This window comes from Somniosus microcephalus, unplaced genomic scaffold, assembly GCF_052327205.1.
Source record: "Somniosus microcephalus isolate GS21.2 unplaced genomic scaffold, FLI_Smic_1.0 unresolved_chr7, whole genome shotgun sequence".
Classification (NCBI taxonomy): Eukaryota; Metazoa; Chordata; class Chondrichthyes; order Squaliformes; family Somniosidae; genus Somniosus; species Somniosus microcephalus.
The window spans coordinates 4,524,247-4,634,813 of record NW_028225185.1 but is presented as its reverse complement, the minus strand read 5'-3'; the positions used below and the strand labels follow the sequence as shown (position 1 = coordinate 4,634,813).

At 52.1% G+C, this 110,567-nt stretch overlaps 1 protein-coding gene across 2 annotated transcripts; it reads right to left on the bottom strand.

The window, feature by feature from the left end:
* Positions 1 to 16,537: 16,537 nt before the first annotated feature.
* Positions 16,538 to 83,363, bottom strand: adar (adenosine deaminase RNA specific). Of its 2 annotated transcripts, XM_085978483.1 has the most exons (16): positions 82,702 to 83,363; positions 73,529 to 75,149; positions 68,956 to 69,136; positions 66,818 to 66,984; positions 56,215 to 56,350; positions 51,291 to 51,505; positions 42,989 to 43,142; positions 41,085 to 41,256; positions 33,776 to 33,869; positions 31,877 to 31,990; positions 27,604 to 27,723; positions 26,444 to 26,577; positions 23,631 to 23,813; positions 21,612 to 21,724; positions 18,936 to 19,063; positions 16,538 to 17,772 (listed from the first exon to the last, which is right to left on the bottom strand). In XM_085978483.1, the coding sequence occupies exons 2-16, from the start codon at positions 75,043 to 75,045 to the stop codon at positions 17,532 to 17,534; spliced, it is 3,669 nt and encodes a 1,222-aa protein (XP_085834609.1). In that variant the 5' UTR covers positions 75,046 to 75,149; positions 82,702 to 83,363; the 3' UTR covers positions 16,538 to 17,531. The 2 variants fall into 2 exon arrangements, with proteins under 2 accessions (XP_085834609.1, XP_085834610.1); XM_085978484.1 differs by lacking the exon at positions 31,877 to 31,990 and having other exon boundaries at positions 82,702 to 83,358.
* Between the last annotated feature and the right edge of the window lie 27,204 nt (positions 83,364 to 110,567).

The window sequence follows — 110,567 nt, the reverse complement described above, 5'->3', positions numbered from 1 at the left end:
AGAGGGAGGGAGGAAGGAAGGGGGAGGGAGGGAAGGAGGAAGGGTAAGGGAGGGAGGAAGGGTTTAGGAGGGAGGAAGGACAGGGAGAAAGCGGGATCGAAAGAATCAGCCAGGGTTCCTGCTCCTGATCACGATCTTACCGTGATCTCATCAGCAGGAGAGAATCCTGATTGGCCGGGGAGCCACCCCACGGTTGAACACCCAACAACACTGGGCTCACTTGAAACATGGACACGGGGGAGAGGAACAAGAGGCCAGTTGACACCCATACCCCAGAGAGACATCGCCAACGTCACCCAGATGAGAATCATCTGACCTGGTACGGGGACTCCAAAGGAGAATTTAGTGAAGCTTCCGACCTCAAGACCTCAGCTTCCCACTCACAGCAAATCCCAATCCGGGAGGCCACGTCTGTTGGAAATGGGAAAATGTTGCAGTAGTGCCGAAAGGGGTGGCGGGGGTGAGGCTCCTCTTGGGTTGGGGCTCAGGAACATTAATGTGAGCTTTACTCTGTATCTAACCCGTGTTGTACCTGCCCTGGGAGTGTTTGATGGACAGTGTAGAGGGAGCTTTACTCTGTATCTAACCCATGCTGTACCTGCCCTGGGAGTGTTTGATGGGACAGTGTAGAGGGAGCTTTACTCTGTATCTAACTCTGCTGTACCTGCCCTGGGAGTGTTTGATGGACAGTGTAGAGGGAGCTTTACTCTGTATCTAACCCGTGCTGTACCTGCCCTGGGAGTGTTTGATGGGACAGTGTAGAGGGAGCTTTACTCTGTATCTAACCCGTGCTGTACCTGCCCTGGGAGTGTTTGATGAGACAGTGTAGAGGGAGCTTTACTCTGTATCTAACCCGTGCTGTACCTGCCCTGGGGGTGTTTGATGGGACAGTGTAGAGGGAGCTTTACTCTGTATCTAACTCTGCTGTACCTGCCCTGGGAGTGTTTGATGGGACAGTGTAGAGGGAGCTTTACTCTGTATCTAACCCGTGCTGTACCTGCCCTGGGAGTGTTTGATGAGACAGTGTAGAGGGAGCTTTACTCTGTATCTAACCCGTGCTGTACCTGCCCTGGGGGTGTTTGATGGGACAGTGTAGAGGGAGCTTTACTCTGTATCTAACCCGTGTTGTACCTGCCCTGGGAGTGTTTGATGGGACAGTGTAGAGGGAGCTTTACTCTGTATCTAACCCGTGCTGTACCTGCGCTGGGAGTGTTTGATGGGACAGTGTAGAGGGAGCTTTACTCTGTATCTAACCCGTGCTGCACCTGCCCTGGGAGTGTTTGATGGGGCAGTGTAGAGGGAGCTTTACTCTGTATCTAACCCGTGTTGTACCTGCCCTGGGAGTGTTTGATGGGACAGTGTAGAGGGAGCTTTACTCTGTATCTAACTCTGCTGTACCTGCCCTGGGAGTGTTTGATGGGGACAGTGTAGAGGGAGCTTTACTCTGTATCTAACCCGTGCTGTACCTGCCCTGGGAGTGTTTGATGGACAGTGTAGAGGGAGCTTTACTCTGTATCTAACCCGTGCAACCCGTGCTGTACCTGCCCTGGGAGTGTTTGATGAGACAGTGTAGAGGGAGCTTTACTCTGTATCTAACCCGTGCTGTACCTGCCCTGGGGGTGTTTGATGGGACAGTGTAGAGGGAGCTTTACTCTGTATCTAACTCTGCTGTACCTGCCCTGGGAGTGTTTGATGGGACAGTGTAGAGGGAGCTTCACTCTGTATCTAACCCGTGCTGTACCTGCCCTGGGAGTGTTTGATGAGACAGTGTAGAGGGAGCTTTACTCTGTATCTAACCCGTGCTGTACCTGCCCTGGGGGTGTTTGATGGGACAGTGTAGAGGGAGCTTTACTCTGTATCTAACCCGTGTTGTACCTGCCCTGGGAGTGTTTGATGGGACAGTGCAGAGGGAGCTTTACTCTGTATCTAACCCGTGCTGTACCTGCCCTGGGAGTGTTTGATGGGACAGTGTAGAGGGAGCTTTACTCTGTATCTAACCCGTGCTGCACCTGCCCTGGGAGTGTTTGATGGGGCAGTGTAGAGGGAGCTTTACTCTGTATCTAACCCGTGTTGTACCTGCCCTGGGAGTGTTTGATGGGACAGTGTAGAGGGAGCTTTACTCTGTATCTAACTCTGCTGTACCTGCCCTGGGAGTGTTTGATGGACAGTGTAGAGGGAGCTTTACTCTGTATCTAACCCGTGCTGTACCTGCCCTGGGAGTGTTTGATGGGACAGTGTAGAGGGAGCTTTACTCTGTATCTAACCCGTGCCGTACCTGCCCTGGGGGTGTTTGATGGGACAGTGTAGAGGGAGCTTTACTCTGTATCTAACTCTGCTGTACCTGCCCTGGGAGTGTTTGATGGGACAGTGTAGAGGGAGCTTTACTCTGTATCTAACCCGTGCTGTACCTGCCCTGGGAGTGTTTGATGAGACAGTGTAGAGGGAGCTTCACTCTGTATCTAACCCGTGCTGTACCTGCCCTGGGGGTGTTTGATGGGACAGTGTAGAGGGAGCTTTACTCTGTGTCTAACTCTGCTGTACCTGCCCTGGGAGTGTTTGATGGGACAGTGTAGAGGGAGCTTTACTCTGTATCTAACCCGTGCTGTACCTGCCCTGGGAGTGTTTGATGGGACAGTGTAGAGGGAGCTTTACTCTGTATCTAACCCGTGCTGTACCTGCCCTGGGGGTGTTTGATGGGACAGTGTAGAGGGAGCTTTACTCTGTATCTAACTCTGCTGTACCTGCCCTGGGAGTGTTTGATGGGACAGTGTAGAGGGAGCTTTACTCTGTATCTAACCCGTGCTGTACCTGCCCTGGGAGTGTTTGATGGGACAGTGTAGAGGGAGCTTTACTCTGTATCTAACCCGTGCTGCACCTGCCCTGGGAGTGTTTGATGGGGCAGTGTAGAGGGAGCTTTACTTTGTATCTAACCCGTGTTGTACCTGCCCTGGGAGTGTTTGATGGGACAGTGTAGAGGGAGCTTTACTCTGTATCTAACCCGTGCTGTACCTGCCCTGGGGGTGTTTGATGGGACAGTGTAGAGGGAGCTTTACTCTGTATCTAACTCTGCTGTACCTGCCCTGGGAGTGTTTGATGGGACAGTGTAGAGGGGGCTTTACTCTGTATCTAACCCGTGCTGTACCTGCCCTGGGAGTGTTTGATGGGACAGTGTAGAGGGAGCTTTACTCTGTATCTAACCCGTGCTGTACCTGCCCTGGGAGTGTTTGATGGGACAGTGTAGAGGGAGCTTTACTCTGTATCTAACCCGTGCTGTACCTGCCCTGGGAGTGTTTGATGGGACAGTGTAGAGGGAGCTTTACTCTGTATCTAACTCTGCTGTACCTGCCCTGGGAGTGTTTGATGGGACAGTGTAGAGGGGGCTTTACTCTGTATCTAACCCGTGCTGTACCTGCCCTGGGAGTGTTTGATGGGACAGTGTAGAGGGGGCTTTACTCTGTATCTAACCCGTGCTGTACCTGCCCTGGGTGTGTTTGATGGGACAGTGTAGAGGGAGCTTTACTCTGTATCTGTCCTGGGAGTGTTTGATGTGACAGTGTCAGAACAGTTGTGTCCCATGGGGTAACTGACCATCTCGCTCTTTACCAACCCCAGTAACCTCCAGTCCCATTCCCAACCAGGTATCTATGCAGCTCCTTTTTTGAACAAGGTCATTGACTCAGCCTTGATGTTTCTACCAAGATTGTTCCAGGTACGCTGCGTGTGTTGGGGGGGGATATCTTGGACATTAAGCCCACATTAAGCAGCCTGTTCACAGCTACAAGAACGATGCCCATCAGCATTTAAGAAAATGTTTCCTGACCCCGCGCCCCCCCCCTCAGTCCTGCGTCCACTGAAAACGAGTTCTTTTCCTGAAATCACAGAAAAATCAAACTAACAGTTCATAGAAAGATAGGAGGAGGCCATTCAGCCCCTCGAGCCTGTTCCGCCATTCAATCAGATCGTGGCTGAGTTTAACCTCAACTCCGTTTCCCCGCCCTCGCTCCATATCCCTCGATACCCCTACCCAACAAAAATCTATCCATCTCAGTCTTGAAAATTTCAGTTGACCTCCCCTCACCCCTCCAGCATCCACAGCCATTTGGGGGACAGAGTTCCAGATTTCCACCAGCCTTTGTGTGAAGAAGTGCTTCCTGACATCACCCCTGAACGGCCTGGCTCTAATTTTAAGGTGACGCCCCCCCTTGTTCTGGACTCCCACCACCAGAGGAAATAGTTTCTCTCGATCTCCTCCATCAAATCAAAATACAATTTATCATTTTAAACACTTCAATGGCCTCCTTCTGTGTTGTGTCATTCTATGATCTCTCAATCTTCTAAACTCGAGGGAATACATACTAAGTCTATGCAACCTGTCCTCATAATTTAACCCCATCATCCTGGTGAATCTGCACTGCAACCCCTCCAAGGCCAATATATCCTTCCTGCGGTGCGGTGCCCAGAACTGAACGCAGTTATTCCAGATATAGAATCATAGAATGGTTACAGCGCAGAGGGAGGCCAGTCGGCCCGTGCCGGCTCTCTGCAAGAGCCCCTCAGCTAGTCTCGCTCCCCTGTCCTTTCCCCGTAACCCTGCAAATTTTTTTCCTTCAGATACTTCTCCAATTCCCTTTTGAAAGCAGTGATTGAGTCTGCCTCCACCACCCTATCAGTCAGTGCATTCCAGATCATAACCACTCGCTGCATAAAAAGTTTTCCCTCATGTCGCCTTTGGTTCTTCTGCCAATCACCTTGAATCTGTGTCCTCTGGTTCTCGATCCTTCCGCCAATGGGAACAGTTTCTCTCTTATCTACTCTGTCTAGACCCCTCATGATTTTGAACACCTCAATCAAATCTCCTCTCAATCTTCTCTGCTCCAAGGAAAACAACCCCAGCTTCTCCAGTCTATCAACGTAACTGAAGTCCCTCATCCCTGGAACCATTCTCGTAAATCTAACATAGTCTGACCAGAGCTTTATACAACTGTAGCATAACTTCCACCCCTTTGTATTCCATCCGTCGCTAGATAAAGACCAACAGTCCATTAGCTTTTTGATTACTTTCTGTCCACTTGCATTTAGTGTGTTGTGTACCTGTCCACCCAAATCCTCTTGCTTCCCCCACAGCTCATAGTCTCTACCCATGAAGAAAATATTGACCTCCGCCTGCCACAGTTTTGCCCACTCGCTTAATCAGTTTGCATCCCTTTGTAACTTCATGGCCCCATCCCCACAACTTACTGCGCCTTCCAACGTGAATGTGGCGTCGTCTGCAAACCCGGAGATACAACTCTCCGTCCCTTCACCCGAGCCATTGATAAATACGGTGAAAAGCTGAGGCTCCAGAACAGATCCCACTGGTCACATCCCGCTAAAATTATTTTTGATGAACATTGCGGCCGCCTCACAGTATAACTCTGGTCTAAAGAGGTCCTTTGCGAAACTGTCAGTCTGAAAGAAAAGACTTGCATTTCGACACCACCTCACGACCTCCCAAAGCACTTTACAGCCAACGTAGCATTTTTTGAAGTGTGGTCACTGTCGGAATGTAGGAAACGTGGCAGCCAATTTGCGCACAGCAAGCTCCCACAAACAGCAATGTGATAATGACCTGATCATCTGCACAGCGCTCATTGACACACTGGTGCCACTTCCCCATAAACACTGTCGTTTAGTCCACAGAGCGACCCCCCGTCCCAGCACAACATGCTTCAACCTGACAGCTTCCCCCCCCCCAGCTGATACTGCAGTCACTGGACACAGACCACCCCCCCACCCCAGCCCAGCTTCCAGTGACGACACGGTTCACTGTACAGAACCCTCGCCCAGTGAGGACACACGTTTGTTCCGCACAGACCCCCCCCACCACGGACCCCCGTTCACCTTCTCTCCTCACCTCAGATCAACCCACGGTCTACAGGGTTCCCATTGTAAGGGTTCAATGCTCCAGCTGTCTGCGGGCGGTGATATTTTAACTGGGGGGGGGGGGTGGGGGGAAAGAGGGGGCTGGACCCAGATTGTGTACAGCACCGGTTCGTGGATGTTCAATTGTGTATATGTATCAAATAAAAAAAAGTGCTATTTGTAAAATTGAAAAGGAGTAAGCTTCTGTTTCCTGTTTTTCTGATTACAACTCGGTATCGTAAAGGTACCCGAATAGATTCATACAGAGGGCCATTTCAAAATGAAGGGTTGTAATAAGAACATAAGGAGTAGGAGTCTGCTCCGCCATTCAATAAGATCATGGCTGATCATCCAAATTCAGTACCCTGTCCCTGCCTTCTCCCCATATCCCTTGATCCCTTCAGTCTTAAGAAATATATCCAACTCCTTCTTGAATATATTTAATGAATTGGCCTCTACTGCCTTCTGTGGTAGAGAATTCCACAGGTCCAACATTCTCTGGGTGAAGAAATTCCTCCTCATCTCTGTCCTAAATGGCTTACCCCTTATCCTTAGACTGTGACCCCTGGTTCTGGACTCCCCAACCATCGGGAACATCCTTCCTGCATCTAGTCTGTCTAGTCCTGTTAGAATTTTATAAGTTTCAATGAGATCCCCTCTCATTCTTCTAAACTCCAGCGAGTATAAGCCCAATCGACCCAATCTCTCCTCATACGTCATTCCTGCCATCCCAGTTATCAGCCTGGTGAATCTTCGCTGCACTCCCTCCATGGCAAGAACATCCTTCCTCAGATAAGGCGACCAAAACTGCACACAATACTCCAGGTGTGGTCTCACCAAGGCCCTGTACAACTGCAGCAAGACATCCTTGTTCCTGTACTCGAACCCTCTCGCTACGAAGGCCAACATACCATTTGCCTTCTTAACCGCCTGCTGCACCTGCATGCTTACCTTCAGCGACTGGTGCACAAGGACACCCAGGTCTCGTTGCACTTCCCCTTCTCCCAATCTATTGCCATTCAGATAATTGCCTTCCTGTTTTTGCCACCAAAGTGGATAACCTCGCATTTATCCACATTATACTGCATCTGCCATGTATCTGCCCAATCACCCAACCTGTCCAAATCATCCTGGAGTTTCTCAGCATCCTCCTCACAGCACACACGCCCACCCAGCTTTGTGTCGTCTGCAAACTTGGAGATATTACAACTAGTTCCCTCGTCTAGATCATTAATATATATTGTGAATAGCTGGGGTCCTAGCACCGATCCCTGCGGTACCCTACTAGTCACTGCCTGCCACTCGGAAAAAGAGCCGTTTATTCCAACTCTTTGCTTCCTATCTGCCAACCAGTTCTCTATCCAAGTCAGTATCTTGCCCCCAATCCCATGTGCTTTAACTTTACACGCTAGTCTCTTATGCGGGACCTTATCGAAAGCCTTCTGAAAGTCCAAATACACCACATCCACTGTTTCTCCCTTATCCTACCAGTTACATCCTCAAAAAATTCCAGATCAGTTAAGCATGATTTACCTTTTGTAAATCGATGTTGACTTTGTCCGATCCTGTCACTGTTTTCCAAGTGCTCTGTTATTACATTTTTTATAATGGACTCTAGCATTTTCCCCACTACCGATGTCAGGCTTATCGGTCTATAATTCCCCGTTTTCTCTCTACCACCTTTTTTGAATAGTGGGGTAACATTAGCTACCCTCCAATCCATGGGAACTGTGCCAGAGTCTATCGAATTTTGGAAGATGACCAGCAATGCCTCTACTATTTCTAGGGCCTCTTCCTTAAGTATCCTAGGATGTAGATTATCAGGCCCTGGGGATTTATCGGCCTTCAATCCCGTCAATTTCCCTAACACCATTTCCCTACAAATACTGATTTCATTCAGTTCCTCCCTCTCATTAGGCCCTATGTTCCCCGACATCTCTGGGAGGTTATTTGTGTCCTCCTTTGTGAAGACAGAACCAAAGTATGTATTTAATTGGTCTGCCATTTCTTTGTTCCCCATTATAAATTCCCCTCGAGTCTGCTCTGCCATTCCCCTCGAGTCTGCTCTGCCGTGGCTGATCTTCGACCTCAACTCCACTTTCCCGCCCGATCCCCATATCCCTCGATTCCCCGAGAGTCCAAAAATCTATGGATCTCAGCCTTGAATATACTCAACGACTCAGCAGCCACAGCCCTCTGGGGCAGAGAATTCCAAAGATTCACAACCCTCTGAGTGAAGAAACTCCTCCTCATCTCAGTCGTAATCTAGAACTCGGGGGCATAGTCTCAGGATAAGGGGTCGGCCATTTAGGACTGAGAGGAGGAGAAATTTCTCAACTCAGAGTTGTGAATCTTTGGAATTCTCTGTCCCAGAGGGTTGTTGAGTATATTCAAGGCTGAGATCTATAGATTTTTGGACTTCAGGGGAATCAAGGGATATGGGGATTGAGCACGAAGGTGGAGTTGAGGTAGAAGATCAGCCATTATCTTATTGAATTGCGGAGCAGGCTCGAGGGGCCGAATATCCTGTTCCTGCTTTTTTATGTTCTTACCTTACGCACTCACCCTGATATTTTTGGGGGTGGGATGCGTGAATTGATCACCCTTCTGAAATTAAAAAAAATATTCAAACAGCCTCTTCTGATCTTAGCTGGCGCAGCAGAGCCCTGTGTCGGGAGAGAAGGAAATCAGCCAGGGATTTCCTGCTCCTGATCACCAGCCATCAACCACTGTGGGAAAGAAGTGTGGCCAACATGGGCGATTCCTTTCAGTCAAATATTCTGCAAACTCTCAGGCATTTTTGGGCCAGTTACTGGAGGATTGAGTGGTACGTAAAGAACTGCACGCAGCAGGACTGAACAGCTTCAGATGACCTGCCCTGGGAATGTTTGATGGGGACAGTGTAGAGAGAGCTTTACTCTGTATCTAACCCGTGCTGTACCTGCCCTGGGAGTGTTTGATGGGACAGTGTAGAGGGAGCTTTACTCTGTATCTAACCCATGCTGTACCTGCCCTGGGAGTGTTTGATGGGACAGCGTAGAGGGAGCTTTACTCTGTATCTAACCCGTGCTGTACCTGCCCTGGGAGTGTTTGATGGGACAGTGTAGAGGGAGCTTTACTCTGTATCAAACCCGTGCTGTATCTGCCCTGGGCGTGTTTGATGGAACAGTGTAGAGGGAGCTTTACTCTGTATCTAACCCGTGCTGTACCTGCCCTGGGAGTGTTTGATGGGAAAGTGTAGAGGGAGCTTTGCTCTGTATCTAACCCGTGCTGTACCTGCCCTGGGAGTGTTTGATGGGACAGTGCAGAGGGAGCTTTACTCTGTATCTAACCCGTGCTGTACCTGCCCTGGGAGTGTTTGAAGGGACAGTGTAGAGGGAGCGTTACTCTGTATCTATCCCGTGCTGTAGCTGCCCTGGGTGTGTTTGATGGGACAGTGCAGAGGGAGCTTTACTCTGTGCCTAGCCCGTGCTGTACCTGCCCTGGGAGTTTTTGATGGGATAGTGCAGAGGGAGCTTTACTCTGTATCTAACCCGTGCTGTACCTGCCCTGGGAGTGTTTGATGGGACAGTGTAGAGGGAGCTTTACTCTGTATCTAACCCGTGCTGTACCTGCCCTGGGAGTGTTTGATGGGACAGTGTAGAGGGAGCTTTACTCTGTATCTAACCCATGCTGTACCTGCCCTGGGAGTGTTTGACGGGACAGTGTACAGGGAGCTTTACTCTGTATCTAACCCGTGCTGTACCTGCCCTGGGAGTGTTTGATGGGACAGTGTAGAGGGAGCTTTACTCTGTATCTAACCCGTGCTGTACCTGCCCTGGGAGTGTTTGAAGGGACAGTGTAGAGGGAGCGTTACTCTGTATCTATCCCGTGCTGTAGCTGCCCTGGGTGTGTTTGACGGGACAGTGCAGAGGGAGCTTTACTCTGTGCCTAGCCTGTGCTGTACCTGCCCTGGGAGTGTTTGATGGGACAGTGTAGAGGGAGCTTTACTCTGTATCTAACCCGTGCTGTACCTGCCCTGGGAGTGTTTGAAGGGACAGTGTAGAGGGAGCTTTACTCTGTATCTAACCCATGCTGTACCTGCCCTGGGAGTTTTTGATGGGATAGTGCAGAGGGAGCTTTACTCTGTATCTAACCCATGCTGTACCTGCCCTGGGAGTGTTTGATGGGAGTGTAGAGGGAGCTTTACTCTGTATCTAACCCGTGCTGTATCTGCCCTGGGAGTGTTTGATGGGACAGTGTAGGGGGAGCTTTACTCTGTATCTAACCTGAATGTGGATGCCGGCTGCCAGTAACTGACAGGGTTCCGTTCCCCAGCACGGACACCTTGCTCCTTGATGAGCGCGGAGTGAAAAATGTTGGGTTAGGACCAGAGCGGAGCAACACATCAGGAACCAACGGGACAGGACACACCGCAACTGTCCCAACATTCGCCTGCACTGCTGACTGAAAGGGACAGCAACCCGCAAGCCTACCAGCCGAAGAGAAAAGCCAATTCCCCCGGGCACCCGCGGAACGGAACAGGGTCCCACCGCAGGGTGTGGCTTCCCCGCCAAGTACCGACACAAACCCCCCCGCCCGGCCCACGAAATAAAAAGTCCCACACCAATTTTCTTAAAAGATGAACATCCAATTTATTCTAGAGGATTCAATGGATGAGAATATGACACTACCTGTTACAAAAAACAAAACCCTGTAAAAACTGAGCATATACACACACACGCACAGAAAATTAAACACGTACCCGCTCCCTCCCCACCCCACCCCAAAAATAAAACCCAAAGTGTACTAACAAACGCCGGGGACAGGTTTGGTCGACATGCAGTGCACCGTCACTAAAAACAATTCCAGGCCTCTTTCACACAAAAGCCTCACAGCGTCAGGTGCCCGCTCGTTTGGAGAAAAAAAAATATTAAAGGAAAGCTGATTAAAAAAACGACTGCAAAAAGGATTGGAAGTCACGCTGCAGCTTCTCCCCTTCCAGGAATGCTGCAGAACAGAAACGTAAAGCGCAGCTCCCGCCTTCCGAGGAGCTTCTGGCCCGGTTCGAAGGGAGGCCGCTCTGCAGGAAACCCAACCCAGCCCCGTCCTCTCTCTCTCTCTCTCGCAGATGGAGAGTGTCCCGCTGTGCCTTTCCAGTGCTTTTCTTGTTGCACACGGGGAACCGCAGTTAAACATTCTTAGGCAAGATGCTTCGGGTGTGGACTGACATCTCAAATCATTGTGTTTACCCCCAAAAAACCCCCCCACAAATTTTGCCCAACATGATCCAAAATAACAACAGAAAATGCTGGAAATACTCAGCAGGCCAGGCAGCATCCGTGGAGAGAGAAAAGATAGCAAATTGAGAAAAACCGTGACTATGTACAGACTTAGTGAGCATAGCCTGGCTATCAAAAAAGGCAGACACAGACAGACCAGGCTGCCAAGAGAGGACAGGATATGCTCTCACTGCAGTCAGGGAGTGGTGGAGACAGAGATGCACTTCCTCACAGCTTGTGGAAAATATCAGGGCATCAGGGAGAATTTCTACCCAAAATTCACAAAAATATGCCCTGAATTCAGAAATTTGAATGACGACCAAAAACTCCCATACCTACTAGGGGAACAGAGAAATTGTGTAACCTTAGCGGCACACTATGTTACAGCTTGCCATAAACAGAGGGACAACCACTAAATATAAGAGTATATGAATGTATATTTATACACTCAGGGATATATCTGTTTATACACTGTATGGATAGATCTGCATTTATGTGTTCAACCATAAATGTTTTTCGATGCTTTGCCAACATAAGATGTACCTCGTCATGCCAATAAAGCGATTTGAACTGAATTGAGAAACAGAGTTAACGTTTCAGGTCATCGCTCCACGGAGTATTTCCAGCATTTTCTGTTGTTATTTCACATTTCCAGCATCCGCACTATTTTGCTATCGTATGATCCAAAATGGTTCGTGCGGAGGTTCAGTAGCCTGTGTGATGGGGTGGAGAGCAAGTCTCTCCAAACTGACTTTCCTCCCCTCTCTGTTGTATACCCGTCGCCCCCCTTTTGCTGTACACAACACATTTTAATTCACAATTTATTTGAACCATTAATGATCGTATTGCAAACTGTTACGGCGCGTGGGAGGTGGACTGGCGGGAGAAAGGGGATTGCATCAGTCTACGCCAAGTGTGCCATGGCATGGTGTAACTCGCACCTGGCGTTACCCCGCACAGCGAGTTCACCATTTCACACACTGCCGGGGAGGGCGGTACGGAGCAAGGCACAGCAATACTGCCAAGGAAAAAGACTGGTTGGAGAGAGACACCGGAAAGCCCAGTAACCCCATGTGCAATTGGGCACGCTCACCCTCGGAGGGCTTGTCCCTTATCTCGGCTCAGTCTTGAAGATTTGGAGATGTTAAGGGGAACAGATAGGGTAGAGAGAAACTATTTCCGCTGGTTGGGGAGTCTAGGACTAGGGGGCAGAGTCTAAAAATTAGGAAACACTTCTACACACAGAGTGGTAGAAGTTTGGAACTCTTTTTCACAAAATTGATGCTAGATCAATTGTTAATTTTAAATCTGAGATTGGTAGATTTTTGTTTACCAGAGGTATTGAGGGATATGGACCAAAGGCGGGTGGATAGAGTTAGGTCGCAGATTAACCATTATCTCTTTGAATGGCGCAACAGGCTCGAGGGGCTGAATGGTCTCCTCCTGTTCCTACGCCAGCCCGTGATTACTGCTGCTGGTGGATTGATTGATCTTCACCCACTTAGTGCAAGAGCTAGGGAATGGCCTGCACACTCGCTCCAGGAGCCAGACAGAAAGTCAACTGGACTGAACGAGAGAAACAAACATTCATTTATTTTGATTCTGAGATAATTAAACTGGATTCTCTTGCTGCCGGTTCACTCCAAACTCTCCACCCAACATTTACCGGGGTGGGGGCGCGGGGAGTCCCTAGTCTAACCCCGCTTCTGTCTGCAGAACATTTAAAAAGGAAACTAAAATCGGATATAATGCAGGTGGACTTTCCAAAACTGCAATACATCCGAAAGTGATTAAACTTAAAAAAAAAATACATCGCAAAGCTTCTTCACCATTACCAAGAGCTAGTGCCATGCACATAAAACATCCCCTCCCCACTGCCAAGTAACCGTGCAGGACCCTGACTACCCCCTCCCTCCCAAATAAAACGAGCTCCACACCGAGGGTCAGTGGTAGAGATACTCTACCTGTGCAGCACGATCGGGCGCTTTCATCGAGAACACAAGATTGATTATTGCCTGCACAGTTCTCCCAACTCAGAGCATCTCTGCAGCAGTTGAAAATACAGCGAGAGACCCTCAAACAAACACACTGCTCTGTCTCTCCACCCCCCCCCAACCCACCACCATCAAAGACGTTTGTACTTAATTCTGTAAGAAACAGTCACTGCACTCATTTTCTGCATCAATTCACTGAAGGGAAAAATCACCCGCGCCCAATACTCCATTCATTCAAAACCTCAAACCGATTCCTTTGCTGTCAGCTCCACTGACAGACCCGTACCCACCAGTACTGTACCCGTGTTATACACTGACAGACCCGTACCCATCAGTACTGTACCCCAGTGTTATAGTGACAGACCTGTACCCACCAGTGCTGTGCCCCAGTGTTATAGAGACAGACCTGTACCCACCAGTACTGTACCCCAGTGTTATAGAGACAGACCTGTACCCACCAGTACTGTACCCCAGTGTTACAGTGACAGACCAGTACCCACCAGTACTGTACCCCAGTATTATACAGTGACAGACCTGTACCCACCAGTACTGTACCCCAGTGTTATACAGTGAGAGACCTGTACCCACCAGTACTGTACCCCAGTGTTATAGTGACAGACCTGTACCCACCGGTACTGTACCCCAGTGTTATACAGTGACAGACCTGTACCCACCAGTACTGTACCCCAGTGTTACAGTGACAGACCAGTACTGTACCCGTGTTATACAGTGACAGACCTGTACCCACCAGTACTGTACCCCAGTGTTATACAGCGACAGACCTGTACCCACCAGTACTGTACCCCAGTGTTATTATCGCTCATAACGCTCTCTCAAGACACAGCCCAAGTCAACTGTTTGAACATTTCACAGCATGTGATGATTCTCCTCATTCTGTGCTGGACTCTAACCCGGTCCCCAGAGGTGAAGGACTGCTAGGTGACTCGGCCGCCCCGCCTGCCCTGTGCCAAGTCCCTTCACTGGAGCGCCCCGGCTCCGTACTGGAAAGAGCCGCAACTCTCACGATATCAGGCGCCCGAGACTTGGGCGGGGCGCGGGAGAGGAGATACGAGTCTCGGGTCAGCATCGTGGTGCAAGCCCCGGGCTGGGCAGCGGACACCTCACTGCACCCCCCCCTCCGCCCCGCGGGACACGTCAGCGGCACGCACATTAACCCTCCCCCCTGCCCTTGTGCGAACGGGGGTAGAAATAAATCAGTTCGCAAAAGCCGCTGGCACACGGCAAAGCCCAGCTGGTGCCTCGATGTCCTGGGCATCACTCCGGGGGGTGGGGGTGGGAAAAAGAAAACTAGAAACTGCTGGAAACACACAGCAGGTCCGTCGTGTGAAGCCGAGGGACAGGTTTAACGCTGCGAGGGCTTCTCATACTTTGCGTTTTTGCTTCAAAGTTCCACACAGCCGTTGTCAGCCCTTTAATAGCAAATATTTTTTTTTTTTTTTAAAGGGTAAACCGCAACAGCACCATCATGATTTCACTTGGGGACATGCAGGCGAGGGAGGCGCTTTGAACCCATCTAGCTCATCGTACCGTAGAAGGCTGTGACCACCCCCCACCACCCCAACTCAAACTCCCGCACCTCCCGGGTTACGGCGGCACTGTCGCCGCCTTGCACCCCCCCCGCCCTCACCGCGAATTTTGTATGCCGAGCGAACACTGGGATGCAAAGAACAGGGCGGAAACTCCGATTCTGAGAGCGTAAGAGGGAAGGGGTTAAAATCCACCAGATCCCCCCCCGACCCCCCGGAGAAACGTGCGTTCGGCTGTAGGGGCTGCTGTACCCTCGGATGCGCAGCACGCCAGGGGCAGCTGTCGTGCACACTTGCACAGCGCACCGGGACACTCGGTGGATACGGACATGGTCCGTGCCTGCGACTAGCTCGAGGAGCTGGCCGCTAACCGATGAGGCGCAACCTCCCACAAAACAGCAACAAATAAACTGGCTTCGGATCGTGTTGTAAAAACAGAGGTTTGGGGGGGGGGGGGGGGAGCGGCGGGGTATCCTGTCGACATTCCCCCCCACCCACCCCTGCATATTCTCTGCTCTCTCCTCGAGACGGTGGACCTACTTACTAGGGTACGGCTTCTGTGGGCAGTGGATGGCTACTTTGCTCCAACAGCCATTCTTCATGTGCCAGTCTCAATAGGGGGAGTGGCAGGCTACTGAACCATGGTGGGAGGGAGAAAGAGGAGTCCCTCACTCAACCTGCACACACACACACGAATTTCTGGCACTGCTGACCGGGAGCAAGAACCACAGCCGATTCATCCAGGGGCACTGCGGGCCAATTCCAACACCCCTGCGAGCTGGGACGAGGGCATGCACTGTAACCTGGGGGATGGGAGCACTGAAACCGGGAGGAGGGCGAGTTCTGTAACCGGGGGGAGGGCGAGTTCTGTAACCGGGAGGAGGGCGAGTTCTGTAACCGGGAGGAGGGCGAGTTCTGTAACCGGGAGGAGGGCGAGTTCTGTAACCGGGAGGAGGGAGAGTTCTGTAACCGGGAGGAGGGCGAGTTCTGTAACCGGGAGGAGGGCGAGTTCTGTAACCGGGAGGAGGGCGAGTTCTGTAACCGGGAGGAGGGCGAGTTCTGTAACCGGGAGGAGGGCGAGTTCTGTAACCGGGAGGAGGGCGAGTTCTGTAACCGGGAGGAGGGCGAGTTCTGTAACCGGGAGGAGGGCGAGTTCTGTAACCGGGAGGAGGGCGAGTTCTGTAACCGGGAGGAGGGCGAGTTCTGTAACCGGGAGGAGGGCGAGTTCTGTAACCGGGAGGAGGGCGAGTTCTGTAACCGGGAGGAGGGCGAGTTCTGTAACCGGGAGGAGGGCGAGTTCTGTAACCGGGAGGAGGGCGAGTTCTGTAACCGGGAGGAGGGCGAGTTCTGTAACCGGGAGGAGGGCGAGTTCTGTAGCTGGGAGGAGGGCGAGTTCTGTAACCGGGAGGAGGGCGAGTTCTGTAACCGGGAGGAGGGCGAGTTCTGTAACCGGGAGGAGGGCGAGTTCTGTAACCGGGAGGAGGGCGAGTTCTGTAACCGGGAGGAGGGCGAGTTCTGTAACCGGGAGGAGGGCGAGTTCTGTAACCGGGAGGAGGGCGAGTTCTGTAACCGGGAGGAGGGCGAGTTCTGTAACCGGGAGGAGGGCGAGTTCTGTAACCGGGAGGAGGGCGAGTTCTGTAACCGGGAGGAGGGCGAGTTCTGTAACTGGGAGGAGGGCGAGTTCTGTAACCGGGAGGAGGGCGAGTTCTGTAACCGGGAGGAGGGCGAGTTCTGTAACCGGGAGGAGGGCGAGTTCTGTAGCTGGGAGGAGGGCGAGTTCTGTAACCGGGAGGAGGGCGAGTTCTGTAACCGGGAGGAGGGCGAGTTCTGTAACCGGGAGGAGGGCGAGTTCTGTAACCGGGAGGAGGGCGAGTTCTGTAACCGGGAGGAGGGCGAGTTCTGTAACCGGGAGGAGGGCGAGTTCTGTAACCGGGAGGAGGGCGAGTTCTGTAGCTGGGAGGAGGGCGAGTTCTGTAACCTGGAGGAGGGACGAGTTTGGGGTTCCAAGTTGATCCAAAGGGGGCTATGGCTGCTCAGATGTGGCAGTGTAACTCGGGGTAAAGCCGGGTGGGCTCTGGGGGACCACCAGCAGGAGTTCGCCTCGCACGGACAGGCCTCCAAACTGGGCGGCGCGCGCCAGGCAATGTTTTGGGCTGTTTATTTAATTTTAATTTAAAAAGTCCCCCAGTGGTCTGTGAAGGAAGTTTAATTTTTTGGATGGGAGTAGCATAACCCCACCGCTGACTTAACGAGAAACGTAGCCTGCGTCTTGAAGCTGCTAAGCACACAAGCACGGATACGGGGTGTGTGGGGAAAAGAGGGGTTAGAGAGGGAACCACCAGCATTGGCAGCATGACTTCAGTCTGCTGGTACTGGCTGTATTTCACCCATATTTACAGTTTTAGCAGCACCCCCCCCTTCTCTCTCTCCCCACCCCCCACCCCATTCAGAGTTGGTCCAATAATACAGGGCGAGAGATATTATGGGGTCGTGCTGAAGCTGGCTCTCACGCTCCGAGCACTTCACTGCCAAGCAGCACATTTAGCCCCTGATCTTGTAGAAGTTTTTGCATGAAAGAGGCCCCAAGCCCACCAATTCTTAGCTTAAGTGACTTTTCTTTTTAAAATCAGATCTACGTCGTTTGGTTTCTAAATTACATTCGATTATAAACATTTTACAGGATTTATAAAGGAATGTCTGCAACTTTATGGTTACTTTTTTTTTTTAAAGTTTTGTGTGTGTTTTTTTTTAAACTCTCTACAACCTCTTCTGTACAGAATCGCTCCCCTGGTTTCACCCCCACCCCCACCCAACCCCCGAGCAGACAACTACGCTTCGCTCTTCATGAAGCTCTTCTCCTCCAGAGGCTTCTGGATCCAGTTGCCATAGTTCATCTGCTCCAGGGCTTTGAAGAAGAGGGTGCGGGCGTTCTGGAAGTCGGCCGCGGCCTCCTTGGCGTCAGAGTAGGAGGGCAGCGCCAGCAGGTCCGGACGCTCGCTCTTCGCGCACAGCCGCCGGAAAAGGTCGTACAGGTTGTTTTTGGAGGCTCGAGAGACGTCGAGCTGAGGCCTGGGCAGTGGGGGAGAGACAAAGCACAAACAAAATTTACAAGCTCCGTTTACCGATGAAAACTCGGAGCCCCGCCCCACCCCCTCCAAAACCTGTCACTGGCGGGTTTAAGTTGCATTCTGTCGGTGTCGGCCGGAGCTCAGTGGGGAGTACGCTCACTCACCCGAGTCAGAAGGTCGCGGGTTCAAGTTCCACACCAGAGACTTTGAGCACATAAGGGGCTGTACTGAGGGAGCGCCGCACTGTCGGAGGGGCGGTACTGAGGGAGCGCCGCACTGTCGGAGGGGCGGTACTGAGGGAGCGCCGCACTGTCGGAGTGGCGGTACTGAGGGAGCGCCGCGCTGTCGGAGGGGCGGTACCGAGGGAGCACCGCAATGTCGGAGGGGCAGTACTGAGGGAGCGCCGCGCTGTCGGAGGGGCTGTACTGAGGGAGCGCCGCGCTGTCGGAGGGTCGGTACTGAGGGAGCGCCGCGCTGTCGGAGGGGCTGTACTGAGGGAGCGCCGCGCTGTCAGAGGGGCGGGACTGAGGGAGCGCCGCACTGTCAGAGGGGCGGGACTGAGGGAGCGCCGCACTGTCAGAGGGGCGGGACTGAGGGAGCGCCGCACTGTCGGAGGGGCGGTACTGAGGGAGTGCCGCACTGTCGGAGGTGCCGTCTTTCGGATGAGACGTTAAACTGAGGCCCCATCTGCCCTCTCAGGTGGATGTAAAAGATCCCACGGCCACTATTGGAAGAAGAGCAGGGGGAGTTCTCCCCAGTGTCCTGTGGCCAATATTTATCCCTCAACCAACATCACTAAAACAGATCAGGTTGTTTGTGGGAGCTTGCTGTGCGCAAATTGGCTGCCGCGTTTCCTACATTACAACAGTGACCACACTTCAAAAGTACTTCATTGGCTGTAAAGCGCTTTGGGACATCCTGAGGTGGTGAAAGGCGCTGGAGAAATGCATGACTTTCTTTATTTGTTTCACTGCCACTCTTTAGCAATCTTGGTGTCTTGCACTGTGGGCCCTGGCCTAGGTTTCGCTGTGAAGAGTTGCCACGATGGCTGGCTGAGCTGGGATTAATTCAAGCGGCGACTGGTTCTACCTCAGCACGATGCGCTGAGTTATTAATATATAAAACAGGCCGGGTGTTATATTTAATTTTTTTTTTTTTTTTTACCCATCGACTTTCCCTTTGGTTCCATCCAGAATTTCCACCTCGGTTCCATCCGCCATGGACCAGTTCACGCTCGACTCCTTCGTTTTGCCGGTTTGCCGCGTTGAGTCGTAGACGCTAACCCTGCCGATCTGCGAGAAAGGGAGCAACACTGCAGAGTGAGCGACACGGCGCAGAACCTCTGCCACACAACGACACGTCCCACCACTGCCCCATTCTCCCTGCGCCGACCAGGACCGGCCCTTTCTCTGACCACTTACAGTACTGAGGGAGCGCCGCACTGTCGGAGGGGCGGTACTGAGGGAGCGCCGCACAGTCGGAGGGGCGGTACTGAGGGAGTGCCGCACTGTCGGAGGGGCGGTACTGAGGGAGCGCCGCACAGTCGGAGGGGCGGTACTGAGGTAGCGCCGCACTGTCGGAGGGGCGGTACTGAGGGAGCGCTGCACAGTCGGAGGGGCGGTACTGAGGGAGCGCCGCACGGTCGGAGGGGCGGTACTGAGGGAGCGCCGCACTGTCGGAGGGGCGGTACTGAGGGAGCGCCGCACTGTCGGAGGGGCGGTACTGAGGGAGCGCCGCACTGTCGGAGGGGCAGTACTGAGGGAGCGCTGCACAGTCGGAGGGGCGGTACTGAGGGAGCGCTGCACAGTCGGAGGGGCGGTACTGAGGGAGCGCCGCACTGTCAGAGGGGCGGTACTGAGGGAGCGCCGCACTGTCGGAGGGGCAGTACTGAGGGAGCGCCGCACTGTCGGAGGGGCAGTACTGAGGGAGCGCCGCACTGTCGGAGGGGCAGTACTGAGGGAGCGCCGCACTGTCAGAGGGGCAGTACCGAGGGAGCGCTGCACTGTCGGAGGGGCGGTACCGAGGGAGCGCTGCACTGTCGGAGGGGCAGTACCGAGGGAGCGCCGCACTGTCGGAGGGGCAGTACTGAGGGAGCGCTGCACTGTCGGAGGGGCATTACACCGGGAGTGCCCGAGCTTTTTGACTCACGGGCTGCTTAGGTGCACACCCGTGGAGCTCAGGACCGCTTACAAAGATCTGATTTGTTCCCGTCTACCGCTAGTTGCTGATACTAGTAGATCTTGGGTGTTCAGATTTCCCTCAGTTGGGTTCTACGTCCCCCTCATTGTCCACCATTCGACCCTCTACACATTGAGTGGAGCCCAAAACATGACTGGGCCCCTCCCCTTGGGGGATGGGGGTGGGTGAAAGACCAAACCTTAAGAGGCAGGGTCGCTGGTGCTTGGTGCTGGCCATAGATGTCAGAATACTTTTATTAGTCTGTCTTGGAGGAAGAGCAGAATTATGATTATGAACAATATACAGGAAAGTAACATGCCGATAAAGAGTGAGATGTAGTTGGGTGGGAGGTGGCTCATGTGGAGCATGGGCCAGTTGGGCTGAACGGCCTGTTTCTGTGCTGTACATTCTGCGATTTAGGATTCATCCACCAATGAGGCATTAGGGCCGAGTGCTGGCAATGCTGGGCACCCTGGAGGCTTCAGCCTGTATATTTAGGGACCCCAGGCTCATGGGAACACCACCTCCCAGTCACACACCATCCTGACTTGGAATTATATCGGGCCGTTCCTTCATCGTCACTGGGTCCAAATCCTGGAACTCCCTCCCTAACAGCACTGTGGAAGCACCTTCACCACACGGGACTGCAGCGGTTCAAGAAGGCGGCTCACCACCACCTTCTCAAGGGGCAACCAGGGATGGGCAATAAATGCCGGCCTTGCTAGCGACGCCCGCATCCCAAGAAAAAAAATATTCCGGGACAGTGAGACGCTGCAGTGGCAGAGGTTTGCCTGCACTTGCACGCTCCCCTCAGGTCAGTACATTAACCGGGGAGAATCCACAGCAGGAGAGATTTTTCTTCCCCTTCAGCACGGTGGCATAGTGGTTAGCACTGTTGCCTCACAGCGCCAGGGACCCGGGTTCGAATCCGGCCTCGGGCGACTGTCTGTGTGGAGTTTGCACATTCTCCCCGTGTTTGCGTGGGTTTACTCCGGGTGCTCCGGTTTCCTCCCACAGTCCAAAAGATGTGCGGGTTAGGTTGATTGGCTATGATAAATTGACCCTTAGTGTTAGGGGAATTAAATACGTGGGGTTACGGGGATAGGGTGGGATATGTGTTGGTGTAGGGGTTACGGGGATCGGGTGGGATATGTGTCGGTGCAGGCTCGATGGGCCGAAATGGCCTCTATCTGCACTGTGTGGTTTCTGTGATTTCTGTGAACGTCCCCCCTCTCCTCAAGACACTGGCCAGAGGACAGGTAACTCCTGCCCCTGCAGTACCTCGCCAGAGTGGCCACTCTTTACGGGTGTTAAATGGCCAGCTTTGACCGCAGAGATTGATTCCGCCCTCACCCTAAGTCTAGACGCACCCACTTTTAGTTGTGGCCAGTGAGGGTGATCAGGAGGTCGGGGTGGTTTCCCGCCCAGATCAGGAACTGTGGCTCAGAGCACTTTATTGTTGGGCCAGGGCATCAAGGGATATGGAGCTAAGGTGGGTAAATGGAGCGGAGGTTCAGACCAGCCAGGGTCTGAATGAATGGTGGAGCGAGGGGCTGAATGGCCACCTCCTGTCCGGATACTCCTACTCCCGCCCCACCTAGGATGGGTGACAGCGGTAGTCAAGGACTGGAAGGAGCAGATTCAACGCCCCGATGCCCTTACCTGTGGGTGATTCAGTGTGTAAGGATAAGGCAGACCCGTTCGAAACTCGTCACCATCCCTGGACATGCGACAGCAGACCGCTCGAGCCAGGTGTCCGTGGCTGTACAGGTAACCTGCAGGTCGAAGGAAGGAAGAGGTTTACTCTGAGCAGCATCGCGAGAGACCCTGGTTACAAATCCCAGGGCAACAATCATCACCTCAACTCTCCCGGGCGGACTGTGGGGAGCACGGAGAGTGGCTGAATCAGAGACCGTTACATGGTTCAAGGTCGCAGTCATCACCTGCCTCCTCAAAAAATACCACCCTCGACCCAAATGTCCTTGCAAACTACCGCCCTATTTCCAACCTCACTTTCCTATCCAAAGTCTCGCAAATCTGAGATCATCTTCCTCACGACTCCCTTTCTGAATCACACCAATCGGGTTTCTGCTCCTGCCACAGCACTGAAGCCGAAGTCACAGCTCCCAGTACGGTACTGAGGGAGCGCCGCACTGTCGGAGGGGCGGGACTGAGGGAGCGCCGCACTGTCGGAGGGGCGGTACTGAGGGAGCGCCGCACTGTCGGAGGGGCGGTACTGAGGGAGCGCCGCACTGTCGGAGGGGCGGTACTGAGGGAGCGCCGCACTGTCGGAGGGGCGGGACTGAGGGAGCGCCGCACTGTCGGAGGGGCGGTACTGAGGGAGCGCCGCACTGTCGGAGGGGCGGTACTGAGGGAGCGCCGCACTGTCGGAGGGGCGGTACTGAGGGAGCGCCGCACTGTCGGAGGGGCGGTACTGAGAGGGCGCCGCACTGTTGGAGGGGCGGTACTGAGGGAGCGCCGCACTGTCGGAGGGGCGGTACTGAGGGAGCGCCACACTGTCGGAGGGGCGGTACTGAGGGAGCGCCGCACTGAGAGGGGCAGTACTGAGGGAGCGCCGCACTGTCGGAGGGGCAGTACTGAGGGAGCGCCGCACTGTCGGAGGGGCAGTACTGAGGGAACGCCGCACTGTGGGAGGTGCAGTACTGAGGGAGCGCCGCACTGTCGGAGGGGCAGTACTGAGGGAGCGCCGCACTGTCGGAGGGGCAGTACTGAGGGAGCGCCGCACTGTCGGAGGGGCAGTACTGAGGGAGCGCCGCACTGTCGGAGGGGCAGTACTGAGGGAGCGCCGCACTGTCGGAGGGGCAGTACTGAGGGAGCGCCGCACTGTCGGAGGGGCAGTACTGAGGGAGCGCCGCACTGTCGGAGGGGCAGTACTGAGGGAGCGCCGCACTGTCGGAGGGGCAGTACTGAGGGAGCGCCGCACTGTCGGAGGGGCCGTCTTTCGAATGAGACATTAAACCGAGGCTTCGTCTGCCCTCTCAGGTGGATGTGAAAGATCCCACGGCCACTATTGGAAGAAGAGCAGGGGGGAGTTCTCCCCGGTGTCCTGGGGCCAATATTTATCCCTCAATCAACGTCACTGAAAACAGATGATCTGGTCATTATCACATTGCTGTTTGTGGGAGCTTGCTGTGTGCCAATTGGCTGCCGCGTTTCCTACATTACAACAGTGACCACACTTCAAAAAAAGTACTTCATTGGCTGTAAAGCGCTTTGGGATGTCCTGAGGTGGTGAAAGGCGCTGGAGAAATGCGAGTCTGTCTTTCTCTGTAGCCTTTGACATGGTTGACCACACCATCGCCCCCCCCCACCAGCTCGCCGAGACCGCTCTCCCTCTGTTCCACTCTTACCGACCCAATCGGACGCACAACATCTCCAGCAACGGCTTCTTGCCCTGTCCCCCGCAACGGTTTAATTTCGACGTAATTCTACATTTATCTACGTTAACAGTGGGCTGCACTTGAAAAGTAATTTATTAGGTGCAAAGCGCTTTGGGACCTTCAGGAGAGGTGTGGCGGGCAGGGTGCCGGAGAAGCAGGGCACCGCGAGTCCGCCTGCTCGCATCATGATGCCAATTCCTTGCCTACCCCGAGCCAAACTCTCCCCGATCCTGGGTTACGCTTCGCGCAAAAAGGCCGAGGATCCGGGCCTACAGCTCACCCAGGGTAATGGAGCGGAGATAGACGGGGTGGATGAAGTGGGAGAGCAGAGCCCCCTGGAGGCCCAGCACGTTCCAGCGCAGGATCTTGTCACTGCAGGACATGGTGCGAAGGCGCTCGCCGTGCTGAATCCCGTCCCACGTCGGGACAATGTCGCTCGACTCCACCGGGATGGTACCTTCACCTGCAGACCAGACAACGGAGAGTCGGTTAAAAACAGTCACGTTCGCAGTTTAAAGAGGAGGAGGAAAGGCAGTCAAAGTGTTCCCTCAAATGAAAAACACATCGATATAAAACCAGAAGACTCGCACCCAGCAGGTCAATGCGGCCAAGTGGGTGTAACCCCGGGCATAGTCGACAGATCCATCGCCACCCAGTCCAATCACGCCCTCATCTAGCGTTCCGCACATGTACAGGACTGAGGGAAAGGGGCCATTCAATAGCGAGCGGGGGGGTGGGGGAGATGCTGACTGCTTACCCGCACTCCAGATCAGGGGCACCGAAGCCAATAGCAACACCTCGGGCTTCAGGCAAGATGGGCCACGTCAACTCAGCTCTGGGGGTGGAAGCCTGGTCCGCTGGGCCAAGCCAACCGCTCACTGAACTGCGTTTCCCATATTACAACAGTGACTGCACGTCAAAAAACGACTTCATTGGCTGGAAGGGGCTTTGGGACGTCCGGAGGTGGAAGGCGCTGTAGAAATGCAAGTCTGTCTTTTTTTCCCACTGATCAGCTACTATTCCAAGCATTATCTAAATGTGGCGGGCTTGATAAAAAGGACACGTCCAAGACTTTCCCCTCCACTTGAAGGCAAAAATAACACTCAAACTCAAAACATGCATCGGTGCTTTGCTGAGGTTCTAACTGCACCTTGGTGGAAGTTAAGATGTTTGTGTAGACAACTAGCTGTGAACCAAGTCGGTTTTGGTAAACTTGGCGCTCAGACAGGGAGAGATGTCACTGCTATGGGATCGGAACATTTTTGGTACCCAGTGATAGCACCAAGTGCACAACAGCACGGGTTAGATACAGAGTAAAGCTCCATCTACACTGTCCCATCAAACACTCCCAGGGTAGGTACAGCACGGGTTAGATACAGAGTAAAGCTCCCTCTACACTGTCCCATCAAACACCCCCAGGGCAGGTACAGCACGGGGTTAGATACAGAGTAAAGCTCCCTCTACACTGTCCCATCAAACACTCTCAGGGCAGGTACAGCACGGGTTAGATACAGAGTAAAGCTCCCTCTACACTGTCCCATCAAACACTCCCAGGGCAGGTACAGCACGGGGTTAGATGCAGAGTAAAGCTCCCTCTACACTGTCCCATCAGACACTCCCAGGGCAGGTACAGCACGGGTTAGATACAGAGTAAAGCACCCTCTACACTGTCCCATCAAACACTCCCAGGGCAGGTACAGCACGGGTTAGATACAGAGCAAAGCTCCCTCTACACTGTCCCATCAAACACTCCCAGGGCAGGTACACTGTCCCATCAAACACTCCCAGGGCAGGTACAGCACGGGGTTAGATGCAGAGTAAAGCTCCCTCTACACTGTCCCAAACACTCCCAGGGCAGGTACAGCACGGGTTAGATACAGAGTAAAGCTCCCTCTACACTGTCCCATCAAACACTCCCAGGGCAGGTACAGCACGGGTTAGATACAGAGTAAAGCTCCCTCTACACTGTCCCATCAAACACTCCCAGGGCAGGTACAGCACGGGTTAGATACAGAGTAAAGCTCCCTCTACACTGTCCCATCAAACACCCCCAGGGCAGGTACAGCACGGGGTTAGATGCAGAGTAAAGCTCCCTCTACACTGTCCCATCAAACACTCCCAGGGCAGGTACAGCACGGGGTTAGATACAGAGTAAAGCTCCCTCTACACTGTCCCATCAAACACTCCCAGGGCAGGTACAGCACGGGGTTAGATGCAGAGTAAAGCTCCCTCTACACTGTCCCATCAAACACTCCCAGGGCAGGTACACTGTCCCATCAAACACTCCCAGGGCAGGTACAGCACGGGGTTAGATGCAGAGTAAAGCTCCCTCTACACTGTCCCAAACACTCCCAGGGCAGGTACAGCACGGGTTAGATACAGAGTAAAGCTCCCTCTACACTGTCCCATCAAACACTCCCAGGGCAGGTACAGCACGGGTTAGATACAGAGTAAAGCTCCCTCTACACTGTCCCATCAAACACTCCCAGGGCAGGTACAGCACGGGGTTAGATACAGAGTAAAGCTCGCCTCGACACTGTCCCATCAAACACTCCCAGGGCAGGTACAGCATGGGTTAAATACAGAGTAAAGCTCCCCCTACACTGTCCCATCAAACACTCCCAGGGCAGGTACAGCACGGGTTAGATACAGAGTAAAGCTCCCTCTACACTGTCCCATCAAACACGCCCAGGGCAGGTGCAGCACAGGTTAGATACAGAGTAAAGCTCCCTCTACACTGTCCCATCAAACACTCCCAGGGCAGGTACAGCACGGGTTAGATACAGAGTAAAGCTCCCTCTACACTGTCCCATCAAACACTCCCAGGGCTGGTACAGCACGGGTTAGATAGAGAGTAAAGCTCCTTTTGCTCTGACACTACTGTGACCTTCCAATCCCTGCATCTGTGAACCTCACAGGATAGAGGGGAATTTTTAAATCTTTCAGTTTGGACTGGATTAGAGCTCAGATTCTCAGGAGGTCAATGTCGCCTGTGCCACAAGACCTCACAGGTGCAGATCTGGATTGTGCATTCAGTCACGTTTTAGAAGGGTTTGCCGTGTGCGCTTCGTTACCGGCAGCTTGCGGACTCACCGTTCTCCACCTTGGTGCGCAGCTTGCCCTGCTTCATGTTCTCAAACAGCGGGTGGTGCGACTCGTCTCCTTCCTTGGTGGGGGGTTCGCTGCACGACTTATCGAACAGGGCCCCGTCCCCACATGGCGCGGTGCTGGGGAAGGCACAGCAAGAAAGGCACAGAGTGAGGCTAGGAAAGTCTCGCAGGACTCCAGACATTTGTTTTCATTGAATAAAACCACAGTGCCTGCCGTCAAATTAAAACTGCTGCAGTATCCTTTTACTGCCAGTAGGCGCAGACATATCTTCAGAGTTAGATCACTATTTTGAGGAACAGACTATTGGTCCCAACAACCCTGGCCTTCCGATACAGCAATGCCCCCTCCCCGCCCACCTTTTTATCATGACCCTCAATTCCTTCTCTCCAGCCCATTTATCCCCAACCACTTCACCCTTCCTCCACTTACTCCATAGCGCAATTCCCCTTCGGCCGAAGAACTTCCTCTGGACATCCCTTCTTGCTCCTAGCTTCGGTTAGACCTACCTCAGTGGGCAGCACTGCCTCGCTCACCTCAGGGCGTGGGTCCGAGTCCCAGTCCAGAGACCTGAGCCCACAATCCAGGCCGACACTCCTAGTGCAGTACCGAGGGAGCGCCGCGCTGTCGGAGGGGCGGTACCGAGGGAGCGCCGCGCCGTCGGAGGGGCGGCACCGAGGGAGCGCCGCGCTGACGGAGGGGCGGTACCGAGGGAGCGCCGCACTGACGGAGGGGCGGTACCGAGGGAGCGCCGCACTGTCGCAGGGGCGGTACCGAGGGAGCGCCGCACTGTCGCAGGGGCCGTCTTTTGGATGAGACATTAAACCGAGGCCCCGTCTGCCCTCTCAGGTGGACGTGAAAGATCCCACGGCCACTATTGGAAGAGGAGCAGGGGAATTCTCCCCGGTGTCCTGGGGCCAATATTTATCCCGCAACCAACATCACTAAAACAGATCTGGTTATTGTATGGGAGCTTGCTGTGCGCAAATTGGCTGCCACATTTCCTACATTACAACAGTGACTACACTTCAAAAAGTACTTCATTGGCTTTAAAGCACTTTGCGTGTTGTGGACGGCCCCCCGATACAGTGCGAGCACCCCCGCAGTCGAACGTCAATGGTAGACGTGGGGGGGGTTAAACTGACCTGATGTAGAGGTGAAACGTTATTCCCGGTTTAATCTGTAATCTGTTGTCCTGCGCTGGCATAAAAAGGCTGTCGTCCGGAGACGCAGGGTTATACTTCAACAGCTCGCTGTACAGGAACCTGTGGAGGAAGCGGCAGCCTGTATTAGGTGGTGTAGATACAGTTAAACTTCAAACACTCGCAAGGCACAACAGATCTCACCTCATCTCTACATTAAAACATTAAAAATCTTACAACTATGTGCACTTCCCATCAACTTTTCTCGATATAAATTCATATTTCCCGAGATAAGCACGTTCCCTCCGTGGTGCCGAGCCCCCAATGGGGGCGCTGCAACACCGCCACTGCAGGGAGGAGGGAGTTACCCAACGTGGCACTGGAGCAAGGCCACCCAGCGGCAGGGAGGAGAGAGCAGGCAGCCCTGGCGGGACAGTGACAAACAGCGCAGAGACCCGCGCTCACTTATCAAAGCACAGGGAGTGCGTAAATATATATACGGGGGAAGGAGGATCCCAGGAGTGACTCAGTATCTGCGGGGGTTTCCCAGCGTGTCAATATCTACAGGGGGATTCCCCCAGTGTGTCAATATCTACAGGGGGATTCCCCCGTGTGTCAATATCTACAGGGGGATTCCCCCAGTGTGTCAATATCTACAGGGGGATTCCCCCGTGTGTCAATATCTACAGGGGGATTCCCCCAGTGTGTCAATATCTACAGGGGGATTCCCCCGTGTGCCAATATCTACAGGGGGATTCCCCCAGTGTGTCAATATCTACAGGGGGATTCCCCCAGTGTGTCAATATCTACAGGGGGATTCCCCCGTGTGTCAATATCTACAGGGGGATTCCCCCAGTGTGTCAATATCTACAGGGGGATTCCCCCGTGTGTCAATATCTACAGGGGGATTCCCCCAGTGTGTCAATATCTACAGGGGGATTCCCCCGTGTGTCAATATCTACAGGGGGATTCCCCCAGTGTGTCAATATCTACAGGGGGATTCCCCCAGTGTGTCAATATCTACAGGCAGGTCCCCGGGAGCGTGTCAATATGTACAGGCGGGTCCCCGGGAGTGTGTCACTATCTACAGGCGGGTCCCTGGGAGCGTGTCAATACCTACAGGGAGAGGGGGCGGGTCCCCGGGAGCGTGTCAATATCTACAGGGAGAGGGGGGCAGGTCCCCGGGAGCGTGTCACTATCTACAGGGAGAGGGGGCGGGCCCCCTTAAGCGTGTCACTATCTACAGGGAGAGGGGGCGGGTCCCTGGAAGCGTGTCAATACCTACAGGGAGAGGGGGCGGGTCCCTGGAAGCGTGTCAATACCTACAGGGAGAGGGGGCGGGTCCCCGGGAGCGTGTCACTATCTACAGGGAGAGGGTCCCCAGGAGCGTGTCACTATCTACAGGGAGAGGGGGGCAGGTCCCCGGGAGCGTGTCACTATCTACAGGGAGAGGGGGCGGGCCCCCTTAAGCGTGTCACTATCTACAGGGAGAGGGGGCGGGTCCCTGGAAGCGTGTCAATACCTACAGGGAGAGGGGGCGGGTCCCTGGAAGCGTGTCAATACCTACAGGGAGAGGGGGCGGGTCCCCGGGAGCGTGTCACTATCTACAGGGAGAGGGTCCCCAGGAGCGTGTCACTATCTACAGGGAGAGGGGGCGGGTCCCTGGAAGCGTGTCAATACCTACAGGGAGAGGGGGCGGGTCCCTGGAAGCGTGTCAATACCTACAGGGAGAGGGGGGCGGGTCCCTGGAAGCGTATCAATACCTACAGGGAGAGGGGGGCGGGTCCCCGGGAGCGTGTCACTATCTACAGGTGGGTCCCCAGGAGCGTGTCAATACCTACAGGGGGAGGGGAAACCATTGTCGGAAGTCAACACAAAGCTATCTGGGCAGGAGTTGGAGTCCAAGATGCTGAAAGCAGGATTGCGCTTCCTGGGTGCAAATAACGAGTTAAGGAAAAGGGAGAGGGAGCGAGCAGTAAGTTGTAAGAAAACGTTAAACTGAACACTCATTCCCATCATAGACAGCAGCTACCGTAAGGGATTAAAGAAAACTACTGAAGCAAGCGGTTCATTAGCAGGTTGGCTCATCATCTTCATTGAGGGTTGTACTCTGTTGCCGTCATTTCTTTAATTAACGTTGTACACCAGTGGTGTACAGCCTGTCCCCACTACAGTCCACCTTATTAAACCCTGGCACTGAACGGTCCCTATAAAGCTGTCAGAAGCAGCCCGTTGCGATTCTGCTCCTACCCGTGAATCAGAAACGGTATGCCAACGAGGAACCATCTGTTCCAGGGAGACGCTCCCCTTCCTCCCACCCCAACCCCTCGCCGCAGCTTCAGACTGCAAACTCAGTTAGTGCAGCATTGAGGGGAAAAAACACACACAAACACACATACATATATATTCCTTTAAATTTCTAAATTCGATTCGGTTAGGGTGCCACTGCACGCAGTTATACGAGGAGACAGCGCACACTTCAAAAGCCCGTGAAGGAGAGTCAAGGTTAACCGAGGCACAGATGGGATTTAACACTGCCGGATCCTGGTGGGAGAATTAAGAAAAAAGGATCTGCAGGGATTTGCTCGGCACGGTCATTGCGGAGATGAGGCCAACTTTAATTACAAGTGGTGGAGGGGAGCAAGAAACGAGGAAACTGCCCTCAGGCTCCAGGCAGCTTAATGCGAGATATCTCACAAAATGCACATTTCACTAAGAAGCCTAGGATCTGGTCACTCAGCGAGGAATCTCCTTCCTCGCAAAAAGGAAAAGCGGCCCAACCATGGCTAACAAAAGAAATTAAGGATAGTATTAGATCCGAAGAGGAGTCATATCAAGTTGCCAGAAAAAGTAGCAAGCCCGAGGATTGGGAGCAGTTTAGAGTTCAGCAAAAAAGGACCAAGAGATTGATTAAGAGGGGGAAAAATAGAGTATGAGAGTAAACTTGCAAGGAACATAAAAGCGGAATGTAAAAGCTTCTACAAGTATGTAAAAAGAAAAAGATTAGTGAAGACAAATGTAGGTCCCTTACAGTCAGAAACGGGAGAATTTATAATGGGGAACAAGGAAATGGCAGAGCAATTAAACAAATACTTTGGTTCTGTCTTCACGGAAGAGGACACAAATAACTTCCCAGAAATGCTAGGGAACCAAGGGTCTAGTGAGAAGGAGGAATTAAAGGAAATTAGTATTAGTAAAAAAAATAGTGCTGGAGAAATTAATGGGACTGAAAGCTGATAAATCCCCAGGGCCTGATAATCTGCATCCCAGAGTACTTAAAGAGGTAGCCATGGAAATAGTGGATGCATTGGTTGTCATCTTCCAAAATTCTATAGATTATGGAACAGTTCCTGCAGATTGGAGGGTGGCAAATGTAACCCCACTATTTAAAAAAGGGAGAGAGAAAACAGGGAACTACAGGCCGGTTAGCTTAACATCAGTAGTAGGGAAAATGCTAGAGTCTATCATAAAGGATGTGATAACAGGACACTATCAATGGGATTAGACAAAGTCAACGTGGATTTATGAAAGGGAAATCGTGTTTGACAAACCTACTGGAGTTATTTGAGGATGTAACTGGTAGAGTAGATAAGGGAGAACCAGTAGATGTGGTGTATTTGGATTTTCAGAAGGCCTTTGATAAAATCCCACATAAGAGGTTAGTGTGCAAAATTAAAGCACATGGGATTGGGGGTAATAAACTGGCATGGATTGAAAATTGGTTAACAGACAGGAAACAGAGAGTAGGAATAAATGGGTCTTTTTCAGGGTGGCAGGCGGTGACTAGTGGGGTATCGCAGGGATCAGTGCTTGGGCCCCAGCTATTCACAATATATATCAATGATTTGGATGAAGGAACCAAATGTAATATTTCCAAGTTTGCTGACGACATGAAACTAGGTGGGATTGTGAGTTGTGAGGAGGATGCAAAGAGGCTTCAAGGTGATTTAGACAAGTTGAGTGAGTGGGCAAATAGATGGCAGATGCAGTAAAACGTGGATAAATGTGAAGTTATCCACTTCGGTAAGAAAAACAAAGGCAGAGTATAATTTAAATGGTGATAGATTGGGAAATGTTGATGTACAAAGGGACCTGGGTGTCCTTGTACACCAGTCACTGAAAGCAAACATGCAGGTGCAGCAAGCAGTTAGGAAGGCAAATGTTGGCCTTCATTGCAAGAGGATTAGAGTACAGGAGCAAGGATGTCTTACTACAGTTATACAGGGCCTTGGTGAGACCACACCTGGAGTACTGTGTGCAGTTTTGGTCTCCTTACCTAAGAAAGGATATACTTGCCATAGAGGGAGTGCAGCGAAGGTTCACCAGACTGATTCCTGGGATGACAGGACTGTCGTATGAGGAGAGATTGGGTCGACTAGGCCTGTATTCACTAGAGTTTAGAAGAATGAGAGGGAATCTCATTGAAACGTATAAAATTCTGACAGGACTAGACAGACTGGATGCAGGGAGGATGTTTCCCCTGGCTGGGGGGGTCTAGAGCGAGGGGTCTCAGTCTCAGGATACGGGGTAGGACATTTAGGACTGAGATGAGGAGAAATGTCTTCACTCAGAGGGTGGTGAACCTGTGGAATTCTCTACCACAGAAGGCTGTGGAGGCCAAGTCACTGGATATATTGAAAAAGGAGATCGATAGATTTCTAGACACAAGGCATCAAGGGGTATGGGGAGAGAGCGGGAATATGGTATTGAGATAGAGGATCAGCCATGATCATGTTGAATGGCGGAGCAGGCTCGAAGGGCCGAATGGCTGACTCCTGCTCCTATTTTTCTATGTTTCTCTGCCCTGCATACTTCGTTGAAATCAGGATTTGTCATAACGTCACTTACTTAACATTATTTTCCAGCACCTCCCAAACCCGCGACCTCTACCACCTAGAAGGACAAGGGCAGCAGGTGCATGGGAACACCACCACCTCCAAGTCACACACCACCCTGACTTGAAAATATATTGGCTGATCCTTCATGTCAAAATCCTGGCACTCCCTCCCTAACAGCACTGTGGGAGTACCTTCACCACACGGACTGCAGCGGTTCAAGGCGGCGGCTCACCACCACCTTCTCAAGGGGCAATTAGAGATGGCCAATAAATGCCGGTCTTGCTGGCAACAACGTCACGTGAATGAACTAAAAGAAAATAGGTGGAGCTCCTCAACTCCCTCGGGTCTTCCCTTGCTCCTACTATTCGGGGAGGGAGGATCGCAGCTCCAGTTTAGTCGCATCCCAGTATAACAGTGAGCAACTCACCACCAGTCACAAAGATTTCAGGAGCCAACAGCACCCCCACCCAGAGCTCCAAAGACTCCGTCCTCCTCTGACACACACTTCCCTTCTCCGGTCTTGAAATTCAGTTGTCTCCAACTTTAAATCACACTTTCCCTGGAGCTCAAGACTGTGGCAAGCCTAACCCTTGGCGTCACCTCATGGTTCCCTGGGGTTCAGCCCTATAAATCAACAAACAACCGTCACCCAACGAGGAAGTGGAAGGAATAAGGAAGGGAAGCGAGGGCTCACCGGGATGGGGTAAACATAACCTGTGTCTGTGCAGTGAGGGGAAGCTCCGGGTCACTTTGCTGGGTGGGAACACCACATGGAACAGCACCTGTGTTCCGGACAAACTATCTGTGCTGCATCCCCCTCCTCTCCAGAAGGTGCTGGCTCTTGCTGGGGTATTAATCCCACAGGTGTTGGCCATTCGGCACCTCACCCAACTGGTCTTCCTTCAGGAGCGGAGACACTGTGACATAAAAGTTACTTACTGGAGAGGGGCTCGGAGCTGAGCCCGGCCCTGTCCCTGTCCCTGTCCCGTCCTCATCCCGATTTCTTCCACACGCACATTCCAACAAGAGTCACTGGATAGTCAGCGGGAACGGGAACATGCGAAGAATGACAGACAGGAAAGGGCCGTCTGGTTCATCCAGCCTGTGCTGCACAGTAGTGCTACCTCGTGCAGCACAATACATACACGCGGCACCCCACCTCAACCCTAGCAGTCCCTTCCCTCGCCATTTGTGGTTCCCCTGACTAACTCGGCGAAGGCCAGGAATCAAAACTGGGATCTTCCTGGTTTGTGCAGCACAGTGCCACGACACGTGGCCCATCAACCCACCACACTAAACCTCAGTCCTCGCCTCCCTTTCCCCCAGAAACGCTTTACCTTATGAAGCACCTCCGGGAGATGATTTCAGCGTGACAGTCGTTGACCGTCTCCCCTTTGAGACTCAGCTCTTCCCCCTTAACGCATCGGTTACCTGTCAGGAAGCAAGAGAGCGCATCAGCATCGTCAGTGAACCCAGACATTCCCGCCAGCGATCCCAGACATTCCTGACAAGTCAGCGGGAATGCCCACAGCACCGTGTTGACTGATCGTCGAATGCATCGTTTGTCATCTCCTCTGACCCCGGGGACTCTCTCCACTGGCATCAGCGGTGCCCATGGTAAATATCCACAACCAGACAGTGTCAGAATTTAAGCCTCCTGTCGCTTGCAAACGGCAATAAAAAAAACATTTTTCAATCTACATTGTGTCCCTCCTCTCCTGAAGGTGCTGGCTCCTGCTGAGATCAGAGGTACATGGGCAAGGAGCGTCACAGCCAAGGGCACAGAGACAGAGACACACACCCCCACCCCACCCCAGGGGTCACTGGACAGTGATCAGGAGCAGGAACCCTGGCTGATTTCCCCCTCTCTCTAACCCAGGGGTCACTGCACAGTGATCAGCAGCAGGAACCCTGGCTGATTTCCCCTCTCTCTAACCCAGGGGTCACTGGGCAGTGATCAGGAGCAGGAACCCTGGCTGATTTCCCCTCTCTCTAACCCAGGGGTCACTGGACAGTGATCAGGAGCAGGAACCCTGGCTGATTTCCCCTCTCTCTAACCCAGGGGTCACTGGACAGTGATCAGGAGCAGGAACCCTGGCTGATTTCCCCTCTCTCTAACCCAGGGGTCACTGGACAGTGATCAGGAGCAGGAACCCTGGCTGATTTCCCCTCTCTCTAACCCAGGGGTCACTGGACAATGATCAGGAGCAGGAACCCTGGCTGATTTCCCCTCTCTCTAACCCAGGGGTCACTGGACAATGATCAGGAGCAGGAACCCTGGCTGATTTCCCTCTCTCTAACCCAGGGGTCACTGGACATTGATCAGGAGCAGGAACCCTGGCTGATTTCCCCTCTCTCTAACCCAGGGGTCACTGGACAGTGATCAGGAGCAGGAACCCTGGCTGATTTCCCCTCTCTCTAACCCAGGGGTCACTGGACAGTGATCAGGGGCAGGAACCCTGGCTGATTTCCCCCTCTCTCTAGTAGATTGTGGAGATTGTCCAAGGACCTCAACTGAAAATACTGCCCACCCGCCCCCGCCAACCAGCTCTTCCTCTGCGCAATGGAAGTGTTGTCTTCCATTCTATGCGCACCACCTGATAACTGGAGATTAATCCGAGAGCTGAGCTCGGCAAATCCCCTCAGAGACTGCTCCAGCAGAAACTCTTTTGCAAATCAAAGTGCAGTTCAGAGAAAAGATTACCGAAAATAAGAGCTAAAATTAAATGCCTCAAGGAGCGGTCTGGCTTTCTGGTGATTTGCAATTGAATAAATCCCTGTTGCTCAGGCACAGAAGGTAATCTATTACTGAACAGGCCGGCTCACCTCCACTGACTGCAGTATCCACGGTTAGAGATTAAGGTTGAGAAAGTGTTAAATAAATCCATTCTACATCAAATAATTACTTATATTCTAGACTATATTCCCTTCTTACAGATTATTTCTGCAGTTTAAAAACCCCGGAAATTGAAAGGCTGACAAGCAATTCTGCACAAGAGGCAATCTCGAAGGACTGCCTACAATGAGATTCACTTCATCCCGCTAAACTAGAGACTCAGTTATTGTCCGTTTTGGTAGCGTGGCTCGCTTTGTGTCACGCAGACAGTAAAACGCCGATTCTTTTTCCCTTCCTGTAGGGCCAGGCCACAAGACGTTCGAGCCCAAGATCAGCCGTGATCTTATTGAATGGCGGAGCAGGCTCGAGGGGCCAAGCGGCCTCGTCCTGCTCCTTGTTTCCTATGTCAGAATGGAGATCGAGAGTGGGAGAAGGGTGGGTCACGGGGGAGGTGATGCAATGGTCTTTCAGCTAAGCTAGAAAGAGTGACTCCGTCAAACATCAGATGAGAGGCACCCTCTGCATTGTCATACACCTACACCCAGCCGCCTAAAGTCAAGGAAGAGCTTCATGAACAGTGTTGTTCCATTACAATCAACCTCATCTGAAGCCCGCATCGCCTTGTGGAAAGACCGGCTCGCCAGTCTTGAACAACCCCCAGCGATGGAAATTTTACCTGATGAAAGCCTTCCCCCAGGAGCTAATTGCAACTGGGCAACCTGGAAGTGCCTTAACAGACTTAGGACCGGTGTAGGTTGCTCAATGGTGTCACTAAGCAAATGGGGATATTCAACCAGCCCGACAACTTGTGAATGCGGAACTGAGGCACAGACTATGCAACATCTCCTGCAATGCCCATCGTTAGAGGAACCCTGCACTGTTGCAGATCTTGCCGAATCCAACAACAAGGCGCAAAAATGTGTCCAGTTCTGGCTGGGCTATGTATAGACTGTCCGTGGACACGATAAGAAGAAGAAGCTAAGCTTAAAAGTGAAATATTGTACTGTGCTTGACGTAGGAAAACTACTAGGCACTCGGTCTAAGCGTTAAACAAAGCTTTAATCAACTGTTTTACAACATGGAGGTCTAGTTGTGTCCTTCACTAGTTCCTGTTAAAGAACGTCCTGCGCAAGCTGGGCCCGTGCCCGAGTATTTATACTCTCCCTGGACAGCGCCACCCGTAGGCCGCCCAGTATTATTTCATAAGTCTTTCTTTCATGAATGACTGATTCATGTCAGTGCCTGCGGCAGGGGGTGAAGATGAAGAAGGGAGCGCTGAACTCACCCGACTGTGACCTGCACATCTTCTGTGGCAAAGCACCCTTTGCAAACCCGGTGTTTGCCGTGAGTGTAGGTTCCAACATTTAACTTTTAATAAAACTTCCAAGCATGCTTCAGCGTTCACGTTCCTAACAAAGTCTTGGTGCCGCTCAAAATTACCCCCACTACCTCTTCGATGGTACCCAATTCACGGCTAGCCAAGGCAGCTCCAATGTTTTAATCCCGATTCCCCATCCTTCCTCCATATCCTTTAACCGCCCCCCACCCCCCACCCCCACGCCTGCCCCGAGGTACGGGACACAAACTGAGTGGCGTACTTTATGGCGGGTCTAACTGCGCTGACCATGGAGGCTTTCAGAATCTGGCACCTTCCCAGAGGTCGAGTTTTTCACCTTGGTGTTGATGCCTGGGAGACACTGGCCAGCAGACGCCCACATACCCCTTTCAAATACGGGTACAGTCTCGTGCGAAAGGAGCCATCGATCAACATGCCGAGACAGCAAGTTCGCTTTAAAAAGGAGTTAGCCAACTCTCTACATAACCACTCAAAAAATTACTCATTTATTGCAGTTTCAACCCAGTTCCCAGTGGGCACGGACCACTGAGACACAGCCAGTGCGAGTCTTACCGGAAAGCAGAGAAGGCAGCCTGCCCTCCCCGCGCTGCTGCCACAGAATGTCTGGTGAGGGAAATAGAAAAATCCCACTTGTGCAGCAAGGAGCTCACTTCTGGGGTGGAAATGGAGGGATGTTACTGGACCAGCGTAGAGGAGCTTTACTCTGTATCTAACCCGTGCTGTACCTGCCCTGGGAGTGTTTGATGGGACAGTGTAGAGGGAGCTTTACTCTGTATCTAACCCGTGCTGTACCTGCCCAGGGAGTGTTTGATGGGGCAGTGTAGAGGGAGCTTTACTCTGTATCTAACCCGTGCTGTACCTGCCCTGGGAGTGTTTGATGGGATAGTGTAGAGGGAGCTTTACTCTGTAAGTAACCCGTGCTCTACCTGCCCTGGGAGTGTTTGATGGGACAGTGTAGAGGGAGCTTTACTCTGTATCTAACCCGTGCTGTACCTGCCCTGGGAGTGTTTGATGGGACAGTGTAGAGGGAGCTTTACTCTGTATCTAACCCGTGCTGTACCTGCCCTGGGAGTGTTTGATGGGGACAGTGTAGAGGGAGCTTTACTCTGTATCTAACCCGTGCTGTACCTGCCCTGGGAGTGTTTGATGGGACAGTGTAGAGGGAGCTTTACTCTGTATCTAACCCGTGCTGTACCTGTCCTGGGAGTGTTTGATGGGACAGTGTAGAGGGAGCTTTACTCTGTATCTAACCCGTGCTGTACCTGTCCTGGGAGTGTTTGATGGGACAGTGTAGAGGGAGCTTTACTCTGTATCTAACCCGTGCTGTACCTGCCCAGGGAGTGTTTGATGGGGACAGTGTAGAGGGAGCTTTACTCTGTATCTAACCCGTGCTGTACCTGCCCTGGGAGTGTTTGATGGGCCAGTGTAGAGGGAGCTTTACTCTGTATCTAACCCCGTGCTGTACCTGCCCTGGGAGTGTTTGATGGGGACAGTGCAGAGGGAGCTTTACTCTGTATCTAACCCGTGCTGTACCTGCCCTGGGAGTGTTTGATGGGACAGTGTAGAGGGAGCTTTACTCTGTATCTAACCCGTGCTGTACCTGTCCTGGGAGTGTTTGATGGGACAGTGTAGAGGGAGCTTTACTCTGTATCTAACCCGTGCTGTACCTGCCCAGGGAGTGTTTGATGGGGACAGTGTAGAGGGAGCTTTACTCTGTATCTAACCCGTGCTGTACCTGCCCTGGGAGTGTTTGATGGGCCAGTGTAGAGGGAGCTTTACTCTGTATCTAACCCCGTGCTGTACCTGCCCTGGGAGTGTTTGATGGGGACAGTGCAGAGGGAGCTTTACTCTGTATCTAACCCGTGCTGTACCTGCCCTGGGAGTGTTTGACGGGACAGTCTAGTGGGAGCTTTACTCTTTATCTAAACTGTGCCTGCCCTGGAAGTGCTGGGTGCCTAAAACTTAAAGGAACCCATTGCCCAGCACCAACACTCTGTATGTTCATACACAGCAGGTTAGTCAGTCTGAAAGAGAAAGACGCGTGGGACCTTTCAGCATCCCACACAAAATGTGAACCGGACTCTTTCTCAGACGCAGTACACTTTAGATTTCCAACAGTCGTGCTTTTTGTGTTTAGAAACTCTGCCTTCCCAACGTGTTGCCGAGTTGCTGGCTGCGTCAGCAACGTTCCCGAGGGAAGGATCGGCAACAGGCAAACATCAAACGTGCCTATAAATACTGCAGCAACCTCCAGGGGCCTCACTCATCAAACCCAGTACGCCACAGGCCTCCCCATCCGAAGCTGAACTGCTGCCAGGTCTCCGCGTTTGAAGTCGCGATTCCCTGAGGAATTGCATTGGATGCAGTGAACATACAAGGCGAGGGCTGAGCTACAGAGATTCACAGCACAGAAGGTGGCGTCCATTCGGCCCATCGTGCTGGTGCTAGCTCTTTCTAGCGCAATCTGAAACTGATCCCCGCTGCCCTTGCTCTCTCCTCATTGCCCTGTATCTTCCTCGGTTTCAAATATTTATCCAATTTTCCTGTTAAAAAGTTGCGATGGTCTCTGCCCCGACCACTCCCGGTGGCATTCTCTGACAACCCTCTGTGTACAGAAACGTCTAGCCGCTCTCCTCAGGTCGCAGTGACAATTTTAATTGGATAACACCTCGTCACCAACTCCCCAACCAGAGGGAATCGTCCCTCCTTCCTTATTCTGTCAAAAACATAGAAGATAGGAGCAGGAGTCGGCCATTCGGCCCCTCGAGCCTGCTCCGCCATTCAATGAGATCATGGCTGATCATCCAAATTCAGTACCCTGTCCCTGCCTTCTCCCCATATCCCTTGATCCCTTTAGCCTTAAGAAATATATCCAACTCCTTCTTGAATATATTTAATGAATTGGCCTCCACTGCCTTCTGTGGTAGAGAATTCCACAGGTTCACCACTCTCTGGGTGAAGAAATTCCTCCTCATCTCTGTCCTAAATGGCTTACCCCTTATCCTTAGACTGTGACCCCTGGTTCTGGACTCCCCGACCATCGGGAACATCCTTCCTGCATCTAGTCTGTCCAGTCCTGTTAGAATTTTATAAGTTTCAATGAGATTCCCTCTCATTCTTCTAAACTCTAGCGAGTATAAGCCCGATCATCCCAATCTCTCCTCATACGTCATTCCTGCCATCCCAGATATCAGTCTGGTGAATCTTATGAAGGGATTTTGATAGATCAAACAGGGAGAAATGTTTCCAGTGGCAGGAGGGTCGGTAACCAGAGGACACAGATTGAAGATAATTGGCAGAAGAACCAGAGGCGACATGAGGAAACTTTTTTTTACGCAGCGTGTTGTGATCTGGAACGCACTGCCTGAAAGGGCGGTGGGAGCAGATTTAATAGTAACTTTCAAAAGGGAATTGGATAAATACCTGAAGGGGAATAAATAAAGGGCTCTGGTGAAAGAGCAGGGGGGAGTGGGACTAATTGGAGAGCTCTTTCAAAGAGCCGGCACAGGCACGATGGGCCGAATGGTCTCCTCCTGTGCCGTATGATTCTATGATTCTTGTTTTAGAAGCCCTGTAGCCCTACTGTACCACCCTCCAAGGTGCTCGCTCCTGCAGCATTACTCGCTGCCTGTCTCGGGCTCACCCAGATGAAGAATTCCACAGGTTCACCACTCTCTGGGTGAAGAAATTCCTCCTCATCTCAGTCCTAAATGGCTTACCCCTTATCCTTAGACTGTGACCCCTGGTTCTGGACTCCCCCGCTATCGGGAACATCCTTCCTGCATCTAGTCTGTCTAACCCTGCATAATTTTAAAAACCGCAGTTAAATCTCCTCTCAGCTCCAGTGGAAATAATCCCAGTCTCTCCCCTCTCTGGCACCATCCTGGTGAATATACGCTGTCCACTTCAATGTCCTTTCGCTGACAAGGCGTCCAAAACTGCGCACAGTGCTCTAACTGAGACCCAACTATGGTTCTGTAGAAATCTATCTTCGCTCTTGTACTCTCTGCTGCCACTTATATAAAAAATGACATCTCAAAGGGATTGTCTTGTTTTTCCCCCCCCTCTCCTATTGGCATTGATTCCCGCTGGTGTACGGTTTCTAGCTCTTCATGCGAGGGCCCAGACAGTGAAATTCAGCGGACTGTTCGACCCCGGGGAGCATCACAAGAGTCCAATCGCAGCTTTGTGCTTGATGTTCGCAGCGGGGGGGGGGGGCCGTGATCGGGAAGGGCCGAAGTCTCCCATCCCGAGCACTGGGACCAACCGCTGCGCACTGCAAGATCAGCCAACTGGGCACAGCGCAGAGATCCAAACTTTACTGGTGTGCGCGACTCGGTACCACGACCGAGGCAGTGCATATATCCAACTGAGCCACATTGGGGGGTGGGGGAAGAGAGAGACTCCACAAGACAGTGCCCGTTTGTTCCCACAGCTTCCCATGAACGAGTACCTGTGCCCAGGCTAACCGTGGTCCCCAGATCGTCATCGCCCCTCTTCATAATGATGGCCGCCAGAATCTTGCGGCCCAGCAGGCTGTGCTGAATGCGTGCGGTCAAGCTGTTGAAGCACTGGTGGCTGAGCATGGCGATCTGGTCGTGCAACGTACCCCCAGACACAGGCAGCTGCACAAACAAGGGAGAGAGAGAGAGAGAGAGAGAGAGATAATTACATCACACAAGGGGTGTGGGGGGACAGCCGAGCCTCGGCACGCTCTGCACGTAGCACATCCTTCACAAGTGATTTAACCTGGCAACTCAGTTAAGTGTTCGATAAATATTGTTCCCGGCTCATTGTACTGGCACACGGTACGGGTTCCACTTAACACAGCCCATCGGCTCCACACAGCGGTTGCTGTGGCAGCAGAAGAGGCAAACTCCGTGCTGAAAATAAAAACACCCGGCAGCCAAGCGTCATGTCACATATTCCGAGGCTCGAACCCTCCCGTCCACAGTTGTTACCCTACACAGCCGAGAATGTGGCCTTTTGAAAAAAAAAATCATTCTCGGGGACATGGGCGTCGCTGGCAAAGGCCGGCATTTATTGCCCACCCCCCCATTTGCCCCTCGGGAAGGTGGTGGTGGGCCTTCTTCTTGAAGCGCTGCAGTCCGTGTGGTGAAGGTGCTCCCACAATGCGGCTGCTCAGGGATTTCGACCCAGTGACGGTGAAGGAACAGCCGGTATATGTCCGAGTCAGGATGGTGAGAGTGATGGAGGCCGTGGGGTTTGGGAGATGTAAAGGGACTGTCCACTCTCGACTTCATCCAAAGGTGTTTTGTTCGTCAGGTGCGAGGCTTACAGTGAGCACTGGCAGGCTATTCAACCGTGGGGCACACCACAGCAAGAACACCATCCTACCCTCGGGCAAAGTCCACACACGCACACTACGGGCTGGATTTTATCAATGGAGGAGTGACTACAACTTTCGGGGCTGTAGTCCCGCCTCCATCGAGTTGTGGCCAAACCCACGTGATTTCCCCTTGATTGACCTTGTTAATCCCGCCCAGCGGACTCAGCAGGCCAATTAAGGGCCACCCAGCAACAGGTGACGTCACAGATTGACATTTCACCTGTCAAGAGCTTTTGACAGATGAAATATCAGCGTTTGGCAGCTGTTTGAAGCTGTCAAACACTGACAATCTGTACTCCAAGTTAATTCCTTCCTCTCAGGCTGATTTAGAGATCTCTCCAGAACAGAAAGCTGAATGCTGCAGATTTTGACAGCTCGCGGCCATTCTGCTTTCTGTGCCGGTGAGATGAGGGACTCCCGAGACCTGAAGGAAGGAAGGCTGTAAAGGTAAGTAAAACTTCTTTAAACACTTTACACACACCAAACACACTTACCTCTGCACTCATGCACCCATCACTCACCTGAACACCGGACATCTCGACCCCTCCAAGTCCTTCAGCCCGACGGTCCGCCTCGCTAACTTGGCGTGGTTTGGAGCCGTCGGGAATCCCACACTTCAGGGATAAAAATAGGGATTAGGCTAAAAACTGCCTGTTAACTACTTGTTAACAGGCAGTTAATTGGCACTAATCCCCTTCCCACCTCGGGGAGGCGGCTCCCAGCACGGGTCGGGTACCCGCCTCCTGGGAAACGGGCATGGAGGCGGGTTGCAGACGGGATGGGTTCGTGCCCCCCGATTTTAACCCCCCCCACACGCCTCCAATCCCGCCGCCACGGCCCGATGAAATTCGAGCCCGATGACTTGTTGGATCTGATCAGGAGTGGGAACACGGTCCGATTCGCTTCCCCCACCCCCTCGCTGGCTCAGAGACAAACTATCAGCTCCTCAGCGGCTGCTACGCGGGCTCCTGCGGCTAACGATACTTCACCCAGCAAGCGGTACCCACCTCCGAGCAGAACTCTCCGGTCCGTGCCGCCTTCTCGCCCTCACCAATCAGGACGCGCAGCGCAGCGTCCGCCGCCTCCTGCTTCGCCTGCTTCTTGCTGCTCGAGCTCACCGGGGGGAACCAGCGACCCCCGACCTTCGCCTGGTACGTAAACCTGCGGCGTGGTGAAAGAAGAGGGAAGACAAAAAAAAAAATAAATGATGATATTCCTCGGGTCACTGGCGAGTGTTTGGACAGCAACATCAAACGGCAACGCACAACACGGTCGACTTGCCTCCCCTACCTAGCCTGAAGGTGCCGACTTGCGCTCAAGTAGGATTCCACAGGCATCTGGTGCCAACTGGTAACTCACTCAAAGTGCCTGCTCATGCACGAGGTCAACAGGCTATTCAACTGCAGGGGGCAGTCACAAACCCAATCAAGAACGCAGAGGTTGTAACTATCAGGAAAGGCTGAGCAGGCTGGGGCTCTTTTCTCCAGGACAGAGAAGGCTGAGGGGGTGACCTGTTCGAGGTCTTTAAGATTATGAAAGGTTTCGATGGGGTAGACATAGAGAAGATGTTTCCACTTCTGGGGAAGACCAGAACTAGGGGCCATCAATAAAAGATCATTAATAAATCGAATAGGGAATTCAGGAGAAACTTCTTTACCCAGAGAGTGGCGAGAATGTGGAACTCGCTACCACAGGGAGTGGTTGAGGTGAATAGTATAGATGCATTTAAGGGGAAGCTGGATAAACACATGAGGGAGAAAGGAATAGAAGGATATGTTGATGGGGTGAGAGGAAGAGGGGTGGGAGGAAGTGAGTGTGGAGCAGAAACACGGGCACTGACCCGATGGGCCGAACGGCCGGTTTCCGTGCTGTGAATTCCATGTAATATGAGCTCATCCGATATCTATATTCACGTACTCTCCTGCAGGGGTCCCTGGATAATCTGATCTGGGAGCCCTGGGTGGAGTTTTCCCCTCCCTAACCGGAGGGGAAGGTGGGTTTTGGGGACAGTGGGAGCACAGGCACAAATCAGACAGTAGTTGGGAGCACGGAACGCTTGGCCACGGGGCGTTGGCTGATGAAGCAGAGGGAACACACAATGAATGGTCGGACCCTAGGAAGGTCAGAGGATCAGAGGGACCTTGGTGTGCATGTACATAGATCCCTGAAGGCAGCAGGACAGGCAGATAAGGTGGTTAAAAAGGCATATGGGATACTTGCCTTCATTAGTCGAGACACAGAATATAAGAGCAGGGAGGTTATGATGGAGCTGTACAAAACGCTAGTTAGGCCACAGCTGGAATACTGTGTGCAGTTCTGGTCGCCACACTATAGGAAGGATGTGATTGCATTGGAGAGGGTGCAGAGGAGATTCACCAGGATGTTACCTGGGCTGGAGTGCTTCAGCTATGAAGAGAGGCTGGACAGGCTGGGGTTGTTTTCCTTAGAGCAGAGAAGGCTGAGGGGGGACCTGATTGAGGTGTACAAAATGATGAGGGGCATAGATAGGGTAGATAGAAAGGAACTTTTCCCCTTAGTGGAGGGGTCAATAACCAGGGGGCATAGTTTCAAGGTAAGGGGCAGGAGGTTTAGAGGGGATTTGAGGAAAAACTTTTTCACCCAGAGGGTGGTTGGAATCTGGAACTCACTGCCTGAAAGGGTGGTAGAGGCAGGAACCCTCACAACATTCAAGAAGCATTTAGATGAGCACTTGAAACGCCATAGCATACAAGGCTACGGACCAAGTGCTGGAAAATGGGATTAGGATAGACGGGGCTCGATGGCCGGCGCGGACACGATGGGCCGAAGGTGTGGAGAGGGCAGTGGGGTTAGTTTTGGATTGCTCTAGCCGTCAACCTCTACGATTCTAAACGGAACTGCTTGTAAAGGGGGAGGCGAGCAGAGGAGGTGCCTGCGGATACCGCAAACCCCCACCCCCCGTCGAAATCTAAAACTTTCACACAGTTATGATCTGGAATGCACTACTTGAAAGGGTGGTGGAATCAGATTCCATAGGAACTTTTAAAAGGCAATTGGACATTTACTTGAAGAGGATTAATTTGCAGGGTTATAGAAATGTAGAAAACTAGGAGCAGGATTCGGCCATTCGAGCCTGCTCCGCCATTCAATATGATCATGGCTGATCCTCTATCTCAATACCATATTCCCGCTCTCTCCCCATACCCCTTGATGCCTTTTGTGTCTAGAAATCTATCGATCTCCTTCTTAAATATATTCAGTGACTTGGCCTCCACAGCCTTCTGTGGTAGAGAATTCCACAGGTTCACCAGCCTCTGAGTGAAGACATTTCTCCTCATCTCAGTCCTAAATGTCCTACCCCGTATCCTGAGACTGTGACCCCTCGTTCTAGACCGCCCCCCAGCCAGGGGAAACATCCTCCCTGCATCCAGTCTGTCTAGCCCTGTCAGAATTTTATACATTTCAATGAGATCCCCTCTCATTCTTCTAAACTCTAGTGAATACAGGCCTAGTCGACCCAATCGCTCCTCATACGACAGTCCTGCCATCCCAGGAATCAGTCTGGTGAACCTTCGCTGCACTCCTTCCCTAAGAAAGGATATACTTGCCATGGAGGGAGACCAAAACTGCTCACAGTACTCCAGGTGTGGTCTCACCAAGGCCCTGTACAACTGTAGTAAGACATCCTTGCTCCTGTACTCAAATCCTCTTCCTAACTGCTTGCTGCACCTGCATGTTTGCTTTCAGTTGACTGGTGTACAAGGACACCCAGATCCCTCTGTACATCAGCATTTCCCAATCTCTCACCATTTAAATAATACTCTGCCTTTCTGTTTTTCCTACCGAACTGGATAACTTCACATTTATCCACGTTATACTGCATCTGCCATGTATTTGCCCACTCGCTCAACTTGTCTAAATCGCTCTTTGCATCCTCCTCACAACCCCACCTAGTTTTATGGGGGGGAAAGTGCTGGGGCGTGGGATTAATTGGACAGCTCTTTCAAAGAGCTGGTGCAGGCATGCCGGCCCGAATTGCTCCTCTTAGACTGTGTGATTCTAACGGATGAGAGCTCAGACAGCAGGGGTTAAAGCAGAAACCTCAGCTCAGTTAAGCAGCAGCTGCAAATAGCAACTGACGATCAGATTGTATTTTTTTTTCCCCTCTCTCTCTCCACACCTCACGGTCAATCTCTGTGCCGTGGTGTTGCTATACTCACGGAAATAGTACCAAAAGCTGGCTGCAGTTCCCAGCCACGCCAGGTGAGACACGGCGCCGTGGTCACGAGGCTCATTCAGCGCCGGCGGGATAACAAGCCCCTACACTTCGGCACTGTGCGATGCGCTGCATTTAGCACCTCCAAATTGCTCCCTCGCCAGTAAGCAGACCTGCTAGTATATCACCTCAGGTGTTGTACAGCTCAAAATGCTCTCTCCAGACACAATCCAATATTGGAAGGACCGAATCTATAATTGTGCTGGGTGATTGTGAGAGCTTATAAATAGAGAAATTTCACAGGCTCTTCACACTCACTTCATTGAAAGCACAGTGGAAAGGAAGCAGGTGCGGGCCTCGGAGTGGGCGCAGAGAAGACTTACTAGAATGGTTCCAGGGATGAGGAGCTTCAGTTATGTGGAGAGAATCACAGAATCACAGAAACCCCACAGTGCAGATAGAGGCCATTTCGGCCCATCGAGCCTGCACCGACACATTTCCCACCCGATCCCCGTAACCCGTACACCAACACATATCCCACCCTATCACCGTAACCCCACGTATTTAATCCCCCTAACACTAAGGGTCAATTTATCATAGCCAATCAACCTAACCCGCACATCTTTGGACTGTGGGAGGAAACCGGAGCACCCGGAGGAAACCCACGCAAACACGGGGAGAATGTGCAAACTCCACACAGACAGTCACCCGAGGCCGGATTCGAACCCGGGTCCCTGGCGCTGTGAGGCAACAGTGCTAACCACTATGCCACCGTGCTGGGGCTGGGGCTGTTCTCCTTAGAGCAGAGAAGGTTAAGGGGAGATTTAACAGATGTGTTCAAAATTATGAAGGGGTTTGCATAGAGCAAACAGGGAGAAACTGTTTCCAGTGGCAGGAGGGTCGGTAACATAGAAGATAGGAGCAGGAGTCGGCCATTCGGCCCCTCGAGCCTGCTCCGCCATTCAATGAGATCATGGATCATCCAAATTCAGTACCCTGTCCCTGCCTTCTCCCCATATCCCTTGATCCCTTTAGCCTTAAGAAATATATCTAACTCCTTCTTGAATATATTTAATGAATTGGCCTCTACTGCCTTCTGTGGTAGAGAATTCCACAGGTTCACCACTCTCTGGGTGAAGAAATTCCTCCTCATCTCTGTCCTAAATGGCTTACCCCTTATCCTTAGACTGTGACCCCTGGTTCTGGACTGCCTCGCCATCGGGAACATCCTTCCTGCATCTAGTCTGTCCAGTCCTGTTAGAATTTTATAAGTTTCAATGAGATCCCCTCTCATTCTTCTAAACTCCAGCGAGTACAAGCCCAATCGTCCCAATCTCTCCTCATACGTCATTCCTGCCATCCCAGGTATCAGTCTGGTGAATCTTATGAAGGGATTTTGATAGATCAAACAGGGAGAAATGTTTCCAGTGGCAGGAGGGTCGGTAACCAGAGGACACAGATTGAAAGTAATTGGCAGAAGAACCAGGGGCGACATGAGGAAACTTTTTTTTACGCAGCGAGTTGTTGTGATCTGGAATGCGCTGCCTGAAAGGGCGGTAGAAGCAGATTCAAGAGTAACTTTCAAAAGGGAACTGGATAAATATCTGAAGGGGAATAAATAAAGGGCTCTGGTGAAAGAGCAGGGGGGAGTGGGACTAATTGGAGAGCTCTTTCAAAGAGCCGGCACAGGCACGACGGGCCGAATGGTCTCCTCCTGTGCCGTATGATTCTATGATTCTTGTTTTAGAAGCCCTGTAGCCCAGCTGTACCACCCTCCCAGGGTGTATGGGGAGGTGCTTGCTCCTGCAGCATTACTCGCTGCTTGTCTCGGGCTCACCCAGATGAAGAAGGCAGAGCCATCAAGGACGAGGGTGGGGGCGGGGGGGCGAGGGTTGGGGAAACCGTGCAGATGAAATTCAGGCCGGCCCTAATTTTGGTGAAAAGGGTAAAGAGCAAAGGGGGACAGACTGGAGGCTGAACGCAGCGAAGGAGAGTCGGCCTGTTCGTGCCTCCCTCCCCATTCTCAGCCTTCCAACAGTGGATCAAAAAACATTACCTCAAATTCTATTCAGGTTCGCTCGTTAAGGGTTCATTCAGTGCTGTATGATTCCTTGATTCTATGGTAACTGCACGGGTTGATTCACACGCCACCGCCGTGACTTGTAGGCGAGGGCACTAAGACGCAGGCTCACCTGTGCAATGCTCCACCGAGTTACCGATCGCACTGTTGGGAGAAAGAGCTCAGGCACTTCTCCACAGCACAGACCAGCCAGCGTCAGAAGTGCAGGCCACCGGGCCTTCAGGTCGGCACTGCAGAAACAACTCATTTTGGAGGAGGCCGAGGGTGGGGCAAGAGAGAGAAGGGAAGGACAGAGGAGTTGGGAAGAGAAGAACATGACAACAAGAGCCTTCGGAAAGTGGAAAGGGCTACCCATGGAGGGAGAGAGGGGAATCGGACAGTTTTCCTGCTGCTGATTATGATCCAGCAGCGTGCCCAACACTTGGGATTCACTTGCCTGTGCCGGCTCTTTGAACGAGCTCTCCAATTAGTCCCACTCCCCACTGCTCTTTCCCCATAGCCCTGCATAGAGTCATTGGCCTAGAAATTGGGTATAGCCCCGCTTGAGGCGTTAGAACTGGCGCTGCGCAAAGTTTATAGCCAGACGAAACTTATCGCCGCCTGGCGCGATATTGGGTTGCATTGCCCCTAAAGGGGATTGAGGCACGAATTCAGGCGTTACACGGGACTCCTAAGGTGCTAATCTTCCGGCACAACCCAGTATCGGAGCGGACTGGCGCAGCGCAGGTGCTCTCTATTACTGATGACCACGAGACTTCCAGGCGCCGGCCAGCTCTTAAAGGGGTGGGTCAGTCAGCTTCAGCATCCACACTCTGCGCCTTGCAGGCCTCAGAATCGGCACAGGCCCTTCTCTGGCGCTAAAAACTTGGACCAGATGGAGAAGGTGAGACAGAGAGCAGAGCGCTTCACCAATGAGGCTCTGGAGCAATTGGTGGCCGCAGTGGAGCGCCGGCGAGATGTTCTCTACCCAGACAACGGCACGAGGCCGAATCATAAGGAGTGCCGACGAGCTTGGAGGGATGTATGCCAGAGGGTCAACTCCAGCAGCATGGTGACCAGGAGCCCTGTCCAATGCAGAAAGCAATTCAACGACCTCACTCGGGTTGTGAGGGTGAGTGTTGTTTCTGCAAACTTCTGCATCCCTTCATTTGCACCTGACTTTATGGCTACAGGGTGGGCTGTGCCCCATTGGCCATCTGCCAGCAAGCACCCATGGCCCTTTCTGGGCATACACATGCACATTTGACTCTAGGCGTCATGTAAGGGCTCTTCCACCATGGGGGACATGAGATGATCACTCAGGGCATAATGTAACATAACTTCCCCTCCTTTCCCCTGCAGTCCAAGCTGGCAAGGATTGGCAAGGACCAGCTTCGCACCGGTGGAGGACCTCCACAAGTGGTCACTCTCACGGATCTCGAGGAGAGAGTCCACCAGATTCTTGGAGGACGTCTGAGTGGTCCTGTAACCACTGCAGCTGCCGACCGCATTGTCGACAGCGATGGTAAGGTTCTCACCTTTGACAACTGTCTCCTTCCACTTGTTCCCCCCGCCAGCATGCTTTCTCACTGTAGACCCATGTCATAGCCTTGCCGCAATCTGGCATCCCTTGCTGCCAAGCTGTCCTTTTGCTAAAGCCACTCTTCCACCTCCCTGCTTTCAGATGCTGCATCACCAGCTCGGGAGCCGGGCCCTCAAGCTGCCAGTGCCAGTGCCTCCGAAGGCTCAATGAGAAAATTACTATCCAACAGAAGGTCAGCAACTCTCTCCAGCAACGATCAGAATGGCCAGCCCAAATGGCTGCAGCTTTTATACCAGTGCTGTCCCCTTTAAATAGCACCCCCCCCCCGCCAAGTCCGAGAAGGGCCTGGGAACGCTCCATCCAACTGTCACTAATAGCGCCAGGTGAAAAGGTTGCGGGCGCCACCGAATATCCGGTCCGGGCGCCAAAAAGGCATTGCACACTGAAATGACGTCATGATCTGCCTGCGCCCACGGGCGAGCGAAAAGGGTTAGCGCCGGCGCTAAAAGGATACTCAATATGGGAGGTGGCGCTATATTCACTGCGCCCGCCCGAAAATTGGGTAACGCCCCAATTCGCGGGCTCTTTAGGCGCTAATCGCTGGCGCTACCAACCGAATTTCTAGGCCATAGAGTCATACAGCACAGAGAGAGGCCCTTCGGCCCATCGCGTCCGTGCCGGCCATCAAGCCCCGTCTATTCTAATCCCATTTTCCAGCACTTGGTCCGTAGCCTTGTATGCTATGGCGTTTCAAGTGCTCATCTAAATGCTTCTTGAATGTTGTGAGGGTTCCTGCCTCTACCACCCTTTCAGGCAGTGAGTTCCAGATTCCAACCACCCTCTGGGTGAAAAAGTTTTTCCTCAAATCCCCGCTAAACCTCCTGCCCCTTACCTTGAAACTATGCCTCCTGGTTATTGACCCCTCTACTAAGGGGAAAAGTTCCTTTCTATCTACCCTATCTATGCCCCTCATAATTTTGTACACCTCAATCAGGTCCCCCCCTCAGCCTTCTCTGCTCCAATTTGTTTCCCCTTCCAAGTATTTATCCAATTCCCTTTTGAAAAAGTTACTATTGAATCTACTTCTACAACTCGCAGAAAGTTTAAATCCTCGAGTGCCAACAGTGATCTGGCAACCATTAGGGGAAAGTGCGGGGGTCGTGTCCAGCTGCAATGAATCCAGCGATCAAATATCCAGCGGACACGGATTGACACGCGGGCGAGGCAACCGAGGAAGAGCGCGCCAGTCAGCACCTTCAGGAAAAGGGGGAAGAGAATTGCATCGGAATGAGGGGGTTGATCAGAGGGGGAAGAAGGGAGAAACCAGGGAAGGGAGACCGGGGGGGGGGGGGGGGGGGGCGCAGGGAGAGACCGGGGGGGAGGAAGGGAGAGACCGGGGGGGAGGAAGGGAGAGACCAGGGAAGGGAGACCGGGGGGGGGGGGGGCAGGGAGAGACCGGGGGGGAGGAAGGGAGAGACCGGGGTTGCGGGAAGAAGAAAAAAAAACACCAACCTGGGGTCATGCGGCGGTCCCGACTGGTCTATCATCTTGAGCTCCGCCGCGAATCCCTTCGAGCGCGCATATTCCAGGAGGCCGCCGATGGGGTTCTTGTTCAGGTAGGTGATCAGCTCTCCCAAGCCAGCTGCCTGGGCAGCTTCCAAGTCCATCGGCGTCAGGGAGGGAATGGCGCTTTGAGCAACAGAATTCTCCATGTTAGTGTCTGAGGACTGGCAGAAAAGGAGAGGTTTAGTTACCAGCGAGACTGAGAGAACAAGATTGATGGTGGGGGGGGACGGGGACAAGCCTGAAAGATAAACAGGAACGTGGGACAGCATTTCTGATGGTGCGTAACTTGGAAAATTGCACGAAAACACAACTTTGGCCGGGCTTTTCTCTTCAACCAGGGCCGTGGGATCGTGGAACAGCCACCTGAACGGGTAGGTGGGGCCGCTGTTTAACCAGCCGAGATGGTGGCTGGAGGGCAGCTCGAGCTCGCAACCCTTCTCAGAGGCGGCAGGGCGACCGACTGAGGCAAGCTGACACACACTTGTGGCTGTATAAGGCAAAGAAAACATTGCTGCCCAAGTACAGGGGTCAGTGCAAGGACGGGGCGGCAGGCCGCCCGTGTCCGCAGCAAGGGATTAGTGCAGAGGGCGAAGGCCGATGCGAGGAATGATAAGCTCTCCAATGGTACAGGAGCGGCTTGAAGTGGCGCGGTAACCACCCTGAGCAGTGGGAAGAGGCACTGCCGAAAACAATGTGAAGAATGCTGCAATAAGCTGAAGATACACAGGACGGTCAGCACCTGAATAGAGAACATGAGCTTCCTATGGAGACCCTTCAGCAGCTCTGACAAAGACACTGCACCTGAAGCATCAAACTGCTCGAAGAGTCACTGCTGGATGTTGCTGATAGCGGTGTCAGCCGTGGCTCAGTGGGCAGCACCCTCGCCTCAGTCAGAAGGTTTTAGGTTCAAGTCCCACTCCAGAGAATCTTGAACACAAAATTCTAGGCCGAGACTCCCAGTGCCAGTACTGAGGGAGCGCCGCACTGTCGGAGGGGCGGTACTGAGGGAGCACCGCACTGTCGGAGGGGCGGTACTGAGGGAGCGCCGCACTGTCGGAGGGGCGGTACTGAGGGAGCGCCGCACTGTCGGAGGGGCGGTACTGAGGGAGCGCCGCACTGTCGGAGGGGCGGTACTGAGGGAGCACCGCACTGTCGGAGGGGCAGTACTGAGGGACCTCCGCACTGTCGGAGGGGCGGTACTGAGGGAGCGCCGCACTGTCGGAGGGGCGGTACTGAGGGAGCGCCGCACTGTCGGAGGGGCGGTACTGAGGGAGCGCCGCACTGTCGGAGGGGCGGTACTGAGGGAGCGCAGCACTGTCGGAGGGGCGGTACTGAGGGAGCGCCGCACTGTCGGAGGGGCAGTACTGAGGGAGCGCCGCACTGTCGGAGGGGCAGTACTGAGGGAGCGCCGCACTGTCGGAGGGGCGGTACTGAGGGAGCGCCGCACTGTCGGAGGGGCGGTACTGAGGGAGCGCCGCACTGTCGGAGGGGCGGTACTGAGGGAGCGCCGCACTGTCGGAGGGGCAGTACTGAGGGAGCGCCGCACTGTCGGAGGGGCGGTACTGAGGGAGCGCCGCACTGTCGGAGGGGCGGTACTGAGGGACCTCCGCACTGTCGGAGGGGCGGTACTGAGGGAGCGCCGCACTGTCGGAGGGGCGGTACTGAGGGAGCGCCGCACTGTCGGAGGGGCGGTACTGAGGGAGCGCCGCACTGTCGGAGGGGCGGTACTGAGGGAGCGCAGCACTGTCGGAGGGGCGGTACTGAGGGAGCGCCGCACTGTCGGAGGGGCAGTACTGAGGGAGCGCCGCACTGTCGGAGGGGCAGTACTGAGGGAGCGCCGCACTGTCGGAGGGGCGGTACTGAGGGAGCGCCGCACTGTCGGAGGGGCGGTACTGAGGGAGCGCCGCACTGTCGGAGGGGCGGTACTGAGGGAGCGCCGCACTGTCGGAGGGGCAGTACTGAGGGAGCACCGCACTGTCGGAGGGGCGGTACTGAGGGAGCGCCGCACTGTCGGAGGGGCGGTACTGAGGGACCTCCGCACTGTCGGAGGGGCGGTACTGAGGGAGCGCCGCACTGTCGGAGGGGCGGTACTGAGGGAGCGCCGCACTGTCGGAGGGGCGGTACTGAGGGAGCACCGCACTGTCGGAGGGGCGGTACTGAGGGAGCGCCGCACTGTCGGAGGGGCAGTACTGAGGGACCTCCGCACTGTCGGAGGGGCGGTACTGAGGGAGCGCCGCACTGTCGGAGGGGCAGTACTGAGGGAGCGCCGCACTGTCGGAGGGGCAGTACTGAGGGAGCGCCGCACTGTCGGAGGGGCGGTACTGAGGGAGCGCCGCACTGTCGGAGGGGCGGTACTGAGGGAGCGCCGCACTGTCGGAGGGGCGGTACTGAGGGACCTCCGCATTGTCGGAGGGGCGGTACTGAGGGAGCGCCGCACTGTCGGAGGGGCGGTACTGAGGGAGCGCCGCACTGTCGGAGGGGCGGTACTGAGGGAGCGCCGCACTGTCGGAGGGGCAGTACTGAGGGAGCGCCGCACTGTCGGAGGGGTGGTACTGAGGGAGCGCCGCACTGTCGGAGGGGCAGTACTGAGGGAGCGCCGCACTGTCGGAGGGGCGGTACTGAGGGAGCGCCGCACTGTCGGAGGGGCGGTACTGAGGGACCTCCGCATTGTCGGAGGGGCGGTACTGAGGGAGCGCCGCACTGTCGGAGGGGCGGTACTGAGGGAGCGCCGCACTGTCGGAGGGGCGGTACTGAGGGAGCGCCGCACTGTCGGAGGGGCGGTACTGAGGGAGCGCCGCACTGTCGGAGGGGCAGTGCTGAGAGAGCGCCGCACTGTCGGAGGGGCGGTACTGAGGGACCTCCGCACTGTCGGAGGGGCGGTACTGAGGGAGAGCCGCACCGTCGGAGGGGCAGTACTGAGGGAGTGCCGCACCGTCGGAGGGGCAGTACTGAGGGAGCGCCGCACTGTCGGAGGGGCAGTACTGAGGGAGCGCCGCACCTTCGGAGGGGCAGTACTGAGGGAGCGCTGCACCGTCGGAGGGGCCATTTTTCCGATGAGACATTAAACCGAGGTCCGGTCTGCTCTCTCAGGTGGACGTAAAAGATCCCATGGCACCATTTCGAAGAAGAGCACGGGAGTTCTCACCATTGGTACTGGGCCAATATTTATCCTTCAACCAACACCACTAGAAACAAATTATCTGGCGGGAGCTTGCTGTGTGCAAATTGGCTGCTGCGTTTCCTACATTAGAGCAGTGACTACGATTTTGGACAGGTTGGGCGATTGGGCAGATGTATGGCAGATGCAGTATAATGTGGATAAATGCGAGGTTATCCACTTTGGTAGCGAAAACAGGAAGGCAGATTATTATCTGAACGGCAATAAATTGGGAGAAGGGGAAGTGCAACGAGACCTGGGTGTCCTCGTGCACCAGTCGCTGAAGGTAAGCATGCAGGTGCAGCAGGCAGTTAAGAAGGCAAATGGTATGTTGGCCTTTGTAGCGAGAGGGTTCGAGTACAGGAGCAAGGATGTCTTGCTGCAGTTGTACAGGGCCTTGGTGAACATAAGAACCTAAGAAGTAGGAGCAGGAGTAGGCCATACGGCCCCTCGGGCCTGCTCCGCCATTCAATAGGATCATGGCTGATCCGAATCTAGACTCACGTCCACTTCCCTGCCTGCTCCCCGTAACCCCTAATTCCCTTATCAGCTAGGAAACTGTCTATCTCTGTTTTAAATTTATTTAATGTTGCAGCTTCCACAGCTCTCTGGGGTAGCAAATTCCAGATTTACTACCCTCTGAGTGAAGAAGTTTCTCCTCATCTCAGTTTTGAAAGGGCAGCCCCTTATTCTAAGATTATGCCCCCGAGTTCTAGTCTCACCCATCAGTGGAAACATCCTCCCCGCATCCACCCGATCAAGCCCCCTCACAATCTTATATGTTTCGATAAGATCGCCTCTCATTCTTCTGAATTCCAATGAGTAGAGGTCCAACCTACTCAACCTTTCCTCATACGTCAACCCCCTCATCTCCGGAATCAACCGAGTGAACCGTCTCTGAACTGCCTCGAGAGCAAGTATATCTTTTCGTAAATATGGAAACCAAACCTGTACGCCGTATTCCAGGTGTGGCCTCACCAATACCCTGTATAACTGAAGCAAGACTTCCCTGCTTTTATACTCCATCCCCCTTGCAATAAAAGCCAAGATTCCGTTGGCCTTCCTGATCACCTGCTGTACCTGCATACTAACTTTCTGTGTTTCATGCACCAGGACCCCCAGATCCCTTTGTATTGTCGCACTTTGCAGTTTCTCTCCATTTAGATAATAACTTGCTCTTCGATTTTTTCTGCCAAAGTGAATAACCTCACACTTTCCAACATTATATTCCATCTGCCAAATTTCTGCCCACTCACTTAGCCTGTCTGTCCTTTACAGGTTTTTTATGTCCTCCTCACTCACTGCTTTCACTCCCATCTTTGTATCGTCGGCAAACTTGGATATGTTGCACATGGTCTCTTCCTCCAAATCGTTAATATAGATTGTAAAGAGTTGGGGTCCCAGCACTGACCCCTGCGGAACAGCACTAGTTACTGATTGCCAACCCGAGAATGAACCATTTATCCCAACTCTGTTTTCTGTTAGATAGCCAATCTTCCACCCATGCCAGTATATTACCCCCAATCTCGTGATTTTTTATCTTGTGCAGTAATCTTTTGTGTGGCACCTTGTCAAATGCCTTTTGGAAGTCCAAATACACCACATCCACTGGTTCCCCTTTATCCACCCTGTTTGCTACGTCCTCAAAGAATTCGAGCAAACTCGAGAATGGAATGGTTGATACTGCCAACAACACGCGGGTCCACAGCTCACCTTGGAAGGAAAGTGGGGAGAATTTCCCAGGAGGATGAGGACGGCTGCCTTTGCCGATAGCATCTTGGCCAGCTTCTTGCTGTTTGCCGTGGCGGCCGGGAAGGTCTCGTTCCCCAACTTAACCATGATGGTGAACCTGCCGAGCAGCATTTAGAAAATTAAAATTAAAATCACAAGACGCAGTGTAAAGCAGAGCGTGTTAAAGCTGGCACCGGAATAGAGCTAAAACAGGCCAAAGTGTAATACTTCAAACATAAACCACGCATTTCCAAAGAACAACAAAGGACCCTTAATCCAAGGGGACCCAGATATTCCATCCTGGATTAGTATAAAAAATTTATTATCTCTCCTCGAAAGCTACAAGCCGTGCTTCAGCCCCCCAAAATTTAACACCCTGTCACAGCTGATCACGGGAGTTATGTTTACACAAATTTGTTAACAGACATGTGATTAACAATTGGTGTGAAACGTCACGTCAATTCATCAACCAGCTTCTCGAAACGCAAAGCTGCCTCTTATTATCCGAGTCAGAAAGTTTTGGGTTCAGGTCCCACTCCAGAGACTTGAGCGTGAAATCCAGGCCGACGCTCCCAGTGCACGGTCTGAGGGAGCGCCGCACTGTCGGAGGGGCGGTACTGAGGGAGCGCCGCACTGTCGGAGGGGCGGTGCTGAGGGAGCGCCGCACTGTCGGAGGGGCGGTGCTGAGGGAGCGCCGCACTTCGGAGGGGCGGTACTGAGGGAGCGCCGCACTGTCGGAGGGGCGGTACTGAGGGAGCGCCGCACTGTCGGAGGGGCGGTACTGAGGGAGGGCCGCACTGTCGGAGGGGCGGTACTGAGGGAGGGCCGCACTGTCGGAGGGGCGGTACTGAGGGAGCACCGCACTGTCGGAGGGGCGGTACTGAGGGAGTGCTGCACTGTCGGAGGGTCAGTACTGAGGGAGCGCCGCACTGTCGGAGGGTCAGTACTGAGGGAGCGCCGCACTGTTGGAGGGGCAATACGGAGGGAGCGCCGCACTGCCAGGAGTAGTACTGAGGGAGCGCCGCACTGTCGGAGGGTCAGGACTGAGGGAGCGCCGCACTGTCGGAGGGGCAATACTGAGGGAGCGCCGCACTGTCAGGGGTAGTACTGAGGGAGCGCCGCACTGTCGGAGGGGCGGTACTGAGGGAGCGCCGCACTGTCGGAGAGCAGTACTGAGGGAGCGCCGCACTGTCGGAGGGGCGGTACTGAGGAACTCCAATTTTGACCTCTTCCCCCATCCCTGATTTCCATCGCTCCACCATTGGTGGCCGTGCCTTCAGCTGCCTGGGCCCTAAGCTCAGGAATTCCCTCCCTAACCTTTTCTGCCTCTCCCTCCTCCTTTAAGACGCTCCTTAAAACCGACCTCTTTGACCAAGTTGTCCTAAAACCGCCTTTTGTGGCTCGGTGTCAAATTTTGTTTGATAACGCTCCTGTGCAGCGCCCTGGGACGCTTTACTACTTTAAAGGCGCTGTATAAGTACAGGTTGTTGTTGTAGTGTCTGCCTTCTGGTTTGACAGGAGATGCAAGGGGAATCCTACGCAATTCCAGGCGGCAGGATTGCCGCTGAATAGGCAACCGCTAGCTCCTGAACAGGTACACCCGAGAGAGAGAAACCGCGAATGATCGAACATATGGTGCCCAATTCAACCAGGAAACCAAGGTGCCCATCGTGTCTGAAGCTTTGAGTGATTACATGACAGCTTACCATTCTGCCCCCACCCACATTCTTTCCAAATACCCCTCCTGTAGATGCAAACACATAATGGGATGGGTCAACAGGAGTCTTACACTGTATCTAACCCGTGCTGTACCTGCCCTGGGAGTGTTTGATGGGACAGTGTAGAGGGAGCTTTACTCTGTATCTAACCCGTGCTGTGCCTGCCCTGGGAGTGTTTGATGGGACAGTGTAGAGGGAGCTTTACTCTGTATCTAACCCCGTGCTGTACCTGCCCCGGGAGTGTTTGATGGGGACAGTGTAGAGGGAGCTTTACTCTGTATCTAACCCGTGCTGTACCTGCCCTGGGAGTGTTTGATGGGATAGTGTAGAGGGAGCTTTACTCTGTATCTAACCCATGCTGTACCTGCCCTGGGAGTGTTTGATGGGACAGTGTAGAGGGAGCTTTACTCTGTATCTAACCCGTGCTGTACCTGCCCTGGGAGTGTTTGATGGGGACAGTGTACAGGGAGCTTTACTCTGTGTCTAACCCGTGCTGTACCTGCCCTGGGAGTGTTTGATGGGGACAGTGTAGAGGGAGCTTTACTCTGTATCTAACCCGTGCTGGACCTGCCCTGGGAGTGTTTGATGGGACAGTTGTAGTGTATGTACCTTTAAGAGGGAGAACTACTTTTTACAACTCCTGTATCCTGTAGTACCGGCAGTGGCCACACCTGTATATAAGCCCTGAGTGGTGCTCTGTAAAGTTAGTTCTAGAGTAACCCTCATTCAGTAAACACCCGTTGATCGTTCCCTGCAGTCTTTGTCTGATTATTGAAGGACACAACATTAAGATACACGGGTCTAACAACAGTGTAGAGGGAGCTTTTCTCTGTATCTAACCAGTGCTGTACCTGTCCTGGGAGTGTTTGATGGGACAGTGTAGAGGGATCTTTACTCTGTATCTAACCTGTGCTGTCCCTGCCCTGGGAGTGTTTGATGGGGACAGTGTAGAGGGAGCTTTACTCTGTATCTAACCCGTGCTGGACCTGCCCTGGGAGTGTTTGATGGGACAGTGTAGAGGGAGCTTTACTCTGTATCTAACCCGTGCTGTACCTTAGACTTAGGTAGCAGTGGGGAAATTAAAAACCAGAGCGTGTCAGGAAGGGGAAGAAGGTGTGGAGTAAAAGGTAAAGTAATAAAAAGGGCAAAAGCAGGAACTAAGTGTCACAAAACATATTTGAAAGTTCTCTATCTGAATGCACGTAGCATTCGTAACAAAATAGACGAGTTAAAGGCACAAATAGCTACATATGGGTATGATCTTGTGGCCATTACAGAAACATGGCTACAGGGTGACAATGCCTGGGAATTAAACATACCAGGTTATTTAACGATCAGGAAGGACAGGCAGGAAGGAAGGGGAGGTGGGGTGGCTATGTTAATAAAGGAAGGAATCACTGTAATACAGAGAAATGATATTGGGTCAAAAGATCAGGATAATGAAACAGTTTGGGTGGAGATAAGGAATAATAAGGGGAAAAAAACACTAGTGGGCGTAGTATATAGGCCTCCGAACAGTCGCAACTCGGTTGGACGGAGTATCAATCAGGAAATAGTTGAGGCTTGTAATAAGGGAACATCTATAATTATGGGGGATTTTAACTATCATATAAATTGGACGAATCAAATTGGGCAGGGCTGCCTTGAGGATGAGTTCATTGAGTGTATTAGGGATGGGTTTCTTGAGCAGTATGTAACTGAACCGACCAGGGGGCAAGCAACCTTAGATCTGGTCCTGTGTAACGAGACAGGATTAATTAAAAATGTCCTAGTAAAGGATCCCCTTGGAATGAGTGACCATAACATGGTTGAATTCCATATTCAGTGAGAAGGTGAGGAGGTTGTATCTCAAACAAGCGTGCTAAGCTTGAATAAAGGAGACTATGAAGGTATGAGAGCGGAATTGAGTAAAGTGGATTGGGAAAATAGGTTAAAGGATAAGACGATACATGATCAGTGGTGTACATTTAAGGAGTTATTTTACAACTTCCAAAAAAAGTATATTCCACTGAGAAAAAAAGGGTGTAAAAGAAAAGACAGCCATCCGTGGCTAAGTAAAGAAATTAAGGATAGTATTCGACTAAAAACAAGGGCATATAAGGTAGCCAAATCTAGTGGGAGGATAGAGGATTGGGAAAACTTTAAAAGACAGCAAAAAATAACAAAAAGATTGATTAAGAAAGGGAAGATAGATTATGAAAGTAAATTAGCAAAAAATATAAAGACAGATAGTAAGAGTTTTTATAGTTATATAAAAAGAAAAAGGGTGGCTGAAGTAAATGTTGGTCCCTTAGAGGATGAGACCGGGAAATTAATGGTGGGAAATATGGAGATGGCAAAAACACTGAATGAATATTTTGTATCAGTCTTTACAGTAGAGGACACCAAGAATATCCCAACACTTGACAAGCAGGGGGCTATAGGGGGGGAGGAGATAAACACGATCAAAATCACTAAGGAAGTGGTACTCGGTAAAATAATGGGACTCAAGGCGGATAAATCACCTGGACCTGATGGCTTACATCCTAGGGTCTTGAGGGAAGTGGCGGTTGGGATTGTGGATGCATTGGTAATAATCTTCCAAAACTCCCTGAACTCAGCAAAGGTCCCGGCAGACTGGAAAACTGCTAATGTAACACCCTTATTTAAAAAGGGCAGCAGACAGAAGGCTGGAAACTATAGACCGGTTAGCCTAACATCTGTGGTAGGTAAAATTTTGGAGTCCATTATTAAGGAGACAGTAACAGGACATTTGGATAATCATAATTTAATAAGACAAAGTCAGCATGGTTTTATGAAGGGGAAGTCATGTTTGACAAATTTGCTGGAGTTCTTTGAGGAAGTAACATATAGGGTGGATAAAGGTGAACCAGTGGACGTAGTGTATTTAGACTTCCAAAAGGCATTTGACAAGGTGCCACACAAAAGATTATTGCTTAAGATAAAAAATCACGGGATTGGGGGTAATATTCTGGCATGGATAGAGGATTGGCTATCTAACAGAAGGCAGAGAGTTGGGATAAATGGTTCATTCTCAGACTGGCAATCAGTAACCAGTGGTGTTCCGCAGGGGTCAGTGCTGGGTCCCCAACTCTTTACAATCTATATTAACGATTTGGAGGAGGGGACCGAGTGTAACACATCAAAGTTTGCAGATGATACTAAGATGGGAGGGAAAGTAGTGAGTGAGGAGGACATAAAAAACCTGCAAGGGGACATAGACAGGCTAAGTAAGTGGGCAGAGATTTGGCAGATGGAATACAATACTGGAAAGTGTGAGGTTATGCACTTTGGCAGGAAAAATCGTAGAGCAAGTTATTATCTTAATGGCAAGAAACTTGAAAGTACTGAAGTACAAAGGGATCTGGGGGTCCTGGTGCACGAAACTCAAAAGGTTAGTATGCAGGTGCAGCAAGTGATTAAGAAGGCCAATGGAATGTTGGCTTTCATTGCTAGGGGGATAGAATATAAAAATAGGGAGGTATTGCTTCAGTTGTACAAGGTATTGGTGAGACCGCACCTGGAATACTGCATACAGTTTTGGTGTCCATACTTAAGAAAGGACATACTTGCTCTCGAGTCAGTACAAAGAAGGTTCACTCGATTAATCCCGGGGATGAGGGGATGGACATATGAGGAGAGGTTGAGTAGATTGGGACTCTACTCATTGGAGTTCAGAAGAATGAGAGGCGATCTTATTGAAACATATAAGATTATGAAGGGGTTGGATCGGGTGGATGCAGGGAGGATGTTCCAGATGATGGGTGAAACTAGAACTAGGGGGCATAGTCTTAGAATAAGGGGCTGCTCTTTCAAAACTGAGATGAGGAGGAACTACTTCACTCAGAGGGTGGTAGGTCCATGGAATATGCTGCCCCAAAAAGCTGTCGAAGCTACATCATTACATAAATTTAAAACAGAAATAGACAGTTTCCTAGAAGAAAAGGGAATTAAGGGTTACGGGGAGCGGGCAGGAATTTGGACATGAGTCTAGGTTCGGATAGGTCATGGCCCTGTGGGTAGCGGAGCGGGCCCAGGGGCCGTGTAGCCTGATCCTGCTCCTGTTTCGTGTGTCTAATTCTGTTAGATACAGGAGATAGTCCTGTCATAGTGGATTGGCGGTTAGGATCAGATCAGCCATGATCTTATTGAATGGCGGAGCAGGCTCGAGGGGCCAATTGGCCTACTCCTGCTCCTATTTCTTATGTTCTTATGTTTACTCTGTATCTAACCCGTGCTGTACCTGCCCTGGGAGTGTTTGATGGGACAGTGTAGAGGGAGCTTTACTCTGTACCTAACCCGTGCTGTACCTGTCCTGGGAGTGTTTGATGGGACAGTGTAGAGGGATCTTTACTCTGTATCTAAACCGTGCTGTACCTGCCCTGGGAGTGTTTGATGGGACAGTGTAGAGGGAGCTTTACTTTGTATCTAACCCGTGCTATACCTGTCCTGGGAGTGTTTGATGGGGACAGTGTAGAGGGAGCTTTACTCTGTATCTAACCCGTGCTGTACCTGCTCTGGTAGTGTTTGATGGGACAGTGTAGAGGGAGCTTTACTCTGTATCTAACCCGTGCTGTACCTGCCCTGGGAGTGTTTGATGGGACAGTGTAGAGGGAGCTTTACTCTGTATCTAACCCGTGCTGTACCTGCCCTGGGAGAGTTTCATGGGACAGTGTAGAGGGAGCTTTACTCTGTATCTAACCCGTGCTGTACCTGCCCTGGGAGTGTTTCATGGGACAGTGTAGAGGGAGCTTTACTCTGTATCTAACCCATGCTGTACCTGCCCTGGGAGTGTTTGATGGGGACAGTGTAGAGGGAGCTTTACTCTGTATCTAACCCGTGCTGTACCTGCCCTGAGAGTGTTTGATGGGGACAGTGTAGAGGGAGCTTTACTCTGTATCTAACCCGTGCTGTACCTGCCCTGGGAGTGTTTGATGGGGACAGTGTAGAGGGAGCTTTACTCTGTATCTAACCCGTGCTGTACCTGCCCTGGGAGTGTTTGATGGGACAGTGTAGAGGGAGCTTTACTCTGTATCTAACCCGTGCTGTACCTGGCTTGGGAGTGTTTGATGGGACAGTGTAGAGGGAGCTTTACTCTGTATCTAACCCGTGCTGTACCTGCCCTGGGAGTGTTTGATGGGGACAGTGTAGAGGGAGCTTTACTCTGTATCTAACCCGTGCTGGACCTGCCCTGGGAGTGTTTGATGGGACAGTTGTAGTGTATGTACCTTTAAGAGGGAGAACTACTTTTTACAACTCCTGTATCCTGTAGTACCGGCAGTGACCACACCTGTATATAAGCCCTGAGTGGTGCTCTGTAAAGTTAGTTCTAGAGTAACCCTCATTCAGTAAACACCCGTTGATCGTTCCCTGCAGTCTTTGTCTGATTATTGAAGGACACAACATTAAGATACACGGGTCTAACAACAGTGTAGAGGGAGCTTTTCTCTGTATCTAACCAGTGCTGTACCTGTCCTGGGAGTGTTTGATGGGACAGCGTAGAGGGATCTTTACTCTGTATCTAACCTGTGCTGTCCCTGCCCTGGGAGTGTTTGATGGGGACAGTGTAGAGGGAGCTTTACTCTGTATCTAACCCGTGTGGTACCTGCCCTGGGAGTGTTTGATGGGGACAGTGTCGAGGGAGCTTTACTCTGTATCTAACCCGTGCTGTACCTGCCCTGGGAGAGTTTGATGGGACAGTGTAGAGGGAGCTTTACTCTGTATCTAACCCGTGCTGTACCTGCCCTGAGAGTGTTTGATGGGGACAGTGTAGAGGGAGCTTTACTCTGTATCTAACCCGTGCTGTACCTGCCCTGGGAGTGTTTGATGGGGACAGTGTAGAGGGAGCTTTACTCTGTATCTAACCCGTGCTGTACCTGCCCTGGGAGTGTTTGATGGGACAGTGTAGAGGGAGCTTTGCTCTGTATCTAACCCGTGCTGTACCTGCCCTGGGAGTGGTTGATGGGACAGTGTAGAGGGAGCTTTACTCTGTATCTAACCCGTGCTGTACCTGCCCTGGGAGTGTTTGATGGGACAGTGTAGAGGGAGCTTTACTCTGTATCTAACCCGTGCTGTACCTGCCCTGGGAGTGTTTGATGGGACAGTGTAGAGGGAGCTTTACTCTGTATCTAACCCGTGCTGTACCTGGCTTGGGAGTGTTTGATGGGACAGTGTAGAGGGAGCCTTACTCTGTATCTAACCCGTGCTGTACCTGCCCTGGGAGTGTTTGATGGGGACAGTGTAGAGGGAGCTTTACTCTGTATCTAACCCGTGCTGGACCTGCCCTGGGAGTGTTTGATGGGACAGTTGTAGTGTATGTACCTTTAAGAGGGAGAACTACTTTTTACAACTCCTGTATCCTGTAGTACCGGCAGTGAGCACACCTGTATATAAGCCCTGAGTGGTGCTCTGTAAAGTTAGTTCTAGAGTAACCCTCATTCAGTAAACACCCGTTGATCGTTCCCTGCAGTCTTTGTCTGATTATTGAAGGACACAACATTAAGATACACGGGTCTAACAACAGTGTAGAGGGAGCTTTTCTCTGTATCTAACCAGTGCTGTACCTGTCCTGGGAGTGTTTGATGGGACAGTGTAGAGGGATCTTTACTCTGTATCTAACCTGTGCTGTCCCTGCCCTGGGAGTGTTTGATGGGGACAGTGTAGAGGGAGCTTTACTCTGTATCTAACCCGTGCTGTACCTGCCCTGGGGGTGTTTGATGGGACAGTGTAGAGGGAGCTTTACTCTGTATCTAACCCGTGCTGTACCTGTCCTGGGAGTGTTTGATGGGACAGTGTAGAGGGATCTTTACTCTGTATCTAACCCGTGCTGTCCCTGTCCTGGGAGTGTTTGATGGGACAGTGTAGAGGGAGCTTTACTCTGTATCTAACCCGTGCTGTACCTGCCCTGGGAGTGTTTGACGGGACAGTGTAGAAGGAGCTTTACTCTGTATCTAACCCGTGCTGTACCTGCCCTGGGAGTGTTTGATGGGACAGTGTAGAGGGAGCTTTACTCTGTATCTAACCCGTGCTGTACCTGTCCTGGGAGTGTTTGATGGGACAGTGTAGAGGGATCTTTACTCTGTATCTAACCCGTGCTGTCCCTGTCCTGGGAGTGTTTGATGGGACAGTGTAGAGGGAGCTTTACTCTGTATCTAACCCGTGCTGTACCTGCCCCGGGAGTGTTTGATGGGACAGTGTAGAGGGAGCTTTACTCTGTATCTAACCCGTGCTGTACCTGCCCTGGGAGTGTTTGATGGGACAGTGTAGAGGGAGCTTTATTCTGTATCTAGCCCATGCTGCACCTGCCCTGGGAGTGTTTGATGGGACAGTGTAGAGGGAGCTTTACTCTGTATCTAACCCGTGCTGTCCCTGTCCTGGGAGTGTTTGATGGGACAGTGTAGAGGGAGCTTTACTCTGTATCTAACCCGTGCTGTACCTGCCCTGGGAGTGTTTGATGGGACAGTGTAGAGGGAGCTTTACTCTGTATCTAACCCGTGCTGTCCCTGTCCTGGGAGTGTTTGATGGGACAGTGTAGAGGGAGCTTTACTCTGTATCTAACCCGTGCTGTACCTGCCCTGGGAGTGTTTGATGGGACAGTGTAGAGGGAGCTTTACTCTGTATCTAACCCGTGCTGTACCTGCCCTGGGAGTGTTTGATGGGGACAGTGTAGAGGGAGCTTTACTCTGTATCTAACCCGTGCTGTACCTGCCCTGGGAGTGTTTGATGGGACAGTGTAGAGGGAGCTTTACTCTATATCTAACCCGTGCTGTACCTGCCCTGGGAGTGTTTGATGGGACAGTGTAGAGGGAGCTTTACTCTGTATCTAACCCGTGCTGTACCTGCCCTGGGAGTGTTTGATGGGACAGTGTAGAGGGAGCTTTACTCTGTATCTAACCTGTGCTGTACCTGCCCTGGGAGTGTTTGATGGGACAGTGTAGAGGGAGCTTTACTCTGTATCTAACCCGTGCTGTACCTGCCCTGGGAGTGTTTGATGGGGACAGTGTAGAGGGAGCTTTACTCTGTATCTAACCCGTGCTGTACCTGCCCTGGGAGTGTTTGATGGGACAGTGTAGAGGGAGCTTTACTCTATATCTAACCCGTGCTGTACCTGCCCTGGGAGTGTTTGATGGGACAGTGTAGAGGGAGCTTTACTCTGTATCTAACCCGTGCTGTACCTGCCCTGGGAGTGTTTGATGGGACAGTGTAGAGGGAGCTTTACTCTGTATCTAACCTGTGCTGTACCTGCCCTGGGAGTGTTTGATGGGACAGTGTAGAGGGAGCTTTACTCTGTATCTAACCCGTGCTGTACCTGCCCTGGGAGTGTTTGATGGGGACAGTGTAGAGGGAGCTTTACTCTGTATCTAACCCGTGCTGTACCTGCCCTGGGAGTGTTTGATGGGACAGTGTAGAGGGAGCTTTACTCTATATCTAACCCGTGCTGTACCTGCCCTGGGAGTGTTTGATGGGACAGTGTAGAGGGAGCTTTACTCTGTATCTAACCCGTGCTGTACCTGCCCTGGGAGTGTTTGATGGGACAGTGTAGAGGGAGCTTTACTCTGTATCTAACCTGTGCTGTACCTGCCCTGGGAGTGTTTGATGGGACAGTGTAGAGGGAGCTTTACTCTGTATCTAACCCGTGCTGTACCTGCCCTGGGAGTGTTTGATGGGGACAGTGTAGAGGGAGCTTTACTCTGTATCTAACCCGTGCTGTACCTGCCCTGGGAGTGTTTGATAGGAGAGTGCAGACTTAGCTTTACTCTGTAACTAACCCTTGCTTGATGCACTATTGCCTGAAATGGGAAAGGTTCCATTTTTCAGCATTGAATCCCTCAACATGATGAGCAGAATATATATCTGAATCCACGCACCTGGGGTCATGGGGAGGGCCGCTCTGTGACAGCAGCTGGAACTCGCAGGCGTTCCCCGACTTCTGCGCATATTCCATCAACATGCAGACTGGGTTTTTCCCTGCAGGAAGCGTGGGTGGAGTCACAATGGATGGTTCAATCCTCACTTCACTCGGTGCAGCTGCACTCTGGGTGGGGAGGGAAAAAAGGCCATTTTATACATTTCGGAGAAACTCAATTACCACATGGGATGGCAATAAAATACATAGAATGTACGGCACAGAGATTGAGCCGATACTCTCTGGAGTTTAGAAGAATGAGAGGGGATCTCATTGAAACGTACAAGATTCTGAGCGGGATTGACAGGGTAGATGCCGAGAGGTTGTTTCCCCCCTGGCTGGAGTGTCTCGAACCAGGGGTCACAGTCTCAGGATAAGGGGTCGCCCATTTAGGACTGAGATGAGGAGGAATTTCTTCACTCAGAGGGCGGTGAAGCTGTGGAATTCTCTGCCCCAGAGGGCTGTGGAGGCTCAGTCGTTGCTGAGATCGATAGATTTTTGGAATCGAGGGATATGGGGATTGGGCGGGAAAGTGGAGTTGAGGTCGAAGATCAGCCATGATCTTATTGAATGGCGGAGCAGGTTCGAGGGGCCGTATGGCCGACTCCTGCTCCTAATTCTTATGTTCTTGAACAGGCCATTCGGCCCAACTGGTCTGTGCCGGTGTTTATGCTCCACACGAGCCTCCTCCCACCCTACTTCATCTCACCCTGCCAGCATACCCTTCTACGGCTTAATCAAATATTGAAGGTCCCAATTAACCCGGATGATTTTTTCAGACAAACATGCAAATTCCTTTCGTGTGGAACCAATTATAATGCAGCGCAAAGACCAGCTGCCCGTGGCCCTCAGCAGAGCTGGGACTCCGTGCATTGCCTGCCCTGTGGTGGGACTTTTACTGAGGGGTGATCCAGAAACACCGCTGGTGACGCAGTGAGACTGGGCCAAGCTTCACTTCATGAGGCAAAAGGCAATTCAGTAAGAGGACGCCAGATGATCGTCCCTGGGGAGGGGGCGATGGAAGCAGCCTGCATGCCCCATACCTTCCCCGGGTAACCCAACAGGGCACCAGCGCCGGCCTCTGCAGCAGAAACCTGGGGATGGCTCGTCAGTCCGAGTGGCCACTCTTGCCCACTAAAGAGTGTTTAAAATTATGAAAGTATGGGACAGGGTAGGTAAAGAAAGCACTTGCATTTATACAGCACCCACGGTCTATTAACTTTACAGCAGCATAGACTTAGAGGTGACCCGATCGAGGTCTATAAAATAATTAAAGGGTTGGATAGCGTCCTTACTGATGAGATTATCTCAGTTTAACAGATCGGGGGAGGAGCAGGGGACACGAGTTTAAACGGTGTAAGGGTAGGAATAGACTGGGTGCTGGGCGGTTCCACGTTTCCCAGAGAGCAGCGAGTCTCTGCAACGTGTTGCTGACTGGTGAGGTGGGCACTGACTCTCTCTACCCCTTCGAGGGGGAGCCGGAACAGTTCCTGACTGGGGGCAGAGGTCGTATCGCAGAGAAGGCGAGCGTCTTTACAGATCACACTTGGTCCGTGAGATCTCCTGGAGTGGTTTCCATCGCCTGAGGTGGGGGTCGGCGAGGAATTCTCCAGGAGTACTTTTTCCCTTATTGGCCCTGGGTTTATTTGCCAACCCAGGAGATTCCATGGTTGGGTGTGAGGAGGAAGGGGGTGTGGGAGGGGTGAGAAAGGAGTGTTTAGCCATGATGGTCCAGCCATCACAGTGTGGGGGGCGGGCTTGAGGACCAGCCGGCCTTCTCCTGCTCGTCATTTTCGTATGTGCTCAAAAGTTAATGGTAACAGCGTGGTGTGGGGTAACAGGACGTTGCTGAAAAAACTTTTTTTTCCTGGGGCACTGTTTGAAGATGTCACAGTAGCACCCGTGCTGGAAATAGCGATTCCACAAACCAGTCAAGGGCAGGGGTTGCTGGTAGAACCACCCTCGGGGATGTGGCGGGGCAACAGGTGAGATTTGGCACAAACATTTCCCCGCTGGTGCCTGCGCGCGGGCAGAACTCTGGAGACTAACTCATTGCAGAAATAGGGCTTGGCTGACACCAGGTCCGGGCGCTATACCAACCTCCATTGCCACCGGAGGCTCGAGGTGGGGCAAGGCAGGAGGGATCTCGATGTCTTCGCCCAGCATCTCCTTCAGCAGCACCTTCAGAGCGTTGGCGGCTGCGTCCTTCTTGGCCGTTTTCTTACTGTTGGCTTCGGCCGGAGGGAACCTCCTGCCGCTGATCGCGGCCTGTATCCTGAACCTTTAGTAACGAGGTGGGGGGGGGGGGGGGGGGGGGTTAAGAGGAGATGGTCAGCGAAAGAAAGAAACAAACAAACGTGCATTGATTGAGCGCCTTTCACAACCTCAAAGCGCCTTGCGGCCCATGGCGTACTTTTTGAAGTGTCGTCGCTGTTGCAATGTAATAGCGAGGCGCACTGGGCAGTCCCACAGAGAGCTGGGGGGGGGGGCACTCTACTGTAATTGGTACGCGATGTAGAGACAAAAGGCCCCCCCCTCCGCCCCGGCAACGAAATGCCGCATTGCTCACCAAGAAGCTGCCAAAGCTGTAAATCTGAAATAAGAACATAAAACAAAAGGCTGGCAATACAGAGGTCCATCAGCGTCTGAACAGGAGAGGGGTGCCTGCAAGGCCCTTGACATGAATCTTGTCATCCATGTGGAAATGACTTATGAAATAATACTGAGCGACCTGCTGGTGGCGCTGTCCAGGGAGAGTATAAATACTCGGGCACGGGCCCAGCTTGCTCTGGACATTCTTTAACAGGAACTAGTGAAGGACACAACTAGACCTCCATGTTGTAAAACAGTTGATTAAAGCTTTGTTTAAAGCTTAGACCGAGTGCCTCGTAGTTTTCTTGCGTCAGTTCTCTCTTTTTGGATGTTGATGGAACCTGCTGTATGTTTCCAAGCATTTAGAAGGGCAGGGGGTAGAAAGCAACTGATTTACTGAATTGTATTTCGTTCTGTACGCCGGTGCCTCGGTTACATTGAATCCCGGTTCCCGGACCCACCGGACTTGGGCAAGTGAATGGAAAGCAGCTGGTACCTCGCCGATTCTGATCGGCCCCAGACCCCGACCCATTCGAACTGAAATGCCACCCAGCTTTCTAAAGACCTACTCCGAGCTAAACCCCAAAGGGGATAACTTCCGTTTGGTGGGGGGGGGGGGGGGGGGGATCTGTTTTTTGTTTTGGCCGCGACTCCCTGGGCGGGCTAGACTAGACAGTGGCTGTGGCGGTCCACGTGCCGCCTGGTGTGGGAGTATCTGCGTGAGATTTCCAAGGGAGTTGCATCAGGCAGGTTTCCCTGAACCCGGTTCAGGCCTGCACCGGGAGCAACAGGTCGTCTGGTGCTTGGCAACAGGGCTTCCCATTCACAAAAAAAACCCGCAAAAAGCTTCCCTACTGCATCAGTGCAACATCCTGTGTGACGCTGGGCCATTCAGACCAAGAGTTCCCCAAACGTGCCTCAGAAACTGCGGACACAAGCCGTTATACGAGAACAAGCGGGTTCTTCGATCGAGAAATCCACCCGGATACCGAGTTCTTCCCCATCCCAATGATGTTGAGAACATCTTTCTACTTCACTACAACCTCTCCACCAGCAACACGTCCATTTTCAACACCGCGCATTCTTGAGGTCCGGAGTAAGATTGACAATTTAGTGCTTATTGATGTCAAGTTACCATCAATTCCACACCGTGTTCTCTAGCACGAGAAGCTGGGCTGTAGCACGCCCAACATCCTTTTTAGAAATCTGGAACTCTTCTCCTCCAGTGGGGGTCAATTGAAGCTTTCAAGACCGAGATGGGTCGAACTGTGTTGGGTAAGGGTACCGAGGGCCGTGGAGCAAAGACGGGTAAAAGGGGGCGAGGTACTGATCGGCCGCAAAAGAACTGAATGGCGGAACAGGCTCGAGGGGAAAGGAGAGTTGTGCCGTCAGTCGATGCTGCACAGGTTCCGAGCACAGGATTCAGGAGGGAGTCAGTGCCAGACGTGTTTCTCTTCCTCAGATGCCGAGAGACCTGCTGTGAATTTCCAGTCTATTTTTACAGTTCAGATTTCCAGCACAAGCGGAGAGCAAGTGAGGTTGAGGATCAGGCTCCAGTGCAAAGCCACCCGCGCCCCCCCACCCCACCCCACGGTCAAGTACTCTGCTGACACACCAGTTAAGACTCTCGTGGGGGGAAAAAAAACTACCTGGGTGAATCTTTCCTTTCCTCCCATCAGTCTGGGGTGGATTGAAACCCAAGTGCCAGAGGTAAAGAGGGGAGGCGCACCAATCGGCGAAGCCACCCAGTCCCTGACACATTTGTTTTCCCTGGTCAATTCTCGAGGGCAACGACCACCTATTTGGGGACAGCTCCATGTGCGATCCAAGAGCTGATCGAATCACGATATTTATGATCAATGGGGTTGATCGGGTAGAGATAAACTATTTCCTCTGGTGGTGGTGGTGGTGGGGGCGGGGGGGGGTGAGTCCAGAACAAGGGGACATCACCTTAAAATTAGAGCCAGGCCGTTCAGGGGCGATGTCAGGAAGCACTTTTTCACACAAAGGGCAGTGGAAATCTGGAACTCTCCCCCCCCCCCCAAAAAGCTGCCAAGGCTGGGGGTCAATTGAAATTTAAAAATGAAGATGGATTGATTTTTACAATAGCAAAATACTGCGGATGCTGGAAATCTGAAATAACAGAAAATGCTGGAAATACTCAGCAGGCCAGGCAGCATCCGTGGAGAGAGAAACAGAGTTAACGTTTCAGGTCTGGGACCCTTCGTCACAACTGGAAAAAGCTGGAGATGTAACAGATATGAAGCAGGTGCAGAGATGGTGGGGGGGGGGGTGTTAGGAGGGGAGGAAGGAATTGAAAGAACATCCTGTACTTTTGTAAGAGGCAGGAAAGATAAAATGTTGCAAATGGGAATGGCAAAAATCATACTGCATGAGAAATGGGGGCAGGGATAATTATCTGAAATTGTTGAACTCAATGTTGAGTCCGGCAGACTGCAAAGTGCCCAATCGAAAGATGAGGTGCTGTTCCTCGAGCTTACGCTGAGCTTCATTGGAACAATGCAATAGCCCGAGGACAGAGAGATCAGAGTGGGAGTGAAGCGGTGAATTAAAGTGACAGGCGACCGGAAGCTCAGGGCCACCCTTACGGACTGAACGGAGGTGTTCCGCAAAGCGGTCGCCCAATCTGCGTTTGGTCTCCCCAATGTAGAGGAGACCGCATCGTGAGCAGCGAATACAGTATACTAGATTGATTTTTGTTGGGTCAAGGGTTACGGAACCAAAGGCGGGTAGATGGATTTAAGACGCAGGATCACCCACGATCACACTGAATGGCGGCACAGACTCCAGGGGCTGAACGGCCTCCCCCTGTTCCTATGCTTACCGCAGCTAAGTAGCTCGATGTGAAGTGCCAGTGGGCTATTTTTAATCAGAGGCGGCTCTGCTCCAGTCAAGTCTGAACCGCCGATCGGCCACTGTACACACCGAGGGAATCACTCGGCAGCCCGCCGTCCCTCCTTTACCGCTGGGGCGTTCAGGCACCGCTGCCGCCTCCGCTGTGATCAGCTACCAATGCGGACCAGGGAGCCCTGTAGCCCAGGGGTTCCCAAGGCTGTGGTACACGACACATCTGGGGGGGGGGGGGGGGGGGGGGGATACGCGGGAGAAATTGCCTAAATGGTGGATTTTATTTATGAATTATTTTACTTGTTTATTGCATTTTTGTACTAGGCTACTCAAACAAAGCTTTGAAACTCGGTGGGACTTGGTTATGTAAAGTTAATTCATTTACTTCAAGATACACCAATGAGAACACAGGGACGAGGACGAAGGGGGTTGGAGTATAAAAGCAGGGAAGTCCTGCTCCAAATGTACAGGGTGTTGGTGAGACCACACCTGGAGTACTGCGGACAGTTTTGGTCTCCTTATTTAAGGAAGGATATACTTGCATTGGAGGCGGTTCAGAGACGATTCACACGGTTGATTCCGGAGATGAGGGGGTTGACTTATGAAGAAAGGTTGAGCCTCTACTCATTGGAATTTAGAAGAATGAGAGGTGATCTTATTGAAACATATAAGATTCTGAGGGGGATTGACAGGGTAGATGCAGAGAGGATGTTTCCCCTCGTGGGGAAATCTAGAACTCGGGGGCACAGTCTCAGAATAAAGGGTCGCCCTTTTAGAACTGAGATGAGGAGGAATTTCTTCTCTCAGAGGGTCGTAAATCTGTGGAATTCTCTGCCCCGGAGGCTGGGTCATTAAATATATTTAAGGTGGAGAGAGACAGATTTTTGCAAGATAAGGGAGTGAAGGGTTATGGGGAGCGGGCAGGGAAGTGGCTTTGAGCCCGAGATCAGCCGTGATCTTATTGAATGGCGGAGCCGGCTCGAAGGGGCCGACTCCTGCTCCTGTTTCTTATGTACCGAGCCCTCACCCTCCAATCACCGTACACTTTGTACAATGCTTGGGCAGTAGGTGGGCTGAAATATTAAAGCTGTATGCTGGTCGATCTGGAGAGTGGCACACAATGATGGGAAGCTCTGCTCTAGCCTTAATGGTTCAGCTAGTGGAAGACAAGACATGCAACAACCAAGTCAGCACACCACAAGAGTTCTCTTACCGAGGGTCGTGGGACGGCCCGGTCTGGGCGAGGAGGATGAACTCGCACTGCAGCGCCGAGCCCTGCGAATATTCCATCAGGCCGCTGACTGGGTTCTTCGCCAGGCAGGCGCGAAGCCGGTCTGTCGGCGATAGCGCCGGGTGCTGATCGCCGCCGGGCTTGCCGGCCAGCACGCCCTGCGGCAGGCCGACCGTCTCGCCGGCCCCGCTCACGCGGTTGATGATGTTGAGGTCGTCGGGGATGTCGTCCGACGCCCACTGGCCGTTCCCTGTGGTGGTATCGTAGTAGTTTGCCTCGGCGTGGTTGGCTCGGTTGGTCTCTGCTTTAACTTCGAGCAGCAATGGACCAGGAGGGAACAGGGGCTGCAGATCATTGACTTCCCCTTGAAGGCCAACGGGCTGGCCATTCCCAATACTGCCCTCTTCATTGATGAGGACCGGTTTGATGTCTTCCTGTGAAACATCGCCTTCACCTGGATCTGCCGCTGGGATTACCTCCAAAGCTTCGATTGTGGGCTCGCCCAATTCTAGCAGCTTCCTCTTCCTCAGCAGGACTTCCTTCTTTCGGTTGGAGAGGGTCCAGGTGGGCGGAAAGGTGGACTCTTTGTAGAGATCGCCTTGAGTTTCCAACACGTGAAGAGCAGGATTGACTTGCCGGGCTGACTTCAGCCCGATGTTTTTGGCAATCTCGAGGGCGGAGGCCTTGGTCTTCTCCAACAGGAAGAAAAAGATCTTGTTCTTTTGGCTCTCGCCGTCTCCCATGTCGGACTGGTCGGCTGTGCTGCCCTCGGAGCTGTCTTCGTCGTCGGACACCCGCGCCTCTTCCTCGGGCGGGAGGGGTAAAGCTTTGCCCTCGGGCGACGACCGCTGGCTTTCGGGGTTCGCAGCCTGCGCGCCGGCTTCAGTTTGGGCAGCGAGGCTCCACAGAGGGGGGGAGCTGTCCACCTTTCTCACCCGGTTCTCCTGAAGCAGCCGGTACAGAATGTGGTTGACGGTTTTTTTCTCGAGACCGAGCGCCTTGGCTATTTTACGCGCCGGTATCCGTCCCTCCGGTTTGAGCTCTCCCAGAATGCACACAACGTCCCGCCGACTGTCCCCGCTGAGTGAGATATTCTGAAAGCGCGAGAACAGCTGATCGAGTTCCTTGTTCCCTTTCCCGACAGGGGCAGCCGGGCGCTGGGGACAACCAGTTGGCGGCGGACAGTTCCAGCTCTTGGTCCTTTGCGGAAAGCTGCTGCAAGCCGCTGGGCGGAAATCTCGCTGCTTCTGCTGGTGCGACGCCTGGTTCCGGTTCGCCTGTTGAAGCACGTAGGCGGGGGCCTGTACCGTCTGCCCGGCGAGGAAGTGGATCTGCTGGTTTCGGAAGTGATCGATTGCCGTTCCTTGGGCCAATGGGTTGAAAGCCGGGTGGCTGTAGTTATACCGGTTGTGGGGGTGGCTGTAATGGTTATACTGCTGATGAAAACTATTCACTTTGCCTCTTTGTGCTCGTCTGTCACCGCCACTACCTCTGCTCATAGCTCTTCACCAAGAGCAGTGGGGTGTGCCTTTCTCAACACACGAATGGGCACGCAGGTGGAACCAGAATCTCCAGTCCGATCGATCAGATCACGGGCGCACACCTTAAAGAAAAAAGAAAAAATCATTAAGGGCGCGGAATAGATTTACAGCACAAACCAGCTCCCCGCAGCCCATTGAACAAATGCGTTGACTAGCACAGTGCCAAACGTACAGCCCAGAGGGCCCCAGGTTAGATTCCCAGTCTGTCCCGTGTTGGATGATCTAACCTGGGAGGCAGGGGGGGAAACAGATGCTCGTAAATGTTCTTTACACCTATTTGTGAAGCTCTTTGGGACATTGCTTTTTGTTAAATGGTAGGAGGTGTTAAAATGAATCTTTAGTTGCCCTGGGGTTAGGAGAGAGAAATCAGCCAGGGTTCCCACTCCCAATGGCCATCCAGTGATCCTTGCTGGGAAGCGAGCATGAGAACATTGAGCGCGACAGATCCTGCAAATCCATCGGCAGGATAGGCGCACCAACGTCAGTGTTCTCGCTCAGGCCAACATCCCCAGCATCGAAGCTCTGACCACGCTCGATCAGCTCCGACGGACGGGTCACATCGTCCGCATGCCCGATACGAGACTCCCAAAGCAAGCGCTCTACTCGGAGCTCCGGCACGGCAAGAGAGCCCCAGGTGGGCGGAGGAAACGCTTCAAGGACACCCTCAAAGCCTCCTTGGAAAAAGTGCAACATCCCCACCGACACCTGGGAATCCCTGGCCCCAAGACCGCACAAAGTGGAGGAGAAGCATCCGGGAAGGCGCCGAACACCTCGAGTCTCTTCGCCGGGAGAAAGCGGGAGCCAAGCGCAGGCAGCGCAAGTCAACCCAAGCACCCCACCCACCCGCCCTCTTCAACCACCATCTGCCCCACCTGTGACAGAGACTGTAGGTCCCGCATTGGACTCATCAGTCACCTGAGAACTCATTTCTAGTGTGGAAGCAAGTCATCCTCGGTTCCCGAGGAACTGCCTAAGAAGACGACGACGACGACAGGCTCGAGGGGCTCAATGGCCTACTCCTGCTCCAACGTTCCTGTGAGCGAGGACAGGATGGGCCGCGATACCGGTCGATGCTCACGGGCTGGGATGGCCATGCAGAACGGCCATTTGGGCAGTGTGCTGGACGGGGGTGGCCGGCACCAGCTGAGCATGCACCGTGGCAAAGCTCGGCACCTTCTGGGAAGCCTTGCAAAAGGAACCCCCCCCCACCCCGCCCCGACTTGAAAGCAAATTTGTGCTGGAGCATGCGTACGCACGGAGGGGTGCGCTGCAATCACACACTTGTGGGGAAATGATCCATTCATTGCCATGGAACAGCCAGCCAGCACATCACCACAGCTGCTGGCACAGCTGGCGAGTTTGTACCGCCAGAATACGAAAAGCAAGACAGGAAGAGAGCTCAGACCCATCAAGACCACCCCATCCATATCCAGCACAACCACCCACACCCATTTGCCCAAACCCTTCACCTGGGGCTTTTGGAAACACTCTGGGGAAATTGCTCTCTGACCCCCCTGAGGCAGTCAAACAAGGTTCCAGGAGCGACCCGTAGCCCATCCCCAGCAAAACGAAACGCTCAGCCTCAATAACTGCAAGAGTCCCTGGCTACACACACACACACACACTTCCAGTTCAGACGAAAGGTCATCGACTATTCACAATATATATTAATGATCTGGACGAGGGAACTAGATGTAATATCTCCAAGTTTGCAGACGACACAAAGCTGGGTGGGCGTGTGTGCTGTGAGGAGGATGCCGAGAAACTCCAGGATGATTTGGACAGGTTGGGTGATTGGGCAGAAGCTTGGCAGATGCAATATAACGTGGATAAATGTGAGGTTATCCACTTTGGTGGCAAAAACAGGAAGGCAGATTATTATCTAAATGGCAATAGATTGGGAGAAGGGGAAGGGCAACGAGACCTGGGTGTCCTTGTGCACCAGTCGCTGAAGGTAAGCATGCAGGTGCAGCAGGCGGTTAAGGCAGATGGTATGTTGGCCTTCATAGCGAGAGGATTCGAGTACAGGAACAAGGATGTCTTGCTGCAGTTGTACAGGGCCTTGGTGAGACCACACCTTGAGTATTGTGTGCAGTTTTGGTCGCCTTATCTGAGGAAGGATGTTCTTGCCACGGAGGGAGTGCAGCGAAGATTCACCAGGCTTGATACCTGGGATGGCAGGAATGACGTACGAGGAGAGATTGGGTCGATTGGGCTTATACTCACTGGAGTTTAGAAGAATGAGAGGGGATCTCATCGAAACGTATAAAATTCTAATAGGACCGGACAGACTAGATGCTGGAAGGATGTTCCCGATGGCGGGGGAGTCCAGAACCAGGGGTCAGTCTAAGGATAAGCGGTAAGCCACTTAGGACTGAGATGAGGAGGAATTTCTTCACCCAGAGAGTGGTGAACCTGTGGACAGTGGGAAGGTGCCAGGTGAAGGAGAAGGGCTGTTGGGGGTGATGGAGATGCAACACCTGCCCTTTTACCTCCCCCCTTCCCACTGTCCAGGGCCCCAAACGCCCCTTCCAGGTGAAACAGCGATTTACTTGTACTTCTTGCGATTTAGTATACTGTATTCGCTGCTCACGATGTGGTCTCCTCTACACTGGGGAGACCAAACGCAGATTGGGCGACCACTTTGCGGAACACCTCCGTTCAGTCCGTAAGGGGGACCCCGAGCTTCCGGTCGCCTGTCACTTTAATTCACCGCTTCACTCCCACTCTGATCTCTCTGTCCTCGGCCTATTGCATTGTTCCAATGAAGCTCAACGTAAGCTCGAGGAACAGCACCTCATCTTTCGATTGGGCACTTTGCAGTCTGCCGGACTCAACATCGAGTTCAACAATTTCAGATAATTATCCCTGCCCCCATTTCTCATGCAGTATGATTTTTGCCATTCCCATTTGCAACATTTTATCTTTCCTGCCTCTTACAAAAGTACAGGATGTTCTTTCAATTCCTTCCTCCCCTCCTAACCCCCCGCCCCCCGTCTCTGCACCTGCTTAATATCTGTTACATCTCCAGCTTTTTCCAGTTCTGATGAAGGGTCCCAGACCTGAAACGTTAACTCTGTTTCTCTCTCCACGGATGCTGCCTGGCCTGCTGAGTATTTCCAGCATTTTCTGTTGTTATTTCAGATTTCCAGCATCCGCAGTATTTTGCTATTATACTCAAGGTGTGGTCTCACCAAGGCCCTGTACAACTGCAGCAAGACATCCTTGCTCCTGTACTCGAATCCTCTCGCTATGAAGGCCAACATACCATTTGCCTTCTTAACCGCCTGCTGCACATGCATGCTTACCTTCAGCGACTGGTGCACAAGGACACCCAGGTCTCGTTGCACTTCCCCTTCTCCCAATCTATTGCCATTCAGATAATAATCTGCCTTCCTGTTTTTGCCACCAAAGTGGATAACCTCGCATTTATCCACATTATACTGCATCTGCCCAATCACCCAACCTGTCCAAATCATACTGCAGTTTCTCGGCATCCTCCTCACAGCACACACGCCCACCCAGCTTTGTGTCGTCTGCAAACTTGGAGATATTACATCTAGTTCCCTCGTCTAGATCATTAATATATATTGTGAATAGCTGGGGTCCTAGGACCGATCCCTGCGGAACCCCACTAGTCACTGACTGCCACTCGGAAAAAGACCCGTAACTCTTTGGGCGGCTGACACCACCAAATTCAGAGGACAAACTCCAGGGTTCCAGCAGCAACCCGGGCCTGAACTTCACCGAGAGCTATGGAGGGAGGCAGCTCAAAACGCAGACCCCCTTCCCCGTCACTGAACCTCCGAACAGGGGGTGCGGCTGCACTCGGGGGGGAAGCAAGCCCAGAGCCTGCTCCTTCCCTTCACCGTCAAAACATTCAAAGCACCTTGGACGTCAGTGCGTGCTGGCCAACTGGCTCCAAGGGGCAGCACGGTGGCATAGTGGTTCGCACTGTTGGCTCACAGCGCCAGGTACCCGGGTTCAAATCCGGCCTCGGGCGACTGTCTGTGTGGAGTTTGCACATTCTCCCCGTGTTTGCGTGGGTTTCCTCCGGGTGCTCCGGTTTCCTCCCACAGTCCAAAGATGTGCGGGTTAGGTTGATTGGCCATGATAAAAAAATTGGCCCTTAGTGTTAGGGGGGATTAAATACGTGGGGTTACGGGGATAGGGCTTGGGTGGGATGGCTGTCGGTGTAGGGACCGGGTGCTAGGGTTTGGATGATCAGCCATGATCTCGTTGAATGGCGGAGCAGGCTCGAAGGGCCGACTCCTGCTCCTATCTTCTATGTTTCTATGACACGCTGATGATCGTAACAAATCTGCCAGCAAGAAATGCATTTATTGCAACTAAATGGAGTCAGCTCCACAAGCCTGGTTTAAAACACCGCCACGAAGGAGCAACTTTATCTCGAGTGCGGTCGGGTATCATCAGCGACCCGCTCAAAAGGTCACCCAGAAAAACTTCTGTTTCATGAAATTATAATACTCCCCACAGCGCTAAGATTTTTGAAAAGTTCAACACTTGTTCATACAAGACAGAAGTCTGCAAATGTACAGCTGCTCTTCAAAAGACGTGTGAAATCAAGCGATCCTGCAGCGGTGATACAAGCCAATAATGTGGGGCACGACTCGGGCCGTCAGCAACAGACCTACAGCTACAGACAACTTGCATCCTTAGCATGCTTCAAAGCTCAGACCTCAAAGATGTCTCAGCACTTTACAGAGGGAAGAAAAAAAGTGAACATCAACCGAGAGAGGGGCCCCCAGGCCAAAAGTCGAGACTGGTTGGAGTAAAGTCTTTGCTAGCAGGGAGAGAGAATGGATGGTGGAGGGCAGGGGCAGGGTGGCTGAGAGACTGAGCGCCAAGGCCGAGGCAAAGAGGAGAGAAAACTAGGCCTGAAAGACTTCTGGTAAGGCAAAGCCACAGGGAGCCATTTGAAAGCAAGCACCAGGATTTCGAGAAGGATTTGCAGAAGCGTTGGGAGTTTACAGCTCAAAGATAGGGAGCAAAGGCGAGGATGTGGGGTTGATGTGCAGATCAGCCACGATCTAACTGAACGGCAGAGAGCAACGCTTTTTTGCACTGGGGACAAGGGCATCAAAGGTAGAGGAGAGGGTGTGGGTGAGCGGATCGAGAGCTGCAGGATTATTGTGATGAATGCAGGGACAGAGACAAAACGGTTGGGAGTTTGGAAGTGCAGTTTTAAGTGACTTGGGCCGAGAGTTTTGTTGCAGGGACAGATGCAGAAGGAAGCTGGGATACGGGAATGCGGGTGGCGAGGGAATACAAGGAAGTGGTCAGAGACGGCCACGCGAGATGGCAGGGTCGAGGGTGTGGCTGTGGCAAGTCCCGTTCACCCATCACCCCTGTGTCCGCTGACCTACATTGGCTCCTGTTTAAACAACGCCTCGATTTCAAAATTCTCATCCTTGTTTTCAAATCCCTCCATGGCCTCGCTCCTCCCTATCTCTGTAACCTCCTCCAGCATCCCCCCTCGCTCCTCCCTATCCCTGTAATCTCCTCCAGCCGCCCCCCCCAGGATAAATTCTGGCCTCTTGAGCACGTGTCTTCAGCCGCCTGGGCCCCGAGCTCTGGAATTCCCTCCCTAAACCTCTCCGCCTCTCTCTCCTCCTTGAAAGACGCTCCTTAAAACCCACCTCTTTGACCAAGCTTTAGGCCACCTGCCCTAATTTCTCCTTATGTGGCTCGGTGTCAATTTTGTTTGTCTTTTAACACTCCTGTGCAGCGCCATGGGAATGTTTTACTATGTTAAAGGTCCTATATAAATACAAGTTGTTGTTGAATCCGGATGGGAGTGTTTATCTGGAGGGAGAGCTCCAGGGAGGGCAGTGGCTCAGTGCAGAGGCAGAGACAGTGAAGGAGGGCGGAAATCTGGGAGACACTCAGGGCCGGAGGATGGTCGAGAACGAGGATGCTTGTAAGTATGTGCCACACAATTACATTTTAATTAAAAACGTGTGTTGAGAAGCTGCTGTTTCAATTACCAGTCTTCATACCTCCCTGGAGAGCAATACAATTACAATTCTAGATACAATTCTATGAAAAGTAATGAAGGCAACACAATCCCGGTACCGCCTGGACCCACCTGTCTTCGGGTCAGGCAGCCTGGGAGCAGTGACTGGGGGGGGGGGATGGGAAGATGGGCTTGAGCGACAGGACTGGACAGACTAGATGCAGGAAGGATGTTCCCAATGGCGGGGGAGTCCAGAACCAGGGGGCACAGTCTAAGGATAAGGGGTAAGCCATTTAGGACAGAGATGAGGAGGAATTTCTTCACCCAGAGAGTGGTGAACCTGTGGAATTCTCTACCACAGAAGGCAGTTGAGGCCAATTCATTAAATATATTCAAGAAGGAGTTAGATATATTTCTTAAGGCTAAAGGGATCAAGGGATATGGGGAGAAGGCAGGGACAGGGTACTGAATTTGGATGATCAGCCATGATCTCATTGAATGGCGGAGCAGGCTCGAGGGGCCGAATGGCCGACTCCTGCTCCGATCTTCTATGTTTCTATGATTCTAGGAGTGTCAGCTGAGTGCGTACGCGAGCCTCCGTCCCACCAGAGTGCGTGCCACAAATGCCAATTCGGATGGAACTGGGACTCCTCTCTCAGTCTGTCAAAAGGAGACTGCAGGGAATTTAAAACTTGGAAAAAGGAAATCTCTTATTGTAATTTTAAAAAATGAGTTATTCGATGCCCAGTGCCAACCCGAACTATTTCTTAAATATATAAAGGGTTGTGTCAATAACCCTTTTCCAATATTTCCAGGGCTAAATATTTTGGAACTGGGCGCTCCACAGGCTAGTTAGTTATTCCATTATACATGTGGTGTCGGATCACACAGACCTGTACTTAAATAATGCAGCGTTAACCCTGCACTGAACCTGCTTTTATACCACTGTAGCGCCATGCTGGTGCCAGTGTGTTGGTCATACGCGGTCAGCAGCAACCACTACACTCACTGGACTCCACCTGTGGCGGGGGGAGTCCAAAACTCGGGGCCCAACATAGAAAAGATAGTCACTAATAAATCCAATAGGGCATTCAGGAGAAACTCCTTTACTCGGAGAGGGGCGAGAATGTGGAATTCGCTCCCACAGGGGGTGGTCGCGGCGAAGAGCATGGGTGCCTTTAAAGGGGAAGCACATGAGGGGGAAAGGAATAGAAGGATATGCACATAGGGTTAGATGAAGAGGGGTGGGAGGAGGCTGGTGTGGAGCAGAAACATGCACAGACCTGTTGGGCCGAGTGGCCTGTTTCTGTGTTGTAAATTCGACGCAATTCTATGTCTCTCCAAGGCGGGCAGACAGAAGATCCAGTAACTATAGATCTTCCAGCCTCCTGGTCCTGTCTTTTTATTTTAGTCTCATCGCTGAGCTGTAGGGGCCATCGCAGCGATATGAACGCAACTCGTGTATTGGTACCAACACACCACACTGAGCGAGCGCAGAGACGGATTTAGATTACCAGGTAGTTAGCAAAACAAATCTGCAACACCCTGGTCCTCAGGAGGAGGCCAGCTGGATAAACTGCTTCATCACAGAATTAATTTTAAATCATGGCACAAATCAACGAGCCTCACTAAAGTACCTGTTGTCGAACACGCTCCTGGGAAAAGTGTCCACAATTAGAGTCGAACGGGTTATCCCAGAGAACAGCAACACCTTTACGCAGAGAGGAAGTGCCGACTGGGGCCTGCAGTCTGCAGGAGCAGCGCCAACTTTGAAATCTCCTGTCTCGGCCTCGCTGGACTGAAGGCTTTACAGCAAAGCTTCAAGCTTCCTAAACAGTGAAAAGTCAGTTCAATCCCTACCGGTCTGACACCTGAAACTCTGGAGCAGGCGTGACAAGGTGTCAGGAATGTAAAATTTAGTCAGTTGTAGTCAGAGGTTAAGTCGTTGTCTAGGAAAGGGCCTACTGCTCTGCACAAGGGATTCACTGCCAGACTCCTACAGTACAGTTCACTCCACTTAAGAACAAGTTACTTACAAACAAGTCCCCTCGTAAGACGGTTATTATATCCTTGTAGTGAACAGTCAGAAGGATTAAATGGAACAGTTTTAGCTACAAGAATCCTACTTGATCTTAAGAAGAGTTGACTGTACTTGCTAGGCCTCGATACTGCCTTTAACCGCCCCAGTTTCAGTTTTGATTCTGTTCCGCACTGCCTGGTAGCAAGGAGTGACTTGTTATCCAGAGAGCAGTTTACAGGGCCTCCTCCCACACCGATTGTGTGATTGGCAGAGGTTCCACCCTATCCTGCTCACAAAGCCACTTCTCCAGGGACCCCAGCCAGTTTCACTTTCGGTTTCTCAAAAAAGAACTACTGCTCTGACAGTCTGCAGTTTAGGTGGCTGCGCCAACTTCTGGGCCCACTTGAACTGTGAAAACACCCAGACACACAAGTGTCCCCTTTCTTTCCAAACTTGGGCTGTTTTTGGGAGAACAATTTGGGCTGTAGGATACCACGGTGAAATACTGGTGGTCACAGGCCTGTCACTGGCGCTGGATGGAATTGGTGATAAAAATTAAAGGCACTGGATTGCAGAGTACGATGGGCGGGCAGGCAGCCCTCTCCTGATCGGCTGCACTCCGTCATGTGAGCATCACAACATAAAGGGAACGAAAGGCTGTGGGTCTATTAATGTGTCATCCACTGAGTTCATTGAAGTAAATGCGCTAGCACGGAGTCTCCGTACTGTACAGCAGAGAGACCAACACCCAATGTTAAATGTAAAAGGGGAGAACAAGGCAGTGATTGCTCCTACCGAACAAGACTAAAAAACTGGGAACATACAGGCACCGCAAGAGCATCACACAAGAAGCACACTGCACATTAAAGCACCGTAGTTTTCTGACATTACAACAGTGACTAAAGTTCAAATGTACTTTGATAGGATTCCCATTGTCCTCAACTCTCATCCAACTAGTCTCCACATTCAACGGATCATCCTTCGCCATCTCCAGCGTGATCCCACCACCAAACACCTCTTCCCCTCCCCTTTCAGCATTCCGAAGGAACCGTTCCCTCCGCGACACCCTGGTCCACTCCTCCATCACCCACAACATCCCCTCCCCTTCCCACGGCACCTTCCCGTGCAAGCGCAGGAGATGCAACACCTGCCCTTTTAACTCCCCCCTTCCCACCGTCCGGGGCCCCAAACACTCCTTCCAGGTGAAACAGCGATTTACTTGTACTACTTGTAATTTAGTGCTCACGATGCGGTCTCCTCTACATTGGGGAGACCAAACGCAGATTGGGTGAGCGCTTTGTGGAACACCCCCGTTCAGTCTGTAAGCGTGACCCCGAGCTTCCGGTCGCCTGTCACTTTAATTCTCCGCTCCACTCCCACTCAGACCTCACCGTCCGTGGCCTCTTACACTGTTCCAACGAAGCTCAACGCAAGCTCGAGGAACAGCACCTCATCGATTTGGCACTTTACAGCCTGCTGGACTCAACGTCGAGTTCAACAATTTCAGACCATAACCTCTGCTCCCATTTTTCCACATGGCAGCTGTTGATGAATCTGCCATCCCCATTTACACCTCTTTTTGACCCATCTTTTGTTTCTTTACTTGTCCCATTACCACCCCCTCTTGCCTCGCCCCACCATCCCTTTTGTCTTTTAATCTCTCCTGCCTGCCATGCCATCACAGACTTTCCCTTTTGTACTTTCCTCCCCCTCCCGCCTCTGCGCTTCCTTAAAACCTGTCACAGCTAACTTTTTCCGAGTTCTGACGAAAAGGTCATCAACCCGAAACGTTAACTGTTTCTCTCTCTCCACAGATGCTGCCCGATTTGCCGAGTGTTCCCAGCATTTTCTGTTTTTATTTCCAATGTACGCATTGGATGTAAAGCGCTCTGGGGTGTCCCGAGGTCGTGAATGGCGCTGTATAAACGCAAGTCAGTAATAAAGATATTTCCCCCTCCCTAACTCCCGAGCACTTGCGCCTTTACCACCGACATCGGCCAACTCAACACAAACCAGAGGATCAAATCCCAAACTATCCGGCTGTGTAGGACACGGCGGCCTCGGGCACGGGACAGGGGGAAGAGAGAGAGAATCAACCAGTGAACCTGCAGCAAAGCATACATCTGGGCAGTGCCGAAGTCGTGTGATTGAAATTTGTAGGTTTAAATCTCATTGTCAAATAAAGGACATCTGAACTCAATCGGTCGAAAGTTACTCGAGTCTCTCCTTATTTCAAAGAAGTGGAATTTTGTCTGGTCCCCAGTGGAGCGAGGTTTCCACAGTTCAGCTCTTGTTGGCAATTCTCACTTCCTTGTGGGCTGTTAATATTAAGATTCTGGGTTTCCCCTCCGTACACCGTCCCTCTCGAACCAAGACAGAGCAGACATAGAAACATAGAAGATAGGAGCAGGAGCAGGCCATTCGGCCCCTCGAGCCTGCTCCGCCATTCAATGAGATCATGGCTGATCATCCAAATTCAGTACCCTGTCCCTGCCTTCTCCCCATACCCCTTGATCCCTTTAGCCTTAAGAAATATATCCAACTCCTTCTTGAATATATTTAATGAATTGGCCTCTACTGCCTTCTGTGGTAGAGAATTCCACAGGTTCACCACTCTCTGGGTGAAGAAATTCCTCCTCATCTCAGTCCTAAATGGCTTACCCCTTATCCTTAGACTGTGACCCCTGGTTCTGGACTCCCCGGCCATCGGGAACATCCTTCCTGCATCTAGTCTGTTTAGTCCTGTTAGAATTTTACAAGTTTCAGTGAGATCCCCTCTCATTCTTCTAAACTCCAGCGAGTATAAGCCCAATCGACCCAATCTCTCCTCATACGTCATTCCTGCCATCCCAGGTATCAGCCTGGTGAATCTTCGCTGCACTCCCTCCATGGCAAGAACATCCTTCCTCAGATAAGGTAATCAAAACTGCACACAATACTCAAGGTGTGGTCTCACCAAGGCCCTGTACAACTGCAGCAAGACATCCTTGTTCCTGTACTCGAACCCTCTCGCTACGAAGGCCAACATACCATTTGCCTTCTTAACCGCCTGCTGCACCTGCATGCTTACCTTCAGCGACTGGTGCACAAGGACACCCAGGTCTCGTTGCACTTCCCTTTCTCCCAATCTATTGCCGTTCAAATAATAATCTGTCTTCCTGTTTTTGCCACCAACACAGCACAACTCCCTGCCTACATGTGCACAGCCCTACTAAACACACAACTCATTTAACCAACTGTCTTTATACTTGAATAAGAATACGATCACGATAAAATCCCTGTTGCACACAAATCGCTCCTTTTCCAAGCAATTGCCGGTGTGTGAAAGATGATAGAGAGGTGCTGGGGTGACAGCCGGTGCGACAGTGATGAACACAAGTTGGAGGCCATTTTCTGTTTGAATTAGGAAGGTACTTTTAAGCATTCTAGTTTCCTGAATCAAAGCTCCAAATAATTTCTCAAACTTACTGCAGTTTGTGTGCAAAACAGATGGTTGTTTATTTTAGAACCCGTCAAACCACTTCACGTTTCATTCTGACTCCATGCCAGACCATTCGGGCGCGCCGACCCGCCAGAACCAAGATCACAAGAAACACATGTGCCCAACAAAATACCCTGGCCTCTTCCCGAGCCTCTCACAGGGAACAACCCTGCCCAATACTGTCCCCCTCCCACAGGGAGGTACCCTGCCCAATACTGTCCCCCTCCCACATGGAACACTGCCCAATACTGTCCCCCTCCCACAGGGAACACTGCCCAATACTGTCTCCCTCCCACAGGGAACACTGCCCAATACTGTCTCCCTCCCACATGGAACACTGCCCAATACTGTCCCCCTCCCACATGGAACACTGCCCAATACTGTCCCCCTCCCACAGGGAACACTGCCCAATACTGTCTCCCTCCCACAGGGAACACTGCCCAATACTGTCCCCCTCCCACAGGGAACACTGTTCAATACTGTCCCCCTCCCACAGGGAACACTGTTCAATACTGTCCCCCTCCCACATGGAACACTGCCCAATACTGTCTCCCTCCCACATGGAACACTGCCCAATACTGTCCCCCTCCCACAGGGAACACTGCCCAATACTGTCCCCCTCCCACAGGGAACACTGTTCAATACTGTCTCCCTCCCACATGGAACACTGCCCAATACTGTCTCCCTCCCACATGGAACACTGCCCAATACTGTCCCCCTCCCACAGGGAACACTGCCCAATACTGTCCCCCTCCCACAGGGAACACTGTTCAATACTGTCTCCCTCCCACATGGAACACTGCCCAATACTGTCCCCCTCCCACATGGAACACTGCCCAATACTGTCCCCCTCCCACAGGGAACACTGTTCAATACTGTCTCCCTCCCACATGGAACACTGCCCAATACTGTCCCCCTCCCACATGGAACACTGCCCAATACTGTCCCCCTCCCACATGGAACACTGCCCAATACTGTCCCCCTCCCACATGGAACACTGCCCAATACTGTCCCCCTCCCACATGGAACACTGCCCAATACTGTCTCCCTCCCACATGGAACACTGCCCAATACTGTCCCCCTCCCACATGGAACACTGCCCAATACTGTCCCCCTCCCACATGGAACACTGCCCAATACTGTCCCCCTCCCACATGGAACACTGCCCAATACTGTCTCCCTCCCACATGGAACACTGCCCAATACTGTCCCCCTCCCACATGGAACACTGCCCAATACTGTCTCCCTCCCACATGGAACACTGTTCAATACTGTCCCCCTCCCACATGGAACACTGCCCAATACTGTCTCCCTCCCACATGGAACACTGCCCAATACTGTCTCCCTCCCACATGGAACACTGCCCAATACTGTCCCCCTCCCACATGGAACACTGCCCAATACTGTCCCCCTCCCACAGGGAACACTGCCCAATACTGTCCCCCTCCCACAGGGAACACTGCCCAATACTGTCCCCCTCCCACATGGAACACTGCCCAATACTGTCCCCCTCCCACAGGGAACACTGCCCAATACTGTCCCCCTCCCACATGGAACACTGCCCAATACTGTCCCCCTCCCACATGGAACACTGCCCAATACTGTCCCCCTCCCACAGGGAACACTGCCCAATACTGTCCCCCTCCCACATGGAACACTGCCCAATACTGTCCCCCTCCCACATGGAACACTGCCCAATACTGTCCCCCTCCCACATGGAACACTGCCCAATACTGTCCCCCTCCCACATGGAACACTGCCCAATACTGTCCCCCTCCCACATGGAACACTGCCCAATACTGTCCCCCTCCCACATGGAACACTGCCCAATACTGTCCCCCTCCCACATGGAACACTGCCCAATACTGTCCCCCTCCCACATGGAACACTGCCCAATACTGTCCCCCTCCCACATGGAACACTGTTCAATACTGTCCCCCTCCCACATGGAACACTGCCCAATACTGTCCCCCTCCCACATGGAACACTGCCCAATACTGTCCCCCTCCCACATGGAACACTGCCCAATACTGTCCCCCTCCCACATGGAACACTGCCCAATACTGTCCCCCTCCCACATGGAACACTGTTCAATACTGTCCCCCTCCCACATGGAACACTGCCCAATACTGTCCCCCTCCCACATGGAACACTGCCCAATACTGTCCCCCTCCCACATGGAACACTGCCCAATACTGTCCCCCTCCCACATGGAACACTGCCCAATACTGTCCCACACCCACATGGAACACTGCCCAATACTGTCCCCCTCCCACAGGGAACACTGCCCAATACTGTCCCACACCCACATGGAACACTGCCCAATACTGTCCCCCTCCCACATGGAACACTGCCCAATACTGTCCCCCTCCCACAGGGAACACTGCCCAATACTGTCCCCCTCCCACAGGGAACACTGCCCAATACTGTCCCACACCCACATGGAACACTGCCCAATACTGTCCCCCTCCCACATGGAACACTGCCCAATACTGTCCCCCTCCCACATGGAACACTGCCCAATACTGTCTCCCTCCCACAGGGAACACTGCCCAATACTGTCCCCCTCCCACATGGAACACTGCCCAATACTGTCTCCCTCCCACAGGGAACACTGTTCAATACTGTCCCCCTCCCACATGGAACACTGCCCAATACTGTCTCCCTCCCACAGGGAACACTGTTCAATACTGTCTCCCTCCCACATGGAACACTGCCCAATACTGTCTCCCTCCCACATGGAACACTGCCCAATACTGTCCCCCTCCCACATGGAACACTGCCCAATACTGTCTCCCTCCCACATGGAACACTGCCCAATACTGTCCCACACCCACATGGAACACTGCCCAATACTGTCCCACACCCACATGGAACACTGCCCAATACTGTCCCCCTCCCACATGGAACACTGCCCAATACTGTCCCACACCCACATGGAACACTGCCCAATACTGTCCCCCTCCCACATGGAACACTGCCCAATACTGTCCCACACCCACATGGAACACTGCCCAATACTGTCCCCCTCCCACATGGAACACTGCCCAATACTGTCTCCCTCCCACATGGAACACTGCCCAATACTGTCTCCCTCCCACATGGAACACTGCCCAATACTGTCCCACACCCACAGGGAACACTGTTCAATACTGTCCCCCTCCCACATGGAACACTGCCCAATACTGTCCCCCTCCCACATGGAACACTGCCCAATACTGTCCCCCTCCCACATGGAACACTGCCCAATACTGTCTCCCTCCCACATGGAACACTGTTCAATACTGTCCCCCTCCCACATGGAACACTGCCCAATACTGTCTCCCTCCCACATGGAACACTGCCCAATACTGTCTCCCTCCCACATGGAACACTGTTCAATACTGTCCCCCTCCCACATGGAACACTGCCCAATACTGTCCCCCTCCCACATGGAACACTGCCCAATACTGTCCCCCTCCCACATGGAACACTGCCCAATACTGTCTCCCTCCCACATGGAACACTGCCCAATACTGTCCCCCTCCCACATGGAACACTGTTCAATACTGTCCCCCTCCCACAGGGAACACTGCCCAATACTGTCCCCCTCCCACATGGAACACTGCCCAATACTGTCCCCCTCCCACAGGGAACACTGTTCAATACTGTCTCCCTCCCACATGGAACACTGCCCAATACTGTCCCCCTCCCACATGGAACACTGCCCAATACTGTCCCCCTCCCACAGGGAACACTGTTCAATACTGTCTCCCTCCCACATGGAACACTGCCCAATACTGTCTCCCTCCCACATGGAACACTGCCCAATACTGTCTCCCTCCCACATGGAACACTGCCCAATACTGTCCCCCTCCCACATGGAACACTGCCCAATACTGTCTCCCTCCCACATGGAACACTGCCCAATACTGTCCCCCTCCCACATGGAACACTGTTCAATACTGTCCCCCTCCCACAGGGAACACTGCCCAATACTGTCCCCCTCCCACATGGAACACTGCCCAATACTGTCCCCCTCCCACAGGGAACACTGTTCAATACTGTCTCCCTCCCACATGGAACACTGCCCAATACTGTCCCCCTCCCACATGGAACACTGCCCAATACTGTCCCCCTCCCACAGGGAACACTGTTCAATACTGTCTCCCTCCCACATGGAACACTGCCCAATACTGTCTCCCTCCCACATGGAACACTGCCCAATACTGTCCCCCTCCCACATGGAACACTGCCCAATACTGTCCCCCTCCCACATGGAACACTGCCCAATACTGTCCCCCTCCCACATGGAACACTGTTCAATACTGTCCCCCTCCCACATGGAACACTGCCCAATACTGTCCCCCTCCCACATGGAACACTGCCCAATACTGTCCCCCTCCCACATGGAACACTGCCCAATACTGTCCCCCTCCCACATGGAACACTGCCCAATACTGTCCCCCTCCCACATGGAACACTGCCCAATACTGTCCCCCTCCCACATGGAACACTGCCCAATACTGTCCCCCTCCCACATGGAACACTGCCCAATACTGTCCCCCTCCCACATGGAACACTGCCCAATACTGTCCCCCTCCCACATGGAACACTGCCCAATACTGTCTCCCTCCCACAGGGAACACTGCCCAATACTGTCCCCCTCCCACATGGAACACTGCCCAATACTGTCCCCCTCCCACATGGAACACTGCCCAATACTGTCCCCCTCCCACATGGAACACTGCCCAATACTGTCCCCCTCCCACATGGAACACTGCCCAATACTGTCTCCCTCCCACATGGAACACTGCCCAATACTGTCTCCCTCCCACAGGGAACACTGCCCAATACTGTCCCCCTCCCACAGGGAACACTGCCCAATACTGTCCCCCTCCCACATGGAACACTGCCCAATACTGTCCCCCTCCCACATGGAACACTGCCCAATACTGTCCCACACCCACACGATAGTGGACACATGGGCCAGACTCAAAAGGTAGGCCATTCAGGGTCAATTAACCTGTGAATAGGAACTGTTTCTATATCTGTTTAGTATGGGATATAATGGGTTAGAGGAAGTCCATGATGGGGATTAACCAGACATGGACTCGAAGGACCAGGCTTGATGGGCGGAATGGGGCTTTTCTCTCTGGACTTTATGTTTTCTTGTACGGTGATGAACGCTACACCTCTGAGCAATTGTCCTACAAAACGATTACACTACAAAGTAAGTTGCTGCTCAAAGCATGGGGTGTTGCAACAATGTGATAAGGAGCTGCAGCGCAGCTGTACGTGTTTTAACATCGGTTTCTAAAAAGATCACGGTCTCAGGATACGAGGTAGGACATATAGGACTGAGAGGAGGAGAAATGTCTTCACTCGGGGGGTGGTGAACCTGTGGAATTCTCTACCACAGAAGGCTGTGGAGGCCAAGTCACTGGATATAGTTAAGAAGGAGATCAATAGATTTCTAGACACAAAAGGCATGAAGGGGTATGGGGAGAGAGCGGGAATATGGTATTGAGATAGAGGATCAGCCATGATCATATTGAATGGCGGAGCAGGCTCGAATGGCCGACTCCTGCTCCTATTTTTCTATGTTGCTATCTCTCCAATTTGTATCTCAGACAATATGCCTTAACCAGAATTGCAGCAGTTTCTTGGTGGAAGCCTTACAGCAAAATATTTTTAAAACATTAAGTCAAAAGATTGCTGTGTGTTTTCACTCCAGCTCTTGCCGGGTGATTAGCTGTACAGCTCAGAGAAAAGATGTCACTCCTGGAGTGGATCGCGAACAAGGATGTGGCGGAGATGAAAAGGGACTGCAGACAGAAAGCAAACTTAAAGGGGGGCGGGGGGAAACTGCGTCAACATGGAATTAGGTTTATTCTGTTGAATTTGCTTGTTTCTGCAAAGGCAGCAACGGGGATACTTCGGTCAGCCCGAGTACCCCAGAGGAAGGGGAATTTACATGTTCCAGCTGCTGGTCACTATCCCGTAACCCTGGTGTACACACAGACACCCCCCCCACCCTGCTTGCAGTGAGGGCGGCTGGGCTGCCCTCCCGGGGAAGAGTATCTTGCCAAAGCTTACGCTCCAGGCTCGCGTATGAAGGGCCACAAGTCGAGGGGCATGGGGAGAGAACTGGAGAGAGAAAAGTGCTGACAGGGCGCAGCGAAGAGGCTCGTGTGGAGCATAAACACTGGCGCGGACCAGTTGGGCCGAATGGTCTGTTTCCGTGCTGTAGGCTCGATGTAATTCTGTGCAAAACTCCTCTCAACCTGCAATGTTTGGCCTTGGAGGTATCAAGCTACAACACAGTGGGGGGAAGCTCTGTTAAATTACAGTATTATTCGCCCAGTACATTACACACCAATCATCATCCTGCTGGCTTCTCACAGCCAAGCAGCCAGCTTCCAACTCGCTGCTGCTTTGGTCACCGGAACAGATGTTACCGAGGGGCCCATCAGTAACCAGCAACGTTTGACGGGCTTCAATCCCAGACTGAGCCACCGACCCTTCTGTGCCTCCAAAATTGAAATTCTAGAGGACACCAGCACCTTCTAGGAACAGGTTAGGTTCCCAAGCACAGTCTGCTCTGGCATTTCACGGCAGCTGATTTGTAACGTCCACCCTCCCCTCCCCCCCTTCTTACAGTTCCCGAGCAAAGACCCTGCCTGCAATCGTTGGAAAACAGTATGCAAGCGCAGTGTTGCAAACTGGGTCCGCTGAGAGTCTGAGAGGCCAGGTGGCTGGCTCAGATTTCAGGATTTTTTGGGGTATTCTGCTCCAGTATATTATTAACAATAAACATTTTCTGCAACGAGCACGTTTTCCTTTGGGTAGCCAACACTGTCTTTTGGAAGTTAGAACGGAGGCTCCCTGGGAGTTCATTAACATTTGCAGGGATCCTCACACAGGAAAGTTCAAAAGTCATCACTAAAAGACAGGAACAGAGGATAACCCTAACATAGATACATAGAAGATAGGAGCAGGAGTCGGCCATTCGGCCCCTCGAGCCTGTTCCGCCATTTAATGAGATCATGGCTGATCATCGAAACTCAGTACCCTGTCCCTGCCTTCTCCCCATACCCCTTGATCCCTTTAGCCGTAAGAAATATATCCAACTCCTTCTTGAATATATTTAATAAACTGTATTTAATAAAACAACACTGCCTACAAAATGCCTCATTTACTGGATTATCTCTACCAGTAACCAGCTCCCAGGTGGCTGCACGATTTGGCTCGACAGACCTCATCACTTCCACGTATTAATGAAGGCTACTGATTATAAGTGCCGAGCCACTTACCTCGGGTCAGAAATTCAATCAACCCGACTCGCTGAACTGAAGCAGTGCCGGATAATATCAAACTACAGTACCAAGTTCACTGCAGGTGCTGGAGTCGATGGATTCAAGCCGATTTGTAAATGGGTCGCAGCCTCGGTGAGCTCTCGTCGTGCCAGCGGGGTGGTCATTTTGCCCCTTAACCCCAGCCACCTGACAATGCACACGACCAGAGAATTGTGCGACTCTGGGCAGATTAGTGTACGGGCCTAATTAATCAAATCAAACCAACTTTTATTGTCATTGTTAGTGCACAAGTGCAGTACAACGAAATGTAGGCTTGCGGCTCCCGAGAGTGTACATTTAGATTAAGACATTTAAACATTCCACATACATTTGGCTTGTAATACATTAACATAAACATGACCATAATAAAGTGCATTGGCAGATGTGCAGGCTTTAGAGTTTATTTGTGGAGTTCAGTAGGATGACAGCCCTGGGAAAGAAGCTGTTCCTAAATCTGGTCGTACGGGTGCGAATGCATCTGTAGCGTCTCCCAGATGGCAGGAGGGCGAACAGGCTGTGGCTGGGGTGGGTAGGGTCTTTGATGATGGACCGTGACCTCCGTAAATTAATAGTAACTGAGTCGACAAAGGTTCATCTGGATTCATGCAACTGGTAAGAGCCGGGGACCAAGAAGATAACAAAACACAATGAAGTCACTTCTACAGAACAAAAGGGAAGGTCTGTGATAGGATGGAAGGCCGGAGAGGTTAAGAGACAGTAAGAGATATTCAAGGCGAGACGAGATGGTAATGGGACAAGTTAAGAAACAAAAGATGGCTCTAGATGAAGTGTGAATTGCGCTGGCAGAGTGAAAGACAGCTGCCCTGTGGGAGAGAAGAACAGACACAAACAAAAAAAGTGTGGAAAAAAAAGATAGGGGCCGAGGTTATGAGCTGAAATTGTTGAACTCGATGTTGAGTCCAGAAGGCTGTAAAGTGCCCAATCGAAAGATGGGGTGCTGTTCCTCGAGCTTACGCTGAGCTTCATTGGAACAGTGTAATAGGCCGCGGACGGTGAGGTCAGAGTGGGAGTGGAGCGGAGAATTAAAGTGACAGGCGACCGGAAGCTCGGGGTCACCCTTACGGACTGAACGGAGGTGTTCCGCAAAGCGGTCGTCCAATCTGCGTTTGGTCTCCCCAATGTAGAGGAGACCGCATCGTGAGCAGCGAATACAGTATACTAGATTGCAAGAAGTACAAGTAAATCACTTGGAAAGCGAGACAGTTAATTTAGTCTGGAGATCAGCTGAATTAAAAGCACCCGAACACATGCCGAGTACCCAGTGGCAGTATGTTTTCCCAGTCTGGTGCTGCTGCATTAGGGCAGTTTTAAGTTGTGATCTGTATTGCAGTTAATGGGGCCCCTCCACTCTGCTGTAGAAGAGAAGCTGGAACGGTCTCTTCACAAGCACCGACCGCGAGTAGCCGGTGATGCAACTGGTCCAGTGCATTTCAGATAGAAGTTGTGTCTGCGCTTGGAGACGGTGATGTTTATCGAGTGTACATCACAGGGCCTCTCTCCACCCAAAGATCAGGCAAGTCTCCACTCAGCTAGTTTTGACATTGGAAAAAAAAACCCCCACAAAGGATCGTTACTTTTTGAATATAGAAGGCGGAATGATTTGGATGAAAAGTACGCCTCCGACACTTTCCTTCGTCTTTCAACCTCAAAGAGCTCCTCCTCTTTCAGTCACACGACAGGAAACTCCACACGAGACGGACCATCCCTTAAGCACATGGCTGCTGGACAGTGCTCTAAACTAACCAAACAACCTCTGCCATCCGGCACAGCGAGGACTCTTGGCAAAACTTTCAGCAGATATTACTGTACTGGATTAGCAACTTAACCAGCAGCAACTCTGCTTCACGCTCAGCCTTTCCAGCACACCTGGGTAATTTGTTGCGGGTTCCCAGATAAAGCATTGTAACGGACGGGTCCCTCGTGTCCCCTGCTTAGAATAAATCATTAAATGGCACAATGTCTGACTGAGAAATCTACATGGACGCGTGCGTCTACATGCATCGACAGCCCACTTCTGGGCACCCTGCGGGCAGGGGCAGGCAAACCGGGTCTAGAAACACAGCACTGGACCCAACCGTGGGAATCCTACCCAAATCCTTCAAAGGCCCTTTAATGCGCCGTCAGAGTGAGGCGTGCAGGACCTCCGGCGCCATCACACAATGTAAAGGAACTGAACTAGCCCCAAGACCACCTACTGCATGCACCAGACGGCAAGCACCTCCTTCCGACTGACATTCCAGTCAGCCCCAAGTCACAGGTCTCCACACTGAGCACTACTCTCAGCTGTCCAGAAGGTCTCCACACTGAGCACTACTCTCAGCTGTCCAGGTCTCCACACTGAGCACTACTCTCAGCTGTCCAGGTCTCCACACTGAGCACTACTCTCAGCTGTCCAGGTCTCCACACTGAGCACTACTCTCAGCTGTCCAGAAGGTCTCCACACTGAGCACTACTCTCAGCTGTCCAGAAGGTCTCCACACCTGGAGCACTACTCTCAGCTGTCTCAGAGGGTCTCCACACTGAGCACTACTCTCAGCGTCAGGTCTCCACACTGAGCACTACTCTCAGCTGTCCAGAAGGTCTCCACACTGAGCACTACTCCTCCAGCCCACTGAGCACCTCCAGGTCTCCACACTGAGCACGACTTCATCAGCTGTCCCCCACAGGACCCTCCACTCCACCCACACTGAGCAGCACGACTCTCAGCTGTCCAGGTCTCCACACTGAGCACTACTCTCAGCTGTCCAGAAGGTCTCCACACTGAGCACTACTCTCAGCTGTCCAGGTCTCCACACTGAGCACGACTCTCAGCTGTCCAGAAGGTCTCCACACTGAGCACTACTCTCAGCTGTCCAGAAGGTCTCCACACTGAGCACTACTCTCAGCTGTCCAGGTCTCCACACTGAGCACTACTCTCAGCTGTCCAGGTCTCCACACTGAGCACTACTCTCAGCTGTCCAGAAGGTCTCCACACTGAGCACTACTCTCAGCTGTCCAGGTCTCCACACTGAGCACGACTCTCAGCTGTCCAGGTCTCCACACTGAGCACTACTCTCAGCTGTCCAGAAGGTCTCCACACTGAGCACTACTCTCAGCTGTCCAGGTCTCCACACTGAGCACGACTCTCAGCTGTCCAGAAGGTCTCCACACTGAGCACTACTCTCAGCTGTCCAGAAGGTCTCCACACTGAGCACTACTCTCAGCTGTCCAGGTCTCCACACTGAGCACTACTCTCAGCTGTCCAGGTCTCCACACTGAGCACTACTCTCAGCTGTCCAGAAGGTCTCCACACTGAGCACTACTCTCAGCTGTCCAGAAGGTCTCCACACTGAGCACTACTCTCAGCTGTCCAGGTCTCCACACTGAGCACGACTCTCAGCTGTCCAGGTCTCCACACTGAGCACTACTCTCAGCTGTCCAGGTCTCCACACTGAGCACGACTCTCAGCTGTCCAGGTCTCCACACTGAGCACTACTCTCAGCTGTCCAGGTCTCCACACTGAGCACGACTCTCAGCTGTCCAGGTCTCCACACTGAGCACTACTCTCAGCTGTCCAGAAGGTCTCCACACTGAGCACTACTCTCAGCTGTCCAGGTCTCCACACTGAGCACTACTCTCAGCTGTCCAGAAGGTCTCCACACTGAGCACGACTCTCAGCTGTCCAGGTCTCCACACTGAGCACTACTCTCAGCTGTCCAGGTCTCCACACTGAGCACGACTCTCAGCTGTCCAGGTCTCCACACTGAGCACTACTCTCAGCTGTCCAGGTCTCCACACTGAGCACTACTCTCCGCTGTCCAGGTCTCCACACTGAGCACTACTCTCAGCTGTCCAGGTCTCCACACTGAGCACTACTCTCAGCTGTCCAGAAGGTCTCCACACTGAGCACGACTCTCAGCTGTCCAGGTCTCCACACTGAGCACTACTCTCAGCTGTCCAGAAGGTCTCCACACTGAGCACTACTCTCAGCTGTCCAGGTCTCCACACTGAGCACTACTCTCAGCTGTCCAGAAGGTCTCCACACTGAGCACTACTCTCAGCTGTCCAGAAGGTCTCCACACTGAGCACTACTCTCAGCTGTCCAGGTCTCCACACTGAGCACTACTCTCAGCTGTCCAGATCTCCACACTGAGCACGACTCTCAGCTGTCCAGAAGGTCTCCACACTGAGCACTACTCTCAGCTGTCCAGAAGGTCTCCACACTGAGCACTACTCTCAGCTGTCCAGGTCTCCACACTGAGCACGACTCTCAGCTGTCCAGAAGGTCTCCACACTGAGCACGACTCTCAGCTGTCCAGGTCTCCACACTGAGCACTACTCTCAGCTGTCCAGAAGGTCTCCACACTGAGCACTACTCTCAGCTGTCCAGGTCTCCACACTGAGCACTACTCTCAGCTGTCCAGGTCTCCACACTGAGCACTACTCTCAGCTGTCCAGAAGGTCTCCACACTGAGCACTACTCTCAGCTGTCCAGAAGGTCTCCACACTGAGCACGACTCTCAGCTGTCCAGGTCTCCACACTGAGCACGTCTCTCAGCTGTCCAGGTCTCCACACTGAGCACTACTCTCAGCTGTCCAGAAGGTCTCCACACTGAGCACGACTCTCAGCTGTCCAGGTCTCCACACTTAGCACGACTCTCAGCTGTCCAGAAGGTCTCCACACTGAGCACGACTCTCAGCTGTCCAGAAGGTCTCCACACTGAGGCACTACTCTCAGCTGTCCAGAAGGTCTCCACACTGAGCACGACTCTCAGCTGTCCAGAAGGTCTCCACACTGAACACGACTCTCAGCTGTCCAGAAGGTCTCCACACTGAGCACTACTCTCAGCTGTCCAGGTCTCCACACTGAGCACGACTCTCAGCTGTCCAGGTCTCCACACTGAGCACTACTCTCAGCTGTCCAGGTCTCCACACTGAGCACTACTCTCAGCTGTCCAGAAGGTCTCCACACTGAGCACTACTCTCAGCTGTCCAGAAGGTCTCCACACTGAGCACTACTCTCAGCTGTCCAGGTCTCCACACTGAGCACGACTCTCAGCTGTCCAGAAGGTCTCCACACTGAGCACTACTCTCAGCTGTCCAGAAGGTCTCCACACTGAGCACTACTCTCAGCTGTCCAGGTCTCCACACTGAGCACTACTCTCAGCTGTCCAGAAGGTCTCCACACTGAGCACTACTCTCAGCTGTCCAGGTCTCCACACTGAGCACTACTCTCAGCTGTCCAGGTCTCCACACTGAGCACTACTCTCAGCTGTCCAGAAGGTCTCCACACTGAGCACTACTCTCAGCTGTCCAGGTCTCCACACTGAGCACGACTCTCAGCTGTCCAGGTCTCCACACTGAGCACGACTCTCAGCTGTCCAGAAGGTCTCCACACTGAGCACTACTCTCAGCTGTCCAGAAGGTCTCCACACTGAGCACTACTCTCAGCTGTCCAGGTCTCCACACTGAGCACTACTCTCAGCTGTCCAGAAGGTCTCCACACTGAGCACTACTCTCAGCTGTCCAGGTCTCCACACTGAGCACTACTCTCAGCTGTCCAGAAGGTCTCCACACTGAGCACGACTCTCAGCTGTCCAGGTCTCCACACTGAGCACTACTCTCAGCTGTCCAGAAGGTCTCCACACTGAGGCACTACTCTCAGCTGTCCAGGTCTCCACACTGAGCACTACTCTCAGCTGTCCAGGTCTCCACACTGAGCACGACTCTCAGCTGTCCAGAAGGTCTCCACACTGAGCACTACTCTCAGCTGTCCAGGTCTCCACACTGAGCACTACTCTCAGCTGTCCAGGTCTCCACACTGAGCACTACTCTCAGCTGTCCAGGTCTCCACACTGAGCACTACTCTCAGCTGTCCAGGTCTCCACACTGAGCACTACTCTCAGCTGTCCAGAAGGTCTCCACACTGAGCACTACTCTCAGCTGTCCAGGTCTCCACACTGAGCACTACTCTCAGCTGTCCAGGTCTCCACACTGAGCACTACTCTCAGCTGTCCAAGTCTCCACACTGAGCACTACTCTCAGCTGTCCAGGTCTCCACACTGAGCACTACTCTCAGCTGTCCAGAAGGTCTCCACACTGAGCACTACTCTCAGCTGTCCAGAAGGTCTCCACACTGAGCACTACTCTCAGCTGTCCAGGTCTCCACACTGAGCACTACTCTCAGCTGTCCAGAAGGTCTCCACACTGAGCACTACTCTCAGCTGTCCAAGTCTCCACACTGAGCACTACTCTCAGCTGTCCAGGTCTCCACACTGAGCACTACTCTCAGCTGTCCAGAAGGTCTCCACACTGAGCACGACTCTCAGCTGTCCAGGTCTCCACACTGAGCACGACTCTCAGCTGTCCAGGTCTCCACACTGAGCACTACTCTCAGCTGTCCAGGTCTCCACACTGAGCACTACTCTCAGCTGTCCAGGTCTCCACACTGAGCACGACTCTCAGCTGTCCAGGTCTCCACACTGAGCACTACTCTCAGCTGTCCAGGTCTCCACACTGAGCACGACTCTCAGCTGTCCAGGTCTCCACACTGAGCACTACTCTCAGCTGTCCAGAAGGTCTCCACACTGAGCACTACTCTCAGCTGTCCAGGTCTCCACACTGAGCACTACTCTCAGCTGTCCAGAAGGTCTCCACACTGAGCACGACTCTCAGCTGTCCAGGTCTCCACACTGAGCACTACTCTCAGCTGTCCAGGTCTCCACACTGAGCACTACTCTCAGCTGTCCAGAAGGTCTCCACACTGAGCACTACTCTCAGCTGTCCAGAAGGTCTCCACACTGAGCACGACTCTCAGCTGTCCAGGTCTCCACACTGAGCACTACTCTCAGCTGTCCAGAAGGTCTCCACACTGAGCACTACTCTCAGCTGTCCAGAAGGTCTCCACACTGAGCACGACTCTCAGCTGTCCAGGTCTCCACACTGAGCACTACTCTCAGCTGTCCAGAATGATACCTGGACTCCAAGGGTTAAATTATATGGGGAGATTACACAAACTATTGGTAGGAAAATAGGAACAGGCGGAGGCCATTTAGCCCCTCGAGCCTGTTTCGCCATTCAATGACAGATCTGTCACCTAACTCCATCCACCCGCCTTTGCCCCATATCCCTTAATACAGGGTTGTATTCCCTGGAACTTAGAAGGTTAAGGGCTGATTTGATCGAAGTTTTCAAGATATTAAGGGGAACAGATAGAGAGAAACTATTTCCGCTGGTTGGGGAGTCTAGGACTTGGGGGCAGAGTCTAAGAATTAGAGCCAGACCTTTCAGGAGTGAAGTTAGGAAACACTTCTACACACAAAAGGGTGGCAAAAGTTTGGAACTTTCTTCCGCAAATGGCAATTGATGCTGGATCAATTGTTAATTTTAAATCGGAGATTGGTAGATTTTTGTTAACCAAAGGTATTAAGGGATATGGGGCAAAGGCGGGTGGATGGAGTTACAAACACACTTGCTTTGAAAGGAAACAGCGCAGCAACCAGTGTTGCTCAGTCCCAATATACGGTTTTACTCTGTCATTTTAATTCAACGCTCCATTCCCACTCGGACCTCACCGTCCTTGGCCTCTTGTATTGTTCCACGGAAGCTCAACGTAAACTCGAGGAACAGCACCTCATCTTTCGATTAGGCAGTCTGCAGCCTTCCGGACTCAATATCGAGTTCAACAATTTCAGATCATAAGCTCGGCCCCTATTTCATTTTTTCTTGTAATTTTTCCACTCCTTTCCCCCCCCCCCCCCTTTCCTTTTGTTTCTCTCTCACACCTGGCAGCTATCTTTTGCCCCGCCAGTACACTTTACACCTAATCTCAGCCTATTACCATCTCGTCTAGCTTCTAATCTCTTTTACTTCTTTTGTTTCTTTTATTCTTTTGTCCGATCGCAGCCCTGCCTTCGATCTTGTTTCTTTTCTTTCCAGTTTTGAAGAAGGGTTCGACCCGAAACGTCAACTCAAATTTCTCTCCACGGATGTTGCCTGACCTGCTGAGTTTTTCCAGCATTTTCTGTTGTTATTACGGTTTTACTCTATCTGAATTACACTTTTAATGCCAGTATCTGTATCACTAGCACTGCTTGCGGCATTACTGGTGTTACTTTACAGCAAATAAACCTGTTGCAGCCATCACAGAGGCTATGAGGACATCACAAAGTCAATCACTGAAATCACCCAAACAGTTTGCAAGGTCAATCGATCCTCGCCGTTACTGCTATTTATTTTGTGACAAGGCACCGCCAGGCCTGTACCAACAGCACGCACAGATGTCACACAGCGTTCCCGATACATTCTCATTTTTTTTTTTTAAATGGCGGTAATGGTAAAATTTTATGCGTTAAGTTGTGAAGAATGCCATACGCACGTGAGTAAACCAATAGAAATTAACCGTGATCTTTTGACAGCGTGATATTCTTGGCAAGGGATCGAAGCTGCCCCCACCACAGTAACAGTGACTGAGACTGAGGCCCACATGTTATTCCGACTACAAATCTGTTCACGTTAACCAATTACACTTGGTGGGCACGAGGGTTATCTGACCCAATATTTCTAAAACCTGCCAACAATTAATTCCATCTCTCCTATATAATAACATAAGAACATAAGAAGTAGGAGCAGGAGTAGGCCATACAGCCCCTCGGGCCTGCTCCGCCATTCAATAGGATCATGGCTGATCCGAACCTAGACTCACGTCCACTTCCCTGCCCGCTCCCCGTAACCCCTAATTCCCTTATCAGCTAGGAAACTGTCTATCTCCGTTTTAAATTTATTTAATGTCGCAGCTTCCACAGCTCTCTGGGGTAGCAAATTCCATAGATTTACTACCCTCTGAGTGAAGAAGTTTCTCCTCATCTCAGTTTTGAAAGGGCAGCCCCTTATTCTAAGATTATGCCCCCTAGTTCTAGTCTCACCCATCAGTGGAAACATCCTCCCCGCATCCACCCGATCAAGCCCCCTCACAATCTTATATGTTTCGATAAGATCGCCTCTCATTCTTCTGAACTCCAATGAGTAGTCCCAACCTACTCAAGCTTTCCTCATACGTCAACCCCCTCATCTCCGGAATCAACCGAGTGAACCTTCTCTGAACCGCCTCGAGAGCAAGTATATCTTTTCTTAAATATGGAAACCAAAACTGCACGCAGTATTCCAGGTGTGGCCTCACCATCACCTGTCTAATTTTCTGAAGATGCGCAACAACAATGGAATGCATCTTCAGTCCATCAGCTCCAGTCCATCAGCTCCCCTCTAGTCCCCGCAATATGGTCATTCCTCGTGTGGGAAACTAGACAGCGAGTGCTGACAGGCTATTTGACTGTGGGGTGCAACAGCTGAGCCCAAACCGGCGTTCAACAGTCACACACTTCTCCAGCGGGTCCGTCTGGGGAGGAGAGAGGGCGAAAGGAGAGGGGAAATCATAGACAAAATCAACCCCACTCTTCACAAATCCATACACATGCACTTTCTACCGGGGGGGGGGTCACTGAATAGCTATCGGGAGCAGGGGGGGGGGGGAGGGGTCACTGAATAGCTATCGGGAGCAGGAACCTGGGCTGTATGTTTCCCCTTCTGCAGCCAATGGGCCCCCTCGCCAACTGCAATGTCCCAGCTGCCCTTTGCTGAGATCAGATAACTCGGTAACAGTGACGGAACCTGGGGCAGTCCTGCATCTCTACAGTTCAGTTCCGCATCCGAGGATGTTTTTATCTGCTGAGCATTCAGGAGGAAGTGGGTGAGGGGTGAGTGGGGCGAGGCCGGCCCTAAGAGACCTCAATCTTTGCCGGTAATTATTAAAATAAGACTCTTCTCTAAAATGAATGGCCTCTTTCTCCTTGCGCCTGTTCGGTGGCCCTCCTCCAGCTGCCACCATGCATGCAGCTTGCCAACCTTCTCAGATGTGCCAATAGCGCTTGGGGGTGCCAGAGTGTGAACTCTCCCTCCCTGTGAGAAAGATTCATGCCCTTGAAAGAACTGCATTCATACAGCCTCATCACGGCAGAAGGTTCTCAGGACATCACACTTTTAGTGAATAACTTTTGAAGTACATATAAACCACGTAGCCATTTTGCACAGAAAGATCCCACAAACGACAACGACGACGAGACAAATGTCGAGTTCATCTGTTCCTCGGTGGTGTTTGCTTGGGGGAGAAATGTTGACAAGGAGACCGGGAGAACTCTCTGCCCTTTGACGAGGACAGCGGGATAGTTAATGGCCGCCTCGGGTCACTGGGACAGCAAGCTCTGTTTGTAATATTGTGAATGGGAACGTCCGTCCCAGCACTCTGCAGTGTGTCCGAGCTCCCAGCTCGCAGCACCGCCTGAACCGTAATAAACAGACATCTCTTGTGATTCTGGTTGCAGTCGCTGGTGCTTGATGTCAATATTGCTACGCCAAGGTCAAAGACTGCACTTAGGACATGCAGTGCGGAGACAGGGATATGCAGCACACTTCATTAACTGTACATTCAGACCCAACGCTTCAGTCTGAGCTAAAACGGACGATATTTCTCCTCAAGAAACAAGTGATGGGGAATGGAACAATTTTCCAGTCAGGCATCCAATGTTAGCATTAGGTACTCCCAGGGCAGGTACAGCACGGGTTAGATACAGAGTAAAGTTCCCTCTGCACTGTCCCATCAAACACTCCCAGGGCAGGTACTGCACGGGTTAGATACAGAGTAAAGCTCCCTCTACACTGTCCCATCTGCACTCCCAGGGCAGGTACAGCACGGGTTAGATACACAGTAAAGCTCCCTCTACACTGTCCCATCAAACACTCCCAGGACAGGTACAGCATGGGTTAGATACAGAGTAAAGCTCCCTCTACACTGTCCCATCAAACACTCTCAGGGCAGGTACAGCACGGGTTAGATACAGAGTAAAGCTCCCTCTACACTGTCCCATCAAACACTCCCAGGGCAGGTACTGCACGGGTTAGATACAGAGTAAAGCTCCCTCTACACTGTCCCATCAAACACTCCCAGGGCAGGTACAGCACGGGTTAGATACAGAGTAAAGCTCCCTCTACACTGTCCCATCAAACACTCCCAGGGCAGTTACTGCACGGGTTAGATACAGAGTAAAGCTCCCTCTACACTGTTCCATCAAACACTCCCAGGGCAGGTACAGCATGGGTTAGATACAGAGTAAAGCTCCCTCTACACTGTCCCATCAAACACTCCCAGGGCAGGTACAGCACAGGGTTAGATACAGAGTAAAGCTCCCTCTACACTGTCCCATCAAACACTCCCAGGGCAGGTACAGCACGGGTTAGATAGAGTAAAGCTCCCTCTACACTGCCCCATCAGACACTCCCAGGGCAGGTACAGCACGGGTTAGATACAGAGTAAAGCTCCCTCTACACTGTCCCATCAAACACTCCCAGGGCAGGTACAGCACGGGTTAGATACAGAGTAAAGCTCCCTCTACACTGTCCCATCAAACACTCCCAGGGCAGGTACAGCACGGGTTAGATACAGAGTAAAGCTCCCTCTACACTGTCCCATCAAACACTCTCAGGGCAGGCACAGCACGGGTTAGATACAGAGTAAAGCTCCCTCTACACTGTCCCATCAAACACTCCCAGGGCAGGTACAGCACGGGTTAGATACACAGTAAAGCTCCCTCTACACTGTCCCATCAAACACTCCCAGGGCAGGTACAGCACGGGGTTAGATACAGAGTAAAGCTCCCTCTACACTGTCCCATCAAACACTCCCAGGGCAGGTACAGCACGGGTTAGATACAGAGTAACGCTCCCTCTACACTGTCCCATCAAACACTCCCGGGGCAGGTACAGCACGGGTTAGATACCGAGTAAAGCTCCCTCTACACTGTCCCATCAAACACTCCCGGGGCAGGTACAGCACGGGTAAGATACCGAGTAAAGCTCCCTCGACACTGTCCCATCAAACACTCCCGGGGCAGGTACAGCACGGGTTAGATACCGAGTAAAGCTCCCTCTACACTGTCCCATCAAACACTCCCGGGGCAGGTACAGCACGGGTTAGATACAGAGTAAAGCTCCCTCTACACTGTCCCATCAAACACTCCCAGGGCAGGTACAGCACGGGTTAGATACAGAGTAAAGCTCCCTCTACACTGTCCCATCAAACACTCCCGGGGCAGGTACAGCACGGGGTTCGATACAGAGTAAAGCTCCCTCTACACTGTCCCATCAAACACTCCCAGGGCAGGTACAGCACGGGGTTAGATACAGAGTAAAGCTCCCTCTACACTGTCCCATCAAACACTCCCAGGGCAGGTACAGCACGGGTTAGATACAGAGTAAAGCTCCCTCTACACTGTCCCATCTGCACTCCCAGGGCAGGTACAGCATGGGTTAGATACACAGTAAAGATCCCTCTACACTGTCCCATCAAACACTCCCAGGACAGGTACAGCACGGGTTAGATACAGAGTAAAGCTCCCTCTACACTGTCCCATCAAACACTCTCAGGGCAGGTACAGCATCGGTTAGATACAGAGTAAAGCTCCCTCTACACTGTCCCATCAAACACTCCCAGGGCAGGTACAGCACGGGTTAGATACACAGTAAAGCTCCCTCTACACTGTCCCATCAAACACTCCCAGGGCAGGTACAGCACGGGGTTAGATACAGAGTAAAGCTCCCTCTACACTGTCCCATCAAACACTCCCAGGGCAGGTACAGCACGGGTTAGATACAGAGTTAAGCTCCCTCTACACTGTCCCATCAAACACTCCCAGGGCAGGTACAGCACGGGTTAGATACAGAGTAACGCACCCTCTACACTGTCCCATCAAACCCTCCCGGGGCAGGTACAGCACGGGTTAGATACCGAGTAAAGCTCCCTCTACACTGTCCCATCAAACACTCCCGGGGCAGGTACAGCACGGGTTAGATACCGAGTAAAGCTCCCTCTACACTGTCCCATCAAACACTCCCGGGTAAGTTACAGAGTAAAGCTCCCTCTACACTGTCCCATCAAACACTCCCGGGACAGGTACAGCACGGGTTAGATACCGAGTAAAGCTCCCTCTACACTGTCCCATCAAACACTCCCGGGGCAGGTACAGCACGGGTTAGATACCGAGTAAAGCTCCCTCTACACTGTCCCATCAAACACTCCCGGGTAAGTTACAGAGTAAAGCTCCCTCTACACTGTCCCCATCAAACACTCCAGGGGCAGGTACAGCACGGGTTAGATACAGAGTAAAGCTCCCTCTACACTGTCCCATCAAACACTCCCAGGGCAGGAACAGCACGGGTTAGATACAGAGTAAAGCTCTCTCTACACTGTCCCATCAAACACTCCCAGGGCAGGTACAGCATGGGTTAGATACAGAGTAAAGCTCTCTCTGCACTGTCCCATCAAACACTCCCAGGGCAGGTACAGCACGGGGTTAGATACAGAGTAAAACTACATCACCCAGGTTTAGAGTAGTACGGGAAAAAAACCCATAACATTCCGAAAAAATAGCTGAACTGGCCATTTCCCTCACTCCTGTTTCTGGGGCCTCTATGTGCTACAAAATGGCTGTGTTTTTCCAACAAACTAGTAACTGCACGGTACTTGAAGCACTGGCGGGGTGGGGGGCGTGATGATGAGGAACTGTATAAATGCAAGTTCTTGAATTCTAACTTTAATTTGGTGTGTTTCTCACTTCTCTTTGTGAAATTCACAGGCACAGGGGCAGGGCGCCCTTCGGTCCCACAGCCAAGTGACCACATGCAAGGGTTGCTGATGCTCATCCTTGGGCCTACCATCACAGTGGACCCCAATCCTGATTTTATCCAATCTCCATGCATGCAAGCGCTTCGCAGCTCATCACTGGGTCGTGACCAGGAACAGGAGCCCTGGCTAATTTGCCCCCTCTCCATCCAAGGAGGTGGGGGGGGAGGGGGGGGCCGGGGGGAGGGGTGGTTAGGGAAGCGGTCAGCAGCAGCCACCCCCACCTGTTGCTCCAGCTCAGTCTCTTTCTCAGACAACACATGTTCTTGAACTGTTCTCAAAAGTACCAGTTAGCAAATATTTTGCAGAGTTACAACACGAGCAGCCATTCTGCACCACAGATTTCTGGCTAATTATTACAGCGTTTTGACTAGCTGAGCACCATGTTAAAACACAGAACGGAAAGAAAGTGTCCTAAACTGACCGCCGGATCATAAATCCCAACTGGTTCACCAATGTCATTCAGGAAAGGGGCCCACAATATCAGGTTGAAAGAAAGACTTGCATTTATATAGCACCTTTCACGACCACCGGACTCCCAAAGCGCTTTACAGCCAATGAAGTACTTTTTGAAGTGTGGTCACTGTTTTAATGTGGGAAACACGGCAGCCAATTTGTGCACAGCAAGATCACACAAACAGCAATGTGATAATGACCAGATAATGTGTTTTTGTTATGTTGGTTAGGGATAAATATTGGCCAGGACACTGGGGAGAACTCCCCCTGCTCTTCTTCAAATAGTGCCGTGGGATCTTTTACATCCACCTGAGAGAGGAGGAGAGGACGGGATGAGAGCGAGAGAGAGACAGAGAGAGAGAGACAGAGAGAGAGACACAGAGAGAGAGAGCTTATTAAATCAATGTATCTGAAAAACAAATGCGGGGTCAAAATTGGAGACAAACGCACCGATTTCTTCACCAGAGAAGAGGCGTCCGGCAGGGCTGCAATTTGAGCCCGACCCTGTTCAACATATACATAAATGAATTAGCAGACATGCTGGAGCAAAGTGAGTCACCAGGTCTCTGTCTCCTGGATGGAGAAGTGAAATCCCTGTTCTATGCGGACGACCTGGTTCTGCTGTCTCCCACAGAACAGGGATTACAGCAACAACTAGACCTACTCGACAAATAAACATCCAAAAACGAGCACTAAACTTCCTAAATCACCTCAAATCTAGCTCCCCAGACACCCTTCATTTCAAAGCCTTTCAGACCCAAGAGCTAAACCCAGAAAAGAGTCCCCTGAGTCAGCTGCTACTGAAACTAAGTACTCAGCCGGACCCTGACCAGCCCCAGACCAACACAGCCGTCCAAACACCAATCCGAGTGAACCAAATCATTAAACAATGCAAAGAAACCTACCTGGAACATTGGAACAAAATAACCGAAAGCCAAAGCAGATTAGAATGTTACCGGGCCCTAAAAAGAGAATATAAACTGGCAGACTACCTCACGACCATCAGAGACACAAAACAGAGACAGACCCTCACCAGGTACAGACTAAGCGACCACCAACTGGAAATTGAAAAAGGCAGATACAAGAAATCCTGGCAGCCTAGAGAGAATAGAATATGCGATCAATGTCTGGCCGGCGAGGTTGAAACAGAAATGCATTTCCTCCTAAAATGCGAAAAATTCAACACATCAAGAAACATATTATTCAACAAGCTAAGCCAAACAACCCCAGATTTCAAGGAATTGGATGACCTGTCAAAATTGAGATTAGTCCTGGGAGAAGGAGACAGACCATACCTTGGGGCCAAATATGTAACAACATGTCACAACCTGAGGACTGTTTAAAATTAAGACTGTTTAAAATTAATATTGAACGTACCAAATGAAGTACAAAGACTGTTTAAAATTAATATTGTTTAAAAGTAATATTGTATGTACCCAACAAATGTCAAATCGATTGACACCTACAGAATGTTGGAAAACTGTACCTTTTTGCTGTGTAAGCTTTGGCAATATGGTTCTCTGTAAACTTTCATGCCAATAAAGCATTTGAATTGGAATTGGAATTGGAGTGAGAGGACGAGAGAGGAGAGAGAGAGAGAGAGAGAGAGAGAGAGAGAGGACGAGAGAGAGGGAGAGAGGACGAGAGAGAGAGAGAGAGAGAGGACGAGAGAGAGAGGACAAGAGAGAGAGAGAGAGGACAAGAGAGAGAGAGAGAGGACAAGAGAGAGAGAGAGAGGACAAGAGAGAGAGAGAGAGAGGACGAGAGAGTGAGGGGACAAGAGAGACTGACTCTTAATGTCCACAATGCCAGCAAGAATACAAAACTATTCGGAATTTAACACACCAGGAACATCGTTCCCAAACCAGAATCCAGAATAAGACACCAAGATAAATGGAGAACTTAACACCCATTTTTAAGTACAGTTCCTACGCATATAGTTTGCAGCCAGAACGGCAAATATTAATACATGGAGGTTTATAAATACTGCCGACAGAAAAATACATAAAACACTGGTGAGGTTTGACAAACTATTTGCAATGTCTGCGATCCATAACTGCAAACATTCAAAATAAGCTGAAAATTTTAAATATATAAAGAACAATTTGCTGTTTGCGATGTGTGGCATCCAGACCAACAAACATTCTGAAATAAATAGTTGCATAAATGCGATTAAAACCAAGCAAAATCTACACAAACACAAGTGCGTGAACCTAGAGCTACAAATATTTAAATTATAATTTGACATGATTAAAATATATTCACAGCAGAAGCATGCAGTTTGCTGCACTCGGAGCTGCATAAAAGGCACGAGGGAACAGTTTGGAATTTCCTGGTAGGATGACTAAGAAATTCAAAATAAATAAGAATTTCACACTGTTTAATAAAACTTAACACCAGTAGCATATTTCCTGCAACATCCAGAATTACAAACTAAATGTTACACACACACAAATGTCTAGTGATTAGCACGTGTCAAC

Bases quoted from the DNA above. Each gene is read 5' to 3' on its own strand.
- adar (XM_085978483.1), bottom strand. From the start codon at position 75,045: ATGAGCAGAGGTAGTGGCGGTGACAGACGAGCACAAAGAGGCAAAGTG. The intron at 56,351-66,817 runs GTGCGTGGATTC...GCTGCTCGGCAG, and splicing joins GGCCCTCCCCATGACCCCAG to GTTCACCATCATGGTTAAGT. The intron at 31,991-33,775 runs GTAAAGCGTTTC...TCTAAACTCTAG, and splicing joins TCCCGGAGGTGCTTCATAAG to TGAATACAGGCCTAGTCGAC.